General features: G+C 36.2%; 1 protein-coding gene and 1 long non-coding RNA gene across 2 annotated transcripts; one reads left to right on the forward strand and one right to left on the reverse strand.

Moving 5' to 3' along the window:
• Window positions 1–3566: 3566 nt before the first annotated feature.
• LOC125754318 (uncharacterized) lies at window positions 3567–46356 on the forward strand. Its single transcript, XR_007408233.1, has 3 exons — window positions 3567–3788; window positions 44740–44800; window positions 46220–46356. It is a non-coding gene; the product is annotated as an uncharacterized LOC125754318 (long non-coding RNA).
• Window positions 46357–46760: 404 nt separating this feature from the next.
• Window positions 46761–56690, reverse strand: GMNC (geminin coiled-coil domain containing). Its single transcript, XM_049105782.1, has 5 exons — window positions 56573–56690; window positions 55871–56023; window positions 54140–54228; window positions 52581–52697; window positions 46761–50826 (listed from the first exon to the last, which is right to left on the reverse strand). Exons 1-5 carry the CDS (start codon window positions 56688–56690, stop codon window positions 50206–50208), a joined length of 1098 nt encoding a protein of 365 aa, XP_048961739.1. The 3' UTR covers window positions 46761–50205.
• Window positions 56691–144179: the final 87489 nt, after the last annotated feature.

Below are 144179 nucleotides of genomic sequence, written 5' to 3' on the forward strand. Positions count from 1 at the left end.
TATTTTAATCAATAGTTCATTATTATTATTGCTTAAATCCTCTAATTTTCATAGATTTGTCCATTAAAAGCTTGTTAAAACTGGATTTTGTGTTCTTTTGGCTTGTAATCATGATTATTGAAGAACTTCCTTACCTTCTGGCGTAACAAATTGTTCCAGAGTTATTCTGAATATTTCCAGACGCAGCGCTGAAATTAGGCATATCTCCAAGGAGACCTGGTTCATTTTAGTGGAGAATAGTTTTTAGGAACCAATATCTAGGTGATACTAGGTGTGCTGATTATGAGGTGTTTCCTGATAGGATGCACTGAGATGTATAAAGTATTGCATTTATAGTATCTTTGCCAAAATGCACATGAATCTAATCATGTTCATGAGTAAATATCAGACAAGCCCAAATTGAAGACACTCTACAAAATACATACTTAAAAATATGTCAAGCCAATGAAAGAAAAGAAAAAAGGAAGACCGAGGAATTATACTATATAAAGAAAAACTAAAGAAACATGATAACCAAATGTAATAATGTGCTTATGAATTAGATCCTACTGCAGAAATAAAGTACATAACTATTTATGTATAATTACCATTAGTGCTAATATGGAAGAGTGTGAGATGAATGTTCTAATGATATTAATATGGGAAAGAAAATATGTTTGATACGATATGGTAATATAAGGAAATGGACAAAGCTCAATTTATAGCTCTGCCAATTTACTACATCCCAGCCTCCTTATCTTTGAGTAAGTCACTTATTTACACTGACACTTACTTAATATAAGATCATTGTGTGAAAGTATTTTAAAGACTTAAAAGCATTTTACAAATAATAATCATTGTTAAACCTAAATTAGTTCAGGTTTTTTTTTTTTTCTTTCTATTTCTTTGACTTAATCCTGGTATCCTGAGGCCACAGCTCACATTGCTACCCTGTCTCACCCCCCACTGCTGCTCCATACTAACTGGTAAATATCTTCTTCATGACTTTACACTGCTCTACAAAGCTTACATTATTTTCTGTATGTCATGATGTGGACTGCAAGCAAGTTGACAGCAAGGAGTCTATCCTCATTAGCCTTATCTCTTCCCAGTCAAAGCCCAATATCTGGAACAAAAGATGGAGTTGGAAATATTTGCTGAGTGAATGAATGATCATGGATACCTAGGAAACTGCAATGGATTAGGTCTCCAAATTATGACTATCCTATTTTAGGAATGTCAACACACCACTGGATTCGGCTCTTTTTTTTTTTTTTTTTTTTACTTGTAACATCAAGACAACAGTGTACTTAAGTCACTCTTGTGAGTCAATGAAAATAATTGTCTTGAAAAAGCTTAGCAGGACACTTGGGTGGTGCAGTGGTAGAGCATCTGTCTTTGGCTCAGGTCGTGATCCCAGGGTCCTGGGATTGAGTCTCACATCCCTGCAGGGAGCCTGCTTCTCCCTCTGCCTATGTCTTTGCCTCTCTCTGTGTCTCTCATGAATAAATAAGCAAAATCTTAAAAAAAAAAAAAAAGGAAGAAAAAGCTTAGCAAGTGTAACATACCAAATGTATTAGTTTTCTAGGCTGCCATAACTAATTACCACAAACTTCATGGCTTAAAACAACAGATACTTATTCTCTTATAATTATGGAGTTCAGAAGTCCAAAATCAAGGTGCTGGCAGGATTGGTTCCTTCTGGAGCCTCTAGGGGAAAATCTGTTCCATGCCTCTTGCCTCACTTGTCATAACTTCAACAATCCTTGGTGTTCCTTGCCTTGTAGATGCATCACTCCAATCTCTATGTTCATCTTCCATGGCTTTCCTTTTGTGTCTGTCTTTCTGTGTGTCTTTTTTTTTTCTGTCTCTTTATTTGATTTAGAGTTTAAAAAAATGGGGAGGGGGGGATGTAAAAGGAATTCTCCCATTTCCTGAATGGAATGGAAAGTGCCTTCTATGCTTCTATGCTTATGTATTAGCTGATGATGACAATGTCCCAAGCATTTGGATGGAGTTGATATAGTATTCAGTGCCTCTGGTGGTACCCCAGATGGGTTCTATAGATAATAGCTGGCACCCAATTCTATGTGATAGCAAACGGTGGTGCAATTGGTGGAAGTAGGTGGTGGCAGCTCTCAAATTGCAGCAAAAAAAAAAAATTATATATTGTCCGCCAGAAGAACTTAAAAATAGAACTACCATATGATCCCACAATTCCACTTCTGGATATATATCTTAACGAAATGAAATCACTATCTGCACCCCCATGTTCAAATAAAGGAAGAAAGAAGGCTAGAAGAAAAGGAGAGGAGGAGGAAGGAAGGATGAAAGGAAGAGAGGAAGGAAGAAAAAAAAAATATGTGATGTCAACACACTCTTAGTTATGCCATTAGGTGTTTTTGCTCAAATGGTGTAAATTGGAAAATCATACCATTGCTTTAGACAATACTTAAAGAAGACACAATTGACTTTAAGTAGTTTTTGTCTGAAAATACATCTATAAAACTAGGAAAGTGGAATAGTGCTAATTTTTCCTCATCTTTTTAGAGGATTCTAGCTTTGTGGTTGAAAGAAAAATCAGTGCTATTGATAAAAGAATTTCATGACATTAAAAAATGAGTTCAGACTGGTAAGAATTCATATTAAATTTCTTCTTAGGTGTTAAGTAATTAGGTTTCTTGGAAGTTGAGTCACTTTTGCTTTTGACTGATCATTTCAGCTAGTTCTTAAAAGCCTGTATATTCTGTATCTTCATATGAACACCTTTTAAGAGTTCCATTCATTTGGCAGTCACATATTGTATTAGGCTATCTCCTTCTCTGAACTTATCCTCCTGTTTCAAGGTCTTAGATGGTCATTCCAAGGCCACAATGTTGACAGTAACATTTTCCCAGACTATGTCTATGTTTTCTGTTTTCTGGCCCAAATGCTCAGATATGTCTGCATATATACATAAATACAGACATGTATATATGTATATATACCTGTACTCATATATACCTACATATGACAAAAAGTGACATAGAAATTAAGCTTCAGTGACTCATTAAAAGAGAAAAACTTAATTTTCTTTTGTGTTTTTTTTCTTTTTTTAAGATTTTTATTTATATTTATGAGAGACACAGACAGAGAGAGAGGCAGAAACACAGGCAGAGAGAAAAGCAGGCTCCACGCAGGGAGCCTGACATGGGACTCGATCCCAGGTTTAGCGCCGCCGTCAACCCAGGGTCTGATCCCGGGACTCCAGGATCATGCCCTGGGCCAGAGGCAGATGCTCAACCGCTGAGCCACCCAGGCCTCCCAAGAAAAACTTAATTTTCTATTAGAAAAATTAATGATTCTAATACCTGCATTGAAGAGAATACAATAATTAAGATTTTTGCCATGTAAAGAAAAGAAAAACTTATCCACACTGGATTAATTTGTGTTTTATAAAGATAAAAAAAAAACTCATACTCAGAATATTCTTTTTTTCCTAAAAAAAGACTGAGCAAAAAATATGATATTTTAATTCTTACCTGTCTGTATACTGGACATATGTTAAGTGATATCTTCAATCATGTTTTCACTGTTTTTTTCAGACTCTCTGGAATGTTGCCTTACTATCATTTCACATCTGACCTCCAAAATATTAGTACCATGAAAAAGTTGAAGCCAACAGAATGAGGAAATAGCACTCAAACCTTTCAACTCTGCCTTTACAAAGACAATGTATCTGAAAAGAAAGACCTATCACCAAGGAAACCTGAAATCACCAATCTTTCCATTTCCCAGAATGTACTTGCAAGCCAGTACCCACTTTTCAGGTTTGTTACAAAATAAGCTATTGACAATTACTAATGCAATCTTCTCTTTCAGATTTTTAGTTGGGTTGATATTCACTATTTCTTTCTATATTCTATTTTTTGATTCCCTTTAAGAAATAAATAAAAGATATGTGGATTGAATGAATGATGCCCTTTTGATCTGTATATTTATAAGAATCCAAGTATTTGTCACCCACATCATGAGGTAGGTATTTTATCATGAATACTTGCTGCAATAATATTAGTTACCCAGGGGCTGCTACATAATTTATAGTGCTGAGTGCAAAATGAAAATGTGTTTTCAAAAAGCAGGGAGAAAGTGTTATCAAAAGTACTGACATTTTTCCTTTCTTCCACAGCTTTTTTCTTGACTTGTCATATATATTTTAAAAAATTTGATATTGGGATGCCTGGGTGGCTCAGCGGTTTAGTGCCTGCCTTTGGCCCAGGGCATGATCCTGGAGTCCCAGGATCGAGTCCAACATTAGGCTCCCTGCATGGAGCCTGCTTCTTCCTCTGCCTATGTCTCTGCCTCAATCTGTGTGTGTATCTCATGAATAAATAAATAAAATTAAAAAAATTTTGATATTATGTCATTCTAAGTAAAGAAAATTAAAATTTTATATTTTTAGTATGTATTTTACTGTACATACAATTTCAATTTTTTTTAAATTTTTAATTATTTATGATAGGCACACAGTGAGAGAGAGAGGCAGAGACACAGGCAGAGGGAGAAGCAGGCTCCATGCACCGGGAGCCTGACGTGGGATTCGATCCCGGGTCTCCAGGATCGCGCCCCAGGCCAAAGGCAGGCGCTAAACCGCTGCGCCACCCAGGGATCCCTACAATTTCAATTTTAATGCCAATATATAATCATTTAGAATTGTATGTAGAATTCATTGAAATTACACAATTTGTAATTTGTAGTTTGTGCATGTGCAAATATTTCTTTCTTGCTAGGACAATGAAATGCTGCACAAAACTAACTCAAGTACTTTTATATAGCTTCTTGGTTCTTGCACATCCTGTCAACACACTCTACTTCTAGCTTACTGTTGAGTAGGGAAGGACTGAAACTGAAAAGAACTATGTGTTAACAATGTTTCTTTTTCCTTTTATTTCATTATTTTTAGGGCAATTGGCTAGTACAGGGTAGTAACATAAGTAAGAAAAATATGGTGGGGTTCTTGGTCATCTATGTGTCTTAAAACACAACAACCTGTCTTAACTTCTTTATTCATTCAAATCAAGTTTTGGTTTGATTACAAAGCAAGATTTTGGGGGGTTGTCAGTATCACTTTTACTCATTTGAAGACATAGCACATTTATCTTGTACATACTTTGGCCTTGCTAAATTCCCATGTATCTTGAGTCCACCAGAATTCTGTGCTCACACAGCATCACCAACACCCCCTGTCAATGGAAAAGAGTGCATGTGTATTCTTTATAGTTCATTGTTGCCTTAGGACATCACTTACAAGATACAAATTCAAAGTTCATAGATTATTTAGATTTTCAAGATAGTGATTACAGAACAATAAATCAAATATTGGACCACATTGAGCTTTGGGCCCTATGTGACTGCATAGTTTGTGTGTTTGTGAAGCCATCCTTGTAATGAATATTTATTGAATGCCTCCATACGCCCAGTGCTCTACATGCATTTTCTTTCTCAGTCATGATAAGATTGTTATCTTGTAGATAGCAAATATGTTACAGAGGATGAAATTAATATTTAAGAGTAATTGATCAACTTACTCTGTATGTTCCCTGCTCTACAAAAGGAATCAATTTATAATTAAGTCAAAGATCAAGCTATAACTGAACATGGTAATTTTAACTAACCCTTTCACATTACTATAATATATAGTCAATTAATGTAATTGATTTTGTTGCATGGCTTATAGAAATAATTTTAATGATTTTATAATCATACTATAGGTAGTCTTTGCTTGATGCTACATTAACTGAAACTTGTGAATATCAGTATGGTGTCATTGTCCTCCATTACCATGGAACAGTGCAAAACAAGAATTACCTTTTATAACTCATTGTGTTTGTATAGTGATTTACAGTTCACAGTCTTTTCTTTGTTTTTTTGTTTGTTTATTTTTGGTTAATTCAGTTGTTGTAAGAGTCAATTCCAGCAGACCCAGAATTGGCCTGAGCTGTGTTAGTGAAGTACTTGTATAACACTGAATTGTGATCAAGGCATGGAATATATGAATTAATACCATCATTTTATAACCAGATGTCCAAGAAGTTTAAGGATGGTTTGTACCAGTTTATCAGCATTGTTTAATCAGTAACAGTAGGTTAATAATTTTTGCCTGTTCTTGTTGAAATCCCCAGAGAGTCACCACTGGGTTTGGTTACATATCAAGAATATGCTGATGTGGTCAACAGAATATAAATCAAGACTCATCACAGATTCCATGGCTCCAAGGTGTACTGTGCATACATTAGTAGTACCTGAATCAAGAGACAAAACATCCACATAGCCCTTATACACAATCTAAGCACTCACTTGGACCTTCAGGACCTCTTGCTGGTGAGGTCTTTGGCTCTGGTGCATATTCTTACTTTCATATTTACTGATTGTACTTGGAGCACATTGCAGATTGGTATGCATTGACATTTTGGGTACTATCACCTCCTTTGACAATCAGTCCTAGCTACCATCATTAGTATATTTTCATGTAATATATTCAGTAATCTATGTGTACAATATTATGAATTTTATTATCTCTAAAAACTTGAATAAGTAACACTATAGTGAAGATATAGATCCATTTCTTATCCTAAAATGTTTCTTTGTTCCCTATTGCACCCAATCCCCACTCTAGCCAATGGGGCTTAAAAGGTCCAAGTTCACTTTCCTGCTTTAGCAAGGCAAAACAGAACATGGTTCCCAAATCATGTACCTGTGTGTTCTGGGACACTGCTGCCCATTCACAGGGGCATATAGATTCATTTTACATATTTGAGGGAAATGTAGATACCACATGAATTACAATTGTTAAATTGTTTGGCTCTAACTACTTCAATAGGTGGGGGTTCTAGATATTTCTTTGTCTAGGGCATTATGAAGAAGTCACAAACACATCAATAAGTTCTGTGAACAAAAAATGTTTGAGAACCTTTGATATGTCTCACTATGAAGAGGAAGACAGTTGTTACTGATACCTGAATGGTGGCGTCAGTAGATCAGTCACAATTATATTAGAAGAAAATGACAACAACAATAAGTAGCAATGGCTATAATAGAAGATTTTTTTTTTCAAGGATCAAGAATTTCAGAAGAAAGGATTCATCACTGAAACAGCTGCTCAAGTTATCATCAGGGATCTAGACTGTCCTGATCCACCATCAGTAGTCTATGGCCTTCATTTCATGATCACAGTATGGTTGTGACATTCCCAGCATCACACCTACTATCTAGGAAAAAAAAAGGCAGAAAAGCTGAGAGGTGGACTGACACAAACATCCTAACAATTTTGTATGAATTTAAAACATAAAACAAAAAATTATAAAAACACCTTTCTTAGAAACTAGTCCAGAAACAACTTCTTGCGTCTTTGTCCAAGAGTGTTACATGGTCATGCTTAACTTCAAAGAAGCAAAGGAAATGGATTTTTTTTATTTTATAGATTTTAAAATAGAGGAAAACAATTGAAAAGGGGACCATGAATGAATGGCTTTTGAGTGCAAATCAACAGGAAATTTCAAAATCTTAGTGTTTTAAAATATTATTCCACTAAATGCTATAAGAACCTATTTGCCTCTAAATCTGCTAAGAGTCTATAAGTTAGCTGCTTTGGTGCAGTAAAGGAAGAAGCTACAAAATGTTATGCTTCTTTTGTCGGGTATAAAACATCTAGATTTAACACTAAAATAAATTTCACCTAGAGTTAGGAGTCTTTATGTTCTGTCTCCCTTTCTGATATTTCCCACACATTTCTTCTCCCTTCCCTTATATTCCCTTTCACTATTATTTATATTCCCCAATTGAATGAGAACATATAATGTTTGTCCTTCTCCGATTGACTTATTTCACTCAGCATAATACCCTCCAGTTCCATCCACGTTGAAGCAAATCGTGGGTATTTGTTGTTTCTAATAGCTGAGGAATATTCCATTGTATACATAGACCACAGCTTCTTTCTCCATTCATCTTTCATTGAACACCGAGGCTCCTTCCACAGTTTGGCTATTGTGGACATTGCTGCTAGAAACATCGGGGTGCAGGTGTCCCGGCGTTTCACTGCATCTGAATCTTTGGGGTAAATCCCCAGCAGTGCAATTGCTGGGTCGTAGGGCAGGTCTATTTTTAACTCTTTGAGGAACCTCCACACAGTGTTCCAGAGTGGCTGCACCAGTTCACATTCCCACCAACAGTGTAAGAGGGTTCCCTTTTCTCCGCATCCTCTCCAACATTTGTGGTTTCCTGCCTTGTTAATTTTCCCCATTCTCACTGGTGTGAGGTGGTATCTCATTGTGGTTTTGATTTGTATTTCCCTGATGGCAAGTGATGCAGAGCATTTTCTCATGTGCATGTTGGCCATGTCTATGTCTTCCTCTGTGAGATTTCTAGGGGTGGTGGAAGGGGAGGAGGGCGGGGGGTGGGGGTGAATGGGTGACAGGCACTGAGAGGGGCACTTGATGGGATGAGCACTGGGTAGTAATTCTGTATGTTGGTAAATTGTAACACCAATAAAAAATAAATTTATTAAAAAAATAAAATAAATTTCACCTTTATATAAAGGTCTTGTGTCTTGTGATTGTATCTTATATCATCATGTAAAATCATGTTGATTCCTCCTAATAGTGTAGTAAAAACAATATCTTTGGGTAATTTTTTTTGGTGGGGGTAATTTTTGGAGTACTTACTAGAATGTTGTATGAACAACATCATACTCAATCATGCAGCCTGCCCCATCCTTCCTCTCTATCGTATTGGTCAGACTCCTGATATAGAAGATATTGATGGAAACTTGTCTTAATGAACATTTAATCTACAACTGGAGTTGGCAGTGCTAGCTTTGAGATAACTAATAAATTTAGAAACTACTGATAGTTGTCAGAATTTTGTAGCCAAATTCAATAATTTATAACTAAAATGTTATGAGCACACCAAATTTTATAAATATACTTGCATGTTTAATTCACTCTTTGGACATTAGATGACACCATGAAGGGAATTTAAGGCAGTGCTTATATATTAAGTTTGATGCCCAATATTTTATGGGACATTTATTATTTTGCTAGATAAATATCCTTTTAAAGAATTTGAAATAAACAGTATCAAGCGCTCATTGTATGCTAGCAGCCAATAGCTGAATAGATTATATGAAAGGGAAAGTGGTAAATAGGGAAGGTACCCAATAGTTAATGTCATTTTTAACACATCATAATTTTTTAAAACATTTCTAAGGTATTTAACTTCAACCTGGAATTGAAAACAAATTTAGGTATTGAAATGCCAATAATTCTGAAAATCTTCAAGAGATTTTGAAAGTGAACTTTGATTCTAGTGAACTATATAATAATACAGGACTCATCTTCTCTACTCATTTTTATAGTATTATTGACCAGGATACATACATGAAGTTTCAGTTCATTTTGTGTCTTTCGAATAATTTAAATGCAAGCACTATAATTGAGGCACGTTCTTTTGATCTCCTAAAGCAATGGTTTTGTCCCATATAAGCCTATTTCCGGACTCAGAGATACTTATAGATCTCAACAGTAAATAGGATACCCATTTTACTATTAATGTTGAACCTGGAGACTTGGTGTCCTAGGAAGAAAAAAGATATACAGAAATAAAAAAAAATATGTCAAAAGAAAGACATATATAGCTTGACATTTCTGCCCTCATGGGATATGAAAAAAATGGAGACAGAGCTAGATGGAGGAGGCCAAATGTCAGGATCATTGCCTTCCCACACTACTTCCCTTGCAGCTAGATAGGAAGAATTCAAAAGTATATAGAAAAGTATCAGATAATCTAAAACCTGTTGGCCCACAGTAAGAAGAATAATGTGAAGAGATCAGTATTAGGAAGGGAGAGGACAAGTAGATGAACCTAGGGTAGGAACATAGGGGTTCACAGAATAGCACCTGCAAGGTTCCTCATGGTCTGGTGAGAGAATAGAAAGTTACTGAAGGGGCCCAGTGGGCCAGCAGATGCCAGGTTGGAGAAAGAGTGAGGGAACATAACCTTCCTGTGACTATGTGTTCAGGTGAGAATATCGTCTTCTACAACAGCTCCCTTTGCTAAAGGCATATCTTACATTGAAGGGTATATCAAACTATTGAGATACTGGTCATGATTTTGCTCCATGTGGTTACATTAGGAGCTATAGCCTCAACTACTTACCCAATAAAATGTTGTAACTGGGTCCACTGGAGGCGTGTTCTTTCTTAAAGGTTTAAAATTAACTCTATTCTAGGGAATGGTTTCCACAGAGGATTGCTGGTCTAGTATTGTCAGATTTTCTCATTTGAGCCCACCTAAAATAATTCTAAAAAGTGTTTAAATCAGTAAAAACAAAATTTACTGTAAACATGATAATATTTAGCTATTTAAAACAGCAAACAAATAAAATAAAATAAAACAGCAAACATAATAGTGACTATATAAAACAGCAAATGTAATATCTGGTTAGACTTAAATAAATGGAGAATTAAAATAATAGTATACAATGCAGTTGGGAGAAATAGAAAAAAGGGCTTGAAGGTCCTGGTTATAAGGCAGAAGAAGTTAAAATAATCTATCAATATTAGACTTCGTTAAGAATGTATGCTGTACTCTCTAGGGAAAACTTCAAAACAGGAAGTGTACAAGATGTAATTGACAAAAAAAAGAGATGTAATTGACAAACAAAAATAGAGGAAAAATATTTTTCAATATTTAATCATTTCAGAGAAGGCAAAAAATAGAGGAAATTGGATAAGGTAGCAATAGTGAAACAGTATATATGAATAAAAATTAGAAATAATCCATTACATACAAAAAGGACCATTGCCCCCTGTAACACACACACACATAGACAGAAGGGAGAGATGTAGTGACATAAGTGGGGACTGAGGACTGTCCATGATGGACAATGCAAGCCTAGTAGGGCCGGACTAAAGAACTACAGAGTCGAATTCTAATCAATGGAATATTTTTTTCTCTTTTCTTTCTTTCTTTTTTATGATTTTATTATTTATTCATTCAGGGAGAAAGAGAGGCAGAGACATAGGCAGAGGGAGAACCAGGCTCTCTGCTGGGGAGCCAGGACCCTGGGATCACGACCTGAGCCAAAGGCTGATGCTCAACCACTGAGCCACTCAAGTGTCCCTAGATTTTTTTTCTAAAAGTAAAAAGGATCCAATGAGTTTATTTGTTTGTTTGTTTAAACAGAAAATAGTTATGATCAGACCTGTGATTTGGAAAGATCAGTCTTGTCAGAGTGTATTGGATGCATTTAAAGGAGCTATTGCAGGCAAGGAAATGACCTACAAAGTCAAGGCAATCGTCAGGATGAGAAAATACCTGTCATTTTGATGTTTTGTGTATATCCTAAAGAGTTATCTGTGTGTGTAAATAGAAAGGATGATAGCATATATGCAACATTGGCTTTAAATTTAAATGGAAGAATTAAATTTAAATTTAAATGGAAGAATTACAGCTATGATACAGTATAATTACCTCTGAACTTTGAAGACTCCGCGCTCCTGCTTTTTAGCTATGTAGTCTTGGCAAAGTTATTTAAAGTTTAAGTACACGGATATCAATTGTCTCATTTTACCTCATCTTTAAAATGCATGATTACTATGATAATTAAATGAAAGTAATTAAATAGCATTGCATATATTAAAAGCTCTAGTTACAGTGCTTAGTACACATAGAAAATAATTACTGAGTAATAGAGTAATGAGTAACATGCTCAACTCTGAGCCTGTTAGAACAACTTTCATGTGATGTAGAGGCTCACACATCTATGTAGCCTGATACCTTATACTAATCGTGGGCTTTTGCAAGATGTTCTTTCTTCCTCTGCTACCATGGACCTAATCATGTTACTTAACACTTTACACAGTATTGTTCACAAGGTTGATGTCGTTTTCAGAAGACTCTAACCTTCTAATTAACAAGAAATCTAATTTGAGTCAACAATTTTCAGCTATCAGGCTGCATAAATATAAGCAAAGTATTCAGAGCATAAGAGTCCTTTCTATTAGACAGAACACAGAGGACTATAACTTCAGTTCTGAGCCTTACTGTCCTACATTTTCTGCACAGTCTTGAACAAAGAAAATTAGATTTTTAAAAATATTGTTAAATACTCTGATCTAGGATCACTGGGCTGAAATAAGGATACAATTTGATCCTGACATTAGAATTTCCTAATGACTAAAGCTTCCAGACAACAGAACGAGCTGTGTTAGTATTTTTTAAAAAAGATTTTATTTATTTATTCATGAGAGACACAAGGAGAGAGAGAGAGGCAGAGACATAGGCAGAGGGAGAAGCAGGCTCCATGCAGGGAGCCCGATGTGGCACTCAATCCCGGGACCCCAAGATCACGCCCTGGGCCGAAGGCAGATGCTCAACCGCTGAGCCACCCAGGCATCCCATGCTGTGTTAGTATTTAATGATTTCTCTGCCAATGGACTCTGCTCAGCTATAATCTGGCCTACTCTTGAGGACTGGATCAGAGAAAATATCAACCACTCTAAGGCCACTGAGTTTTAGTCCTTTGATCCTCAGCAAAACTCTTCTCCCTCCTCCTCTTTGCAGATATAGATTTGAAAATTTTAAACGGAAAAACAATTTCATGTTGATTAGATTCTAATTATTAGAAATTAGCATAATATTAATGATTATCTTTGTCAAGTACCATTGTAGAAACTTCCACATTTATTTATTTAATACTTATACCAACTCTGAAAGATATTATTTTTATAATTTTACAATTTCTGAGTGACTATAGATGTATTATTGAATGAAAAAAATTATGAAATACAATGTGAAGTGTGTTACAAATTATGGAAACAGTGATTCTCCACACCTCACTTGGTGTTCAAGCTACATATACTTACATCACACACATAAAAATGATCAGAATAATATACACCAAAATGATATCATGGTCTTGGCCGGGTTATGGATTATGAAAGCTTCTTAATTTCTTTCTTAGACACTTTAGCTTTTCTAAACTATCTACAAAGATAACCATTACTTTCATATTCAGACATTAATATTTGTATAGCTATTTAGAAAAATACATAACTCAAGATGACATAGAGAATAAGCAGTAGAACCTGGCCATGTTTCCTGATGTAGAAGCAGTTGAGATAAGGGAGTTCACTCTTAATTTTGAGCTGTTCTTTGTCCCGCTTTTTTTCCAGGCAAGTTTCACTGCCATTGATTCGAGGACAGGAGGAAGAAGAATGGCCCATTCATTTAATGATGACAAATAGCAGCTTTGGTCCTTACCTGAGAGGCTGTGGTAACCTGGACCTGCCTTTTGTGTGTGCCCATGGGTGGCTAGCAGGAATTCAGTGAGGTAGCTGGAATCTGGCTGGGCTTCAACTTGGCGTGTGTCTAACATTGTTTGGGGAGCACTTTGTGCCTGCTGAGGCACACTCCTCTCCCAGGGACTGGACCTAAGAAAACAAAAGCTCCTGGTGCCAACCTACCGGTCTTATCTGTAAATCACTTATTCTTTTTTTCCTGTCTCCTCAAGGATATTTAGACCTTAGCCCAGAGCCCAAGCAGGCACAACTCATCAATTTTTCACAGACAATTTAAGAGACCAATTAGATTTAGCTTCACTAATTGCTGAAACATTGTCAGGTCTGTATTTGAGTATCTTTTTAACCTAATGGTGACTAGTACTATCAAGAATGTGTGTGTGTGTGTGTGTGCGTGTGTACCTATATTTACAACTATATATCCATGATCATTAATCAAAAATGTAAGTGTATGAGATTAATTTTACTTCTTGTTTTTTGAAATCATAATTCTGACGTTAGCTGTTTTAATCCTTTCTATATCTGTGCATGCCAGGGTGAAAATATTGAAACAGAGAAAAAGAGGAAAATAAGACTTTATTTCTAATGTTCATTTTTAGTGGAGAGGGCCATGAATGATTGTCTTGCTCTAGCTGCACATTTATAGAGGTGAAGATGAAGACTATGGGGTCTTCAGAGAATCCCTCAAGGTCAGAAGCTAGTTCACTGCAGAATTAGACTAAAATCTGAGTCTTCCAACTTTGATTCAGTAGTCTTTTCACCAAGTCTCTCAGGGATAGCTGGAGTAGCATCCAAGAAGCAGTTGGAAAATATAATTTATATCTCTCTCATGATAATAACTACGTGAGGAAAAATGGCTGAGAATGTTAAGAGGGATTATCTTTGTGACATGAGATTGGTGGTGATTTTATTATCTGTGATGCTACTTGAATTTTCTAAAATTTCTACTTAAAAAGGTGTTACCTTAAAGATATGTATTTTAACATATATATTAGCCACAGTATTCTGAGTGCTTTGCTAGGCACTCCTCGCATCAGTTTTGTTGTTTAATTCTTACAGCTTATCTTGAGAATAGGTTCTTATAAATGTCTTTTGAGTATAATAGAATTTAAAATTAACAGTGCCCAAAGGTTATTCTAAAAAAAAAGTAGTAGGTTTCCTCCTAGATTCTTCTTGGGATGCTTGCCTGACTTCAAGCCCAACATTATCCTTAATAACAGTGAGTGATTCCAGATCAGGCTCAAATTTTCATGTTTTCCTAAGAAGCCATTTAACAATCTAAAGAAGAAAGTTTCTATTGTGAGTGAGTTAGTCTGCTCCCAGGTCACTGACCAGGAATATTTACCCCAGCAGGGTCAACAGACAGGCAGCTGAGTCATCACTTTTAAAATCTGTGCAAATAAAGACTTAACATGATCAGTTATACCCATACCCATTAAACATTAAACAAAGTCTCCAAAATGAGTAGCTGAAACAGAGGAATTTTGTGCCATGCTTCAAGCCTCCTTTTACTTATTATGATGCCCCCATCCTCCTTGGCTTGCCGTCTGACACAGGGCCCAAGGTTGTAATTTAAACAACAGTAGAAATCCACTATGCTCTGTGGGGCCCTGAGCGTGCTGCCAATGTTAATAACTAACCATGCAGACTGAGTGTCACTCATACTGACCTTTAAAAGTAATTGTCTTCATTTTGTCTAGGATAGGAAGGACCAGGACTCCCTGTGTTTGGCTCTGCTCAAGCTCATGCTTTGCAGTGGGCTCTTCTGTGTCTAGCAATCATGTGCTTTCCTTATTTCCTGTAGGTGAAATTTAGATGCCTCCATTGAATACCTTTTCTAAGTTGAATAAGATTTAAGAACACCTGAAAGAAAGAGGTTTCTTTTCCAGAATTTGCACTTGTGGCATTCAGGATGCTCAAACCTGAATGCATGTGTAAGTTACTAGCTTGTTTCTTGGTCTGCTGCTTGGCTTCTACAGCCTTTAGACTCAGAAACAGAGATGATTACAGAGAATTGAAGAAGAAAGAAGAAGAAGAAGAAGAAGAAGAAGAAGAAGAAGAAGAAGAAGAAGAAGAAGAAGAAGAAGAAGAAGAAGAAGAAGGGGAAGGGAAGGGAAGGGGAAGGGGAAGGGGAAGGGGAAGGGGAAAGGGAAGGAGAAAAGAAGAACTTCCAGAGACATATGAGATCATTCCCCAAAGTACCACAATCTGTTTCCCCAGCTGGAATCAGTCCAATGATGGTTTGGCCCATTGAGGGTTGAGCCCTGAGTGAAGAAGGCTGCTGCTGAACCTATAAAGGTCTTCTCTGCCCCTGATCCCTGAGGACCCTAGCTTTCTTCTAGATCTTGATCAATAAAATTCCAGCTCTGCCCTCAAATAGGTCAAGTATGTCAGGGTTAGCAACCACTGTGATCATCACTGTCTGGAGCCAGAGATTGTAAGAGTTGCTCCTAGTTCAGAATCAAATTCAGGGGTCCTGCAGACTGTGTGGGGGTAGTTTGCAGAGATTAAGAGGAGATGACTCCACCTCTGATAAGCAGCCAAGATCCCCGGTCCTTCATGGAGAAGATTTTATTTATTTATTCATGAGAGACAGAGAGAGAGAGAGAGGCAGAGACATAGGAAGAGGGAGAAGCAGGCTCCATGCAGGGAGCCCGATGCGAGACTCCATCCCGGCGTCCAAGATCGTGCCCTGAGTTGAAGGCAGACGCTCAACTGCTGAGCCACCCAGGCGTCCCGGGTTGTTTGTTTTGACTTCTGCCATCATGGTTCTGGTTTTGCTGCCTAACAACTAAGAGTTCCATTGCATTCCTGGGCCCAGACCCCTGGCCACTGCCTGCTGACACACTTGGTCATTAACTGGATTATCTCTTCCTTGACTTTCATGATAGCAAACATCTATGTGGGTGGCCAACATTCATTCGCCTGTCTCTAGACTCCATTTTCAGCCTTACTGGCCTTTCTTTATTTCATGTAGCTCAGCTTACCTTTCTCTGCTGCCTCTTTCCCATGGATATCCAAGTACTTCACTGGATATTGCACCACTGACAGAACTTCTGATCCATGTTTGTGCTCTGTGTTTGTAAGCCAAGAGGTAGGTATTTGGTCATCAGATGCTATCATTTTATAATGTTAACAGTCAATAATCAAAATCATTTTTGGAGTATATATAAAACGATCTACAAAGCTAGGACAATACCTGGTACTTCTAAAACCAAAACAAAGAAAATACCGTTTGGTAGTTTAATGTATCTGGGTACCTACCTATCCAGCATCTTTGTGGTGTCAGGAGGAACTTTTTGTTGTTTCTACTGTGGTTATCAGTTTTCTCATCTGTAAAAGAAAATACCTAGACTCATTATTCTCTAGAGCCCTAAGCATAAATCCTGCCCAAACCTTCATTTTTAAAAGGACAAAATGTGCATTAACAGGTAATTCTTAAAAACAGTGTGTGCAGTTGTGGCCTAGGGATGAAATGAAGAGCTGTCCCTAGTGTATCCTGTGGGTCCTATCTGTATGGACATAGGGTAAAGGCAGAAGATAAAGCTGTACTGACCATGTGTGGACCCTCACATAGGATTTTTGACTACTCTGTGATGAAGCCATCTTTTTCCAGGAGAGGATAGGCTCCTTAACTGAATCGCCACCCATCCTTGTTGAATGTAGCAGTCAAGGGAATGAGAATATTATCCTTGGAGAGATGGATTGTCTGTTTTTCATCAAACCACAAGGAAACTTATTAATAATCTTTATGCTCCATTTTTCTCTATTCCATAAGACTTTATAGCTGTGATCTCTGTTTGAAATGGTATCAAAGCTCAGACTGAATTGTGTCCTGAAGCTGTAATCCAATGTCAATAACTAACCATGACTATTAAATATGTCACTTCATGTGTTTATCTTTTAACTAACATTTTTCACATCAATTTCAATCACACTATATTCCCAGAACAGTACCCTAAGACAGTTGGAAGAAATTGAATAAGGAACCAGAGACTCACAAAAAAAGAAAGCACTTGTTCAAATTCACACAGCTGAAATACAGATTTTTTTGACTCCATGTGAGTGCTTTTTCCTCAGACTCAAGTACATTTTATATTATTCCTGATGTCAGAGTAGGAGTACTATCAACATTCAGTATTTGTTGACCATATATTGCAAATGCATATATTATAACTCATTATGTATTTTGTAATGGCATACACAAAAGCAAAGGCATCACCTTCTCTATAATCCAAGTCATACAGTTACATCTCTAATAAAAGGGATGGTTTTTCCACAGTGGGTTTTGCTTGCTTTTCCTAATATCATTAAGTCAGCAAAAATCTACCCATACCAAGGGCTAAACAAGTCTTTCCACAGGAAACAAGACTCAATCTTTGTGCAAATCTGCTGTTGGTTCCAAATTACTGCCAGAAGATGGCGCTGTGCATTAGCAAACATCCTGCTTGGGAACTCAAGGGGGAAAAGATGAATGAGAAAAGTACTGTCTGGGGAAAATGTTGAATAGCTAATACAGCAAAGAGGCACAGTCATTACTGTGATATAGAAAAAGGGGCACAAAAATGTAAGTTAACCTTCATATAAGTCATTTGAAACAACTCCTATTTAGCTTTTATCTATTAGAATAGTGCTGTGTGTCAAGTCAAACAGAAATTCTATTCACCCCATTGGATAGTTGTTCACTAACACCGGACAATGTTTGCAAGCCGTTGACATCAACCTAGCTCTTGAAATGTTAAATAAATGTCCAATTATTTCCTAATATGAGAACTGTGTTCTCTTCCTCTTATTCTTCCCCATTCCTATATTCTGTTCCTCCTTAGAAAACCTGTATTTCTATTATTCAAGAACCAGATCTACCTCAGATTTTCTTGGAATTACCTCTGACAGCAGTGATAGCTCAAAGGACTCTGTTTTATCTCAGCATTTCTAGCACTTGGTTATTGTTCAATAAATGTTTATTTAATGTTTTAAAATAATTGATCAGTGAACCATGCCATGGCCTAGGGATAGAGTTTTCTATACACATGTTCACTCATGTTTTTGAAAAATATATTTATTGAGTACCTGTTAGGATCTTGGTCACAGAGCTGATGATCTACAACAAGAAATAAGAGGCAGTTAACTGATTAATATATGATGTGGTAAGTATACGATAGTGGGAAGATTGGGTTGGGAGATGGTTTTAGAAGTTAAGAGAAACTTCTCAAAAAAGATGAAGTCTCATTTTGTATCTGAATGATGAGTAAAGAATTGCTATTTCTTAGGAATGTTCCAGGACAAGAAAACCACATTTGAAAAAGGCCAGATAATATAGTATATATGAGTGATTGGTTATATTAGTAACTTAGAAAAAAGTTCATTTTGCCTGGAAAATAGTGCAATGGAGAATGTTAAAAGATAAGGTTGGAAATTTAGGATCTGGTAGGTCTTTTGTTTTTGTTTGAGAAAAAGAAAATCATTATAAAAATTACGCATGAGAGTGATATAATCAAATGTGTGTTTCCCAGTCATACTGGCTGAAGTATGGAAACTAAACTGTGTTTGTGTAGGTGTGCTAGGTAGTAGAAAGAAGCATGATGCCATACTGGAAGAGAGACCAGTTAGGGAGCTGTTGTGAAACTTCATGTGAAATGCTGTAGCTGCTGCCAGGATCATGGGGAGACAGGGATAAAGGGCTGGGCCAACAAGAAAGCTTTTTGGGGGGAGGGGGTGCCAACCTAAAGAGGCAAATAAAGTATCACCAGGGTAACAAAACATTTTTGGAAATTTGAGAAAATATAGAAATTTATAATTATCAAAGCCTCTCTCTGGGAGAAAGTAGTATGTTTTAGGTAAAATTACGACGATGATAGAGATCCTAAAGCAGCAAATTCAAGTGACTATGGATGAAAGACAATGTGCCATTTTAGGTGGCAAATCTTATTATCTGCTAAGATTTTGTTTTGCTGACCTGTATGTGAGTTTGTAGTCAGAGATGATAGTTTAAGAAAACAAAAGAAAGGCAAAGCTCTAGCTCCAGTGGTCCTATTTCTCTACTCTCCACTTTTCCACATAATTATTGAACAAATATATAAAGAATATCTGTCTGGATGTACAACAAATAATTAGCCTCCATCAAGAGTCCCTCAATGCTCCACTGAGACTTATTAGCGGTAGAAAGATTAAAGAGAAGTAGATGGCATCAAAGTATCTTTACAGGGTAAAAAAATCATAGTTCCCTGTAATTATTTGGATGTAAGGATAAGAGAGATAAAAGAGTCAATTATGATAATGTCCAGGATTTAGTCCTGGGAAACTGGATGATTCCATTCTCTATGATGAGAAAGAAAAAAGGGTGAGTTTTAGGTGGAATGGGGAGATAGTAGAAGAATTCAGTTTTGCATTTTTAATATCTGAAGTATTTGTGACACTCAAGTAGACAGATTAAGTAAACAAGTAAGTATGAAGCTTAAGAAAGGGATGTGGTTTAAAGATATGTGTTTGGGATATGCCTGGGTGGTTCAGTGGTTGACCACCTGCCTTTGGCTCAGGTCCTGATCCCGGGGTCCTGGGATTGAGTCTCACATTAGGCTCCCTGCAGGGAGTCTGCTTCTCCCTCTGCCTGTGTCCCTGCCTGTCTGTGTTTCTCATGAATAAATACATGAAATCTTTATATATATATGTTTGATAAATAAAAACATGGAAGTGGATTATATCACAAGTGAGAATATGTAGAATGACATATACTAAAGGATGTGTGGATGAGGATATAGAGGAATATAATTATTAATATTGATTTAAGAGTTATATTGTTTTAAACTTAAGATACAGACATATCACATTTGTGAGTATGTGTGTAGAAAGATATAGGTTTTTTTTTAATAAAATAATTTTTTATTGGTGTTCAATTTACCAACATACAGAATAACACCCAGTGCTCATCCCGTCAAGTGTCTCCCTCAGTGCCCGTCACCCACTCACCCCCACCCCCCGCCCTCCTCCCCTTCCACCACCCCTAGTTCGTTTCCCAGAGTTAGGAGTCTTTATGTTCTGTCTCCCTTTCTGAGATTTCCCACATATTTCTTCTCCCTTCCCTTATATTCCCTTTCACTATTATTTATATTCCCCAAATGAATGAGAACATACGCTGTTTGTCCTTCTCCGATTGACTTACTTCACTCAGCATAATACCCTCCAGTTCCATCCACGTTGAAGCAAATGGTGGGTATTTGTCGTTTCTGATGGCTGAGGAATATTCCATTGTATACATAAACCACATCTTCTTTACCCATTCATCTTTCGATGGACACCGAGGCTCCTTCCACAGTTTGGCTATTGTGGACATTGCTGCTAGAAACATCGGGGTGCAGGTGTTCCGGCGTTTCATTGCATCTGAATCTTTGGGGTAAATCCCCAACAGTGCAATTGCTGGGTCGTAGGGCAGGTCTATTTTTAACTCTTTGAGGAACCTCCACACAGTTTTCCAGAGTGGCTGCACCAGTTCACATTCTAGATATAGGTTTTGAATAGTTAGATGGTTGGTCACAAGGCATAACTTAGTAAATTATCATATCAGAAATTTGGGGGGGGGGTATATTCTCTATGCAATGAAATAAAATTATTTGAGATGAGTTCAATTTGAGATGACTCCAGGACTCTTCCCCCAGTAGGATCTATGGTAAAACAAGACTGCAAGATCTCAAAATTGTAAGGCTTTGAAAACTTTAGACCTTAATATTTCTTTTTTTTTAAAGATTTTATTTACTTATTCATGACAGAGAGAAAGAGAGAGAGAGAGAGAGAGAGAGAGAGGCAGAGACACAGGCAGAGGGAGAAGGAGGCTTCATGCAGGGAGCCCCACATGGGACTCAATCCCGGGTCTCCAGGATCACACCCTGGGCTGAAGGCAGTGCTTAACCACTGAGCCACCTGGGCTGCCCTAGACCTTAATAATTCTAAAACTTGAGATTGTGAGACCTCAAAACTGCAAATCTATAAGAATAGGACACTGAGACTGGAGACTGAAAGAATCTACAGGGCCTTGAGATTGCAAGTTTTCAAGACTCCAGGATTTTGCAACAAGATTGAAAGATTGCATGATGCTTTCTTTCCCATTCCACCTTTAGCCTGTTTCCTTAACAAATTCCCTATGTAAGAGAAGAATTTAGAAGAAAGGGTTATCTTTGCTCTGGGGGCTCTTCCAGAATAAATTCTATAAATTTATTTATAAATAAATAAATTTATTATAATAAATAATAAATAATAAATAAATAAATAAATAAATAAATAAATAAATAAATTTATTCCAGAATAAATTCTGGCATATCAGAGAATAGCCAAATCAAAAGTTTGGCTGATTTCCCTTCATCTACAACACTATTCTGTGGCAAATTAGCTTCTTTGCCTAACCTCTTAGCTCCAGCCTGACACCAGGTATGAAAGCACTCTTCTATTTCTTGAGATCATCCCTCTTGAATTTATTGTTATATTTTTGAAATATTTGAGTCCATTGCTTTTCAATGAATTTAAAGAACATTTTTGTTCTTATTTATCTGGAGATTTCATGCTCTTTCAGTGACAGTGAAGGGTTTTCATATCTTTTACTTTCTAGTGCTGCTGTCTTGCAATTTCCAAATTCTCATCAAGGCATTGAATTCTGAAACTCTAGCGTTTGTATAGTTTCATACTCTCAAGGTCTTTCATTTTTGAAACTTACCATCTTGCAGTATTTATTCACAGTCCTGAGCAAATTTTCAAATAATTCATTGAATATGATTAAAAACAGATTGTTCACAACAGAAGAAAGCAAAATTTTAAAGCAACGAAAGACAAAGTTGAAATGAATCGAACTAAAGTTACAACTAAGGAAATTTCTAATAGCATAAAAAATATTGGCCTTTTTGTGACATAAGGAGTTGAGGGCTGGGCTGAAAAGAGGGAACTTCCTTAATGTCTGGAGATCTAATTCCAAGTCCTGGTAGAGGGATTAAAGTCACAGTACTCTCATAAACAGTTCAGCTTCTGCTTTAAATAATAAACTGATCAGTCTTAGTCTAACTACCTAAGAGAGGAAAGTTCACTACCTTTTGGAGAGATATGTATATTCTACACCTGTCTTTTCTTTTGCACACAATATCAACATAGAAGTCACAAAAGTTGTGAATAAACAGGAGAATATGATCCATAACATGAGAATGGTCAGGAAATTAAAAGAGAATAGCAGACAATCCATATGTTGGAATTATTAGATAAGAGCTTTGAAATAACCTGATAAATATATTGAAGAATCTACAGGAAAATATAGGTAGGGTGAATGAAGAAATGAATGAAGTCTTTCAGGAGAGATTTGAGAACAGTACAAAAGAAACAAATGGAAAATCTAGAAATGATAAATACAATATTTGTGATTTTTTTTTGAAAAATAACTGATTACGACTTAAAGCAGATTGGACCCAATGGAAGAAAGTAACAATGAACTTAAAGATGAATCAATAGAAATCATCCAATCTGAAGTATGCAAATTATAGAAGAAAATGGACAAAGACTAAATGACCTTTTAGAAACTATAAAGATTCAAGCATATGTATTAATAGAATGCCATAAGAAGAGGGCAGAGAACTTGAGATAGAACAATATTTGAAGAAATAATGGATAAAAGTTTTCAAATGTAATCAAGCAAGCAATCTTCAGATTTGGAAGCTCCAAAAACTCCCAGGACAATGAGTACATTATTATAACATAAAAAGCTACACCTCAGTATTTCACATATCAACTGCTAAAAAGCAACATTTAAAAGCAACGAGAGAAAAAAAAGATTTTCCTACAGTGGAACATGAGAATGAGAAGTTCTCGTCAGATACAATGGAAGTCAGAAGACAGTGAAAAAGTCTTTAAAATGATGAAAGAAAAAGAAACTATCAAAATAGAACTTTAGGTGCAGCAAAAATGCTTTTCAAAAATAAAAGACATAAACATCTCACATAAAACTTAGAGAATATGCTGCATTAAGATTCACACAAAAATTTTAAAAAGTAAAAAAAAATTAAAATTTTTTTTAAATTTAAAAAGTTCTTCAGGATGAAGAGAAATCACACCAAGTAAAAGCTTAGATTTGTAGAAATAGATGAAAATAATCATAAAGGGTACATAAAGCACAAATACAAATGCAACATATGAAAAAGAAGCAGTGCAAATTACTGAATAAATGCTGTATTATTCAACAAACACTTTAGCAAAAGTGACTTATGATATTTCTTAGTTTCTGTACATTTAATTTTCATGCAAACATTTAGTCAAATATACTGTTAATTATTTTATAGAAACAACCCCCAAGCAGAAGACGGTCTTTCATAACTCACCAAATAAATTTTAAAGCTACTGCATGAAAAAAGAAAAAGCTACTGCATGATAATTTTATCTCATTTTTCTCAAGATAAATGAATAAGTACTTGCAAAAAAAATAAGTGTACAAAGACTAAGAATTACTTGCAACTTCCTTGGAAAAGAGATATGAAAACCATTGTTTAAACTTTTGAGTAAAGTCTTCTAGTCCTCAAAATTTGCAAGTAATTTTATATTTTATACTTAATGCATATAAAACTCATACACAGCTCTGAATATATTACTTTATTTAACTTTCTAAGTATGTTTCAATGTCACATTTTTCATTTAATCTGTATTCACACTTTAGCAGCATTTTTGCATAATAAAGAATAAAATCATTCAACATTAAAAGAAATTTTTTCTTCAAAAGTAACATCACCCAAGATGCAATTCAGAAATGGAATTCTTTTTTTCCATGTTTTCACCATAGTGTTTAACAGATAGGTTTAGGGAAGAGAAATGGAGCCTTAAATTAATTGAATTCAATTTTTCTGTGGCTGAATCCTGCTGGCCCTAATTAGTGGGCAGGGACCTTAGCATATTAATACAAGGATGGTCAAAGGTTTGTCTTTACCCATTATCTCTTTTAAAATGATCTTCAGGGATTCCTGGGTGGCTCAGTGGTTGAATGTCTGCCTTCAGCATAGGGCATGATCCCAGGATCAGGCTTTCTGCCTATGTTTCTGCCTCTCTCTTTGTCCCTCATGAATAAATAAATAAAATCTTTAAAAAATAAAAAAATAAAAAAAAAGATCTTCAGAGCCAACTTGGAAGATTATTTTTTTTTATTTTTTTAATTTATTTTTTATTGGTATTCAATTTACCAACATACAGAATAACCCCCAGTGCCTGTCACCCAATCATTCCCACCCCCCACCTTCCTCCCCTTCTACCACCCCTAGTTAGTTTCCCAGAGTTAGCAGTCTTTACGTTCTGTCTCCCTTTCTGATATTTCCCACACATTTCTTCTCCCTTCCCTTATATTCCCTTTCACTATTATTTATATTCCCCACATGAATGAGAACATATAATATTTGTCCTTCTCCGACTGACTTACTTCACTCAGCATAATACCCTCCAGTTCCATCCACATTGAAGCAAATGGTGGGTATTTGTCATTTCTAATGGCTGAGGAATATTCCATTGTATACATAGACCACAGCTTCTTTATCCATTCATCTTTCGATGGACACCGAGGCTCCTTCCACAGTTTGGCTATTGTGGACATTGCTGCTAGAAACATCGGGGTGCAGGTGTCCCTGCGTTTCATTGCATCTGAATCTTTGGGGTAAATCCCCAGCAGTGCAATTGCTGGGTCGTAGGGCAGGTCTATTTTTAACTGTTTGAGGAACCTCCACACAGTTTTCCAGAGTGGCTGCACCAGTTCACATTCCCACCAACAGTGTAAGAGGGTTCCCTTTTCTCCGCATCCTCTCCAACATTTGTTGTTTCCTGCCTTGTTAATTTTCCCCATTCTCACGGGTGTGAGGTGGTATCTCATTGTGGTTTTGATTTGTATTTTCCTGATGGCAAGTGATGTGGAGCATTTTCTCATATGCATGTTGGCCATGTCTGTGTCTTCCTCTGTGAGATTTCTGTTCATGTCTTTTGCCCATTTCATGATTGGATTGTTTGTTTCTTTGGTGTTGAGTTTAATAAGTTCTTTATAGATCTTGGAAACTAGCCCTATATCTGATACGTCATTTGCAAATATCTCCTCCCATTCTGTAGGTTGTCTTTGAGTTTTGTTGACTGTATCCTTTGCTGTGCAAAAGCTTCTTATCTTGATGAAGTCCCAATAGTTCATTTTTGCTTTTGTTTCATTTGCCTTCGTGGATGTATCTTGCAAGAAGTTACTGTGGCCGAGTTCAGAAAGGGTGTTGCCTGTGTTCTTCTCTAGGATTTTGATGGAATCTTGTCTCACATTTAGATCTTTCATCCATTTTGAGTTTATCTTTGTGTATGGTGAAAGAGAGTGGTCTAGTTTCATTCTTGGAAGATTATTAAGACAACTAGGAGGCACTCAAGTCTCATTCTGGGAATCCTGAAAGAGAGGAAAGAGAAATACGGCAGTCCTCCCTTATCTGTGAGAGATACATTCCAAGACCCCCAGAGGATGTCTGAAACTACAGATACTACTGAACCTTAAATACACTATTTTCCCCTATACATACACACCTAAGTTAAGTTTAATTTATAAATTAGGCACTGTAAGAGATTAACAACTAATATAAAAGAGAACAATTACAACAATATGCTGTAATAAAAGTTACAAGAACATGGTCTCATTCTCTTTCAAAATATACTGTACTGTACTCACTCCTTTGTGATCATGTGAGATAATACAATGCTCACATGGTGAGATGAAGTGGGGTGAGTAACATTGACATTGTGATATAGCTTAGGCTCCTATTGGCTTTCTGAGCATACATCAGGGAAAGGATGGATCATCTGCTTCCTGGCTGCAGTTGATGGTAGAGAAAAAGAAAGCACAGATAAGATAGTGTGTGTGGGGGAGTGGGGGGTGGGGGAGTGGGCACCATAGCTATACACAGAACTTACACATGTAAACCTAAATGTAACAGGACTAGTTGTTCGCATATATTCACATTACTTGAATCCTCCTGAAGTTCTGGAAACACTAAAAGAAGGAGAAAAATGAGTTAGGGGTGGCTGTGTGCTGGTGAATTAGACATGCAATAAAGTGACAGGAAGAGCTTTATAACTATTATTTATGGCCCCATGGAAGGGAACAAACTTCTGTCCATCTCTCTTGGAGCCTCTTTCCATGTTGGTCTCTCCCTTTCTTCACAATTTGGTGATGGACTATTCTGTCTTAAATCTCTGTGTGTGTAGAATACAAAAACATTCACTTAGGATTTAGGAGACTTGGTTTCTGTAGCCCCCACTGCCATTCTATCTAATTGGGTCTTTCCTCCCTGGCCTACCCTTACATTCAGAAATTTAAGTGAATGTACCTAAAAACAATATATTCTCTAGATTCCATAAGAAAAGGAATGACAAAGGGAAGATGGTTTGTACTGAGCAGAAAGATGGTTTGAAACTGCTTTCCTGGCATGACACATAAACGTTAGGGAAAAAATCAGTCACCCATATCAAAGCATGAAATGTGTAAACTCCTTTCCTACAGTATTTCTCAAAAAGCACCTGCCTTCTGAAGTCTACTATGGTTCCATTATTCCATATTTCTAAGGTTGTTTCCCACATATTTACTCACCTTGTCTGCCAAAAACCATGTTTGAGGATTACCAACAGAGTCTGGGTGACAGCTTATGGAGAGAGCCACTTGTGCCCAGTGTGTAAGAACACAGACTCTGGGGAGCCTGGGTGGCTCAGTCGGTTATGCAGCTGTCTATGGGTCAGCTCATGATCCTGAGGTCCTAGAATCAAGCCCCATATAAGGCTCCCTGCTCAGTGGGGAGTCTGCTTCTCCCTCTCCTTCTGCCCCTTCTCTCCCCTTGCTTGTGCTCTCACTCTCTCTTTCTAAAATAAATACATAAAAAAATCCATTTTTTAAAAAAAGAACACAGACTCTGTATTCAGATTTTCTGAGTTCAGCTCCTGTATCCACCCTTTTCTACCTGTGAACTCTTGGGCAATATACTTACTTTCTCTATGACCTACTTTCTTGTCTGTAAAAGAAGGAAATAAGTAATCTCTACATCACTGTATGGTTGTGAGATGCATTCATTAAAACATGTAAAGCTTTTGGATCAGTGACTCATCTGCAATAAAGCAGTTAATAAAATGTTGCAACTTTTAATTCATTTTAATTTTTTATTTCAATTTGGAATTGTCAAAGATAGATATTTTGTATAATTCGGATTTTCTCCCTCTTCTTTCTTTCTCCTTCCTTCCTTCCTTCCTTCCTTCCTTCCTTCCTTCCTTCCTTCCTTCCTTCCTTCCTTCCTTCTTTCTTCCTTCTTTCCTTCCTTCCTTCATTTCTGTCATTCATCTTTCTTTTCTTTTGCCTCTGTTGGCTCCTACTTTTCTAGGTAGGTGTTTTAGGAGGCCTGCTCCTCATTTACTGCATACCTTGGGTCAATCTGAGTTGATGAAGCAGGCCACAGGCCAGGGGGCTTGCTGAGCCTCTCTAGTGTCTAGGCTATGCTCATTGTAAGCTCCCTTGAGCAACAGAGAGTGCCAGACATGGATTTCATTAATCCTACCATCAGTAGGTCTGAATTCATTGCAACTAATACAATACCTTTTTCTCTAACTATGCCAACATTTTCTTGACACCGTGTTTGACCTCCTGTTATTTCTCAACAAAAGCTGGCAAGCACGACCCGGCAGTGAAGTAAAACAGCCCAGCGGGCCACAAACTGCTGAGTGCATCCATGCTGAAATGAACAGCACATTCCAAAGAGATCCACAGCAGCTCAGAAGAAAAGTAAAAAAGAAAGAAAAATAAAAAAGAAAGAATGCAGAATCACTTAGAGGAGAGATTAATCCCCTAGGCCACCAGACTTCCATGTTTATCTTCCCTTCATTGAAAACCAGGGTAACTTCTATCCTAGAACCCATGACCATTCAGATTCTAGTGCTGTATTTTGCAGTGTCATTCTCAACTGTCCCCATCAGACTTTATCCTCACACACACACAAAATCAGATATGTCCTCCTGATGGGACAAGTTTCGAAGACCTTTGAAATTTCTACCAGCAACACCAAAAGGAAAAGCAGCATGTCATATGATGAGTAGGTTTAGTTATAGCTCAGATTTGGGATGAATCGCATAGGGAAGACTTCTACATGGTATATAAATATGTGAGGAAAGGTGAACTTGTTTAGTTTCAAAGGCTTTAACTTTTAACTTTTCCCTCATGGCTTTTGTGAGAAATTGGTACATTAAACTAATTTCCCTGTTCTATATCTAACCCTGATGGAATCTTCATTTTCTTGGCTAAAATCCAGATCTTCCTTGAACCCCTTCCTAGCAAGCTGATATAAGAAATGTTAGCAGAAGGGCAAATCACTGAGACAAACACTCTGGAAGGTCCATACAGTCATTCAACACAGTTATTGAACAGCTGTATATTCCAGTAACTGTGATAGGCCCTGAGCCAAAAGAAGATGAATAATGTTAGGAACTTGCCTGTTCTCAGAGACTCACACTCTAATAGGATAATAGACATTGCATAAGTGAATCTTTACAAACTGTCAGAATTGCCTTAATGAAAATACTTAGCATCTCATGGAAGAGATAATCAGTAGATGTAGTTTAATTGGAAAAGCACAAAAAAATGTTTCTTTAAGGAAAAGGCTGCATCTGGTTGCAATCTGTAGGAAAATATAAGAAGGTCTAAAAACTGAAATGCCCTGTGGAGTTATTAATAAGTTCTTCAATGATAGTGTCTGTTTGTTTTCAAATAAAGTTAGCTGAAAAGATGAAGTAGTTAAATGGTATTGAGTACTTAATCTTCTCAAGGATTAGAGGCATTTTTTTTTGCTATTTATTAAACTACCAAAAATTAACTGCTACTTATTCCTAGATCTCCAGAGGCCAAAATTTTATTCCAAAATCTAATACTTCATGGTATTTGCTCAGGGCTATTAGCATAGAATCCCACATACAGTGGATACTAACAAATATCTGAATGATTGTGAGAACCAGTTAGAAAGGCTTGCACAAATCTAGGAATATAAATTAAAAGTAGGAACATATGTATGTTGAGATAGGAAGAGCAGAGGGAAGAGGAATGATCAGTCAATAGATGATAGGGTTCAAAAAAGAAGTTTTCTTGGGAACTAACCCTGAATCTGACCATTCATTTGCCTGTACTCTCTAGTCAGTGAAGGAAGTGCACTCTCTAGTCAGTGAAGGAAAATCTGGGTATCTGGTCCTTGTTCCTCTTATGAATACAAACTATTCACAAATGCCTACAGTGAGCATTAAAAGAGGAAAAATTGAGGCCTTGAATGAAATGTGAAAATATGATGTTCACAATAAAATACTATCTTCTCCACAATGACTATATGAACACAATATGTCATCAGGGGTTCGTGAAAATGACAAAAATGAGCATTGTTATAACCCATATCTGGGAGACTAGATTTCTAGCAATGGACCTTGGTCAAATAACTTAATTTCCAGAAGTGATTGGTCATCTCTGATTAGACAATCTAATCCTTGAATTATTTTTATTATTTTTATGTGAAATTTCTCAATTCTTGCCACATCATTTGATAGAGATTTTATCAATTCTCTTTACATATGTGGAAATTAAGACTCAGTGTGTTTACTTATTCAAAGTTATCTTAGCAGAAAAATTATAAAAACAGACCTCAAACATTTATCCTTTCATTCCAAATTTTATGTGCATTTCAGTACCTTGTGCATCCTCTGAGAATACAATTACATACATATATATATAATTATATATATATATATTTGAAAGTGTTTGATAAATGGTAAGATGTTGCATACACATGAGGTACTACTTAATCATTAAAGAGCCCATTAATTGGTTAATTAATGTATTTATTCTTTTGTTCTTTTAATGAACCCTTTCTGAATACCTATTGAATGTTTTCATCACTGTCCTAAATGCTAGGGGAATATGAGGAACTACTTTTATATCTAGATCTAGAGCAGATATTTCTTTGTCTTATATTGGCAGACTGATCTAGAAAATAATCTTTTGCAAGGCAATCATTCTAGAACTATTACTTTTATAATTTGCTGTAGCACAAAAGGACATTAGTATTTCAGACACTAGATTTTAGCCACTGAAATCACTCAGTTGTTGGCTTATAAGTGTCTCCTTATTTCACTGTTATGCTTGTACCATTGAAATAAAAGTAGATCACTGTACACTGGTGTGCACTGACCTGGCTAGTTATATACACATGTAAATGCCAGCTTTTTCAATGGAGTGGTTTCAAGATAAGCAGCAAACATTTATATTCTTCTAAAGTATTGTTCCAAAAATGTCAGCATTGATTCACAAAAATAAGAAGGCTATCTGAGTTAGGAGCTTTGCTTTATTACTCATGACTATAAATAACTATAACTTCACCATCTAGTGCGTTTGGAATACTAGAGTCTGTTGAAGGTCTCCAAGTGAAGACATTCATTTTTGGGGACACCTGGGTGGCTCCGCGGTTTAGCGCCACCTTCAGCCCAGGGCCTGATCCTGGAGATCCGGAATCGAGTCCCACCTCAGGCTCCCAGCATGGAGCCTTCTTCTGTCTCTGCCTGTGTCTCTGCCTCTCTCTCTCTCTCTCTCTCTCTGCGTCTCTCATGAATAAATAAAGTCTTTAAAAAAATAAAAAAAGAGACATTCATTTTTGTACGAAGAGGAAAGTTTTTTCATTCAATAAAATCTGAGACAGAATTTTTAAATAACAAGCAAATTGTGGGCTGGATCAGCATTTTGTAATAATTATTAGCTTTACATTTGGACTCAATTCTCAAGTATATTTAATGATTTACAAATGATCTGAATTAGTTGTCAATTTTAAGTTAAACAGCCTTATTTTACAGTCAAAGCAAGCGTTCACAGAAAAGAAATATTAATTTCAATTATATGGTGAAGTAGACACTTGTAGCTCTTTGTTTATATACTTTGTTTACCAGTTTAATTTTCTAAGTACTTTCAGATATTTTTCCATTAAAATAAATTACAGATGCCTATTCAGGTAGATTAAATTATAGGACATTGCGAATATTAGGCCATATTTGTTCAATAGAAATGGAAATTTCAGCTTAATACATGGTCCTGCTGATGAGAGCAACCTTAGTTATGCCAGCTTCTCCATATCTTATATGAAAACATTTTTTGCTAATGGAGCCACTTAAAATGAAATTAATTAAAGAGGTTTTAAAAGCACTCTTTCCTTTTATTCATTTAATGAAATCAATGTTCCTCTATTCTCAAGTGTTCTTATCAAACTGCTATAAGAACTAGTTCTTCCAACTAAACTATGCAAAAAAATTTTTTGAAGGGAGATTTATGCTGAGGAGACAATACTGATTTCCTCAAAATGTAGAGATGGGGAAAGGCACAAGAAGAAGACTATTCTAAATTGTTAAATATGATAGATAAAATGCCAAATTGTGAAAGCAAAAGACATATTTGAATACTTACATTTATTAAAATACAGTATTTTGGCCATGGTGTCAAAAGGGAGATGAATCTCCAAAACTCTGATAATCATTAAAAAATAAGCTTAGTTTCTCAGAAGAGGTCATCAATTAGTAGTATTTGCTTTTTAAGACCTAGTCACAATCAGTTTTGCTAATTTCACATAGAAAAGCTGTTTTGAAGTTGGCAATATATCTCATCCTTGCAATAATTATTGCTTTTCTCTTGTGACCATATGACCTCATGGTGCTCTAACTTGGCCTTGGTAAGTTAGGTTCCAAAGAGTTCCAAACTTGAATTAACAATTTCTCTGTCTTCTTCCACCCACCTTATTTCTGGCAGCATAGACTATTTTATCTTAGATAACTCAGGCTTGATATAATGGGTAATGTTCATCAACTAAAATGCAAGGTAATGGACCAGTGTTGGCAAAGGTGATCTGTGACCAGACTGTTCTGATCTTTTATAGTACTGTCTGCTGACCTATTTGGCAAGTTGAATTCACTCTTCTCATTCATGTGTAACTGGGAGCACTTAAACATTAAAGGATTGGAACTTCTTTCCCTCTCATCTCTTGACCTAGGTTAAACCTGCTGTTATATCTTGGTCCAGGATGAGGAGAATGTGTAGTATATACATATGTGCAAATGCATGAATGTGTGTGTGTGTGTGTGCATGCACATGTATGCTCATAGTGGCGCACATTGCAAGTGATGATCTATTAAAAACATACTAAGTTTTGTGTTTCATGTGCCCACACAGTATAAGTGTAAAATATATGTAAATGAGGATCAACAAGTTAACGTAGAATGTCAATAGCTATCCATTGTCTCGGCAGATAATTATCATTTATAAACCCTCTTTCTGTACTTCGAATGTCTTGCCTTTTCTCTTAAAATATGCATAATGATATCTTGAGTACACATAATGAAATGGATCCTAAATGTGTTGGGTCAAAGATGAGCAGAGAGTAGATAAAGATAAGTGATTCAAGACTTATACTTTAGGAAGAACCGTGAATCATGGTATAATACACTGTTAAAATGGCTTCTGGATGCTGGAAAGAAATGATACTCTGCACAGAAGTAAAGTAGAAATGCCAGAAACACTAAGGGAAATGGTGAAGGAATGATTCATTGGGTGGGCATGCTATAGTGGATTTACTAAGTGAGACAAGAAAACACAATAGCTGAGTGTGTTACAAATGAGCCCCCATGACTCTGTTTACCAAAGGCATTAGCAATGCACTGATGAGAATGAAACTAGCACATTTGAAATACTCAGTGATGGCCATCGTCCCTCATCCAGCATAGATGGTAAGAGATGTTAAGAATTTGGCTCACTGATAGCAATGGGGATGAGATACTCTTAGGAGAAGCCAGATGATAGCAAGGTTGAAGTCATGATGGTAATGAGTGCTCATGCCAGTGAGTAGCCCAAGAACTAGGTAGATGACTCAAAGGACAGAGTGTTTCTCTGGGAAATATAGGTAGTCAGCCAACAAGGGCACAAGCAGTCACTCCAATAAAATATTCAGATCCTTTGCCCAGTTTCCAATCTGAGACAGTTCTCAAACCCCATTAATTGATTAATGGAGAGGCTGTGTCCCCTATGAGGAATGATTTTGAACATCATAGCATGTATATATAATTATAATTCCCCCAATCTCTCAAAGGACTTACAGCTATTTAATCAGATAAACATACACTGTTAAAATGTGACTGCTGTAACATTTTGAGAACCATGGAACACAGTTCAAGTCAATGTTAACACTTGGAAGCCTGAATCATTTTCATGGCCCTGCTGTTAAGATAGCTTTGTCTGAGGACTTGATAATAATGGAGTTTTGGCCCAGGGTTAGCTGACATTAAGTCTTATGGGCTCACAGACAACCCAGAAATTATTTCTCTGGTCTTGGAATGGACATGTTTGAATGCAAAATTTCTAATCCAGAAATTATTTCTCTAGTCTTGGAACAGACATATTTGGTTCTCAGAAGCACATATTGATTTCTTGGATTGTAGGACCAGAGCTATTGAAGTAAGGAAAGTAAAGTGGAAATCTCTGATTCTGTCCCCAACCCCACTCCTAGGCAAGATAGATACCAGAAAAACAAACAACAACAACAACAAAAAACCAAACCCTATTGGCATGAACATGAGCAATGAAGATCTTCTTATTACCAGTTAACCCCCACCCACAAAAACCTACCATGGAAGAAGCCCCATGGGCCTGTAGTGCAACACAATGGGCTCCCAAATGGAACAGTCTTGCTGGTGGGGCTTGAGGCCATGCATACATAAACCTGCCAACATGGTCTTCATCAACAGAAACCTGATTCAGCTCTAGCTGTTGCTTACTATAAACCTGCCACCAACAGAGACCAATTTGGAGCAGGAACTCTTTTCAAGGAGACCAATTAGTTACTTGGTTTCAAGATGACTACATTGGACCACTTTCATCCCAAAAAGGCACCAATTCATTTTGACTGTGGTAGATACACAGTAAAATTAGAGGCCTGCCTTCTAGTCCTCAGGGCCTACTAATCTTACTCTGTGTCTCCCTCAGTCAAAACGAGTTGCCTATTGAGGCAAATGGATCTGAGTAGTTTCAAAAAGCACATCAGAAAGATTGCTGTAGCTGATGCATCCCCCAAAATCTCTTTCAGGATCAAGGCAGCCATCCCTCAGTTCTCCAGAAATTGATTTCAGCTGAAGGAAGCTATCCTACCCAAGGTTAATCTTATTTCTAAGGTCAGGATACAAAAATTCACCTTCTTACTTCAATTTTAAAGGCCCATCTCAGCTCTGGAGCTCCCCTGGCTGAGGACACTGTTTGAACCACAATATAATTATTTTTTTTGCTCTTTTCCAAGACTTGCACATATTTTCCTTACAGGTGTTGCTCCTGAGAACATGCTCATGAATGCATGTTCTTGTATGCAAACCTCTGTATTAGAATCTATTTCTTGAAGTCACTGACTTATAGTACGAGTTTACACAAACTATAAGTGACACTTGAATTTGAACTCAGACTTCCAGACTTTTACTGCAGTATTTTTTTTTTCCTTTACATCATATTGCTAAATTCTGTCTATATGGTTTTTTAAAAATCTGTGATATTGTAGAGTATTATATAAGTTATATATTTATACATTGTGTCCCAAACTAGAATATAAGCTTCTTGGGGACAATGGTATGTGCCATGGGTATATTTATTCCCTAAATTGAGCAAATTTAGTGTCTTATATTAAGCACTCAATTAACATTTTATTTGTTCCATGAATAACTTTTGAATAGCTATCATAATAGATAAATATTTTCAAGTTCATTTGAAAATTATGATTATAGTGAATTAACATTCAAGTACTTTATGTGAATTGCAGTGTACTAGAGAAGTTGTTAAGAATTGATGCCATTCTTAGGAGTTTCCTCTCTGTTATTGCCACCAATACAAGGGTATGCATATAACTCCCTATTTTTCTAATTCCTCTTCATTGCCCACTACATTTATTGCTATCTTTATCTTCCTAAAATATGATTGTGAGTGAATAATTCCCTTTCTCAAAAGCCTGCATGAATCTCTGTTTTCTAAAGGGTAAGTCTAAACCTAGTAAAATTTTTCTAGTTGAATCAGAGGCTCTCTAAACTTTATTACCACTTAATTTCCAAGTTTTATTCACCATCATTTTATTTGTGTGCCCTGAATTTCTTCCCTGCATGATATTATTCTCACTGTTTCTTTTCCTCTCAAATGTTCTTTCAATTTCAAATTTTAACAATCCTTCAAGGCCTGGATGAAATGCCACTTCCCCATCCTTATTTATACTCTTCCAATAACTACTTCACTCAAAGTAGAAGTAATTAATCTCTTTCTGTGGTTAGTGTCCATACCATTATTTTTTCTCTTATGGGATGTGCTATTTTAAAACATGTTTATTAAACATATTTGTATTTGTCTTATCACCCAACCTCACTGTTTTTTCTTTTCCCTCTCAATACATAGCCTGGTATGTGGTGCTAAGTAATTTTTATTGAGTGAATGAGATACAGATGAATGTTGGCAATATAATAGCTGAGTGATCAGCCATGAAAAGTAGTTGTCTCCCTTAAGATATATATGTTAAGTGTATTTAATGACACTTAGATGATAAATATGTAAACAATGAGGGAAGACTTCAAAAATAGAAAGGATTTCAACAAAAACAGAGAAGGGAGATACTTGGGAAAGCAAAGACATTGGCACAAAACTGGACCTTGCTTCTTGCCGAAATTTGATACTAAATTCAGTGGTAAAACTGAGAAAATATAGCATAATATGTTTTCATAAATTCACTGCCTTGTTTAGTATGACATTAAGATTAGATAATTCTAATGTATATACTGGAATTATCTATTTGTAACTTCTCTTGTGTATATATATTTGTGTTATGATCTCTTCAATGTGTCATTCAAATTTGCTTGTTTTCCAAACATCAGTATTTTTAAATAGGCTATGGCAGGTCTTTGATAGTAATCTTCAGCTGTTATTTTGGCGATAGTAGCTTACTTTTTTTTGCCTGATTGGGGGAACGTTGATGTTGAGAATTATTTAGTACCTTGCTATATACTTCATTTGTATGTGTTAGAAATACAATGGAAAAAAATTACTCCTTTCTTATGCCTTTTGACAGTTGGGATGCAATTTCAGGGGTCCGTTTCAGCACCTTGGTCAGAGCAATAGGATTAAGAACATTTTTATTTCTACAAGTTGACTTCAACAGGGCAATTATTGTTTCTCTATACCAATAAACACATATGCAAAAATTATTTGCAAAAGTATGTAACATCTTACTATAATCATTCTATAAGTATCCACTAAAGCCTTCAGGCAGCTTTACATTAATAAACATCTTTGTAAAAAACCAATCATAGTCCTCAGGATGGAAACAATCCCATGAAGATGATCTATTCCAAAATTCCTACCTCCTTTTGTATATGAACAAGTACTTCTACTGAAGTTATTTTTAAGTATACAATTTTACATAAAAAAGAAAAGAAATAATACTTTGATTTTTTTTCTTTTAGTAAATTATACACATCTGTGTGTAGAAAGAAAGAGGAGAGGGATACAGGAATGTACATAGTGGTTTCAGAATTGTGCTTGTTTTTTTCTTATCTTTGTTTTCTGTTATTTCTCTTATAAGCATGTGTCATTTTAAGAATAATACACGTTTTTGATAAAAAAAATAAATCATTAGCTTACTGTCACAATGCTAAGGTGAAACAAGAGCCTTATCAGTGATCATAGATTTAAGTAAGTTATATACCTCATGGGTCTAACTTATTGATAGCCACAGTGACAAGAAAGGTAAAGAAACCAAACTAAGAGCATGATGATATGGTTGAGAATGACTCAAAGCAATTTGGTTGACCATCCTTCCAAATCACAAAGTCCTTGTCCATTTCTAAATTATCGACTTTCTGTTTATACTTGTAATAGGAGCTATATACAGTTGTTCTAAATGGTTTTGAAAATATCTTCCATTTCTCATAATTTGTACTTCCAAGCTTTCATATTCTATGCTGATGCTTTTCTTTATAGATCATGAAAGTGATAATGATAATTAATATTTCTGTGTACTTACTATGTGTCAGAAGCAATTTTAAATATTTCAATATTATACATTTACTACTTGCCTCAAAACTTTGAGTTAAGCACTATTATACTGCCAATATTATAAATGATCCAAAGTCCTGAAAAGCTTAAGTAATGTGCCTAAAGTCACACAACTGTTAAGAAGAAAATGATAATCCATTCTAAATTGTGAAGAAATCAGCCTTTTTGAAACTTACCAATTAATAGTTTTAATAGGTTCTAGACATTATGTGAAGATTGTTTTAACTGGCCTTAGGAGAATTGGAGACTCGATGTTCAAAAAAAGTCATCCAATATGTCAATATTTCTCAGTGTTGATTATAGTAGATCCCCAAAAGCCTATTGATCAGATTACAAAAATCCATGGGATAATAAAGATACACTGAACATTTTCTTAGTTCTTCTAGATTTAAGAAAGTTAATGCTATTTTATGGAGAATAATATGCTTTTTATTTCATATTTTCTGCACACTGTGTCTCTAGATAAGCTGAGTCATCGGTCTCTGGCTTGGTAGAAGGTCCAAACTGTCATAGTAATAATACAAAAGGAAAAATAGTGTTGGAATTCAGCTTTGATTTTAAAAATGATATTGCAGAAAGATCATAAGATTGACAGCCACACTTTAGGGAGAAAAATTATTTCTTTGGCAGGGTTTTAGAACTTGATCATAGACAAGTTGGAAGAGAAATAAAGGGAAAGGAGAGGAAAAGTAGGTGGTCACATATTTGTTACAATCTTCTCTCCAACTGAAAAACCATATTAAAAGAAGACGGTGAATGGCAACAACATAAATGACAAAGGTTTCTGCTCTAGAAGGAAATTGCATCCCAGACCCCCTCCCACACAGCAATGTAAACTTAATTCCTTTTCCTTCAAAATTTTTTCCTCAAAACACATTTTTTTAAAATCCACAATCATGTACAAATGAGTTTTTAATCACTGTACATGGAAACAATGGCTGCTTTTTAGTTTAATCAATTAACATAAGTGATATTTAAAATTTAATGAACAGTGATAGTAAATGCAATTTAGTAAATTAATAATATGAATCTTAGTAGTGGTATTATTTTATTAAAAATTATGATGAATTAAGAATACATAATTGGATAGCTAAAAGAATGATTTAAGCAATTAAAAATCAGGAATGCTTCCCTTTCATTGCTTAGAAATCATTGTCTCATCTAGGAACAAAATGGCTCAAGTATTTATTTGTTGCTTAAATATCTAATTCAGTCACATAACTTTTTTTTTTCACTTTTCATTGTATCTACTTGATTCATTGCTTTGGGAGGATGGAAATTCATCATATGCGCATCACCATGACATCTATTCATTATCTTTGGTTATTATCTCTCTTTAGCTTTTCTGTAGAATGTTTTCGTTTAGGTAGTAACAAATATAAATTTTTTAAAAAACTTCATACAAAGTTCTTTTCTCCACTTGTTTCCACCCAACACTCTATCTATCTATCTATCTATCTATCTATCTATCTATCTATCTATCTATCATCTATCTATCTATTTTAAAGGTTTGTTTAATTATTTGAGAGAGAGAGTGTGTGTGCACAAGTGGGGAAGGAGCAGAGGGAGAGAGAGAAGCAGATTCCCCGCTGAGCAGGGAACCTGATGTGGAACTTTATCCCAGGACCCTGGGATCATGACTTGAGCTGAAGGCAGACCCTTAACCAACTGATCCACACAGACACCCAAAAACAGTTTTAAAAAAAGATATATTTGTTTTTTTATAATAAATTTATTTTTTATTGGTGTTCAATTTACCAACATACAGAATAACACCCAGTGAGATATATTTATTTGAAAGAGAGAGAGTGAATAGAGGGAAGGGCAAAAGGATAGGGAGAGAATCTCCAGCAGAGTCCTCTCTCATAGTGATGCCCAATCAGGGTTCGTTGGATCTCACAAATCTAAGATCATGATCTTAGTTGAAATCAAGAGTTGGTCACTCAACCTAGGAACTCCCACCCAAACATTCTTTATTGTTGATCTCATTTCCATTTCTTGCTTTGTTATACATTTTTATTAAATTTTTCCATGTAATGAAGTTACAGTTATGTTTATGCCTTTATCTTTTAGCATATATTTCATGACTCATTTCCCTTGTGTATAAAAAGTGGAATTTAAAGTTTGTCAATGCATATGCATATATAAAAATGCAGTAAATTATCAGGGGAATGTTTATAAAACTATAATTTGATGGTAAATTAATGGTACCAGAAAACCTATTTATCAATATTTTGCATGGAAGCAATTTTTGACATTCTGTATCTTTCATCAAGCTAAAAAAATTAACAATCTGCAAGTGACAATAGTAGAGTCTTGGAGAAAAACTAATTGACATGGCCTCAGACTTTTATATATTTTTTAAGGATTTTATTTATTTATTCATGAGATAGAGAGAGAGGCAGAGACATAGGCAGAGGGAAAATCAGGCTCTCTGTGGGGAGTCCGATGAAGAACTCAATCCTAGGACTCTGGGATCAGGACCTGAGCCAAAAGCAGACGCTCAAACCCTGAGCCACCCAGGTGCCCCAACATTGCCTCAGAATTTTAGATGGGCCATAGTTTTCTAAAATTTTAAGCAAATACAGAAAACACAAAAGAAAACCTCAAAACATCACATATGTAAAGTGAAGTTGAATACCCTTAAAGTAACATCACTACTCTTTACACTGTCTAATATTTTGTAGGGAAAAGAAGAAAAAGTGGGGTTGATAAGTTAATTTACTTTATTATCCACACTATGTAAGAGATTCTTTTCTTCATTCAATAATAAATTATCTCATAAAATATGGTCCTTGAAGAAAATGAGCCCAGGTCGCATCTATAATCAGATATTAATGTAGATTATTTTCAAAATTAACAACTCTTGATTAAACCTGGTACTCTTGGATCCTGACCTGAGACTAGTTTATTGTCAGATGGAGAGTAAATCTCTCCATTCCTAAAACCCGTGAGTAAGGAAGAACTACAAGTGAGGCAATATGATACTACAATAAAAGGAAAGCCTAACTCCTCCAAAAGATAATGTATGTATAAAGTCGTAGTTTGGAGAGGAGGGAACAGGAGCATTTGGATCGGGGGTACAAAGGTTGGGCCAGAATGAAGGGCATGGATTGCATCTATAATCAGAAGAGCATGTAGCTTATTTTCACAAACATCCCCTCAGAACTCAAATTTTGAAACTCTTGTTAATTGACATATCTAGAGCATTTAAAATCAGAACTTAAAAAAAAAAAACAAAAAACAAGAAACATTCAGAACTTTTAGCAAAGAAAAGAAAGTGTTAGTCCTATTGATTGACATAATTGCATTGAATTAAACTTCTAAACAATACCTGAAATTTTCATGTCCATCAGAATTTTTTGAGTGTCATTTCAATATATGAGGTCCACAACAACTGCAGATACACAAATCTGTAATAATAGACACAAGACTTTGCCTCATAAGACAACAAATACTTCATGGGCAAAATACTGGAGAATTTCTTTCTGGTCCTTCACAACTAGGAAGCTTAAATTGGGGCTTTCTTCATCCCTCTGATTCCAACATAAGGCTGGGAGCTTTCTTGCTGTTTATCTTCAAATCCTTAAAAGTGTAAATATTAGTTCATAAAGCAACTACAATTCCGAGAAATGAACTGGGGAAATATGTTTCCACAGAATATACATTCTTACATTATAAATAAAGAAAATAAAAAGCTGTCTTCATACCTAGGTAGTTAGATATGTTACAGTATATTCATACAGTAGCCATCCTAAATATTAGCTGAAGATCATATTGTACAAAAGTTCAATAATCAGAAAAAAGTTAATATTTCATAAGAAAGTTTATAACACTACATGTATGTATATATATATACATATCATTTAGTGTATATAACATTTTATTACATATTTTTCAATGCACAGTTTAAATGAAATGTGTATTTCTCTGTTCAACTACTTTTCACTCCCCACAACCACTTGCAAATGACTTATTAGGAGACATGAACTCATTGAAGTATTAAAATGAACTAGCTTCATTTTTCCCTTTTGCTGGTTTCAGCTTTGTGCTGAATTATCTTTTGCATTTGGGAGTAGATATCACAAGTTTTAGGTCATTTTTGTCCATGAAAGTAAGTCCAGGTGAGTTTTAAACTTTAATCTTATAACCGATTGCTCCCCTTAATGTGGAAAACTTCAAGGCACTTTAGGGAGAGTTGCTTCTGCTTTCTTCTTTTGATTTGGGTACCTATCTACATAACCAGATGAGGTTTAGCCTATCTCATAATTATTGCTGCTTTCCTGGATAATATGACTGGCTCTTGTCCTCTAAGTGGCAGACATCCAAATGTTGATTTTGCTATTTCAGACATATGTCTGCTTTGGTTTCAATAGAGTAAAGTTATGTCTATTGTTCCAATATTCCTTCTAGGCTAGTATTTATCACTCTAAAGAAGTCACAGCTGGACAGTAAATTGTATGATCATGCTCCCTGTGGGATATATTTATGTGGACTTTCTAGGGGATAAGACCTTCTACACAACTTTGGCTTAATCCCTTCTAACAATCTGCACCGTCCCCTAACTTCAGCTCATACCACCAGATGGCTACCCTAGAGTCTCTCTCTCTCTCTCTTTTTCTTTTAAAGATTTTATTTATTTATTCATGAGAGACACAGAGAGAGAGACAGAGATACAGGGAGAGGGAGAAGCAGGTTCCATGCAGGGAGCCCAACATGGGACTCGATTCCAGGTCTCCAGGATCAGGCCCTGGGTTGGCGGTGGCACTAAACTGCTGAGCCACCTGGGTTACCCTGTACCCTAGAATCTCTTGCCACTCATGTCCATTGCCTAGAAGATATTTTCACCCAGCAGCTTCTGATGTGGATCTGCCACAATGAGTCCCTTTCCTTTGAACAACATTGGGATTCCAGTTGCTCTGCTGCCTCTTCTTTCATTCCCTGCTATGCAAGATCATACTGCTGCATGTTGCAGCCAGTGTCTATCTGAGAAGCAAAAGTTCACATTCCTTTTCTCATTGTGTCCTGTAATCTTTACATGATTCTCTTGCATAATTAGCTCCAAGGGGGAAATTCCTCTTACCTTATTCTAATGGGAAAGTGCTTGTGATAAGCACTCTTATCAGTGAAGATTCCAAAAATGTAATGACTATTTCACTCTATTTTCTCACTAGTCCTCATGTTATATATGCAGTGCTTTTAAGATCTTCAAAGAAATATTAGAGTAGCCTGTTAAACAAAAAATGTGGGCTTTTTAAATGAAACTAGTCGATATGAATCAGGGACAAGTGGTATTTTCTACTACCTATATCCCTATACCTTTGTCTGTGAAGGGTCAACCCGACTCAGTCTTAAGAAATTGAGAGCATTTTAAAATAAATCTATAAAAGTTGACACTAGTTACCATACTAATACCATTGTAACTAAGCATGAAAGTGATGACCAAATCAATTTTAAGGATGCAAATAATATGCCTAAGTTATTGTCCTTACCTCTTTGGATTTTATAGGTGTCACCTTACTTTTATTATTAATAGAATATGCTTAGAGTCTACAGTGTGTTTCATTGTACAGAAATTTTCACTGGATTCCAAAAGGATACCTTATTTTATAAAAATTTACCTTGCAGTTACCTGGGTTAGTCATCCTTTCTTGAATATTCCTCATATTTTGCCTGTTGAGATTTTCTTCTCCTTTTTTTCCTCCTACTTCTACCTCTACTGATGCAATTCTAACTTTATACCCAATGAATGTCTCTGGTCTCAAGTGTTCACTGAATCCTTTCCTAGTTTCCCTCCACTACCAACTTGTAAACTCTAATACATGAGCCATGGTCCATAGAACATAAAATTGTACTTTGAACATAGTGGGAAAACAGCATTTACTGAATTGAATCAGTAGAAATATGTATAACTGATTTTTAGTGTTATATTTTATGAAGTATGAAGCTTTACACTCAAAAATTAAATGGAAATGGACTTTTATTCTGTGTGAAGCTTGTGATAAATGGCTGAATCTTAGTTTACACATGCTCCTTTAATATTACAAGATAATCTCAAAAACTTGTGGGATAGAGCAAACATTATCTGCATTCTACAGACGGATAGTTTGACCTTTGAACAACATGGGGGTTAAGGGTACTGGCCTTCTGCACGGTTGAAAATCCATGTGTAACTTTTGACTCCTCAAAAACTTTACTAATAGCCTACTATTGCCCTGAAGTTTTACAAATAACATAGTCAATTAATACATATCATGTGTGTTATATGTATTATGTACTGTATTATTGCAATATAGTAGCTAGAGAAACAAAAATGTTATTAAGAAAATCATAAGGAGAAACACATTTTAACACTTTACTGTATTTATATTTTTAAAAATATCTGCTATAAGTGGACCTGTGAACTTTCCGCCCATGTTGTCTAAGGGTCAACTATACATTGAAACTAAGGAAGATTGAATTAATTTCTGAGGTCAAACAGCTGTAAGTGAAGGAATCCGATTTGTAGAGTAGAGTTCTTTGTTCATGACATCACTGCACTGTAAGAAAGGGGAGTGTGAATCTTTGTCTGTATTCTGATCTATTAACATGAATAAATTTGAAGAATTATCTTAGATATTAAACAATCTCCTAAGAGCTCATTCCAAAGTCCTTGAAAGGATACTATTTGCGTCCTTTTTGTTCTATTGTTGCTAGCAGGATGGTTCACAAGACGCCCCCATCCATCCTTGGTCATTTCAAAAGAAAGCAGCATATTCATTAAAACTATTGTAGAAATGTGGAGTGAGGACCCTAGGATGGGCCAGGTGAACTACTTATAATCCTTAAAAGAAGAGAAAGAGAGGCTAAGGCCCTGGCAGTATGGTGCTCCACTGCTGAAGGAGGCTGAAATTCCTGGGGTGCACACCCAGCTCTAGTAATGGCTGTGGGCTGCACTGCGCAGATGCCACTTTCCTGTTCCACCCATCACAATTCCCCTGGGGGCCAGGATGGAAGAAGAATGACTTTGTGGTTTCTGTAAGGTAGCAAATCTCAAGAGACCAAATGAAAAGAGGGGTGTTTTTTGGATTTTTGCCTGACTGTAACAAGGGGATCTGACTTCTGCTCACTCAATTAAAGGGCTTTTCCTGCTCTCAGCTTCAGAGCAACTGGGGGGCGCTGAAGAAACATTACCTTTAGAAAGCTCCTGGTTATAGATCTGAAATCCTGGGGCTCATCCCAGAGGGACTAGCCACTGGGTATTAAGAAATCACCTTGAAACACCCTTTCTATGCCTTATTATTTCAGATTACAAGCTTGGGAGAGGAGGAAAGAGAAAACCAAAAACATCTGCTGTGTCCCTGAAAAGGTATTATTTAACTCCTGATTTCCAAAGTGAGTGGATTGAATGCCCTGTGTGTGTTAGGAGTAGGATCAGCATTGTAAATATGCTTCTTTATTTTACTGTCCCTTAGAGCTGTACTTAAAAGGATTGCCGGGAAAGGGAGTAAGGACATTACTCAAACAGGTCTAAAATCTATTTCCTATACAAAAGGAGAGAGAGCCTACATGAGGATTTTTTATGAAGTGCTACATTAAGCCTTTCTATTAGCAGAAGCAATTGGAAGAGCAAGTTTTTTTATTCCCATTTCATTTATCCAACTTCTTTCATTTAAGATGCACACCATGCTTTTTTTTACCATGAATAGTCTGCTCTTCCCTTCCTACTCTTTTTACCCCAAATTTCTGCAATAATTTTCGATTTATTCACTTATCTCTTTTGAAATGATAGAGGATGAATTAGGTGTCTTGTGAACAATCCCTTTTAGCAGTGATAGGATTAAGAGACTTAGACCCAGGTGAGCCCTCCAGTGAATGTAAGTAAGCAAAGATGCCAGAGCCCCTCTATACTTCCAGACCTCTGGCTCTGAGACCTACAAAAGTTTGTAACAGAAAAGACTATAAGCCCATGTTCCCAAACATCATCATTGTGTGCTATAGTAGAAAATGAATTGGACCCAAAGTCAGTGCCAGGGTTTACCTTGGGTCTCAACTACTTAACATAACATAATCCCTAAAATATTTAGAGCCAATTTTCTCATCTGTAAAATGGGAGTCAAGATACCTACCTCTTCCTGATAAGATGTTTCCAATAGACTGTTCTGATGACAAGGGTCATTTAAAGTGAATGAGGCTTAGGTGTAGTGTTCTCCACATTGGGAAAAAAAAAAATCCAGTACCCTATAAGGACGCTAAATAAAAGCCAGGTTATCCATGACTGGTAACAGGAGAATCTCCATGTAGTAGTGGGTTCCTGGACTGATATGCAAGTCTCAAGTCATTTTCTCTTGATATTAATCTTCCTCCTAGGGATGTAGGGCCTATCTAGTGAACTCAGGGAAAATCTGCCCATGATTTTCATATGCCACAGTCTGTAACTAGAATATTTAACTGAGGCCTTATTCATTTTGGGGAATTACAATGTGAAAGACAAGGAGAAGGTCACAAAACTAGAGGACATCTTATGGGACATAGTTTGCTCCTCTTCAAATTTACATTGCCTATCCCATCCTGGGTCCTGTCATGCTTTTGTGTGGCAAGTACTATCTCAACACCCTTCCAGAATCCATTCCTATTCACCAGCCTTCTTTTAGATCCCAAATCAGATTCCTGACAATATTCCTTGAGCGCCTAGATCCAGCCACAGCTGAAGCATAGACTTGTTAGTTATGAGAGCCAATTATTCCCTTGCTTTGATTAAGCATGTTTATGTTTCTCTCATTTATAGGCAAGTTTGAACACATATTTTATCCTTTATCTCCTGTGGAAGCTGGACCCAGCCTACTATCTGTTGAATAAGTACGTCAATTATTAATCTATTATTTAGAAATGAAAATATATATTGTTTCTATGCATATTTGTGACATAAATGAGAAAAGAAAATATTTTGTTAGTCTGTTGTTCAATTCATTGAAAAATATTACTTTTCTTAAAAAATATTTATTTAAGAGAGGGAGTGAGCAAGAGAGAGAGCATGAGCAGGAGCACAGAGAGAGTGAGAAAACAGACTCCATGGCTGAGCAAGGAGCTGACACAGGGCTCTATCCCAGGACCCTAGGATCATGACTTTGGCCAAAGGCAGACACTTAATCGACTGAGCCACCCAGGTGCCTCTTGAAAAACATTTCTAAATAAGGGACAAAAGTAGGAATAAGTTTTTGCCATTTATTTATTTATTATAGATGAACTCATTACAAACTTGACTCACATATAATTAGAAATATTTAAAATCACAAACAAATCAAAATCACAAACAAGTCAAAGCCATTTCAAATATTAAGTGTTAAATTATATTTTACATTTATAGAACATCCATCATAAGAATCATAACTGGATGTCTGGTTTTGTTCATGTAACAAAAGTGTAGATAAAAATATGACAAATATGTTAAGAAATATACTTACATCATGCATCTGTAGCTTGTAAACCAATTTTATTTGGTTTCATGAAAAATAAAGAAAAAATGATGCACCTGATATTTGCTCATGTGAATCTTTTGATAAACTGAAACAAGGGTAAATTTACACAAGGGTAAATTTGTGTATCCCAACTTTCTAGACAAGAAGTAAACTTATAAAAAATTATCACTGGTTGTCTAAATTCTACACTTTCCTTGAAACCTGTGTTGTAGGTTGGTTGTTGAATTCATTTGTCACACTGAAAAAGAAATTGTTTTTTTGAAATGGATAAAACAGAAGAGTTTTTTCCATTGATTCACAGGGTATTTTTCTTCCAGTTTTTCAAGATTATAGTTTAGCATCACTGCAGGTTTAAATTAATCTCATTCATTAAATGTCACCTGCATAACTGGGGCTTTCCAAGTGCCTTTATTTTCCAGATATTAGCAAGATACAAGTAGGATTTATTTTCAGATGATCAGAGAACATAGGAAATGTCATAAAAATTTAAAAATTGATGCCAGATACTAGTTTTTATGAGACGTTAAGTTGCTGTGCCCGCAAAGAACTTGACTCTTTAGTCCACTTAACATCCAAAAGCCTAATTAATGTTTCCTGGATAAAGAAAGAACTGCTAAACTCTAAAGGCTGAAGATTGGTCTGACCATATATATCATACAAAAGAGATGCAAATCGACATAATTATGGTTAAGACCTAGGAGAAGAAAATCCATGACTAGAAAATGTTACACACAATATAAAGGTATTCATCACAATCAAAAGTATTTAGTTTTTATTTCTCATTTTACATTAATAAAATATTAACTGTGGTTTACTGGAATGGCATGGCAAAACCATAATAGAACATACTCAGGTGAGAGAAATTACCAGTTTCTCAAACATCAAAAAATAATTTTTTATACATAATGCAAATGAATATCAAATTCTGTAGCTTTGGTCACAAGTAGGTGTGGCATTTTTCTGTCATCCGTGGCATATGCCAGAGCAAATTACCATCATTTATCACAAGCATGCTGTAATTTCTTTAAACAAGGCTGAGACCAAGTTTCATTTAAAAATGATTACATTTTATGAGGCTCTGTTTTATCAGCCAAATGCATCCCGTTAAGCCTGGGTGTTTCCTCATGAGACATAATATATGATAAAGCACCCAAAAATGCAAACTAAATATTTGTTGACTAATCAATTTTGTTTTACAACTTGATCATTTAGACTTTTAAATTAGTTTGCTGCTTTCTTGATTCCTAGTGTATTAAAGTAAAATCAATTTTAATTCTTTAGACTTTATTCTTAAATTTGTTATTTTAAAAAGACAAATTTTACCCACCAGGGCACAGATATTGCAATGTAAAAGGCACTTCTTTGTTACTGTCTTTTTTTGTTTATTTGTTTTGTTTTTGTTTTTGTTTTTGTTTGTGTTTTTTTTTTTGTCATTTGTTTGTTTTTAGAAATAGAACATGTTCTATCTCTTCCTAAGTCATGAAAATACTCTGGAGAATAATATTAGTTAATATCTTAGATTTTTCTTATGGATTATAAACAAAACCAGGTGGTAACAAAACTTTATTAAACAGATTACTTGCCTGCAATGACCAAAATAAAGCAAAAACCAGAGTGCAACAACGACAAAAGTCATGTCTTGGGTACAAAGAATTCCGAAGGGCACACTCATATTCTCAGGTGTTGATGGTACAACTTGACTTACTGAGGCGTGGAAAAAAGAAAAACAGGAAAGAGGCAAAGATGGTAGATTTTATCTCTAACTGACGTTTTTTTTCCAAAAACACAGAGGTGCTCATCTTTAATATGTAAATTATTCAGGGAAGCATTGGATGCTTGCGGAGAACTAACATGAGCACTAAGAATATTTTTTTTATTTAGAAAAAGAGAAATCTTTGATGTTAACATTTACATTAAATTTATGCACACATTTAAAAATCAATGACTCTATTTGTTAGATGCAAGTTACTCTCACATAGTCTGAATCAATCTACAAAATGGGCTCATACCAGAAAAAGAATACTGTGATCAGAGCAGTGATTTCTTGGGTTAACTACAAATGGCTCATCTTTAAAAAAGCATGTATGTAAAGCTCACCCAATGTACCTATGGTACTATCAAAACTAAAGAGAAGGGTGAGCTGGGATGGCAGCATTGGAGTAAAGCTGGTGGACCCAGCCTCAATTTATAGAATGCTAGTGATTATCTCATCTAGCTTCTGTATTCTGCAGCCAGGAAAACTGAATCTTCACACTTGGGAAGTAGGTTTCTCAAGGACACAGCAGAAAAGTGGCTCTAAGTCTCATGAGGGTGACCACAAGGTCTAACTTGCTCACATCACTACCCCATTGCACAGCTCCTGTACATGGCAGGTGTTGTACAAATATTTTGTGCAGGCCAATGAATGAAAAAATGATTATATAAATAAGCAAATGAATGAGGGAGACAATGGCAGAGCTGGGCTAGCCTATACTTGCAGGACCAGAAGTTTGACAGCATCTGGGCAATTAGGATCATGAGTAGTTACCTAGTCCCTCAAACATGCTCTAGTTGGAGTCATGGGGGTTAAAGAGGCAATGCCAGGTGCCTATAGAAGCTGATCCACCATGGAACATTTAATTCTCTTTAATCTTTTAATTTATCCGTGGTATTGCTTATTCAGTAGAGTTACAGCTCTTTGAAGAGACTCTGTCAACTCCACCACGGCATGCTTAACTTACTGAATTGCACTACACATAACACTGCTCCCATCTACATTACGTCTTTGGGTTCGATGATGAGCAAAGACACTTGTTTCTACCTCACCCTCACTACCTGAACACTCAATAACAGGCACTTGGAGCAATAATAGCATTCACTCTAAAGGCTGAGTTTTCAGAAATGCAGGGGAGCAGGACAGGGTAAAAGTGAGAGGGGTGGAGGCTGTGAACATTTAAACTGCTTGATGAAAGAAGAAAAGCTGTTAGACTTGTTGTAATTGGAACAGCATGTGTAGGCCTCAAAGGAATACTCAGGCAATTGGAAAGTACCTTTTCAGGTACAGGGCAAAGGGAGGAAGTCAACAGCAGGTGTTGGTGTGCAAACAAGTCAAATTTAGGTGAAAGAAGGGTAGGCATGTTTCATTATGGATTCTTGGGAGCTGTTCTCTGCAGATTTAAGTGGGTAATTGAGAGTGACATTTAAAGTGGCAGGAGACAGTCTGGGCAAGAGCTTCTGTATTCCAAATAGGTTCAAGTGCAAGAGAAGTCTTTGTAAACAGAGTTTATGGCAGTCTTTTGTGATAGAAGAGGGGTCACTAAGACTGCTTAGGGACCCAGGTAAACTTCCAACCTCCCTCCTCATCTCGACAAACAAAGGCTTGTCCCTGGTGGAAGGAATGAGTTTTCACATTACAGTGAGGGCTCAGGGATGTGGAAAAGGCCATCTCTGTTTTATTGGGTGACACATCAGAAGTATAGTAAGGAGGAGTTTGCAGCCCTCCTGGAGGGTTTGAAAGTTGAGAAAGGAAGTGGAAATCTTCCCTGGGCCTGGCAGTGCTATGTGAGGGGGTTGCTCCGTCACCTCCATAGTTAATTGGCAGATCCTCCCTGGGGATATTTTCATAATCAACTGCACCATCCAGAAATGAGGGAAATGTGCTGGCAGTTCTTCTGGGATGAGAAAAGAAGGCACTGTAGTTAGCTGATAAAGTGTCATCGATGGTGTTGAGGTCTTTTAACCCAAGTGTCTGAAGAACCCAGGGATCCACAGGGGGCCCAGGTTGTTCTTCACAGTTAGCAAATTCACTAGAGAGGTTTCTCTTGGCATTTTTGTGATGGGGGATCTCAGGAGGAAAATATCTTTGCTCTCTGGGTTTCCTCTTTCTCTTTCTGAATTGTCCACATGCTTTGGAGAACTCATCTGATGACAGCAATTTCTAGGGAAGTAGCATTTGAAAATATATGGTCAGATAGTCAACCAAGATAATTTTCTTTACATTGTCTGCTTAAAACTCCTCCAAATACTTACTAGTCCCCTTAATTCCTTAGAAAATGTGATTAAAATTCTATTCTCTCTCTCTCTCTCTCATGTGTGCACATGAGAGAGCGAGCGAGCAAACGTGATTAGATTAGCTTGTTTCTAAATTAACATCTATAATGACAAGTTACTACCTAGAAACCATAACTCATGTTTTACTAATCATATAAAACTTGAAAGAAAGAAATAATGTCTTTAAATTTTCAATTCAGAGAAGTAATTATTATAATAATGACAATAATAGCAACTATCATGTATTGAACACCTACTATATGCATAATATTCTCATTTTATAAAATCCTCTTTAGTGAGGAAACTGAGACACAGGCATATTAGCGACTTACTAAGGGTCATGCAGCCTTGATTAAATGTAAGCCATCTGAATCTAGACAGAGTAACTGATTGAAACAATATCTAACACTGCTTCTTCTTATTTCATTAACTTTCATAGTACTCTCAAGTGACATGTATTATTCTACATCTTAAACAATTGGGAAAAGAGAGAGAAAACTGCTAATCAATATAATTTACTAATTTAATAAATGTCTCTTTTTTTTTTTTTTTTTTTACAAAATGGTGGTTGGAGTTAGGAGCCCAAGCTTGTAACTGGGAGATATGCTCCTTTTCTTAAAAAGGTGACTGGATTGTAACTAAATTACAGAGGAATCAGATATGGTACCCTTTCTTCTTTGAACTATTATTTCCAGTGAAAATGGTAAGGAACATCATCAATTTAAATTAAATTGAGTTTATTTAAATAATATCAAATAATGGAGCTTGTCTAGCAGCAAGGTAAAGATTGATGACGAAAGAAATAACGATAGCAGAAGGGCAAAAAGATAACAAAAATACAAAACCCAGAGAAAGGAAGAACAGAAAGAGACTATGGACAAGCTATTTGTCCTTGAGTCAGAAATAGTCCCTTTGAAAAGTAAGAAAAAATGTTCACTGAAAGATGATGTCATCAGCAATATATAATGGCCAATCAAAAGATCTGGGCTCTAACCCTATTCATAACATTTTAGAGCTGGGGAGATTCTTAAAGGATCTTTTAGCCTCTGCATTTACGGAGGTAGGTGAGTGAGGCTAAGTGAAAGAGCAATTTACCAAAAGCCCAGCAGATAATTAAAAGAACCGAGTGTCTTTCAGATCTGATTCCCACTGCAATGTTCCATCCATTTAACTCTGTCTTTTGATTAACCTCTGTTGTTTTAGCAATTCCCTTGACTGATTTTTGATCCTGAAGCAACTCTTTTTGTAATATATGGCTAAAATCTACAGTCTAGAAACTTCCAAGAAATGATACATAAGAAGTCTTGTGAAAGTGCCATATTGGAACGCCTGGGTGGCTCAGTGGTTGAGTGTCTGCCTTTGGCTCAGGTCATGATCCTGGGGTTCTGGGATTGAGTCCTGCATCGGGCTCCCCGCAGGGAGCCTGTGTCTCTGCCCCTCTGTGTCTCTCATGAATAAATAAATAAAATATATATTTTTAAGAAAGTGCTGTATTTCTTTCAGAAAAATCCATTTAGCCTATGAATGCCTTTGAAGCCATGCTTCAAGTACACCTTCTCTACTTTGGTCAAGTCAGTTTTACCCCAATGATCTCCATTCTCAAATCACTGCTCTGCTCTTAGGAACAGGATGGTTACATACCTTGGCCTTTTCCTCAAGACATTTAACCACAGCAGAATTCAGGTATTGTCTGAGATGATTATTCTCTTCGTGTAACCTAGCGAGTTCTTCTTCCTTCTGCACTAGAGTGTCTTGGAGCTGCGAAAAGCATACAGTGGTGAAGGCCCCTCTACTCTATTGACTTTGTAACTGTATAATCATGCCACTGATCCTTAACCTGCTTAAACTTTATTATTATTCTATTTGTTTTATGAACGCAACCTCAGGGAGCCCTCGTCCTCTCAGGCCTAAATTCAATCTACACCCACCCACCACCTCATTGTTCAGTTTTGTGCTCTGAACCTTTTATTCACTGCAAAGTATTTGAAGAGATTATATGACTTTCAAAGTTGTAACCACAAGGGAATTGGGAAGGTATGTAGGAAAATGAGCTGCGTGCAACTGTTTAAATATAGAAAAAGGTGTTTAGAAAGGTTTCACTAGACTCCTTCCTTGCATGTTAAGAAAAGATGAAAAACAAGGGTGGTGGTGGTTTGGCTTCCCTCATCCTCAGGCTAATCTGTTTGTATATCCACTAGATTAAATTACTCTCTCGGGAACAACAGCAAATAAAACATGGAAAATGAAGCAATCTTTGCAAAAATTTTATAATCATCATCCCTTCTCCAAGTGATAAGCTATGTTTATGTTTTAAAAATATTGTCACACTCAATATATCATTTGGTCTTTCCAACAGCCCTTTTTATGTTCCAACAGCATAAATATTTCAATGTCCTAGGCAAGGTAGAAAAGAAGATTCAAGAGGTCATATAACTAAGATGTGTGAAGTCAGGGCCTGACTGTAAATCCTCCTAGAGGATCTTATATGTTGTTGTTGACTTTGTTGTTGCTTGTTTTTCTTTTCTTTCTTTCTTTCTTTTTTTTTTTTTTTTTTTTTGTTGCTTGTTTTTCTTTGAGACATTGATCACCTGTCTTCATGTCCATCTCTGTGGACATATATCCACTTTGGTTCCAAACTGAAAGTCAACATATGAATTTAACAAGGGAAAAGAAGCAAAGTGACATTAAGGGATGAGGTTAAAAACAAACTACATGAAATGAAGTCACACTGAGAATGAAAAATACCATGTGATCTCACTCATAGGTGGAATCTAAAAAAAAAAAAAAAAAAAAAATAAGCAAAGGGTAGGATCAGACCTATAAATACAGAGAACAAATTGATGGCTGCCAGAGGGATGAGGGTAGGAGGAGCAAGATGTGTGAAGACTAGTGGCAGATACCAGCTTCTAGTTATGGAATAAATAAGTTAGGGGAGTGAAAGGTACGGCATGGAGAATAGAGTTAATGATATTGCATAGCATTGTTATGGTGACAGATGGTACCCATACTTGTGGTGAATATAGGATAACGGACAGAGCAGTTGAATCACTATATTGTGCACCTGAAACTAATGTAACGTTGAGAGTCAACTCTACTCAGATGAGGAAAAAAACAAAAAGAAAGTCAAAGGAAAAAGGAAAAAGAATAGACTGCGTGGAGCATGTCGATCCAGTCTCAATATTCTGACGATCTACACATACCTGCTTATTTCTGTAGAGCTGAGAGGAAAGCTGAGCCTCTTCCCACGAACATGAGTTAGGAACAGGGTAATTGGAGTCACTGGATGATTCTTTGTGAAAATACCAAATGGATAACTGAGAAAAGACACTTGTAGTTTTTGTGTAATACAGAGTTTACTGAAGGATTTCAGACAGTTTAGTAGATTCAATTACCTTTCTAAAAATAGCTATTGCCTTCATAGAGGAAACAACATATTTAAAGCTTTCAGAAGGGATAAACATGCTGTGAGAGACAAATGTTTATAGATTATACGCTTAAGTGGCTGACGGGGTAAATCTTTAGGAGCTAAGAGGTCACATTTCTTCCTAATATATAAATTCCTGCCAGCTAAATTTATAAGAATGGGCCCATCTGCACTACAAATTCACTCAAATATGTATTGATCCTTCCCCTCCTTGGCATAGCATTGCAATTCCACCGTGTTTTCCAAATTTCTATCTTATCTTCTAAGGTGCAGTGCTCGATAACATGGTGTTTGGCTCCAGAATCGAATGCTATTCTTGATGCTACCATTTTTTCCCCAGATGAAAATCTCTGCCTGTTTGCTGCCAGTTAAAGCTCACGGCGAGTGTTCAGAATTATAAGTGGTAGCGCTTCCTACTTTAAAATAATCTGGGCTTTGCCTCTCTGAAGACCTTGATGACAATCTCAAAACTGTACCCTGAACTCATGTAGTTCAAATGCCATCATTTGTATGTCTTTTATGCTTTTGTGAAGAGTTTTCTTCTCCATAGTTGATAGCAAACTCTACCTGCAAGTAAAACCCATGCTTGGACATGCTATATTGGTTTAGTTTTATTTTATTTTCTTCATCTAGTACAGTCTGACTCTTGCCCTTCTTTACAGAAACTGACATATTACTGAAATATTTTTGACTAAAGTAGAATGATGGATCAGGAGACAGGCATCAAATTCTATACAGTTTGGTTTCATATTCTTGGACTTTCTGTCTTCTCCACTGCTTGTGGTAGAAAGCTACAACTGAGCAACTCTCTTCCTGACACTTAAGTGTGTTTCAATATTTTTGAGCTTTTTGATTATTTCTTCTTAAATTCATACACACACACACACACACACTCACACTAATGTGGCAGGATGAGGAGTACAGATACTTAATTCTGAAGTGTCGACCAGTTTTTCTAGAAACCAGAGTGTTAGCTGTGAATTCCTTTAATATTTAGAAATACTGTTTACTCAACCCCAGGTGAAAATTGATACGCAATTTCCCATCACAAAGTTATTTTTCCCTCCAAAGTTGAAGCCTTCTTTGAGCAAAAGGGAATTTTTTTTTCCCACTTATAAGACTCCACTCATAGGACTTCCTTAGGAAATAAAAGAGTCAGTTGGTCGTCTTCCTTGCTTCTCTTTTATACCCGGGGCAACTTTCCTGAACTCCAAAAGAAATGCTCCGCCTGGTATCTTGACTCCAAAAGCATCTCACTAGTGCTGTTCATAAAACTTTGACCCAACCCCAAATCCCTCAGTGGGCTGGATGTCTCCAAGAACTGTAAAGTGGGGAGACACATACTGTCCAGTGGACAAGGGGCAGAGTCCCATTCTCACTATGTGGCAAGTATAGAAAAGCAGATTAGTTCTCTTCCTCTACAGAGTTCCTGCCCATGATGCTTTGCAACCATGGGTGCTGAGAAAGGGCCTCAGACCCACCAGGAAAGCAGAAGAGCAGAACTTACCCTGTGCCTGTGGTGCTTGTTGGGGCTCTCTGTCGTCCAGGAGACCAGCAGCCCAGAAAGAGACCCAAGTCTCCGTGGAAACGTCAACACTAGATTCTGACGTTGTAGTGGAATACGGGCAATTATAGCTCTGGCCTCCTACAAAGTACTGGTCTTGGCAAGGCAGAACGGAGTTCTGTGGAAGTCAGTATGAGGGATGGGGTGGGGGTGGGGAGGGTCCCAGGGGATGGGGTGAATGGGATTTGGAGGGGACGAAGGGTGGGAGAAAGAGGCACAAATTACATGCAATGAATCAAAACCAGTACAGGTGTTAAGCATAGATTCCAGATTAATTCAAGTGGCCAAAATACATAATTGCTAAAAGGGAATCAGCTCCTCGGTTTACCCAGGACTTTCCTTAGGACCTCTCGGCAAAGAACAGGCTAGTATTGGATGGACCAAATTTGTAAATATCCAGGAGTAGTTTCTGTTGCCATGACTGAGTCATCTAACAGGCTGTCCAGGATCTAAGTAAAAGGAATTCTACTTAATGATTGAGAGACATGAGAACTATTTGGCTCTTTCTAGCAAACACCTTAGTTATGTTTCTAATAACCTTGAATGACAAAGAGCCCAGAATGCTAAGGCTGAAATGGAGTGAATATGACATGTGAGAAAATCTCTTTATTTTAGCTCCTTAGTTTCTGAATTATATAAACTTGCCCCATTCCTTCCTTTCTCCTTCCTCTGGCTTTAAAGGCTGCTGGATCCTGGGGTGGTCCAAATGGTTTGGGATGGATGTACGGATATATGGATACATTCCAGAGATAACTAAGTACATTTTGCTCCTAACTCTGAGCACAGGCACATATGGTCACTCCAAGTAACCGTATATCAAAGTTGAAGTAGGTTAGTCAGCCGAGAGAGCAGGCTCTAGGTCTCTCCAGCACTAGGTCTCTATGCCCTTCCAGAGTTATCTTGCCACTACTAACTGCCTGGCATGTATTCTCCACTGTGTTCTGAGCCAGTGAACACCCTCCTGCCCCCGACTCCTCAAACTTCAAACACACACTCTTTCCAAATATCCAAGCAGGGGCAGGTATGCAGCCTTCCTGGGTTAATTTGTACAACAGCCCATTCTTAATTATTTGTCAATGTTTAATCAGGTAAAAGCCATTCATTTCAGCAGAACCCAGCTTTGGACAAACTCTTTTTGACCACTACAAGTCTTTTGCTGACTTGAGGACTTTCTTGGGCATAACATAAACAGAGCGACAGCAAATGAGAAGAAGAGAGAGAGACACACAGAGAAAAAAATAATAATAATAATTAAGTCACAATTTGTTAACATATTCCCAGTAAGTCAAGTTTCGAAAAAGTCCAGTCTTGAAGCAAGTCCAGCTTGGACAGTGCAGACCAAAGAATTTCAGCCCGAAGTTTATCAAGGACTATTTTCTTTTATTCTAAAAGCATGTTCCTAGGCTCTTTCCCTGAAGTTATTATTGAAATCAGAGCTGAACTATTATGCAACTGACACCTGAGAAGAAAACACATCTCAGATACCCCTAGAGCAGCTCAAATCCAAGTGTCTGCAAATGTGTGCATAATCTAGGGGAAGAAGTGCTCAGGAAAGTGAGTGCTGGTATCGATGGAAGAAAGTTGGGAGAAAGTACAGAGTGGAAATAACACAGCGGGTGAAAGGATGAGAGAGATGGGGAGGGAGAGCGCGCGACGGGGAGAGAGGATGGGGCGCGGTGAGAGCAGGTGGGGCGGCGGCGAGGGCCCCTGGTCCTGGGCAGGTAGCAGAGAAATCTTGCGTCCAGGGTGGAAGGCATCCTAAAAGCAAAGCTCGCCAGCTCCCCTAAACGCCAGCTCCTCACTTACCATCTTGCCGGGGAAGAAGGCGCTGCAGAGGCTGAGCCCTCAGTTTTTCAGTAAAGCGGGTGGAAGCGCTCAATGGGACGGAGGGGAGGGCCTGGGGAGGCGAGTTCTAATCTGCGGGAGCCCCGGGGGCGCTGGGGACTCCCGGCGGGCGCCGCCCCCGAGGTGGTGCGAGGCCGTCAAGCCCGCGACGGGCCGCCCGAGGCTGGGGCGCGGGGAGCCCAGGTCCCGCACTCGCCGGCCGCCGCCGCCCCCGGGGCCCCGACACCTGCGGCGGCGCTCCCGGCCCCGGGCTGCGCGGCTTCGGAACAGCTGTCCGTCCCGCTGTCCGTCCCGCTGTCCGTCCCGCTGTCCGCCCCCTGTCCGTCCCGCTGTCCGCCCCCCGTCCGTCTAGCTGTCCGCCCCGCTGTCCGCCCCGCTGACCGCCCCCTGTCCGCACCCCGGTCGGCCCGCTGTCCGTCCCCCTGTCCGCCCCGCTGTCCGCCCCGCTGTCCGTCCCTCTGTCGGCCCCGCCGTCCGCCCGGCCGTCCGCTCCGCCGTCCGTCCCTCTGTCCGTCCTTCTGTCCGCCCCGCCGTCCGTCCCTCTGTCCGCCCCGCCGTCCGTCCCGCTGTCCACCCCGCTGTCCGTCCCGCTGTCCGCCCGCGGGCGGCGGGGAGTCGGGGTGGGCGGGGACCGCGCTGCCGGCCCGACGGGCGAACCCGGCTCCCCGCGCAGGGTGGGGGTGGGGGGAGCGGACCGGGGCCTCGGGTCGGCGGAAAGCCCCAGCGGGGGGCCCGGGGTGAGAGCGGCGCCCGGGGGCAGGGGGGCAGGGGGGGCAGCTCCGCACCTGCTGCTGCTGCTCGCGCGGGCTTCCTGCCCCCGTGATGGGTACCAGCCCACGGAGAGATGCTGTGAAGGGACGGCCTTTCCCCCTTCTAACGCCTGAAGTGGGTGTGAGATGCGCAGGGCACCTCTTATCCATTCTAGAATGAAAGTTTCGGGGAGGGGGGAGAGCTGCTCCTGCCCATTGTGTTCTCTGCTGTCTCCCAAGTACCCGCAACAACCCCTAACCTGTCACTGTCACGGGGGCTCAAGAAAGAATTAATGAAGCTGCAAAATTAAGAACCTAAAGTGTCTCTCTCTGTCTTGGTCCTATCTCCGCAACTCCTATTATGTAGAATAAGGTATTACAATTAAGAAAAAAATATTTCCCAAAGTATTTTATTCCCCCCATCTTTTTTTTTTTTTTCCTCTTGCGTTTTATTCTCACGATTCCTATGGTGTTATAGTCCACAGGAGAAAAAGGAGTAATACCATTTTCAAAGCAGTCTGTCTACCACCACCGGCCAATTCTTGTTTCAAGGGGCAATAACCCAGGGGGCAGGTCCTCCTATTGTCCCTATTTCACAGGATGATGAATGAAGCATTGAAGAAAATGGACCAATGATTACACAGTTAGGATGTAGCAGACTTTGGATTTGAACCTCTGGCTCCAGCATCCTTGCTCCTAACTATCTGAATTCTGGTTTTGACTCATTGCACTTTATAGCAATTTATGTAATGGGCATTTTTGGACTGAATAACGTTATCTCAGGATTTGTATGTTGAATCTCCAACCCTTAATGTGACTGTATTCGCAAATAGGGCCTCACAAGAGAGAATCAAGGTTAAGAGATCATAAAGGTGATACCCTAATCTAGTAAGAAGAGGAAGAGACACCAGGAGGAGATGGTGTGCACAGAGAAAGGCCACGAGAGGGCAGGGCCAGAAGGTGGCCATTTGCAAGTCAAGGAGAGAGGCCTCAGGAGAAACTGAGAACCCTGCTGACAGCTTGGGTCTGGGACTTCCAGCCTATGGAAACGTGAGAAAATAAATTTGTTATTTGTTATTTCCAGAGCCACAGCCATCTTGTCTGTGGCTCTGGAAGCCCCAGCAAACTAATCCAGGCGTGTTGCACGGATGGAGAAAACATCAGATTCTGGCTTTGCATAGTCCTTTCTCTAAACCAGTTTTGGCCTCTATTCATTTTGCATTGGATTGTACTCATTGTACTCATCATCCAAAGCACTTAGCAATGGCTAACACCCAACAAATGCTCCTGAAGTGGTCTGTGTCCGACACTAAGGAAGCAATGGAAGAGGAAGCGGAGGAAGGCACCAGACTTGGTAGATAGCTTTTCTCCCATTCCATACTGTTTGTTCACAAGCTTTTTAAAATAAATAATACCAGGTTTGGGGATCACTGCCTGGAAGACTCATGGGTTACAGGGTTACAGGACATGATTCATTTCAGTGAGTGACTACTCTCACGACGCAAAGGATGGGACACTCTGGCAATATGACCCTGAGATGATGGGGGAAACAGATTAAAACCCGTTTGGGTTATGAGAATTGATGATCTCATTCAGGGCAAAGAAAATCCTAATTAGTTTTGTGATGAGAACCAGGGGAAGAGAAAGGACGAGATTGAGTTATATTGTTTTCGGAAATTCATAAATTGGATATGTGAGCCTCTGGAAAATATGATTTCTTGACTCTGAAAATGGCACTACAATGGACAATTAAGCAAGCATGACATGAAACAAAAGGACATAGGCTTTGGGTCCAAATATATCTGCATACCGATTCTTGTTCTACTCTCTGAGCCTGAAACACTTGGGGCTGTATTATCATGGTCTCTAAATTCTCAGCTCCTCTGGTATATTAAGAAATATGTACCTGAGAAGCTTATTAAAAGGCTGACCACTAATGCTTGGAAACTCCAAATTCACTGCCTAAGTCATGAATAGGAGCTATTATTGGTATGTGTAGAGTGCTCTTTGAACATATATGCTGCTGTGCCTTGCCTGTTAAAAATAACTGAAAATAAAAGCTACATTTATTAAACAGATTTTTTGAAGGCTGGATATGTTTTTTAAAAGTCTTTGATGGATTTTAGCACAGAGACGTTTCATAAATCATTAGCTACTTTAGCTTAGTGGGAGTGGGAGTGTATGTGGTGTTAGAGGATCTGTAAAGTTAAACCATGAAGACCTATTGACAATTGAACATAAGTCCCAAGATAAAGCTTACCTGAAATCATAAACCAATGGAAAATTTTCCAATTCCTTAAGGTCTGACTTTAGCATATCTTTTTATTTAAGATTTACTGCTTGGGTATAAACCTTATTTTTTTGTGTGTTTGAAGGACTTTTTAAAAATGAATTAAGTAAACAATAATGTGAACTTCTTTGGCCAATTTTTATTCACAGTTTTTTTATTTTTATTTATTTATTTTTATTTATTTTTTTTAAAGAGATGTAACTTCTTTGGTGATTTTTTTTTTCCTCTATAAACAATAAGATCAGTTAAAAACTGTCTTTTGTATTGTGGCTGAAGAGATGGTGTTAAAAGGGAGGTACCTAATAACAGTCCAATTGTTGAATTGGGGTACTACCTCCTGCCAGGGCAAAGAAATAGTAAAATAGAAGGTAATCTGACCTGCACACAAACCAAATCTGCAGACAGGACAGGGTAGTGTTTGATCAATGGTAGGCCAAGGAAATAAACAGATTGGCATATGGAATGTTCTTTTATTTCACCCCTGGAGGACACTTTATTTGATTACCTCATTAGTGAATACAGTAGCATATATAATAAAAGAACAATTTAAAAATTCTCTTTACAAATATAGCCTTTTCCTATAGCTTCAACAGCTGAATCTCCAGGCAATAATAAGATTGTATTTCTGCTTTCATATGCAGGGAAGGAAAAGCATAAGCCTTAGAGAAAATTCAGTTCAGTAGATGATTTACATTGGGAGACTTACCCTTGGATATTTTATTTTAGCATGTCTGGAGAATCATGACATGTTTAGTAGGTTGAGGCATAGTTTTGAGTTTCACCCTTCTGGAATAATGTGTGGAAATCAATCATACTGATATGCGTAGAGTCTTGCCTATTACCTACCATCCACATGTCAGCTGAGCTTCTAGCAACTACACATATGCAATAACTTATACCATGGTAAAGACTGTTTCTCCATCAATAAAGGCATTTTATACAAAAGTAAGTCAACTGTTAATGCTGGCAACAGAAGAGAAAAAAAATAAGTCTAAGAAAATTATATCAGGGTATTAGCCAGAAAAGAGAAAGGCCTTGGACAAATTAAAGAGAGAAATGTTTAATTAGGGCCTAACTAGGTTTGTGCCATATAGAACTAAGAGGGGGACAAGGATGAAGATTTATGATACCACTTTATTGAGTGTTCCAGCCTGAATTTATTTCAATAGTTTTGTGACCAGCTTTAACCGTTTATTTATCGACTCATTAAGTGGTTGCTTTAATTTTTCAGTTGTATTTGATTGTATCACATTAAGGCCAATCATACACTATAAAAATATTCACAGATTTGAAGATTCTCAAGTCTAAGGATGTATCTTTCAAATATTAACTAAACTATTTACATCAGAGTTGAGGGATAACTAGCAAAAGGATGCAGATTTGTATTCATTGTACAAAGAGAGGCAAGCCTACCCTGCACTCTGTAGCATTGCTTTCTTGCTTTTCTCCTAAAATGACACATGAAAGTAATATTTGTGGGCATGTTGAGATAAATAGTTGAGGCTTATCCTGGCAGTTGACAGGCTTAGAGGTTTTCATTTCTTCTAGACCCTATCAGGCCACCCTGAGGACAGGGCACCGATATCTCTCTGGGCTTTAACTCATTGTGCTGTGGTGCACTGGTAGGCAAACTGCTCTCTGATAACCTATCTGGCCAAACAGGAATAAAATAATCTCACTACTACCCTAAAAATGCATATAAAACAATGAAATTAATTTTTTATTACCACAAAGTTTAGAGATGTGGAATCCCAAACAAAAAACCAAATACAACTCTATCTCTATTCCTCATTACTCCAACCACATTAGAAAAAATGAAAATTATGATGTATAATTAATACACATCACAGATATGTCCATCCAGCTGTGATTTAAAGTATAAGGGATTTCTGGGGTGCCTAGGTGGCTCAGTTGGCTAAGCCTCCAACTCTTGGTTTTGGCTCAGGTCATGAAATCAGGGTTCTGAGATTAAGTCCTAAATTGGGCTCCATGCTCAGCCAGGAGTCTCCTTGAGATTTTTTTCTCCCTCTGCTCTTCCCAACTCCTTGTGCTCATGCTGTCTCTCTCTCTCTCTCAAATAAATAAATAAATCTTAAAAAATAAAAAAAGGAATCTCTGCTTCAGAAACATTAGTATTTTCATAAAGTAGTCTTCAGTGCCTTTATAGATCCTAAAATCCCTCTTAAAGATTTTTGATCTAGAGGTTAGTGGATGGATTGCTGATGAGGCACTAAAAACCAGAAAGGTGACTTGGCAGTGACCATGGTATCCACTTTTATCCTGAAGATAACAGAAATAAGGATGTCACTGCCTGGCTTCTTCAAAAAGCTTACTTCGGGGTGTAACTGCAAAACAGGGTAGTGGGGACTGAATTCCTTCTAGCCCTGGAAATGTCAGAGAATCTGAAATAATGTGACATCTTTCATGAACAAAAGACAGAAAAATATATTCAGGTACAAAATTTTAAGCTACAGTGAATTTATGATTCATATTTTGAAATCCAATAAATGCTACATATATAGATATAGATATATATAGATATAGATATATATAATGTTAACTTTCTTATCAACCCAATAATTTGTGACAAAATCACCTTATTTGTAGTCAAGTCAAAGAAACTTGAAGTTGGAAATAATGAAATTTGAGTGTTTCTAGACAAACTTTGTTTTGCACATTTCTTTTTCACAAAATGAAAGCATTATGCCAACCTCTAGTCGGTAGAAGCATTTATACATTCAAAAACAGTCTGAGACATTAAAGACATTCAAATTGGGAAAGAAGAAGTCAAACTCTCCCTCTTCGCCGATGACATGATACTCTACATAGAAAACCCAAAAGACTCCACCCTAGAACTCATACAGCAATTTGGCAGTGTGGCAGGATACAAAATCAATGCCCGGAAGTCAGTGGCATTTCTATACACTAACAATGAGACTGAAGAAAGAGAAATTAAGGAGTCAATCCCATTTACAATTACACCCAAAAGCATAAGATACCCAGGAATAAACCTAACTAAAGAGGTAAAGGATCTATACCCTAAAAACTATAGAACACTTCTGAAAGAAATTGAGGAAGACACAAAGAGATGGAAAAATATTCCATGCTCATGGATTGGCAGAATTAATATTGTGAAAATGTCAATGTTGCCCAGGGCAATATACACGTTTAATGCAATCCCTATCAAAATACCATGGACTTTCTTCAGAGAGTTAGAACAAATTATTTTAAGATTTGTGTGGAATCAGAAAAGACCCCGAATAGCCAGGGGAATTTTAAAAAAGAAAACCATATCTGGAGGCATCACAATGCCAGATTTTAGGTTGTACTACAAAGCTGTGGTCATCAAGACAGTGTGGTACTGGCACAAAACCAGGCACACAGATTAATGAAACAGAATAGAGAATCCCGGAGTGGACCCTCAACTTTATGGTCAACTAATATTCGATAAAGGAGGAAAGACTATCCACTGGAAGAAAGACAGTCTCTTCAATAAATGGTGCTGGGAAAATTGGACATCCACATGCAGAAGAATGAAACTAGACCACTCTCTTTCACCATACACAAAGATAAACTCAAAATGGATGAAAGATCTAAATGTGAGACAAGATTCCATCAAAATCCTAGAGGAGAACACAGGCAACACCCTTTCTGAACTCGGCCACAGTAACTTCTTGCAAGATACATCCACGAAGGCAAAAGAAACAAAAGCAAAAATGAACTATTGGGACTTCATCAAGATAAGAAGCTTTTGCACAGCAAAGGATACAGTCAACAAAACTCAAAGACAACCTACAGAATGGGAGAAGATATTTGCAAATGACCTATCAGGTTAAGGGCTAGTTTCCAAGATCTATAAAGAACTTATTAAACTCAACACCAAAGAAACAAACAATCCAATCATGAAATGGGCAAAAGACATGAACAGAAATCTCACAGAGGAAGACATAGACATGGCCAACATGCACATGAGAAAATGCTCTGCATCACTTGCCATCAGGGAAATACAAATCAAAACCACAGTGAGATACCACCTCACACCAGTGAGAATGGGGAAAATTAACAAGGCAGGAAACCACAAATGTTGGAGAGGATGCGGAGAAAAGGGAACCCTCTTACACTGTTGGTGGGAATGTGAACTGGTGCAGCCACTCTGGAAAACTGTGTGGAGGTTCCTCAAAGAGTTAAAAATAGACCTGCCCTACGACCCAGCAATTGCACTGTTGGGGATTTACCCCAAAGATACAGATGCAGTGAAACGCCGGGACACCAGCACCCCGATGTTTATAGCAGCAATGTCCACAATAGCCAAACTGTGGAAGGAGCCTCGGTGTCCATCGAAAGATGAATGGATAAAGAAGATGTGGTTTATGTATACAATGGAATATTACTCAGCTATTAGAAATGACAGATACCCACCATTTGCTTCGACATGGATGGAACTGGAGGGCATTATGCTGAGTGAAATAAGTCAATTGGAAAACGACAAACATTATATGGTCTCATTCATTTGGGGAATATAAATAAATAGTGAAAGGGAAGAGAAGGGAAGGGAGAAGAAATGGGTAGGAAATATCAGAAAGGGAGACAGAACATGAAGACTCCTAACTCTGGGAAACGAACAAGGGGTGGTGGAAGGGGAGGAGGGTGGGGGGTGGCGGTGACTGGGTGATGGGCACTGAGAGGGGCACTTGATGGGATGAGCACTGGGTGTTATTCTGTATCTTGGCAAATTGAACACCAATAAAAATAAATTTATTATTAAAAAAAACAAAAACAAACAAACAAAAAAAACAGTCTGAGAAAATACGGAGAATTGTAACTGCTTGAAATTAATAACGCGAAATGCCATTAGAATGAATACAGAGAAGTATTAAAATATGAATAGAGTACCATGCCGGCAATAAAGTAAAACTCCAAAATGTTTAGAGGGCAATCAATGGTGAACACAATTTTTGCTTCATCCAACCAGAAGCTTTACGGGCTGCCACCTCTGTAACAGCAGGGTTAGCACTGCATGACCAAACCATAGCCAATCTTAAACATACAAATATTGTAGAAATTCCATCTTTTAAAAAATTTTATTAGCAATTATTCTTTGCATACTAGTTACTCTCTAAAAGTGTGTAAATGCACATGTTTTTATATTTGCATATGTACATACACATGTATCTAGAGGAATCTATAAAGCCCACTTCTTTGAAATAGTTACAGGTGGCAGAGTAAACATGTTGGGAAACAAAGACTCATTCTCCACTCTTGTCTTTTCTATAAAGGGGCAATGATTCCCATGAAAACAAACTTATTTGATTGATGAAATTAGAAGAAAAGGAAATGTATTTTCCACATTAATGTCAGCATCTACATGACACATACTTTCTCTGCTTCTCCTGAAGAATGCTTTCAGGGAAAGATGTGTCCCAGTTAGACAGTGTCATCTGGGTGTGGGTGCCAGTGTCACCTGTGAGAGGGCAATTAAATCTATATTATTCAGAAATGCACATTAGGAAGCCTATTAAAACTACAAATGTAAGTCATGCTTGACAAACGAACTTTTTTTAAGTGATAAAGTTAACTTTTATTTACATGAGACTATCTTTTGTGTCTGTTGCTTATTTGTTTCTTAACATAGTCCAGAAAGAAAGACGCGCTATTATATGTGAAGAAATATTTGTATGCTTTGTTGTAAAACATAAGTAATCAGGAGAAAAAAATATACATAAAATTCAGCCATATGCAAATATATTTTGAGAACTTTAAAGTATTCATATTTTTTGTCAGCAAGCACAAAAATTGTTTTATAAAAGCAATAAATTTGATCAAAAATCATCTGTAAAAACTTTCTAAATGCCCAAAACTAAGAAACTCTTTAAATTACAGTATGTCCATAGCATTAATTGTGTATCCATAGAATCTTTTTGGAAAAGTTAAAGACATGGACAAATAATATTAACCCTATTAAAATGCTTATGGTATATTTATATAAATGAAATAAAGAGAAAATATACTAACATATCAGTGATGTTTTTGTTTTTTGTAAGGGAAGTGTAACTATCATTCTATTTTCACCTTCCTGCATATTCCTGAAATTCTATAAGAAACATGATTTGCTTTCATAATCTACAAAGTGACCCAAATACATATGAAATCATACAGATGATCATTAGTGATATATTTTTGTAAAATAACATCACATTTATTTTAATTAATTATTTTTTTTTTATTTGAGAGAGAGAGCAAGAAAGAGAGCACAGAGCGAGAAGCAGCTGAGCAGGAAGCCAGACTCAGGGCTTCATCAGAGGACCCTGAGATCATGACCTGAGCCAAAGGCAGAAACTTAACTAACTGAGCCATCAAGGTGCCCCATAACATAACATTTAAAATTGAAATACCCTGAACAGTAGTGATAGATGTCTGTGTGTATGTTACATAAGACAAGTATTCCATGTTTTTACTTTTACCCAAATTTAAAGTGTGAGGGGTGAGGTGGATGCAGAAAAAATGCTTTATTTCTTCCCCAAAACTTCAAAACTGTTTTAAAAATTGTACAACTCTACAGAGAGGAGAAAAAATTTTTACAACAAAATAGCCACTTTATTTAAATATTGCACTGCTCCAAGACACCAGAAATAACAAAGTCTTAGTGGGACTTTGACACCAGAGAAAAATACAATAAAATACAGGAAGGATTTGGTCCATTTTTTTTTAACATATAGAAGAAAAAAATAACTAGGTGTGATTATAATCTTCAAATGAAAAGTAGTGAAGAGATTAAAGGGAACTAGTGTCAACAGGTAGAATTAATAAGTTGCCAGATAACTAGTTTAAAAACAAAAGACATTTTAAACCCTCAGTACTATGCAAAGAAAGAACTCCATACTCTGTGAGCAGTGAGTTCTTGGTCACTAGAGGAATTCGCAAAGAGGCTCGGAAACCAGTAACTCAAATGTTTTCTGTATCATTCATCCACTGGTGATACCAAGATACCCTGTGCTCCTTACAATTATTTCCAACAATAAGAACTCAGAATTCAACATGATTTTGAGATTTGAAGTCTATCTTTGTAATTAATTTTGTATGCATATTTTTAAAGAGATGAAGAATAATTTTTTTATATGCCCTTTCTTATATGGACACAGTTTTGCTGAGATTTAGTAGAACTTCCATGAGAGGAAGGGTGATTTGGAAGATAGGAAGAGGCAGCAGTGGGTGAGAATGTTGGCAATAGGACAGGATCACTGTTAATTCTCATTCCTAGAACATCTTTTCCTCCATTCTTAGGGTCACATAGGTCCTTAGAGATAGTCGTGAGTAGGAGGAGCACACTTAGAGGATAAACTGAGTCCAGTCTCTGGGGCTTAAGCTTTAGGGACAAAAGAGAGAGAAAGAGAGAAGAGAGAGAGAGGGAGAGAGAGAGAGTTTGGATTCAGGACCTCTGTGGATCACATTACAGTAAGTCATAACTTCTCAGGGTTCAAGTGAAAGTTAAAGGTCACCAAACTGAGCTTCCTCCCACATTGATGGGAGGAATTGTGAGCAGAACAGGATTTCCAGAAAATTAAAAAAAATACCATTAAAGTAAATGACAATATCTTGTCTAAAACAAAATTTTAAAGATAAATTAAAAGAATATAAGGAGAAAATGGGACCCAAAAGTGGGCAATCAAAGTGAAGGAAAATGTGAAAACTGGTTCACTAAATTTTATATTTTATTGAGGTTAATAAACTATGAGATAAGTATGTTGCATTTGCTGCTTGTGGAACAAAGTTTGGTCTCCTCTTTGCTCTTCAGTTAGCCATTTCCTGCAGACAAGATGCTTGCATTATTTCTTTTGCATTGGAAATATGACTATGTTCTATCTGAAAATGTATGAATGGAACAGAAAAAGTCCTACGTAGTTGATGACCCTCAAGAATCACTTTTTCTATGTAGAGACATAAGTCAAAACAGAAACATGAGGTAGAAATTACAGGGATATAGCTTTATGTTCAATATAGCTCCTTGTACTAGAGTTGTCAAAAAAGAAACTAGTTCTTAGGCAGTGGTGGGTTCTCCATTCCTGGAGGTATTCCTTGAAAGCTCAGAAAGCAGGGAGGTTATTTAGTGAATCCAAGAATCCAGTGAGCTCCTCTTCCATTTTATGCTATATTACATTAGTACTGGGGAGAAAGCACTGAACAAAACACACATAGTCTCTGTCTTAATGATGTTTATACCAGTGGAGGAAAATTGCACATATATTGACATCAATAAAAACTGTGATAAGCACAATAAGGGGGAAATAATAAAGTGCCATAGGAGTGTTGAACCATGTTCCTAATGCATTTGTTTTTGGGGAAAAAAGCTGGGAGTAGACTGAGGTGTCTAGGTACATTTTCCTAAGGAAATAACAGGTAACGAAACTTTAGAAAGAGTAGGAACTGAACAGGTGGAGAAGAAAAGGTAACTATGCAACCAGGAAAACTCCAGAGCACTTGCTAAAGCCCTGAAACACATACCGGAAATAGAAATACTGGTGAGTAATGGGGCTGAAGAGGTAGGTTGAGACTGGGTTGTATAGGCATCATGCTCTATCCTAACAGCAGTGGGAAGTTACTGAAGGGTTTTAACTACATGAGTGCAGTCAAATTTGTTACTAAACCTTCAAATACTGGATGAAAGAATGGCCTTCCAAATTTGAGGGTCTATAAAATTGAGGTGCTTCCTTCAACCAGCTACATCTTAGACAATACAGATCCCCAAACCCATGTGTAGAACTAAAAACAAAACAAAAATATCCTTTTTCATTGTTCTTGCATTATTCCCAAGGTTTAAGATATATAGATTCATAATTTTTAGAATAAAAAGGGGCTTTAGACATCATCTCATCTGATCTCTCATCTCCTAAGATACACCCAAAGAGTTTTAACGAGTTGCCCAAGGCTACCTATTGTTAAATGCAATGCTAGAACCAGAACCCGATTCTCCAAAGGCCCTCCAAATCTTGCTATTAATCAATGTTATTTTATGAATGATAAGCAATTATAATAATTCTGCAGTGTTTATTAGGCAGTCACATTTTAAATATCAAGTCGGGCTATTGTGTTTTTATTTTATAATTATTTAGAACTGTTAATAAGTTACTCTAATGAGTATTCTAAATAACATGAAAAGAACTTACATAACATCCTGAAATTAAAGTGCGGCTACTTTAGTCATATTATGCCACTTGTTTAAGCATCATTATTTAGGTTACTTATAACACAAAAAGCACTGTATTCTTAATATTAATCTTGGGATCCCTGGGTGGCTCAGCGGTTTAGCAGTCTGCCTTCAGCCCAGGGCGTGATCCTGGAGTCCCGGGATCGAGTCCCACATTGGGCTCCCTACATGGAGCCTGCTTCTCCCTCTGCCTGTGTCTCTGCCTCTCTCTCTCTGCCTCTCATGAATAAATAAATAAAATATTTAAAAAATATATTAATCTGAACTCCAGTTGTCAGAAGGACTTTCTAAGCATAAATACATTTATTTTCCATTTTAGATCTACCCTTTATCTATTTTCAAATGTGCAATACAGAATTACTAACTATAGTCACCATGCTAGACATTACATCCCCATGATTTACTTGTCTTATAACTGGACTTTTGTACCTTTTGATAATCTTTAATCATTTGTTCACCTTCCCCCAACCTCTCCTTCCCCACCTCTGGCAACTACCAGTCTGTTCTCTGTATCTATGAGTTTGGTTTTTTGTTTGTTTTTATTTTTGTTTTTTAAACATTTTATTCATTTACGTGAGAGTGATAATGAGAGCACAAGAGCAGAGGAAGGGAGAAGCAGACACCTTGCTGAGCAGGGAGCACAATGTGGGGCTTGATCCCAGAACGTTGGGATCATGACTTGAGCAGAAGACAGACACTTAACCAACTGAGCTACCAGATGCCCCTATTGTTTGTTTTTAGATTCCTCAGGTAAGTGAGCTTATACAGTATTTTACTTTCTCTCTCTGACTTATTTCACTTAGCATAATGTCCTCAAAGTCCATTCATGTTGTCACAAATGGCAAGATTTCCTTTTTATGGCTGAATAATATTCCATAAATAACATTATGAACAAAGGGCAGGCATCCAGTATTGCAAAGGCTTGGTTTCCAATTCCATAGTAAGAGCACCTGTGAAGCTTGTAATTTCATTGAAATCATTGTATTTCATTAAATATTGTATTATTTTCTCTAAAAGAGAAAAGATGTTTGGTTTGGTTCCCTAAACATCCCCTGGCCAATTTTGTTCTTTATAATTTTTTTTTAATTTTTATTTATTTATGATAGTCACAGAGAGAGAGAGAGAGGCAGAGACACAGGCAGAGGGAGAAGCAGGCTCCATGCACCGGGAGCCTGATGTGGGATTCGATCCCGGGTCTCCAGGATCGCGCCCTGGGCCAAAGGCAGGTGCCAAACCGCTGCGCCACCCAGGGATCCCCCAATTTTGTTCTTTATATCAAAATAAATATGTATATTGAGAATTTTGTCCAGATTTCCCTCCTTCCATTGGCTGTGTAATTGTAGAGTAAGTGTAGAGTAGGTAGACAAAGGTTTTTACCACACTAATTTTTACCCTTATTCTGGTCTTCTTTGATGTCTTTGCATTTCTTTAATTTCTTCTGTCTCTCCTATTTTTTCTATGCCAGTTTCTTGTATTTTTCTATCCCTTTAAGAAGTTTATATGTTTTCTGGAAGAGCTAGAGGAAAATTTATAATAAAAGCATATATACAAATAAATAAGGAAACTCTAAAATCACAATAGAAAAATGTGCAGAAGATATGAATACTCATGGAAGAAAATAACAAATCATTACTGATGTATAAAATTGCTAACCTTACCAGGAATCTCAAATGTCCACAGGCATGTTTACAGATAATTTTACAGAAGTAATTTCATTTTATTTTTTTAAAGATTTTATTTATTTATTTGAGAAAGAAAGAGAGAGGGAGTAGTAGCAGCGGGGAGAGGCAGAGGGAAAAACAGGCTCCTGGGCTCTATCCCAGCACCTGTGATTATGACCAGAGCTAAAGGCAGACACTTATCCAACTGAACCACCCAGGATCTGCTTATAGAAGTAATTTTAAAAATATGTAGATTTATATGTTGCTTGTATGGCAGATTATATTTTTCAAAAACGGACACAGCAGTATTTCCATTCCCATATGTGCTTTTAGAAACTTGCCACTCCCATAAAGATGTAGGTATCGTTTCCCTTTCTCTTGAGATTGCATGGGCTTTGGGACTGTCTCAAACAAATAAACATCATAAGATGTTATAACTTCTTTCTCAATCTCTCTCTCTGTCTCTTCCTCTCAATATTCTTGGAACCCAGCCATATTGCCACAAGAAAGAGGAGGCTACAGGAGATAGGCGTTCCAGTTGACTGTCTCAGGTCCCAACCTATAGTCAGTATCAAAACCAAACCACATGAGTGAGAGAGCATCACATGATTTCAGCCTGGTCTTCTAGCCTGACACTGGGTAGATCAGAAGTGAGCCATTCTTCTGAGCTCTGTCCTGCCCAAATTGCAGATTTCTGAGCAAAATAAACATTCTCATTTCTTTAAGCCAGGGTTTCTCAGCTTCACCCTATTGATATTTCGGCAGAACAATTCTTGTTGTGGAGGGTTGTTCTATGCATTGTAGGACATTTATGAGCATCCCTGGCCTCTTGCCTATAGCAACCCCCTTGTAAATCATGACAATCAAAATATGTTGGGGGGTGGGAAAATCATCCTCAATTCAGAATCACTGCTTTAAGACATTAGGTTTTAAGGTTATTTGTTATATACCATAGTGATCACTTGTCTCTCCTTGTCCTGTACATTGTCTCCAACCAACATCCCCCACTTAAGTAACTTATCCATGCCCACATAATTAAACATACATAGACATCTATGTATAATACATGCACATAAATTATGTATGGCTATTTTTAACAACATTTTCCATGTTGACATCATTTCACAAAAGAATAGAAAGACATTTTATAGATTTGTCCATATAATATTTCTTTTCTTACTGATACTTTGTAGAAATGAAATAAACTGGAATAATTTTAATATATTTTATTTTGTTGGCTATAAAATAATATATTGGCTAAGTTATTATATTGGTTATATAATACTACACAATATATTCAATAATTTCTCTCAATAGATATTCAGATTATTTCCATATTTCCCCATAAATATTATATAATAAACTTTTCTCATGGATATATCCTTATGTAGGAATGATTTATTTCTTAGGGATAGATTTTCAGGAGAGTATTTGCTGGGTCAAAGTGTTTATAATTTTAATAGATATTGCTGGATTGCTTCTTTTAAGTTGGGTACAATACTTCACATTTCAATTAGCAGCTTTCACCTGTTTTCATTTTTTCCATAATATTTTATGTACTTCACAATTTCTAATTTCTATATAAATATACATCTATATTTAATACATATATTTCATGTAGGTACTAGTCTACTCTGCTAATTTCTAAGTACTTTCAGTTGTGTATGTATGTGTGCAGTTACGACTATGAGGGATTTTTTTCTCTTTCCATTCCTACATGCTTTAGTGCTAAAGAGAAAACCACTGTTTGTGTGTGTGTGTGTGTGTGTGTGTGTGTGTGTGAAATGTATGTCTTGCATCCAGACTTTTTACAAACTCTCATATTAATATTAATAGATTTTTCTAAAATCTCCTTGGATGGACACAACCATCTAAAACAGCAGAAAGAAGTGAAACTCTCTTTTCCAATATTTTTTTCTCTTTTCCAATATTAATACTAATGTGTTTCCTTACCCTATTGCTTTCAGTACACCTCCAGCCAATATTGAAAACTCATGTTAAAAGCAGGCTTCCCTAGCCAGTCTGTTACCTTACATAAAATAATGGGAAGCTTTGCTATTTATAGGAATATGCATTGTTTTACTTGCATAGTTAAGTGTTAAATCTAGTAGTTTCTTCTAATTTTATTTGGTGTATTAGAATAACCACTTAATTTTATGAAATTCCTTTTTAATATTTCTATCAAATCTACTCCTTCAAATTTTTTCAGTTACTAGTAATAATTTAAAAATTTCCACTTTTTTTTTCATTCACTTGTGTAATATGTAATTTGCCAAAGGATCATTCATTTCTTTAGGTTCTCAAATGTATTGCCACATAATTACATATGATAACATTTTATTATTCCTTTAATATCTTCTGCAATTAAGTCTTATCTCTAATCTCATGTGTTTTACTCCCATTCTTTTGTCCTTCAACAGGCTTAGGGAGGCTTTATCATTTTGTATTGGGCTTCTTGAAAAACTAGTTTGATTTATTTATCTTTTGTATTTTTTCTCAAATGCAAATAGAGATTATGATTGTGTCCACTTCACAGGGTTTTATTAGGGTGAGGATTAAATGAGTGAATGTTCGCCAAGTGCTTAGATTTACTCAAATTTAAAAAGAAACATATTGAAGGTTCTTATTGGGAGTGTATTTTCATCAAGTTACCAATATTCTAATGTGCACAACTTCATATATTTAGCTACTATATTGTTTATTGTATAAAGATCTATGACTGCTCTCTTCCTTACAAAACGTGTCTTCTTAAAAAGATTTTGTTTGTTTGTTTATTTGTTTATTTAAGAGAGAGAGCACATAAGTGGGCAGAGGGAGAGACAGAGAATCTTAAGTAGACTCCATACTGAGCCTGGAGCCTGAGGTGGGGTTTTATCTCCTGGCTCTGAGATCTGAAATCAAGAGCTGGTCGCTTAACTGACTGAGCCACCCACGCACGCTGTGTCTTTTGTTAATACAGGCTAGCCCACTTTATATCTTATTTAGTGCTTTCACCATAAAATTCCCTTTCTGACATTGTTATTCCTTCTCTCTGTCTCGATTGCATTTGCTTTAAGATTTTCATTAATTTTCATTCTGATTCTTATAGATAGCATAGAGCTAGATTTTTAAAAATCCAGCTTAAAATCATAAGTATTTTAATGGGAGACTGTAGTCCATCTCCAATTTAAGTAATAACTGACAAAATTTTGTACATTTCATTTTGTTTTACAATTTTGCCAATTCACTGTTTTTAGCAGAATAATGTTCATTTTATTTTCATATTGATGAACACTGATCTTTCCAAGATCCAAGAAATCAGAAGAATGTCTTTATTTTTACTTTGTTTTAACTTGCTTGTTCTGTAAAGTTCACCACTTTTTAATCCATAAAGCATAAATACCTATTCTTGCTCATCATTTAGGATTACTGAAATTACATATATATAATTATATATATATAAACTGAAATGATATATATGTGTGTGTGCATGCTTAAAACATCATTTACTGCTTATTTAAAAATTATATTTACTTTGGTATATTCCAAAGATTTTACAATGATTATATGTAACTTAATAAGTAGAAGTCTTGTGCCCTTCACCCTTTCATTTTTTTGAAGAAAGAGTTATAACATTCTTTACAATGAAATAGAATTTAATACTGTGTCAGCTAAAACCATACTGCCCTCTATGGGATTTTGGCTGATTCACATGCTATTTGTGTGTGTATGTATGCATACGTGCATATGTGTATGTATGCATATATGTGGTCCAGAGATTTGCACAGTGGTATTTATCTACATAAAAGAAACCTAAGGTGTACATGCCAAAGAAGTTATATGTTAAAATGGCCAAGATAATCATATAGGCCGCTAAATCAGTATCATTGTCCTAATACTGAACTCAATACAATTTAATATAAAACACATGTCTAGGAGAAGTGAAACCAGAAGTTCATAGGGGAAAAAAGCATTGTGATTTAAATAAATTCAATTCTTTAAAGCACTGACTTAAATATGACTAATCAATAATTTTGAAAACTAAATGGAAAAGAAAAGCATCAGTTGTAGACAAATTTGGTTTATTTTGCAATGGCTATGTATGTTCTTTGCCTTATGTGCAGCACTTGGTACACACATGCAGATTCATTTAATACCAGAGATGCAAAGAACATTTGAGAACCTTTGGTCCATATTTCTCACATTGGAGACAAAGAATTTACTAGGAAAGGGATCATGGGACTTTATCAGGCCCACACTTGAGACCCTAGCACAGCTCTTTCTTGCATACATTTCTCAATATCTCTAGGCTAGTACAGCCTTTCTGTTACACAGAAATATCACTTTCCTGTTTCTGGGATATATAATGTATTCCTGTTCATTTATATGCCTTTTTACATCAAAGCTTTTTTTGGATCCCCTTTTCTTCTCTTTCCCTGATGTTTTCCTTTCTCAAATTTCTTTCTATTTAGAATTTAAGAAATACTATATTTGTGAAGTGGGTCACACAGAATATGCACACATCTACATATTGAATAAAGTCAACCAAGATACATTATAGAGAATTCGGATGTTGAATTCCAACTGTGGCTAAAATCATAGCTCTGTTTCCTACTAGAAGTAAGCGTGAACAAATTAGTAAATCCTTTTGAGTATTAATTTCTTTATAAATATATTACCACATAGTTTGCATGGTTGTGATTTGGAATAAATGAAATAATATGTGTTAAGATTCCAGTACACTGCTGCTGGCATTTTGTAGGCACTTAATAGTTTCCAAAGTAATCAAATATTTAATAAGAACACAAAAATCCATCTGTCATACATTAATCCAATCAAAAGTTAATAGAGCATTTGCTTCACTATAAACAAAAATATCTTCACCTATGCAGTGTGTTACTTTTGCACTATAATTGATATTTTCTGATGTCCTGAAATTCCGAATTTTAAAATTGTTTAATTGATCAAAATTTCCTTTATGATAATTATTTTGTTCCTGTTTTTAAAATCTTGGCCTCCTCAAACTTTTGGCTGCCTGTATCTTTTCTTCTGAAGATTTTGTTGTCTTACCTTGTACATTTATATCTGAAGTCTATCAGATGTAACATTTTATTGTGTTAGGTAAAGGTTAAGATTCATCTTTCTCCACAGAGATATCCACTTGATTCAATATTTTTGTCAAGACAATTGTACTTTTTCTATACTCACTTCAGTGTTGTTTTCACAAGTCATAAATCAAGTAATCATATATTTGAGTTTAGCTTGTACTTCCTATTCTGTCCAATTCATCTTGTTCTTTGTTTGCTTGTTTTTCCTCCAGTAACACACTGCCTTAATCATTATAATTTTATTCTAGGTCCTGAAATCTTATCTTTTGTTCTTCTCAAAAGATATCAGAGCTAGGTGGCTGGGTGGCTCAGTCAGTTAAGGGTTTGACTCTTGATTTCAGCTCAGGTTGGGATCTTAGGGTCATGAGATAGAGCCCATGCCCAGCTTCATCTGGGGTGTGATTCTCTCTCTCTCTCTCTCTCTCTCTCTCCCTTTGCCTTCCCACTGCTCATTCTCGCTCCCCCAATCTCTCCTTTTCTTAAAAAAAAAAAAAATATATATATATATATCTGGGCTATTCTTAGCTATTTATATTTCAATGCCAGCTTGTCTGTTTCCTGTAGACTTCTGGATTTTAGTTGGGATTATATTGAATCTATTAATCATTTTTGGAAGAATTATTATCATAATAATATTGTGTCTTCTAAACATAAACATAGTATATCTAAATGAAAAATTGTAAATATCATAATAATATTGTGTCTTCTAAACATAAACATAGTATATCTAAATGAAAAATTCAAGACAAAAAGGATATATAGGACTCAAGATCCAGAAAAAGCATAGAGGTTAGAACTTCAATAAGAAAAGGGACTAATTAGTGATAAAACAGTATGGAATATTGATGTGACACAACATTTGGTAGGAGATTAAGAAAGTATCTACTTGAAGATTTCTATTTTTCTTTGCAAAGAAGGAAACCACAAACCCAGAGAGATAGGTTTGTGGAAAGCTATGAAGGTTAAAAATTACCATAGGAGTGAAAGAAAGAGAAAATAATCAGCTCTAGGGTTCAGATAAAGAGAAAAATCATGGATGGGTAGTAACTAAATTATGTGATCAGTAACATAGAAGTAGAGACAGGTAAAAAGGATGTTTGGATTGATCTGTGTTTGAGGGTTTTCTGAAAAGTTTTGTAAGAACTTCAATATAGTGACAGATTTGAAGGTTTTAGTATAGGAGTGGTGAAAATGTTGGATCATAAAGAAAAATATCTCAAGTGGACTGAAAGAATTGGGGAGAACAGTCAAGAAATTAAATGCCTTATGGAAGGCAGAGATCAGGCATAAAATGCTGGAAGGATGTGGATTATTGTCAGATAATAGGACATGATGAAGTTATGAAATATCCCAAAGCTACTTAAATGTATTTTGATCTTTTCCTCTTGAATACAGTATAGGACTTACTTTAGACATCCCTTCAGAGTACTCATTTGTGGAATAATTTGCTAGGCTAAATGAATGCCCTTCATATTATTAATGTCTTTCAATAATTTTCTAGGCTAAATGAATAATTTGCTAGACTAAATGAATGTCCTTGGGTAGGATTCTGAATGTTGGGGAAGAAAGGGAAGTTGTAGCAAGGGGTGAAATCAATCAACTATATTTGATGTAATTAGAGCTTTTATGAGGTGCTTTTAAAAAAGATTTTATTTATTTATTCATGAGAGGCACAGAGAAAGAAAGCAGAGACACAGGCAGAGGGAAAAACAGGTTCCATGCAGGGAGCCCGATGTGAGACTCGATCCCAGGACTCCGGGATCATACCCTGTGTCAAAGGCAGATGCTCAAACACTGAACCACTCAGGCATCTCTATAATGTGCTTTAGAGATGAGCTGGGTATCATTAGTACTTGGCAATATTGGGAACACATCACCAGAGTGCTCCAGCATCACATTCCATATTTCTAAGAGATAGAAAAGGCTGGAATTAAAAGGTGCTAGACATGCTAGGTTTCCATCTTCTCTTCTGTACTTTTGTGCTTTCCCCATGAGACTATGAGCTCCCTGGTGCACATCTCTACCCCTACAGAACACTATCATATACAGTATTTATTAACAAGAAATGAACTATTTTATACAGACTAATACTAGCAATAGTATGTAGACAAAAGCCATACTGTCAGAGATAAAGTAACAAGGGTGTTTCAAACTGACATTTTAGGAGGTAATTCTTGGAGTATTTTCCAGAGGAGCTTTGCCTTTTTACATTTTCAGGGAAGGATGGAGCGACCAAAAGTTTCCCATTCTATTCAAGAATAATATATGAGGACTGTTTTTAGCTTAGCTCACACCACCACTGCCACTCATCATGAACTGGAATGGGGTGGAAGATCAAGATTTCTTGCCTTGTTATGAGATTTGCATGTTCTGCATTATCACTAAACTATTGAGACAGGTGACAAGAATAAGAGAATAATTGCTAGATAACAAAATTTTTTAGGTGACAACTTTTTAAAAAGATTTTATTTATTTATTCATGAGAGATATATAGAGAGACAGACACATAGGTAGAGGGAGAAGCAGGCTCCCTGCAGGGAGTTCAATATGGGACTTGATCCCAGGATCCTGGGATCATGACCCTAGTCAAAGGCAGATGCTCAAGCTGAGCCACACAAGTGCCCCAGGTGACAACTTTTAATAAGTGGGAAGTGAGTAGCTAAACTTCATTAGTGATCTTAGAACCATGAATAAAATCCGCATTTTGCCTATGCTCATTTTAAGAATATTTCCAATCACCTATTAATAAACTCTGAGGTATATTATATCCTAACCCATCATCTTTCTCCCACATTCCTGGGTTCCTATTCTTTAAAGAACTATGGTTCCCTTACCTTGTCTGCTAACTTTCTCTTCTTCTCCTTTTTCCCCAATGACTCTTCCCTCATTTCTATATCCTTTCCACTTATAAGAAATTTCACATCCCCAAAATTCCTTACTTTTATTTCACTAGGGGCCTGCTTGACCCAAATCCAAGTCCACAGGCCAGAATAGATTTTTCTGTGAATTCAAGAGTCAGGAGACCTGAGCTCTACTACTAGATAAATACAGTTGGCTTTCAGTCTGATCTTAGACGAGTCACTTTTTTCCTGGACATTTTGTTTTCCTATTTGTAAACAGAATGGATATTCCAGTTGGTGATCCTTATGATCCCTTCCAGCCAAGTTAGAGGAGACAATCTAAAATTCTCCCAACCTTGTCTCTCAAATTCTTTACTAGTGAGCTGTTGCATCTTTCAGACACTAGAGGGGGCTTCCTGAAGACTTTTCTAATAGAGCCAAATTTAAATAAGGGAGTTGTGTCTCTTAATGATAGCCAACATCCTAATTGAGAAATGTGATTTCACTTTTACTTTAAAGTAAATATGAAAAAAAAATATGTTGCAGCAAATATAAACACTTTGTATTAATAGGACTTTCTAGCATGAGGCTAATTTAATTTGTTTTAAATACTAACCAGGTCTAGAATTCTCTATCCTTTAAACTTATGAACATATGAGGAAGCACTTTTAGAAGCCAATGGAAGAGAAGTACAGTCATAAGAGTAGGATTCTGAAAGCCATTATTCACAACTAAGATATTTTTTTTTGTTTGATGGTTTCATCAAAGGAGAGTTATGATGTCCCTGTGTACTGTTTGAAGAACATCCTATTTTTAAAAGTGCTATCTGATATTCCTTTTTAAATTAAAATATTATGAGCTCATTTCCTAAATCCCCCCAAAAAGCAGTTTTGGGAAGCTTGTAAAGAACAAATAAAGATCTACCCATCCTCCTGAGCCCTAGGTGGCACAGTCAGTTGTGCTACTGACTCTTGGTTTGGCTCAGGCCTGATCTCAAGGTTGTAGATTTGCTTGCTTCTGGCTCCACCCAGAGTCTGCTTGGGTTTCTCTCTTTCTCTCCCTCTGCCTCTACCTCTCACCCTCAGGCTCTCACTCTCTCAAATAAGTAAATATATCCTTTTTTTTTAAAAAAAAGAGGGAGCAATCTATTCATCTTCCTATAGATAATATAGGTTAAGATGAAAAGTTAATTAGCATTTGTATTATTACTTTTATTAAGAAATAATCCAAAATATCTGTAGATCATGAAGAGCTAACATGAATCTAATTCTCTGCGGCTTTTTAAAACTATTTTCTTGGGGATCCCTGGGTGGCTCCGCAATTTAGCTCCTGCCTTCACGCCCAGGGCCTGATCCTGGAGTCCTGGGATCTAGCCCCATATCGGTCTCCCTGCAGGGAGCCTGCCTCTCCCTCTGCCTGTGTCTCTGCCTCCTCTCTCTCTCTCTCTCTCTCTCTCTCTCTCTCTCTCTCTCTCGGTCTCTCATGAATAAATGAATAAAATCTTTAAAAAAATAAAACTACTTTCTTACTGTCTTAGAGTCTGTTAGATTTTACCTTTGATATGCTTATGTATCAGTATGTCTTCAAGGTGTTGAGATTTTCTTCTCTTTAAGGCTTAAAACTCTACCAAGCTTCTTAGTCTAACTTCCTTGTCAGTATGAGGAATCCTGTTATTCTTTTAATTTATTGCTTTCTTTACATTATTTTCCTTCATTCCTTGTATTCCTAATATGAAAGCACTGACATGTCTGAGCCTAACATCCATATTTATATTCGGCTCTAACATTCTCTTATCTCATTCTTTCAGTTTTTTAGTTCAGCTATTATATTTTTGACAACCAATATCTCTAACTAATTCTTGCTTCTTGTTTTTCAATATCCTCCCATAGAACACTAAGAATATTTATATTCATGTTTAAATATTTGGTTTCTTTCTGTTCCATTTGCTCTATATTCTCTAGTATCAGATGTTCCATTTTTTTTATTTCCCAGAATGTTTACACTTCTCAGAAAGTGCATAGATTTTTACTGTGAACTCATTATCATTCACATGAAGCTATTAGTTGCCATTTCTGACTATAATATTTCAAGGTTGAGATGGTTATAGTTTTGTTCCATTTATTAAGTGTGACTCTGCATTTGTTCTCTTTCTCTGTCTTTTCTGATCTGCAAAAGTTTTGATGTGGGAACATCAGCCAGAGCCCCATATCTTGATAATGCGTATGTAAAGATGACAAGCCAGTGACTTATAGGATAATATTTCATTGCCTATTCAGGTATGGAAATTATTTTAACATCTAATGCTTGTTCTCTCCTCTCTCTCACTCTAGCTCCCATTTTCAAAATGCTGTTCCTCTAGTTTGGCACACTATTTTTTTCCCCTGAAATCCATATATTATTGGGTGTTGGTAAAATAGATAATATATTTGAATTATTGGTGAATAAAAAGATAAAAGATCTTATATAAGAAAGCAAAAATCCCATGTAAATTTTGATTAATCAAATTCAACTAATTACATAATGTCTGTGTGAATAAATACTGATTACGTATAAGAAAACTAAAGGTAAACTGGAAAGATCTGGATATAAATACTAGGTTTGTTTTTTTATTAATAATTTGACCGTGGTTAAGTTCTAAGACCTTGAGACTTCGTTTTTAAATTTTTAATACGTGAATAATAATTCATTTCTTGAGTTTACTTGCTCAGGGAGTGTATATGCACACTAAAATAATATGTCAATGAGGAAAAGAATGTGTGTGTGTTTGTGTGTGTGTGTGTGTGCACATGAGCATGTGCTAATATGAGTGTTCACCTGATAGCCCCCAGGACAGGGTTCCTCTGGTAAATAATGATGAAAAAATGCACTTGGGACTGGATGTCTAACTGAGATTTCTTTAAATCTAGAATGGCTATTTTCTGGAACAACTCTGATTTACTCAACTAGTCATATGACCATTTATGGCTGCTCTACTTCACCTTGTAGCACAGAGCAGGGTAAATGTAGGACCTGACCTGCAAAGTTAGACCCCGACGGCCGTGTGACTAGGTGTGTTTTCACATGGGAATAGGAAGCATGAAGATTTCAGTACCTGATTTCAAGAGGTTAAAAAGAAAGCAGGGCATTTGCCTGCTTCTTACAGGAAAGAAATTTTACCTACCAGCAACACATGGGCTGATTCACATTCAGTACAGTCAGTGACCAGCCCTCTTCTCATGGGTGGAAACCAGAAAGGGACTGAAGAAAGAATTGTCCACAGAAGTGTCCTTTTCTAGGGTTAAGGTAGGGACATGAAGAGAAGAGGGATCTCTTTTTTTCTTTCAACAACAGTGAAAATTAAATGAAATAACATGAAAAAAATGCTTGGCAAACTAGAAATCACATAGCAAAATTGAGAAATTTACTATCTTAAAGAAGGCATTTATTTATTTATTTTTCTTTTTTTTAATTTTTATTTATTTATGATAGTCACACAGAGAGAGAGAGAGCGAGAGAGGCAGAGACACAGGCTGAGGGAGAAGCAGGCTCCATGCACCGGGAGCCCAACGTGGGATTCGATCCCAGGTCTCCAGGATCACGCCCTGGACCAAAGGCAGGAGCCAAACCGCTGCGCCACCCAGGGATCCCAGAAGGCATTTATTTAAAGCCATTTTGTGTTCCAGAAATGACAAATTTTTCGAAGTTGTTTTGTATAAAGTGATGATCACTCTTGTGGAAGCGTGGTAGGCACTCACTACATGGCATTTTGTTAGAATTTCTACTAGACTTAATGATCTGACAGCTCCATTTAATCCTGTCAACAAAATATGTGCAATTTGCAGGACTTTCTTTCTCGGCGTCCTGGGATGGTGGTGGGTCGGGCTCTGCACTCAGAGGCCAGTCTGCTTCTCTCTCTGCCCCTCCCCCTGCTCATGTACTCTCTCTCTCTCTCTCTCTCTCAAATCAGATCTTTAAAAAAAGAGAAGTCTCTCTCCCACTCCTTCTGCTCCTTTACCCCCACATGTTGTCTCTCAAATTAATAAATTAATCTTAAAAAAAATCATACTATGAATTTCTTAATGCAAATATCTTTGGAAACAGAAAGAGTGAACACTCTTTTAGAAATATGAATTAATAAAATGACTTGAGAGAAAAATAACTCAAAATATTGTATTAACTTTTAAAGAAACTAAATGCATAGTCGAAAATCCCCTTCGAACACATAAATTGGGGCTCAGATGGTTTTATACATGAGTTTTTAATCTAACTTTCAAAAAACTGATCATCTCAGTTTATTGCAAATAGTGGCAAAGAGAAAAAGAGAACACATACCCCCATTCATCTTATCACATTAAGTATAACTGCCTTATCCAAAATGGAGTAAGAACAGGACAAGAATGAATCGTTGACCCATTGCCTTAATAAGCATGGTTATAAACTACTAAATAATGCATTATAAAATCTTGCCTCTCTGTGTACCACTAACTCCACACTAGCTCTCATACTTGAAAAGTGGAATTTGAAAACTTCCAGTGAGGTTTAATGAGATTTAATTGGATGTTTAGCCATTTTCTTTAATGCTCCACAAAATGTTTTTATCTTTTATTTGCTTTTTAGGAATTCACTAATTCTAGTAGTTTCTGTTACCAGACTCTTTTCAGCTCTCTTCCTATGTTTTCATTCCTTACTTCTTTCCCTTCTGCCCCTCTATCCTGGGAGTTAACACGTAGGGCCTGGCCTATTGCTCCTCTTGGTTTCTATCTACTCCCTCGAAGAACACACCATTAACACATGCCCAGCAATCCTCATCGTATAGGTAACTCTCAGACTGAAATGTTCCTCCTTTACTGATCAGAATGCAGACCTGTCAAATACTTATTCTCATTGTCTCAAGTCTAATTTGACTAAAACTAAACTATTTCCTCTGTCAAAAAACTGACTTTCAATATCCTTGTCTTCATTCACATCACTTTTGTCACTGTCATGGTTTCTGCTACCCAGGTTGCCAAATTGGCATTATTATCTTGAATTTCTCCTTTCATTAGCCACAGCCATCTGATTCAGTTCTTAATAATATATCTCATATTTGTCTCCTTCCATCCAGTCCTATTTCCACTATCCTTGCCCAAGGGCCTGTCACGAATACAGAGCACAGCATCTTCAACAATCCTATTGCTTTCCTTCCACCTGCACTGCTCACTATTGCCAGTCTTTTGTAAAGCATCCCATTCATCATTGCATCACCATTTTCTGTTCTCCATTATTTCTTATTGTAACAGGGCTGTGAGATTTTAAAATTCCTCAAAATCAATTCTTAAAATCTAACAATCATTTCCCATTTCTAGTCTTATATCTTCATGTCCCATAGTACAATAATCATTATAAATTAAATCATTGTAAGTCAATTACATTGAAAGCTAAAATAAAGACCTCTTACTATGGAATTATAAATGATATCCTTGGCTGTGAAATCAATATTATATTTTTAGTCACACCATGCTTTATTTTACTTAAAATACATCAGAATTGAAAATTTGGAGAGATTAAACTGAAAAAGGAGTTTATTAATGTATGGGCATTTTTTAGCAAATGATTTTCTTGTTTTTTTTAAAGCGTTAACTTAATGACAAATAAGTTGTAAAATATATATATATATATATATTTTTTTTCTGATGGTGGCTCATCTTTGAAAGGAAGCATTTGGCTGTGATTGTTAATTTGTCTAGCAATTTGCCTACAATTTGTTAATTTGTAGAGGATAGGGAAGACGCTTGACGTGTCTTGTCTGACATTACCATAAAGGGGTTTATTAAGAAAATTGCCTGTAACTTGTACCAATCTGTGGTTTCTGCATTTTCCCTTTGGCTTATGCTTTTTAATTCCCTGGTCCCAAACCACATCAGTTGTTTCTTAATTTACTTTAAGCCACATATCATCATGACAATGTCTGTTACTCAAACCCCTGAGTCCCTTGCCAACCTCAGTGGTTATTTAATATAATGGCAGAAATTATGTGATTGACAATGAAATTAGATCTCAAGCTGATACCAAAAACAGTGACCTATCCGAGGTAGATGTCTAGATCTTGGGTTTGTTCTGCCCCTGTTCTTTACATTGTTCAAAATTCTTAGATTACTTTAAGAAAGGATTTCCTAATAATTACATCAAGTACAGCCTCAAAATTACAATAGTCTAAGAGTTGCATTACTTAAATAATAAACTGGTTTCTCTTTTATAATTCATTGTAACAAAATTATTTAATCTTACTTTTTAAGTTTTACTATTCTATCTTATATGTTTATATCCACAATTTTGGTCTCAGGAGTATTATTTGTAAAAATATAAATATTGTTTACTTGTTTACCCAATTGCATTTTGTCACTCAATCTTATGGCAATCTTTAAGTGTATACACTAAGAATATGTATTTTTACTTAATTGATATTTTATTCCAATTTGGATAATTACATTGGTTTGTATAAACTTAAAAAAATTTATGATATTTAACTTTTAAAAAAGTATCCTTAAGTTTTTTCAAGTTTAGAGATTTATTCCCCATGTCCTTGAAAGCTTCAAAACAAGAAATGAGATTGTCAAATTTTGGCTATTAAAACTCAGGATCAAATATGCCTTTAGTATTAATTTTTAATCCTTTAAGCAAATTTATATTGATAAATTTATTGGAGTATCTGGATAAATAATGTTGTTGGAAGTAGATTAATTTATCAGTGATCCTCATTTAAAGAAATTTAATGAAAATGTACACTTTCATCAAATATTATTTTTTCCTTGATCAATGGGAACAAAAACTACTTCACAAATATTTCCCTAGAACTTTTTGAAAAATATTTGCCAATTCTTTTTCATAAAGAAAATCACACACTCAAACATTTATAGCGTCAAAGAGTAGATTGCAAATATAATTTTACATGTAGCACTTACCTTGAGATGAGATTTCTTAGCCAGCATCGTATACTGCTCTTTCTAACATTAATTTCTCATTGCCCGGTAACCTCACTACTACCTAAAAATGTGTTCCACTGGCTCATAAACAATTATATCATCAATCCCCTCTGTGTGTAACAAGAGACCTTAACCACAGAACTGGGAAATAAAAGGAAGAATTATGCCAGAAGTAACAACGGTGCCAGAAACCTGCTTTGCAGTGATTGGCTAAATGGGGCCAACCAGTTGAGTTTCATTCATCAGACTTGTTGAGTTAACCTTTACAAGCATTTTTTTTTTTCTCATTTTCTCTATTTTTCTTTTCTGGAGTCTCCTTTGATTTCATGCTGGCTTTTTAAATTGAGGATAAAGTTAATTCACTTAACAATGCCACAGCTGGAATTAAGTATGCCTCTTCTCCTACCGCCGAGGGGAGGGGCCGTTGCTAGTTGGTGGTGTCTTATTGGATGCCCAACACCCTTGAGGGCTGTTGCTGAATCAGTGGAGCCTCTAGCGACAGACAAGAAGTTAACTAATTATGAACATATGGTTTGGCAGACACCTTGTTAGCTTGCTGCTGCGTAGGTGTTTGGAAGGAGGTAAAGGGGAAAGTTTGAGGTAGAAGGTGTGGTTAAAAGTCCCACTGACAAGCCTGGGGGAGGTTTGATTGATCCTAATCTATTCTTTTTGTCAGGAATCAGCATGCTTCTGGCAGCAACAGCTTGGTAATAACAGAGATTTGTGGCCCTTAAGCTCTTGTGGTGATAGTCGGCACACGACCAGTCAACTGGCTCCTTACAAGGCCCCCATTTAATTGGCCACAGTGGTGGGAAGAGAAATGAGATGTTAGGTCAAGGTACAACACATGGCCTACCTGAAATGGCTCACAATGATCTGAGGCACAGATGTCATCTTTTATTGGCGTGATTCTCTTATGGCCTGATTGCCATAGGAGAAGCCTTGAGAAGGGGCTGCGGGAGAGCCTTCAGTAAATAAGCCATGCAAGTACACTATTTATACTTGGATTACCTAGAGAAAAAGGCAGATGTATAAAGGATAGGGAGGAGACATAGTTTGTGAGTAGGTCTGATGAAGAGCAAAGTGGATTTTCTACTGTATGAAAAGGAATATTCCTTGGGAAATGAATGGTGGATAGCTTGAAATATTCTTTAAATGTCAGATAAATTGGAAAATCACTTACCTCTAGTATTCAACTGCATAGCTGTACCCCAAAAGATAACTTTTCCATTATCTACAAATTTGTATACCATACCTGTACTTGGTATCCATCACTTAAACCCAAATATTTGGGGCACTATAGTCTCTGTATCATACAGGCTTCCACTCAAAACCAGCCATGATCAATGGGGATGCCATTGGTTTTTGTTCATCAACTCAGACCTGTTGTCTGACTTTTATCAACTTAATCTAAAACTCTTAATTTTCTGGTTATAAAACAAAACAGGAAAAAAAAAAAAAACCCTCCATGATGTCTATGGAGGATTAGTTTACACACCAGGAAGCATTGCTCTTGAAAGATCTGCTAAACATTTTCAAATCTTCGTCCTTTATTTACTGATTTCCTTTTTTTTTCTTTTAAGATTTTATTTATTTATTCATGAGAGACGCAGAGAGAGAGAGAGACAGAGAGAGAGAGAGAGAGAGAGAGGCAGAGACACAGGCAGAGGGAGAAGCAGGCTCCATGCAGGGAGCCCGACGTGGGACTCCATCTCAGGTCTCCAAGATCACACCCTGGGCTGAAAGTGGCGCTAAATCGTTGAGCCACTGGGGCTGCCCTATTTACTGATTTTCTTATGTTAATTGTTCAGGGTACATAGATGATTATATAAAAGTGATCATGTAGCCTCCCTTAATAGACTGTCACTGACAACTTTACCATGTTTATTAGTGAACTGATAGATGGCAGGAGAGTTACAGATGTCGAGTAGACTCATTTCTATGTCCTGCCATTACACAGAAGACACTGGACCAGTGTTGTGTGTGGGTGAATATAATTATTGTTTGTTTCACTGAGAATGGTTTATACAGACTTTCTTCTTTACATTAGCTATAATTCATTTTAAACACCCCAAATTCTACATCTTGGTGAAAATACAACCAGAGGAAACTGGGAATAAAGAGGACAAGAAGTAGGACAGTATAGAGCATGGGATCTGTAGTCAGCTAGTTTGGGGCAAGACTGTAATAATTAGCGACATTGCGACCTTGAGAAAATTGTTAACTTCTTTAGGTTATGGTTTCCTCATCTGTGGGTAGCACCTGTCCTACCTGATCTAATACAGGGGGTTGGTATAAGGATGAATTAGGTTAATGTACATAAAGATTTTAGCATCAAGCCTGGCACAATTTTTGTGCAAATATATGTTGCTAAAAAATGAGAGAGTGATGTGCAGTATTCTCATATAGTTCTGTCTTTAGGCAGCTTGATATCTTGGGGGCATAGTTCACAGAAACAGGTGAGGATCTATTATGTCTAAAAACAGAACTCCTTTAGGTCATTAGGTAAAGAAATTACACAGAGCGTTAGAGGTCAATAGGGTCTCTTTGATGAAGGCAGTGTTGCCTCAAGCACCATACTGAGAGGTGACACTTGAACTCACATATCAGTGCTCTATCTCCTTAGAGCTTCTAATTTTTTAAAAACATCTGTAACGGGGATCCCTGGGTGGCGCAGCAGTTTGGCGACTGCCTTTGGCCCAGGGCGCGATCCTGGAGACCCGGGGTCGAGTCCCACGTCGGGCTCCTGGTGCATGGAGCCTGCTTCTCCCTCTGCCTGTGTCTCTGCCTCTCTCTCTCTCTCTCTGTGACTATCATAAATAAATAAAAAAATAAAATAAAATAAAAAAATAAAACACCTGTAACGGGGCCATAAAAGGGTGGCTTTTCATCAGACTACCTGTGTGATTGGTCTGACTAGCTGACTGGTGCCATTTAATCATGGTGCCTTACATACAGGAGATGTTATATACTTGCTTGTAAAAAGAATCCAATTTTCTAGAGCCTTCATTTCAGCTGATGGAAGTTATTGAGCAGATAAGTAATAAGATCAGACCCAAAAGAGTCCTAATTCCTTAGTATTGAACTACCATTAAGTCACTTCTGTTTGCTTATTTTGTTATGAACTGTGACCTAGGAGTGCCTGCAATGTGTTGTTTTAAGACCTAGGTGCGTAAATCAGTTCACTGCTTCTTATTTATATAAATATCTATTACTCACCTACATGCTGGTAGTTTTCTTTTTTGTTTGATCTTTTATATTAAGCCATTTAAATCATTAAGATTATTTATTTTAAAGGAGAAAATATCTATTTGAAACTTGTATAAAGTTTCTATCAATATTAAAAACACCTGTGTGTTTTCTATGGCCTCATGTGTAATATTTGGACTATATATTTTGCTTTTAACAGACAAATTTAAAAATACCCTTTCCTGAATATTAGCCCATGTATTTTTATTCATTTAAAACATATCCTCTGGGTGTCTAGGTGGCTCAGTCAGTGAAGCATCTGACTTCTGATTCCATCTCTGGTCATTATGTCAGGGTTGTCAGCGCTCCATGTCAGGCTCCACATTGGGTGTGGAGCCTGCTTAAGATTTTCTCTCTGTCTCCTTCTGCAAACCTCCCCCCCAACACACTGTACTCTCCCCCCAACCTCTTTCTCTCTCAAACACACACACACACACACACCATATATCCTCTATTTGTCACCTTAGAAATAACAACTTATAGCTTTTATAGTTTCCCAGGACTTACTTTAAACTAGAAGTGGGAATTCTAGGACCAAGAACTATTTGCACCAAAGAGCATTTAGATCACTTAATTCAGCAACATATTTTGTTTTATTTTTACAGAAGAGAACCAGATTGATTAAAGTGAGGTGATGCTGAAGCTCATAAAATTGAGACCAAAACCCAGAATGTTCATCACATGTTTCTTATGTGAAAAGTTCTATATATGTATATTTAAAATTTTAGAATAATTGGATAGAAATATACCATATACTTAGGGAAAAAATCAAGTTGTTATTGCTGCAATTTTATAGAAATAAGAGAACCTAATCTTGCTTAGGGAATGTTTTGTTGTTTTAATGATTAGCATAAGGAGCCATACTTAAATCAAACTTCCTACATTTATCTCAAAATGCAAGAATTCATGAGTAATAGAACTTTTTATTAAACTTAAGACTAGGGCAGCCCCGGTGGCGCAGCGGTTTAGCGCTGCCTGCAGCCTGGGGTGTGATCCTAGAGACCCAGGATCGAGTCCACATCAGGCTTCCTGCATGGAGCCTGCTTCTCCCTCTGCCTGTCTCTGCCTCTCTCTTCGCTCTCTCTGAATGAATAAATAAATAAATCTTAAAAAAAATAAATAAATAAAAATAAACTTAAGACTAAACATGGGATGCCTGAATGGCTCAGTGGTTGAGCATCTGCCTTTGGCTCAGGGCATGATCCTGGGGTCCTGGGATCGAGTCCCATATCAGGCTCCTCACAGGGATCCTTCTTCTCCCTCTGCTATGTCTCTACCTCTCTCTGTGTCTCCCATGAATAAATAAATAAAACCTTTTTAAAAAATGAAGACTAAACAGACCTAGGATCCTCCAATTATACTTTAGAAAATATCTGTGTTTAAAGTCTTTCTCAGTAAAATTTTACCAGAATTCATAAAAATAGTTATCTACATTAAGGTAGATGAAGAACATCATCATTTACTTGCACCTACAACATTTTCTGCATTAAGAATTATCTAGGCTATGGTTTTAAGCTCTTTTTTGAGGGAGCCTCGTATTTCCACAGGGAAAGCCTAAAGAGGTAGTGGGGAAAAAAGCAGTGAGTGAGCACCCATGGGAAGGTTTCTGAGTTTCTTCACTCATATTCAAAAGGACAGTATGGTGGTTTAAAAATATGTTCACGAAAAAAAAAAAAATATGTTCACGACTTCTCTGACACTCTTCTCTTCAAGAGATGGAGCCTAATGCTTCTCCCCTTGAGTGGGGACTAGACTTACTGACTCCCTCAGAATGAATAGGTTATGCCAGACATGTGGGTCACTTGAAGACTTCCTCATGAAAAACATCATGGCTTCTGCCTTCCCATCTCTCTGGGATCACTCATTGTGGAGGAAGCCAACAGCCATGTGTTGAGGACACTCGGGCAGCCAGGTGAAGAGGCCCATGTGAAGATGTACCAAGGCCTCTGTGAACAGCCATGTGGAAGCTGATCCATGCTGTCCCAGTCAAGTTTTAGGACAACTGCAGCCCTATCCCATGATTTTAACAAAAGTAGGGCCACAGATTCCATAGTTTCATTAAATATTAGTAAGTACTTAATGATAAAAATGGCTCAGGGCTCAGATAAGTTGATGAAGTCAGAATAAACAGAATTTGGAAGACTTCTTTCCTGCAGAATTTCAAAAATTCTTTAATATGATATATACTTTGTGGCTCTGCATGATTCTAGACCTAAGAAGACTTGACTGCCTTAATTTGACCTTAAGTCTAAGTAGCATGCCTTTCTAAAATTTGTAGACCTGATTAGTAGGAAAGAGCTCTCTATCACTAATTTGGTGGCAAGATATTCTCACCAATGGTTACATGTTAGAGCAGCTCAGTCTTCCAATATAGTAATGGATTATACACATGCAAGTGATAGATATAAACAGGGTTGTCATACGGGTATTCAGTGTAAGACAGATGTCTTAATGTGTTTTAATAATACATGTTTTCCTGTGCTATATACTCTCCTAAATGCTTCTGCATAATAAAATCTATTTTACAGTTCAACAAACTAAGTTTCAGGAGAATGGTTAATTGCTCAAGGTAGAAAACTGTCAAAATGGCCCAGTGAGGAATTCAGTGTATTTCTCAACTTCTCTACTCACTCCAGTTATTCACAGCTTTGGACATACCTCTCTCCTCAGTCTTATCTTGTACTTTAACTCTTTCTTTGACAACTATCGACAATTTCCCATCCTTTAAGAATCTTTTTCTACGGGTGTTGAACCAGCCTTGTGTCCCAGGGATAAATCCTACTTGGTCATGGTGAATAATTTTCTTAATGTAATGTTGGATCCTATTGGCTAGTATCTTGTTGAGAATTTTTGCATCCATGTTCATCAGGGATATTGGTCTGTAATTCTCCTTTTTGGTGGGGTCTTTGTCTGGTTTTGGAATTAAGGTGATGCTGGCCTCATAGAACGAATTTGGAAGTACTCCATCTCTTTCTATCTTTCCAAACAGCTTTAGGAGAATAGGTATGGTTTCTTCTTTAAACATTTGATAAAATTCCCCTGGGAAGCCATCGGGCCCTGGACTCTTGTGTCTTGGGAGGTTTTTGATGACTGCTTCAATTTCCTCCCTGATTATTGGTTCATCATATCAGCAAGAGAAAAACCAAGAACCATATGATCCTCTCATTAGATGCAGAGAAAGCATTTGACAAAATACAGCATCCATTCCTGATCAAAACTCTTCAGAGTGTAGGGATAGAGGGAACATTCCTCGACATCTTAAAAGCCATCTATGAAAAGCCCACAGCAAATATCATTCTCAATGGGGAAGCACTGGGAGCCTTTCCCCTAAAATCAGGAACAAGACAAGGATGTCCACTCTCACCACTGCTATTCAACATAGTACTGGAAGCCCTAGCCTCAGCAATCAGACAACAAAAAGACATTAAAGGCATTCAAATTGGCAAAGAAGAAGTCAAACTCTCCCTCTTTGCCGATGACATGATACTCTACATAGAAAACCCAAAAGTCTCCACCCCAAGATTGCTAGAACTCATACAGCAATTCGGTAGCGTGGCAGGATACAAAATCAATGCCCAGAAATCAGTGGCATTTCTATACACTAACAATGAGACTGAAGAAAGAGAAATTAAGGAGTCAATCCCATTTACAATTGCACCCAAAAGCATAAGATACCTAGGAATAAACCTAACCAAAGATGTAAAGGATCTATACCCTCAAAACTATAGAACACTTCTGAAAGAAATTGAGGAAGACACAAAGAGATGGAAAAATATTCCATGCTCATGGATTGGCAGAATTAATATTGTGAAAATGTCAATGTAACCCAGGGCAATATACACGTTTAATGCAATCCCTATCAAAACACCATGGACTTTCTTCAGAGAGTTAGAACAAATTATTTTAAGATTTGTGTGGAATCAGAAAAGACCCCGAATAGCCAGGGGAATTTTAAAAAAGAAAACCATATCTGGGGGCATCACAATGCCAGATTTCAGGTTGTACTACAAAGCTGTGGTCATCAAGACAGTGTGGTACTGGCAGAAAAACAGACACATAGATCAGTGGAACAGAATAGAGAACCCAGAAGTGGACCCTGAATTTTATGGTCAACTAATATTCGATAAAGGAGGAAAGACTATCCATTGGAAGAAAGACAGTCTCTTCAATAAATGGTGCTGGGGAAATTGGACATCCACATGCAGAAGAATGAAACTAGACCACTCTCTTTCACCATACACAAAGATAAACTCAAAATGGATGAAAGATCTAAATGTGAGACAAGATTCCATCAAAATCCTAGAGAAGAACACAGGCAACACCCTTTTTGAACTCGGCCACAGTAACTTCTTGCAAGATACATCCACGAAGGCAAAAGAAACAAAAGCAAAAATGAACTATTGGGACTTCATCAAGATAAGAAGCTTTTGCACAGCAAAGGATACAGTCAACAAAACTAAAAGACAACCTACAGAATGGGAGAAGATATTTGCAAATGACATATCAGATATAGGGCTAGTTTCCAAGATCTATAAAGAACTTATTAAACTCAACACCAAAGAAACAAACAATCCAATCATGAAATGGGCAAAAGACATGAACAGAAATCTCACAGAGGAAGACATAGACATGGCCAACATGCATATGAGAAAATGCTCTGCATCACTTGCCATCAGGGAAATACAAATCAAAACCACAATGAGATACCACCTCACACCTGTGAGAATGGGGCAAATTAACAAGGCAGGAAACAACAAATGTTGGAGGGGATGCGGAGAAAAGGGAACCCTCTTACACTGTTGGTGGGAATGTGAACTGGTGCAGCCACTCTGGAAAACTGTGTGGAGGTTCCTCAAACAGTTAAAAATAGACCTGCCCTACGACCCAGCAATTGCACTATTGGGGATTTACCCCAAAGATACAGATGCAGTGAAACGCCGGGACACCTGCACCCCGATGTTTATAGCAGCAATGGCCACGATAGCCAAACTGTGGAAGGAGCCTCGGTGTCCAACGAAAGATGAATGGATAAAGAAGATGTGGTTTATGTATACAATGGAATATTACTCAGCCATTAGAAATGACAAATACCCACCATTTGCTTCAACGTGGATGGAACTGGAGGGTATTATGCTGAGTGAAGTAAGTCAGTCGGAGAAGGACAAACATTATATGTTCTCATTCACGTGGGGAATATAAATAATAGTGAAAGGGAATATAAGGGAAGGGAGAAGAAATGTGTGGGAAATATCAGAAAGGGAGACAGAACGTAAAGACTGCTAACTCTGGGAAACGAACTAGGGGTGGTGGAAGGGGAGGAGGGCGGGGGGTGGGAGTGAATGGGTGACGGGCACTGGGGGTTATTCTGTATGTTAGTAAATTGAACACCAATAAAAAATTAAAAAAAAAAGAATCTTTTTCTAATAATATTTTTGATAATTTATTACATTTTAAGCACTGTAGTATAATTGCTAATTATGCAAAAACTAAAAGATAAGTAATTTATTTAAGGTCACAAAAATTTCAAAGTTATTTGGGTTAGAACTTAGATCTGATTCTAGTACCCATGCTCTTCACCACTTTGCATATTTCCATGACCTATTTCATTCAGAGCTTGCTCCTGCATCTGAATTAATGTAGCTCATATATTTTCCGTACCATGGAGGGTCCTAACATACAGGATCATATTTCACTTATTAATGTTATATAAATGTCACTTTTTGTTTCATAAAATTTATGTATACTGGATAGTTTCATTTTAAACATCATATATACATACTTTTATGTATTTTAAACATTATATATATAACATTATATATTCTTCTCAACTACATTATACACTAGTTAAAGAGTAGGAATCACATCCTGGGGAGATACAATTCCTGGCAAATTTAAGTAAGCTGGTTGATGTGATGTGATTCTGGTGGAGACATTGTAAGCAAAATGAACCAAAGAAAGCACTTTTAATATTTACTGCAGTTTCCATTAAACCTCTTTGATAGTTATGCTCAGAAAAAGTGAAACCAGGATTTACATTGCTTTGTAATGTGTACACGAATCTTTATGATCTCGCTCTCACTTCCATTTCAAGCTTTGGCTTGTATTTCCATCATTGACAGGCTTGGAGATTCTCTATACACTCCATGCTCTCTAAGGAAAACCACACTTTCCTCTTCTTCACTGTTGCACGTGTAGGTTTTGTTTGCTTGCCCACCTGAAAATCTTCTACTCATTCTTCCAAACCCAGATCCATAGTTCTTTTGGGACGAAAGCAAGCATTCTTTTCTCTGTGAACTCTGTTGGTGTATTTAAAGCATTGCTTAATGCTAGCTCTAAGTGATTTTATATATATCTTTAAGCAACTTCAACCCTCAGGATAGAAATGATTTTACAATTATTAAGAACATGAGATTTGAACGTAGATAAAACTGGATTCAAATTCTGTCTCTAAAAATGCTATAGGACCTTGGTAAAATTGCTTAACTTTTTAGTCTGTCTCTTTCCACATAAAATAACAATGTTAGTAATTTTACAGATTCTTGCAAGAATGATGTGATAAAATATACAGAGTGCCATGCATTTATAATTTTGTAATATGATACAATAATTACTAATATATCTTTATATTTCATCAATTAACACTGTGTCTGAAGTCTTACTAAATTTTTGCAGAAGCAATATATGAAAAATAAATACTTACATATCCATGTTTCCATTATCCATGAATAAACTACACAATATGACCATAATGGATTTTTACAGAATCAAATTAAAAATCAAATTAAAATTCTAGGGGTGCTTGGATGGCTCAGACAGTTAAGTATCCAACTCTTGATTTCATCTCAGGTCATGATCTTACAGTCTTGAGATTGAGCCCTCTGTTGGGCTCTGTGCTCAGTGGGGAGTCTGCTTAAGAGTCTTTCCCTTGTCCTTACACTCGCTTGTTCTCTCTCTCTCTTAAATAATTAAATAAATCTTTTTTTAAAAGCACAAATTAGCAATAAATTGTCTAAATTTGGAAAACCTAAGAATACAATCAATACATTATAGAAATTCAGTGGTGGAAAGAACATTAGAGACTCAAGGGACTCAGATCCAAATTTCTCCAAACCCAATTTTCCTGATGGAATTTATCTAGCATGGAGTAGTGGCTAAGAGACAGTCTAAAATGCCCAAACAAAAAATAAAATAAAATAAAATAAAATAAAATATAAAACAAAATAAAATAATAAAATAAAAATAAAATAAAATAAATAAAATAAAATAAAATAATTAAAAAAATAAAATAAAATAAAATAAAATAAAATAAAATAAAATAAAATAAAATACCCAAGCTCTAGAATAGATTTCTCAGGTCAAAGTCTGCCTCTACCACTCACTATGAATCCCAGGACATATTTCTTAAATTTTGTCCATGTCAGCTCACCCACTTGTGAAATGAGAATAGCAACTAAATGGTATCTAAAGTTTGTTCTGAGAAATTTGTTCATTCATGTAAGGTATTTAGATTAATTCCTAATTTATAGTATGAACTCAATACATATTATAATTTAATTAGTATTCATGGCTATTTCATTGAGTAAGAAATTTTTTATTCAAATTTTAAAATTCATTTCATTGTTTCTAATTTTACAGCTTTGAGTTCTTTCACTGTTCCTATAGGCCTTCTTTATAATCAGGATTTGTAGAAACAGGAGAGTATGTTAAACAGGAATTTGGGTGTTGAGTCAGCATTCACTGGGGAGACTGTTGAATACATTGAAATCTCTTTTTGAACTTGGTCAATATCAGAATTTTAGAAAAGAAAACAGATTGCTTTGTTTTTAGTTTTACTGCAGTAAAATTTTAATCTTCAAATCCTCTTTAGGCTTTTACTTTTTAGCCAGTGGGAACACCATAACAAACTGTTTTTCTGCCTATATTATTTATCTCTATCTCCAGAGAAAAACACTAGGGACCCAGGCCCTAGTATCCAAGACAGTACAAAGTAGGGAAATAACAGTTATTTATATCTGACTTTATGAGATCCTTGAAGGACTTGGCTGTATCTTGTTCACTTTGTGATTACTTGTGTGTAGTACATTGTCTGGTGTCATGTAGCTCATTTAATACGTGTTGTATAAAAGAACTGTTTGAACATATATCTAACATGTAAGAAGGTATCTGTGATGGAATATCTGTTGTCAACTCAGCAACCTCTCTATTCTGATTAAATCATTCTGCTACTGTCTATTAGCAACTTTATCAAACCATCTCTACTTTCTTAAAAACTCAAACAACCCGAACCCCTTCAAAGTTGGTTAACAGCAGCCTCCTCGAAATTCATAAAAAGAATATAAATAACCACAGAGGACATCCCCAGTTTTCTTGATGCCAAATATCAATTTATTTATATCTATAGCTTTCCTAGTTTTCTTTTCCTTGCTTCCATAAAGAAAGGGTCCCTTTTTTATTTAAGGCTATAACTTTCATTATTAATAGATCGATCTTATTTCATCATTTCTTCTTGGAAAGCTTGTATTAGTGATTGTCTCAGGTGAATTCTTCTCATAAACTTTTATAATGTCTTTTTAAATAAAAAAAAAAGGAAAGACTATGGAGCACTCTCAACTCCTTGTCCTTTCCTACCACTTTTCTATTTCATTTCATTGTTTTCATTTGTCTTAAATTGCTGAGAAGACGAGGATATGCGGAGTTAGTGTTTAATGGATACTACATTTTAGTTCAGGAAGATAAAAAGTTCCAGAGATGACTAGTGATGATGGTTGTATAAAAATGTGTAGTTAGTGCCACCTAAAAATGATTTAATTGATACAATTTATGTTTATATATATTTTGCTGAAATTAAAAACAAAACAAGTTGCTTATATTCCATGTTTGTATTTCTCCATCTTGCACTAACTTTTAAACTCACTCCAATTTGTTTTTTGCTTCCATCACTCTACGAAGCAGCTCCTTGTAACAGCTAAGTTCATGTTGCTAAATTCAATGGTTGATTTTCAATCCTTACCCTAATTGACCTCTCAGCAGCATTTGGTAACTCTTTTTTTCTCTTTGAAATTCCCTCAGCTCTTGTTTCTTGACTCAACACTGCTGGAGTTGTTTTTCTCCACCTGGGCCACTCCTCTCCCTTTCCAATCTAATCCTCTTTTCCCCTGTATTTGACCATTATATTTTTATAAACCTCAACCCTAGACCTTCTTGTCTTTACTTTGTACCCTTTTCCTAAGTTCTCACCAATGTACATGCCTTCAGCTACCAACTATATGCAGGGGACTAAAAATTCATATCTCTGTGTAGACTTTTTTCTTAGTTCTAGTTGCAAAAGTCTACCACATCCTTGAATCCAATTAGGTATCTTTACAACACTTCAAATCCAGCATATACAAAGGTGAACTCAGGAAGCCTCTCAACAACTCCCTACCCCTGCTCTTGCATCCCACTCCCACCCCCCAAATATGGACATTTTCCATTGTGTTCTCAGTCAGTGACACCACCATCCATCCAAGTATGAAAGCTAGAAATTGTGACAGATCTCACTTCCCCACCTTATTTCTCACATAACATGTAACACCAACAACTTATACTTATATATCCTTAATATGTCTCAAACCTATCACATCATTTCACCTCTGTCACAACCATACTACTCACCACCACCACCACCAAACTTGCCCAAACTACCATAATCTTCATCTGCTGGTAGATTCCAAACTGGATCTTCTCATATCCTTTTAGACTTTCCTCCAATTCAAACTCCACAATGCTGCCAAAATAATATTTTAGTAATGTAAATTTCATCTTATTATCTATCCTTGTTTAAAACCATCTAATAAATATTGTTCTGGTTGATAAAGTCTAAAATACTTGAGACAATTTGTTAGGCTCAGCATGGCCTGTGCTTTATCTACATCTAGCACTTTTGAACTCTCACTTCTGCATTCTCTTTCTCTCTCTCTCTCTCTCTCTCCCCCCCCCTTTTTCCATCTCTCTTTCTCTCCCCCTCTCTCTCAAATCCAGTTACACTGACCTCAAAGATTGAGACATGACTATTGTGACATGCTAGCTGGAGGTCATTTCCAATTGTTATTCATGGCCCAGAATTTATTGAAATTTGTTCTGTTCTTTATACCAAACTTAGTTGGAAGTTTAGAAGAAGGCTTATAGCTGGCACTATACCTATCTACTAGTTTTACAAAGGTGCCGATATAGTTGATCTAGATAACTAACTAGTTAGGTGGGAAAGACATGGAATACAGACAAAAGAGGAAGAGAAATGCTTTTCATAAGCAATTAGTTTCCTTAGGTGTAAGATGAAGTAATAGTGGTACCAATAGGTATAGAGCACAATTGTAGGAAACCCATATTCACAGTACTGGAAGCCTAAGCAAGCACATATTATATGTCATGCCCTATGCTATATCTTGGCCATTTCTTTAGTGAGGAAGTATTAAAAGGAAGCCAATTGTGATGAATGCCACTATAGGGCCATTTAAAAATTCTTGCAGAAATTCTGTAGAGAGTTACTCCTTCCTGAGGAATTTAAGAAAGATTTCACAGAGATGATATTTTGTGTGGGGCCTGAGGTTAGATAGTAGTTTGCCAGTGGAGAAGGGCAGATGGAATTTTAAGTGGAGGGAGGAAAACACAGACGGAGTTTAGATTTAACCACACTGGTAGTTGAAGAAAAAAGTCTTCAAACCTGAAATTTCCTCTTCAAAGTACACAATTGTCTACCATTATATAACACCGAGAATACTTTTGCAATAAAATATTACCATTTATATTATGTATAATAAAAAAGCTTGGGCCACTGGTCCCTTTCCCGCCAAACAGGATGTTGCCATTAGGGTGACTTGCATCCTGCTGAAAGCAGTATGTCTGGTGTTTAAGGCACAAAGACATTATTTAAAGAAGCCTTATGATTTTGAACAAACTGGCCCAGCAGGAGGATTTTAACCTGCCCTCCCTAACAGGCACAACAGCCTGTGTTTGTAAACAGAGCCTTATTGCACTAGTGAGAGCGGACACAGAACAGTGTCAGCTCATTAATTGGGTGTCAGCTCCCTGCAGGGAAGAAAGCTTAATGAGTCATCTCATCATAAAGAACTGGAGCTCAAGGGAGGGGCAAATGGCTTAGAGAAAGAGAGAATGATTTGTCAAGCAATAACTATGTGTATAGAAAAGCCCGAAGCCCACCTGTTGGGATAAAGAGAGAGCAGCATTTGGGAGCGGATGGTTTCTCTGTATTCTGCTATTCAAAGGGAAACCTGAGTTTATGAACTTACAAATGCAGCAATTACCAGTATGCATATTCATGTGTCCTGTGAGTACAATTAAAAGTATTCAAAACATATTTTTGTATAGTTTATGATTCTGTTCACAGTAGAAATATTCTCCAATTTTCCTACAGAAAATCTATAACAAAGCACATGCTACTCAAGGCTTGTTTCAAATTCAAGTATGTTCCTGATGCATTCAGCAAACATGAAGGAAAGATGTCCAATTTCTCTTGTGCTTCATAGTAATCATTTAAAAACTACCTAACGAAAAAATTCTTAAATCTGAAAAATAATCCCCTCTTTGAATTCTTATTTTCTAATCTAACGTAATAATCATATAAGAAGGTATGCCCAGTTTTCACATAATACTGTGGCCTTACAGCTAATGTTCTTTCATTATTAGAATACTATGTTCTTCTACTGTGGACCATTGGTCTTATTAACTTGTGAGATCTTTCAATATTTAAAAAAAATGGTAGTCCATTGTTAGGTATTTACACAAATTTGTTTACATTTTTACTTTGCTAATGGTATTTTCTCCATGTGTTTGATTAATAAATTGAATTTTAAACTTTCTTTCTCATTTCACTATTTTTCTCAATCCCAGGAGAATCTCAAAACCTGCACTCTTTGCAGATTGATTTCTCAAATATAGTGGCTTTTCCAGAACTTTCTGTCTCATATCAAATCACTCGTTCTTCTTTTTTTTATCCTCATCTCCTCTGACCCCATGCATGTTTTAACAGTTAAATGTGTCATGTGTTTTGGTGATAAAATGGGGGAAGGGTTAATTATTCATCACTTCCAAAAATCTGTTATTTTCTTCTCTCTAAAATTAATCTATTGTTGTGATTTTAGGTAGGGATCTATGTTCCCTCCTCTTAAATCTGGATGGGCTTGTGACTGCCTTGACAAATAGGTGGAAATAGTGCTAAGAAGATGTGGATTTAAAAAAGCCATGAAGCTTCCATCTTGTTCATTGAAACGGTACCTCTTGGAGACCTAAACTGCCATTAGAAATCCTACTACACTGAGACCACCATCCCTGGACAGATTATATAGAGAGGTGAGCCACATGGAGAGGTTCTGAGACTATTTGAAAGGGAGGCTCAAATGGCTATTTGAGTCATCTCTGTCCAAGCGTGTGAGATGTGAGTAAAGAAGTCTCCAGATGATTCCAGCTTCCAGCTTTTCAAATCTTCCCAGATGAGGCTCTAAACATTGTGGAACACTAAAAAAAAAAACTATGCTTTCTGAGCCCAGCCCTAGTTCCTTAGGCAAAGAATCTATAAGAAAAATAAAATAATTTTGTTTAGGGTAGTTTGTTTTGCAGCAATAGGTAACTTGATCATCTGCCTCTACAAAACCATCTTTCAACGAGTAGGGAAACTTTCTATATATACTTTCCAAAATTTGATATCTCTCTTCTTTAATTGCCCTTTCCTTGTCTTCAAATATTTGGTAGGGATTATATTGAACTTGCCAATTACTTTGGGTAGTATGGACATTTTAACAATATTAATTTTTCCACTCCATGAACATATATATCTTTCCATTTGTTGATGTCATCTTTAATTTCTTTCATCAAAGTCTTATAGTTTTCAGAATACAGGTCTTTCACCTCCTTGGTTAAATTTATTTCTAGGTTTTTTTTATTCTTCTTGATGTAATTATAAATGGTATTGATTTCTTACATAATATGTTTTTATATTATTAGATTCATTTTGCTAGGGTTATGTTAACGATTTATGTATCTATGTGCACAAATGTTATTTAGCTGTATTTTTCTTTTCTTACGAAGTCATTGTCGAATTTTGATATCAGAGTAATATTGGCCTCATGGAATGAGTTGGAAATTGTGCTTTCTCTGTTTTCTGAAAATTTGTTAAAGGTTGTTACTACTTTTTATTTAATATTTGATTAAGTTCACCTTTGAAGCCATGCAAGCCTCAGTTTTTCTTTTTGGGAAAAATTTTAATTACTTAATCTTCTTTATTTTTAATAGATGTATTCAGACTTTCTATTTCTTCTTGAGTCAGTTTTGCTAATTTTTGCTTTTGTAGGAATTTGTCCATCTTGTCAAAATTGTCCAATTTGTTAAATGTTGATAATTTTTCTTGTAATTTTAAAAATTTATTTCAATCATTAATGATGTCTTTCATTGATTACTGATTTAGGCAATTTGAGCCATCATGCTTTTTCTAAGATTTGTTTGATTTCCATGTGATAACATACAATTTCTTATATAGTATAAGAACTTTCTGACAGTATACTTTCTTTTGTTCTGTTGAGGATTTTGTGCTATTTTTCAATTATTTTTAAAAGAGATTTTAATTTAAAAAAACATTATTCTTAGTGAAGTAGTTTCCATTTTTGGTGATTGTCATTCAGCATGTAGATACAGATTTCTATCTGAGATAGATTCCTTTTAACATGAAGCACTTCCCTTATGTTTTTGTTGTGTTTGTCTTCTGGTGAAATATTTTTTTTAGCTTTCAATATCTAAAATAAGTCTTCCTTTTGTCACCACTTTTTAAAAATATTTTTGCTGGGAAGAAAATTTTAGAGTCACAGTATTTTTCTTTCACCCCTTTAAAGATGCTGCTCCACTGCCTTTTGGCTTCAATTGTTTCCAACATTATACTTGATGTTTTTCTCATCTTTCTTCCTCCATATATAATGTGCTTTTCTCTCATTTGACCATTTTTAAATGGCTTTATCACTGATTTTTTTAATTTATCACTGATTTTAAAGTAAGTTAGTAATGAAGTACATTGCTGTAGTTGTTATTTGTTTTGTTTTTGTTTTCATTTTTCATGTTTCTTGTTATTACGATTTATTAAGCATCTTACATCTGTGGGTTTATGACCCTGCTATATCTTCAAATTCACCACTATATGTTTCTGCAATATCTATTTGCCATTTATCCAATTCTGCGTATTTTTTCTCAGACACTGTAGTTTCTATTCTTACAAGTTCAACTTATGTCTTTTTATAATTTCCATATTTCTGTTTAGTATGCTCATTTTTAAAATCTAGAGTGTTGTGCATATGGAATGCAGTTGTAAGAACTGTTTTTATGCCCCTGTCTACTAATTCCATCATCTATGTCATTTCTGGGTCTGTTTCATTTGTTTGTGTTTGTTTGTTTTTCTCTTATAATGAATTGTGTTTCCTACTTCTTTTCATGCCTGGGAATGTTTCATTGGGTTCTAGAGATTATTAATTTTACCTTATTGAGGAATACATTTAAAATATTTTGTTTCTATAAATGTCCTTGAAGTTTTTTGAGAATCTTTCCTCAAAACAAGTTAAATTGTTTGATCCTTTTCATTCTTGCTTTTAAGATTTGACAAATGGGACCAGAGCATGTTTAGTATAGGGCTAATTTTTCACAACTGAGGAAAATAAGGACTGAAAACTCTCTTCAGTGACCTTGGATTATGAAGTCTTCTACTCTGACTGATGGGAATAGAAATAGAAACATTTTGTGCCCTGTATAAATCTTATACAGAGATTAAGATTGTTTCTCTTAACTCTTTCAGGTGGTTCTTTCTATGGCCTTGGATAGGCTCCTCAATTAAATACCATTTAATCAGTACTCATTACAGAGCTGACCCCTCAAGGGGGTCAAGCTGACCCCAACTCTGATTTCCAGAGTTTTTACTCTGTGTAGTCCTCTTTTCTCTTGGACTCTGCACTGTTAACTTTAGCTACCTTGACCTCTCTGGACTCTAAAGTATATTTTCTCATTGCAAAGAGACTACCTGGTTCCACTTGGGTTCCCTCTTCCTGCATTGTTGCCTGGAAACATTCAGACATTAAGCGAAAATGATTGTAGGGCCTACCCTCTTTTATTTCTCACATTAAAGATTGCTATCCTTCATTGCATGATGTCAAATATCTTTAGAAATATTTTTAAAAATATATTTTATCTAGTGTCTGAGTTGTTTCAGTCATGGGGTATATCTGGCCTCTAAATTACGCTTCCTGTGTAATTTAGAGAAAGTTGCTTAATTTCTTCCAACCCAAATTTTCCTCAGATGAAAATGGAAATTATAAAAAAATATAAAAGTACATAATATCTTAGAGTATTTTGTGAGGATTCAATGAGATAAATTTTATAATGTAACAAGCATGCTATTTCATGCAAAGTAAATGATTAATGAATATTTATAAAGTACTATGGAATGAAATTAAAGAGAAGTATGAGAGCATATTGTGAGTGACCCATATTTTGATACAGTACAGACAAGCAAAAAGAATCAAAGTTTGAGAATCCCAAAGGGAAGGAAATATTCTGAAAGATAAAATTGGAGACTTTTACTTCTTTCATCCTCAGTAAGAATTTTTTTTTTTCCAGAACTCCTCTTGGCTTATTTTTTTTATCTTTTATTTTATTTTATTTTTATTTATTTTATTTTTTGGCTTAGATTTTTTTAATGTTTTTTGAGTTAGCCAAGGTATTTCTTTGTGGATCTTAACTATTCTATTAACATTTCTGAAACATGGTTTCTGAAACCATGACATGAAATTACTCACATAGTTAAAAATAAGGACCAGCTGAAGGAAAAGAAAATGTCTAACCTTAGCACTTTGAATGATTTGTAGAATATTACTGCCTGATTCTGCTGGAGGAGTCATCAAACTATACCCTCAGATTCATATAGAAAATAAATTTATTTTCAGAACTTTAGTTAGAGATTTCCATTAAGGCACTTAGCTGGCATGCACATGCACCGTTATCCAATTATTTCATGAATGTAAGTCACTTTTTCAGAGAGCAAGTCTTGATCCTGAAATCAGGGGCTATATCTGAAATTTCTTTATGGCTCTCACAATACTAAATATAGCACTAAATATATTAACTAGAAACTTTCCTTAAGTATTTCCTTTTAAATTGGCACTGCCGGGATCCCTGGGTGGCGCAGCAGTTTGGCGCCTGCCTTTGGGCCAGGGCGCGATCCTGGAGACCCAGGATCGAATCCCACGTCGGGCTCCCGGTGCATGGAGCCTGCTTCTCCCTCTGCCTATGTCTCTGCCTCTCTCTCTCTCTGTGTGACTATCATTAAAAAAAAAAAATAAATAAATAAATAAATTGGCACTGCCTTTCCCTACTCATTTTCATTTTCAAATACCCATATTTGGCTTAAATAGTAATACCTTGAAAAATCTTCCTCTACCCTAGCTAGGCAAGATGTGTTCCTCCTTGAACACTGCGGTACATTCTCTTGTTCCTATCCATTGGTGTTTACACCTTACCTGCCTTTTTTTTTTTTTTTAAGATTTTATCCATTCATGAGAGAGAGAGAGAGAGGCAGAGACACAGGCAGAGGGAGAAGCAGGTACCATGCACGGAGCCTGATGTGGGACTCGATCCTGGGACTCCAGGATCATGCCCTGGGCCGAAGGCAGGTGCTCAACCACTGAGCCACCCAGGGATCCCCCTTACCTGCCCTTTGTGTGCACGCCTTATCTACTATCTGCATGGTTAGTCTTCTTTATGCAAGGTAATAGTAGGTTTCTTCATGCTTTCTTATTTACAAAGCTTATTCAGACACATAATTTTATATGATTCTTATAATCTGTGGTGTAGCAATTTTTTTATCTCTCTCTGAAAATCCTACTCAAAATTATTTGTAACTCGAAAAGCCTACCTTCAAACCCAGATATACCTTTTTTCTAGTAAAGTATATACATAGAGAAGTTACTTAGTCTCTTTGAACCTTAGTTTCTTTACTTGTTCAACAAATGATAAATACCTTTTGTTTAATGCTTGGTCTGTAGTTATACTCAGTAAATTATAGTCATTATTAACAGTGGCAACAATAACAGATAAATATATCAAGCTTGAATTGTCAATACATTTTAATCCAGCAATCCGTGTTTGCTTCTCTTCCCCCACTCCACAATTCTAAATAAGAGAGAACCAGAGGAAGTGGAACATATCAAATAATATCCCAATCCTATTTAAATTTGCTGTTTGTGGGGCACCTGGGTGGCTTGGTTGGTTGGGCATCTGCCTTTGGCTCAGGTCATGATCCCTGGGTCTAAGGCTTAAGATCTCATCAGGCTCTCTGCTCAATGGGGAAGCTGCTTCTCCCTCTCCCTCTGCCTGCCACTCCTCCTGCTTGTGCTCTCTCTGTCAAATAAATGAATAAAATCTTCTAAAAGATAAATAAATTAACTATTTGTCTCTGAACATATAGTTCAAAATTTATCTATGGTATCTTCTATATGTATTTATCATTTTACACATTACGAGTTTACACAAATATAATTTAGAATAATCAGATTGGGGACACTTGAGTGGGTCAGTGGGTGCCTTAGGCTCAGGGCGTGATCCCAGGTCTGGGGATAGAGTCCCACTTCGGGCTCCCTGTTAGGAGCCTGCTTCTCCCTTTGCCTATGTCTCTGCCTCTCTCTCTCTGTTTCTCATGAATAAATAAAATCTTTAAAAAAGAATAATCAAATTAATTAAATTTACTGTCTTCCGTTCATGAAGACTATATTTCTGAAGTACTATCAGAAGTGTCTGCACTTTGAATTATTGTTATGGCTCTTTGCCACAAAAAAATATCACCCTATTAACTATCCTATATTTTAGATTCTAGAATTTGGGAGAAGCCAACAGACACCTATATAGGGGTCAAATCTATGACACTGAATTTTTGGTATCACGATGTGTCTGAGGCCGTTCTCTCAGTGTTAATTATATTTTCTAGAAACAGTATGTACTATTGACTTCAACTCCCTGATGGTGAAGCAGAAGTCTCAGCTTGAGTCCAGTGATTTTGAGTCTGAGCCCCTGCTGGTATTTTCCTCATCTAAAAACCTTCAACACATAATATGGTTGTGAAGAAGTGTAATATAAGTTAAAGGAGCTCTCCTTGAAAGGTTTTTTATGTTTTCGACATTTTTAAAGATCTTCTCAACTTTATTTGCTGAATTTGTAAGACTATTTTTCTTTAAAATTTTTTTTTTGAAAAAGGAACATTTACCCATCCAGTATGGCAGAAGTGTAAATGCCCATACTCTACGAGAGGATATTGTGTATAAAATGACAAGATTTTATAAATATAGGTCAGGCCCTTTCATGCCTCTCTTTCAAAAGTTTTGACTTGGGATTCAACTTTAAGAGTTATAAGGGGCAGCATACTTTGTAAATTCCAGCTAAGTAAGTTATAATTACAGTCCAGATTCCAATTAGGAAATTTCAGCATTGCTAAGCTGAGGAATGAAGCTTAAAGATACAATTAATATGAGCTTATATTAAAGACTTTAGTGGAATTAATAAACTCTGTAACAATAGGTTATTACTCAATCTTGAACACAGACAACAGGCTCTTGCTGTCAATAACCAACAAAGCAGCCAATCTTCTGTTTGCTGCTTTTGAATAGTGGTATTTTATCAAATAAAACCCTCTAACCAATGTAATTACAAAGAACTTGGATGATTTTAATGGAAAACAAAGAAAAAAACAGCATTTGGAATCCCACAGAGTAAAGTTTCCATTTAACCTTCAAACACAAATAATGCAACACTGATTCTGAAATATACAATAGAAAAAAAGGATAACGGAAAAGGCAAAAGAAAGTAGAGAAAAAGGATGCTTTTATTAGAAAAACTAGAAGATATCGAGGTACAGAAATGTTAGGAAGACAAGAAATAGGACTAGATTTTTGTTAGAAAGGCAGCCATGATGTATTGGCCAGATCCTGTACCTGGACCATTTCTTTTCAACGCAGGGATAAATTGGTCACTACACTGAGGGAACATTAGTGATTCCACTCAGTGACCTATTTTTTGACAAAATTTATCCAGGCAGTTCATTGACATAAATTCAATCAAAGGTCCATCCTTTTTTTTAAAAAAAGCTCCAACATCTGCATACTCTGGCATTAATGAAATTATATTCTATTTACCTCCAAAACTACCTTTCTTTGGGAATATCACATAACAGATGTAGTAGCCATATTGTTTAATTGGACAGTGTCTTTTCTGATTAAATATGGTTATTTTCCACTCTTCTTGTCAAATAACTATTTATGTTGAAGTTCTTGTTGAATATGTCTTTCCAAGATTCAAAGAAGGAGGAGGAGGTGGGGAAAGAGGAGGAAGACCATTTACTCCTTAAAAATTGCATTTTGAGGTACACCTGGGTAGCTCAGTCAGATCCTGGGATTGAGCCCCTGCATCAGGCTGCCTGCTCAGCAGAGTGTTTCTCCCTCTCTCTCTGCCCCTCCCCCATTCATGACCTCACTCTCTTTCTCTGAAATAAATAAATAAAATATTTTTAAAAATTGCATTTTGAGGAGTAATTGGGCAAGTATGTGAAAAAATGTTATTTACTTATGAATCCTTTGGAAATAGGACATATAGATAAAGTAAGCTATAGTCAAGCTCTCTCCTTGCCTTTTCTGTCCTTGCTCAGACCCCAGTTCCTCACCCATGCATATCAAATATTATGAGTATGCTTCTTGTCCCACTTTGGGTTATTCCAAAAGCAGAAACTCAGGTAAAGAATGAGTGAAAAACAGAAGTTGAAGAAAACATTAATGGGAGTTGGGAATTAAGACAGAGAAGAGATTTCAGCCAACAAAGGATATATCTTCAAGTCCTTTGTAGGCAACAGACTGAAGGTCTGTCTCAGGGTAGATAATAAGAACTGGAATCTGAAGAACACACATTTCAGAGTTATCCCACCCAAGGGACTGCTTCAGGCTGATGAAACAAAACACCAGGGCTGGTGGCTTAAACATCAGAAATTTACTTCTCATAGCTCTGGAGAATGGAAAGTCCAATACCAAGGTTCAGGCAGGATCCAGTTTCTGGTGAGAGCTCTCTTCCTAGCTTGCAGTTGACCTTGGGCATCCCCACAGGGTCTTTCCACTGAACACAAGTTGAGAGAGATCTCTGGACCTCTTCTTCTTTTCCCTACAATACCAATTGTAATGGATTAGATCCCTACAACTTATGACTTCATTTAACCTCTATCACTTCTTCACAGGCTCTGTCTCCAAATAAGTCACATTAAAAGTTAAGCCTTCAACATTTGAATTCTGGAAGGACACACACATGCAATCTATTATCTGGAGCTGAGGAATTTATATGCCAATTCCTATCATTTCTGGCACTTCTGGACTACAACGTGGATGAACAAAAGAGCTTTAGCAATCAAATTAAGATGTGCAAGTTCTAGAAGTGGGGCAGGTACATTGCAATGGTAAAGAAGAGGGAATTTGAGTGGGGTGCCAATATCAACTGCTTTATTTCCTTAATATTTTCCAAGTAGACTCCGAAAATTTCCCCCAACTAAATGAAGTTAGCCATATAGTTGAGAACTCAGAAATTCCAGATTCATTTCAAATTGCCAATAGAAATGTGTAACAAGGATCAGTTTTTACTGAATCAGTTTTTTCTTTAATTTTATTTTTCTTAATATTTGTGTTCTCTTCCCATTGTGTCAAAATGAAACAATAGAATTGGACTCTAGAATCAGTTTCAAGTTTTGATTTCTTTGTAAAAGCATAGGAAATTGTTTTCATTTACCCATATATTCAAAGCACATCTTAATATTTATTGCACTTTTATTGCTTTCTGTACTTAATTCCTTGGCACTTTAAAATCAAAATTATTGTTTTGAGTTCTGTACCCTCAGCATGTTTGTAATATGATCCTTTGTAGTTAGTGTTGTTTGGAAATTTCTGTTTATAAATTCACTAGAAGAATGGTAAGTTAGCAATACGAATTTATTTACTCCTCTTCCTGAGACCACACTATAGTTACATATGTATAGACACACACACACACACACACACACACACATATACACACACACACATATATATTCCCAACATAAATAGAAAAGTCAGAAGTCATTAGCAAATTATATATTTCAACAATTTTCTTTTTTTCTTTTTTTAAATTATTTTATTGGAGTTCAATTTGCCAACATATAGCATAACACCCAATCCTCATCCTGCCAAGTGCCCCCCTCAGTGCCCATCACCCAGTCACCCCAACCCCCCGCCCACTTCCCCTTCCACTGCCCCTTGTTCATTTCCCAGAGTTAGGTATCTCTCATGTTTTGTCACCCTCACTGATATTTTCACTCATTTTCTCTCCTTTCCTTTTATTCCCTTTCACTAATTTTTATATTCCCCTCAGCCATTAGAAACGACAAATACCCACTATTTGCTTCCATATGGAGGGACCTGGAGGGTATTATGCTGAGTGAAATAAGTCAATCGGGAAAGGTCAACAATTTTCTGAATGATAAAATGCAGATGGAAGAGTAGTTATGGACATCACATCACGGGAAACTGGAAACAAAAGGTTAAATTGCACTGATGAGTTTGCCTCTCACACTGCCTCACAGAAGGCAATAGCAGCAAGAAGGGGATTACTTTGTTTTTTTTGTTTGTTTGTTTGTTTGTTTGTTTTTGTTTTTTTTAAGGGGATCACTTTTTAGTGCAGAAACCCAGAGAATTTCAGGACTCTTTAGAGGAGCTGATTGGGAAACATATTTAGATGAAAAGTTTGGAGTAAGTTAGGATGTATTTCTTGGAAATAATGCAGTAACAAACAAAATAAAATTAAAACTAACATGGATGTGATTACTGGCACTACATGACCCATATTCATACAATCAAAGTAATCTAAGCATTATATTGACGTCCTATTTTTAGAATCAACTTATAATGAAAATACACTTAAGGTTATACAAAAGACGGGCAACCCCGGTGGCGCAGCGGTTTAGCACCGCCTGCAGCCCAGGATGTGATCCTGGAGACAGGGGATCGAGTCCTTACATCAGGCTCCTTGCATGGAGCCTGCTTCTCCCTCTGCCTGTGTCTCTGCCTCCCTCTCTCTTTCTCTGTGTGTGTGTGTGTGTTTCTCATGAATAAATAAATAAATTAATTAAAAAAAAAAGATTATACAAAAGACAAGTGTAATCAGACCAGAGAGGACAAGAGTTCAAGGTGCAAGGCTCATTTCAGAGTGGGGAGTAGAATGACTTCTATGTTGACTATAAGGAAGAAATATATTCTTTCATACAATCCCACAATTTCTTATCTACAATTCCAAAATTCAAAGGGCTCTGAAAATCAGGAATTTGTTTTCTCTTAAATCAATTGACTGCAAAATTTACCTGATCTTAACTCATTTGGTGATGAAATGGGATTAAAATAATGTGAGGCTACTTATAGATTTTATCATATTTGTTGTGGCTATCTATACTTTTTGCTGTAGAAATACAGTAAAAGACTTTAATTGTAGAGTCTGCTCCAGATCATGCAAGGGGTGTAATATAACATATAATATTTATAAAGTAACACTTTTCTCACATCTGAAAACCTCTGAATTCCAAAAAACATATGACCACATAGGTTTTGAGTAACAGAGGATGGTCAGGCTCAAAAGAAATCAATAACTGTATGGGAATAACAAATATCAAATAAAAGGGGGGAGGTTTGAGGGGAAAAGAAAGAAAGACATCAATGTATTGACAATACTTTATTTAGAAACTGAGTAGTGGTCACATATGTATTTTTTATATTAATTTATGATCTTTTTCTTCCATGGAGGTAATAGGTGATAATGACAAAATAGGTGTTGGTGATAAAAATCCAGCAAAAAGAAAACTTAAAAATAGTGATATAGTCATATTGGAAGTGTATGGAAAGAAGAGATGAGCAGGTTGTTCAAATGTGCTAAGTTTTTTTTTTTTTTTTTTTTTGGTCACAACAGAAAGACAACAATAAATATATTTTCATAAACCAAAGAGTTGTACATGCATATTATTCAGAGATATGGAAATAATATAATAAACAACAAAATTAAATACAAGTCATTGCTTTTAGAAATTAGGATTGAGAATGGGTGAACAGTGTTGCCTTTAATCATTCTTATATATCACTTTAATGGTAACTTTAAAAATCAATGAACATTGATGTATTTCAAAGATCACATGGACTTGTTAGGTTTTGTTGTTTTTGTAAAACACAATTCTGCACTTTTATAATAAAAGGAAATTTATTAGAAAGTCATCAAGGTTTAAGGAAAATTGTTATTTTAGGAATAAAATGTAGTGAATATGAAATTACTATATAATCTGTGTATCCATATATATATATATTTATATATATATTTACCTAGAAAACATTATATTTACAAACAAAAGACAAACTGCTCCCATTTAATAAAATATAAACTCCTTCAATGTATGCTTTGTTATTCTTTTTGCTTTGTTATTTTTTATGAAACTTAGATACATACCACTAAATATTACTACAAACATACATAAATAATATTAGCATAAAGCCTATTGGTGATGGGTACATCTTTCTGATTGTTGTTATTCTTGGTGTCCTTTTCCATTATAATCAGGAATCATTAAGCTTCTTCCAAATCATCACTTCCAGAGTTTGTTGTTCTCTTGCTCAAAAATCCTTCCAGAATTATCACTAATTTGACATTATATTTCAGGAACCCTCTACATTATACTTTCAGAAAGGATTTGTAAACAAGATTAGGTATCATACTATTCTTCATTGTGCCTCTGGGCACATTGTTATTTTTCTCCTTTACGCCTTGCTACTTAATATGTATGACCTAGAATATCTATTTCCCTCCATTCTTGTTATCCAAAAACTCCAAGGCCCAGCTCAGATGCATTGCTCACAATGCATTTCTTGACCACACTAAAAATTTTCTTTGGAGGTTTTCTCAAATTTAAAATGAGAGAAGAAAATTTGATTTGGTCTCTGAGGTCCATGCCCAGGAGTACTCCCAGTTACATAAGTGTCAGAGGACAGTTATGAGGTATCATTTATTGGCTCATTCATTCATTCGTTCAATCAGTCAACAAATATCTCAGGAGTATGTGCCAGGAGTAACACTATTTCACTTTTCAGGTTTCTACTAAGAAAAGTAGAATATGCTTCATGGTGGAAACAGCCAAACATTATTACTAGTATCAGATCATTGAGCCATAAAAATAGAAAATATTTTGGTTTTAAAACAAATTTCTTTATTTATTGAGAAAGAGTGAGCATGAGGGGGAGAGAGTGGAGAGAGAGAGGAAGAAGTAGACTCCCACTGAGCAGGGAGCCAGCCTGCCCAGGACCCATGAGATCATGACCTGAGCCAAAGGCAGCCACTTAACCAATTGAGCCACCCAGATGCCCCATAAATATTTTAGTTTTAATTAAAATTAAATTTTAGTGTTAGCTAAAACATGTTTTAACTGTTATGTAACAGAAGATGAGATGCAGTGCATTGAAACTAAGGACCGCAGATCTCAGAAAAGGAAGAGATGCTGCATTTGGACCATGGGCATAGACTTGTTCCTTCCTAATCAAGTTTTTCCTTGTCTGGAGAATTTTTAATTTTATATGAAAACTATTATCTTAAAATTTTCAGTGTATAGTACAGTATTGTTAACTATAGACACAATGTTGTATGGCAAATCTCTGGAATTCAATCACCTTGCATAACTGAACCCTTATACCCATTGAATATGTTCTGAGCCTGAGCAAAAATTTATGTCATCAAAAAGGTTAATTATTAAAAACAAAGAGCATTTTTAGTGTTCTGGAAAAATTTCTTCCTAGTAATTACATTCAGTATTAGTTGTGAACATTGTAGAAAAATACATTTATTCTTTTACCTATGAATTATACAATGGATAGTACTATCTTGGCTATCTCTGTATCTCTCATAGTATTTGCTTGGGAACAGTACACTATATATGTTAATTACTCAGTGACTTCTTTCCTAATAGAAGGAGGTAAAAGAAATAAAATATTCCTCTTCTATATCTTGAGGTCCATACTCCAAACCTGACTCCAATTCCTATAATCACTCATTAAAACAAGTATACTGATAAAGAAATTTGAAATTATCATAAATAATTTTTAAATAATCTAAGAGATATGATCTTTTGGGGGGAGAGAATAGCCACTCTAATTCAGCTTTCTCTTTTCCTCTGAATAATTTATGCATTTGGCCTTTCTCTTCAATATTTAAAGAATGACAATAATATTCTTGTTCTTTAATATAAGTAAGTTTGAACAAACTAGTGGCTTTATTTTCATGACTAAAAAACAAAACACTGTGTGTAAGCATATTTCTAGCTTTAGTTCATCTTGGTAAATGCCTTAATTTTAACCCTGTGAATACAAGAATATGCCAAACCTTAACATTAGTCTTCACATTACCATTCATAGATAGATGATAGATAAATAAATAGAAAAGTAGAAAGATTGATAGATACACAAGTAATAGATACATAGATGAAAGGAAGGAATGAACTAATGACTATCATTCAATCCCCCTATCATTTCCATGGTTCCTTCTTTGTTATAGTACTTCATTGTCCCCATGCCTCAGCTTTCCTTTAGTGTTTTCAAAGAATTCTTAATATTTTTTTTTGCTTTTTTGTCTTCCCTATTTTGCTATTTCATCCACAGGATATTATCTAACCCTTATTTTCTCCTGGTTATGTATCAGAGCACTCACCTTTGGAATAAATCCATTTCCTTTTCTAATACAGCTAATCTAGAGCAATTTCTCTTTTTTTTTTCAAAATTTTACAATCTCAATGCCTACATATCTTATTTTTAAGGAATGCTTGAAAGAATTATTTTAACGCAAGAAGCTATATAAAATAAGATCTCATGACAATTATATATCTATGGGTTAAATTTACTCCTACTCATACAGTTCTATATAATTACAAAAGTGTACAAAGTGCAGATAGATTATCATGTAGCATCTGATGGCTGCCCTTATGCTGCAAAGTGTGTTTTCAGAAATAATTTCCTGCCACATTCCTGACTGTATTTGCAGCCTGAGCTGATCCCCTTCCCTGCTGTTCTCTGATCTGCCCCTGGGTTACAAACAGCCCCAACAGACAGACTGGCTCATGCTACCTGCTGCTCAGACACAGATTAACTCACTACCAGCCATATGGGCTAGCGACTTCATAAATTCCTCTCCTTTTGCTTTTGGCTCTTAGGAAAGTTAATGGACAGTTTTCTGGTGGAGAGAAAAACAACCTGGTGGCGTGCAGGCTGGGCAGTAATCACCTGCACCCGACACAACTGGCACCTCCATCTGCCTTTCGGCAGCTATTTGTGTGAAGAGAACAGATTACTGCTTTCCGTGCTACTCCTGGCCTGTTGGCCCCGGCCATTTGCCTTAATTAGGAAGTCAAATGATTAAATACCGAATTTATATTTATATTATTTACGATAATGACTGAATGCATTTATTGTTTAAAAGGGTCTCAAAATGTTTCTAGAGTTAAAAGAAATAAAAGTCTTTTTGATCTATTGACAAGTATAATCTAACACCTATGCTGATTTTTAAATGTTATAAATATATGTTTGAACAAACAATGTAATGAAATTTTAAGATGATAGTCTGTAGGTTTTCTAGTCTGGGTTCATCATGATTTAGTTCCTTTTCTGTGCCTTAATCCCCTCTGAAATATCTGAGTTGGTGAAGGTAAACTGTAACAAAGCATAATCATGAAACGTTATCATTTAAGCATAAAACACCATTGTTAAATATTGACTTTTTTGGAACTCAAAAACAAAGTTTACTGAGGAAGCTATTCTAAATCTTAAAAATATTAAGTATTTTTCACAAGCAAGAGATGAATAACCCAGTCATAATGTTAATAAATCCAGGTGGTTTGCATTGTATCAATCTTCTGCTGATCTTGATCCCTGCCCCCACAAATTAGCCTTTTTGTTCATTTTACAGATAGAATAATAGAAATCAAATCATTGGCTTTAGAATTAAGAACTGATTAAAAATGGAATTTCATAAAATTTTTTTCCTCTGGTAGAGGTATAGCTTTCTCAAACTTTTGATAACATAATTTTGATAAGCTGAGGTATTTGATTAATATTTAGTGTTTTGTGAAGGTGATAATTTGGAAGTGATATTTATAAATAAGTTATTTTTCAGAGTTATCATTCCTTCATTAAATCTCTCATTTCCTTTATGCTTAATAATTCCTTGAATGAATTAAAAAAGAATAAACATTCTGTTTTGTTATTAAAATAATCTGTCAGCTTGAATGTCTTTTACATGAACATATATAAAATTAATACATAATTTTATATATGCGAACTATTTTTTGTATGTTTTATTTTATCTTTTATTTGAATAAGCTGGCTATAAAGGCTTTGTGGAAGTAATGTTAATTTGATACTGATTTCCATGGACAAAACAATATTATAATATCAAAACATTATTATAATTTTGTTATATTAGATGTATGATTTTACCTATGTTATATGTGTAGTACAATGTTTGTTAAATTATATGCATGCTGTGTGTGTGTGTGTGTGTGTGACAGTGCATTTTTGGCCAGGTACACAGTACTTTAAAAAGACTGGTATGTACTCAAAACCAATCATGTACTGTGTCTAATGAAAATGTCTTTTACTATTCTCTCTACTCTTTATTTTTAAATATTTAATAAAGATGGGAAGCACACCTTAATTGACTTGGTGTACTACTGTCTATCACAACCTCAGATTATTAATTAGGATACAAATCTTCAATTGTTAAATGATTAAATGGGAGCAACCAGAATAAAAGACACTTGAGGGTCATCTATAATATGAGGGGTTATTACGCTTACCTGGCACATTAGAAATTGGAACAAGTGAATAAATTAGTGAGAGAATAAATGAACTGAAAATGCTTGTTAAAGACAGACCATGGTGAATTACATGAACAATAATCTGAGCTAAAATTTATTGGGTCCAGTATTTATTTTAAACTATATGATATATTCACTAAATTGCAAAGAGAAGTCATTGGCTAAAATTTGATATTGATCACTGACTATATATTATTTTAAGCAATCTTAATATTCAAAAATAACCTACAACTTCTCTCTTTGAAAAGACAAACACAGGCCCAAAATGGTATCACTTAAGCCAACCCATCAAATCTGGATTTAATACCTAACCTCATTGCAGTTTCAACCTCCTGCAAAAATGTAGTCTCAACTAGTCACTCAGGAATTTTCTGATCAGCATCAATGAGGTCATGTGTCGCATGGCCCTTTGCATCTCGCAAAGGAAGATGAGGTAATCTGCATAAAAAGGGCCCTGCTCTTTCCTATGATCTTGCCTGAAACAAGCCTTTGTTTCTTCTACTCATAACTTCTTGCCCCACCTTTCCTCTTATAAAAACCTTCCATTTTGTAAGTTCCTTGGAGCTCCCCTCCACTTGCTGAATGGGATACTTTCCAATTCATGAATCACTCAATAAAACCAATTAGATCTTCAAATTTGCTCAATTGAATTTTGGTTTTTAAATATTATGTATATAATATACATATGTATTTAAAATAGTAAATTTACATATAATTTTCTACTGGTTTGTTTCTCTGGAGAATCTGACTAATGCAAGCTTATAATTACCCCAAAGCTGGAATGACCAGCCACATGTTAGTTCTGAGAAAAGCAAAGTGAGGTTATTAAGAATTCAGTTATTGTTCTCTGTCTAAAAATTTAGTGATGGGGAGCCTGGGTGGTGCAGTTGGTTTCCAACTTTTGGGTTTTGCTCAGGGTTCTGAGATCGAACCTTGGATTGGGCCCTGTGCTCAGTGTGGAATCTGCATAAGATTCTCTCTGCCTCTTCTGCTCATGCTCTCTCTCTCAAATAAAATAAATAAATCTCTAAAATAAAAATAAAAATAAAAATTTTAGTGATCTATCACTTACATTTGGCTAGTTGTCTGTTGGTTCTCAAGGCACTTTTACTTTGGTTTATTAACTAATTCTTTAGGCTAAAAAACACTGTCTTTTCTGATTGAAATGAGAAGCTCAAAACACTTTCTGTTTGGAAACCTTTTCTCAATTTCCAGCAGATTTCTCCTGCTGCAGCATCACCTTCTCATTCTTGCGAACAGCTTGCTATGGAGCTGTCTACCCTAACAGGTTGCCCTAGAGCACAGTATTACAAGCTTCACAAACTGTCTCACCTGCATTTTTTGTGCCTCTTTTGTCTATGGACTTCCATGAAATTAGTACCAAGGAACTTGTAGTAGCCCAAGATTGGACCTCATTTTTGTGTGCCAAAGGAAAAAGCCAGATAACAACAATAGAGGATTTGAGTGTTTGTTCTTAATAACTACTCAGAAAAAAAAATGCTCAGAAATACTTAATAGTGGTGTGCGAACAAAGTCATAAAAACTTAACTGTTTTTATTTGGCCAAATGAATACTCCTATTTCAGCCCATCTTTGTCATGATAAAAGAGCTCTTACATAAATCCTTAACTTGAGCTTTAAACATTTATGTGGGAAACTATGGATAGAAGGAGGGAAGACAGATCACATAAAATCACATAATATAAGACTTAAAAATGATTTTATTTATTTATTCATGAGAGACACAGAGAGAGGCACAGAGACATAGACAGAGAGAGAAGTAGGCTCCCTGAGGGGAGCCAGATGTGAGACTTGACCCCAGGACCCCAGGATCATGACCTGAGCCAAAGGTAGATGCTCAACCACTGAACCATCCAGGCATCCCAATACAAGACATTCATGATTCAAGAAAACACTATAATGAAAGACTTTCAATAATCAGCTCAGCTTAGGGTACTAGATGGATTGGATACTTCCATGGGTAGATGGGGCTTGCTCCTGGGGTCTCTAGTAGGTGAGGTTATTGACTATGCTCTGAAGGCAGGAGGGGTGTTCCTAACTGGGCTCCATATTCAAGTAGGGCTGTTGGCTGCGGTCAGGTAGAGTCATTACCTGTGTACTTCATTCACTTCTAGTCATATCTGATCACAGACTACGTTCCCTCTTAGGGTAGTACCCCAATTGGACTCTGCTATTGGACAGGAGCAATGGGCTGAGCTCCACAATTACTCCTGGTTAGATGGGGTCTCAGGCAGTACTATGGCCTAAACTCTGTGTTCAGAAGGTGTGTGGGGCCACAGATTGGGCTTCATGATTAAGTTGACCTCTGGCCATGTTTCACAGCTGAGCAAGGTCATTGGCTAGGCTCTCTGGTATAAAGGGGCCTTCAGCACCATCTTTCAGTTGGGTAGAGCTAGAGACGGTGCTCTGCACTCCCAAAGGGCTACTACCCAGACTCTCTCAATAAGTGGAGCCACAGTTTATGCTTCATGATTGCATAGAGTTACTGGCTGGGCTCCTCGACTGGGAGAGACAATAGGCTTTGTTCAGCAACCAAGCAAGACCATACCCTGGGTTCTGATACAGGGCAGTATCATAGGTTGGGCTCTGAGGCTACCCAGAGTCACTATTCAAGCTTTCTGGTTATGCAAGGCTGAACATTTGGGTGGGGCTGCTGGCTTGGCTTTTTACTCAAGTGGGGCTATAGGATGGGTTCTGTGGCTGCCTGTGTTCTCTGGCCAGGCTTTCTGATTGGGAAGGCCTAAAGACTATATTGAACAGTTGAGTGGGGCTGAAAATTTGCTTCCTTACCCAGGTAAGCTGTTGTATAGGCTCCATGGCTAATACAGCTTGTTCGTGAAGACTCGAATCAGACAGTACTATCAATCCAGCTGCCTGGCCAGATGGGGCCACCAGTTTGACTCCAGATGGGCAGATTCACTCTTGGGAACTGCTGCTGAAAGGAATGAGTTGGGCCAAGATCTGAGCCTTGGGTGCTATAAATTCATCCCCCTTCTCTGTCTCTATCTGATCCCCACTGGACAAACCATGTAGATTACCCCAGTGACCCACATGGGGGGAAACTCAATGCTGGGGGAACTGGATGTTCACCCTGGGGCTCTTTTCTACCTTTGGAGAAACCATAGATTGAGGAGGGGCTTCTTGGTGCAGTGCTATGCTGGCTGGGGGAAGGATGAGTATAGCCACATCTCTTACCCTTCTAATATGGTCCTTCTTAGTCTCTGTGGTCCAAGAAATGTTTCAGTCTCCTCTCCAGTTTCTGGGGTCTTCAGAGTAGTGTCTTATCTATGAGCGGTTGCTAGTTAATCTTAGGGGATCGAAGTCAGGAGAGACCTATGTTAACATCTTAATGATGTTACTCATCTCTCTGGAATTTCTATATGAATAATGGTTTATATGAAACAGTATGGTTTAACAGGGCTGTTTTCTTTATTCATGAGAGACACACAGAGAGAGAGGCAGAGAAAGAAGCAGGCTCCATGCAGGAAGTCCGAGTGGGAATGGGCTCTGTCCAATCCCCCTCAGTTTGCAATCAATCCACCCTCACTCCAAACCCAAATAACCATTTTTTAAAAAAGATTTTTATTTATTTATTCATAAGATACATAGAGAGAAGCAGAGACAGAGGCAGAGGGAGAAGCAGGCTCTCTGCGGGGAGCCTTATGTGAGATTTGATCCCCGGACTCCAAGATCACACCCTGGGATGAGGCAGGCACTAAACCGCTGAGCCACCCAGGCATCCCCTCATAGGGCTGTTTTCTAAAGAAGGACTATGAAAAGTGAATAATAGGTAGCCTGAATGTTGTTTCCTTGCTATTGATCTCCAAATTGTGCTGCATACTGATGAAGGAGGGCAAGACATTCTTGGATTGAAGATGCCCTCCTATCACTGAATATGGCACTGATTTTGGGGACAGGAATTGCTCATAGATAAGGCAGAGATTGGCATCCCAAGAAATAAATAGTGGTGAAATGTGGATCAATATTTAGTTCTCCGCTTTTTTTTTTGATTCAGGCAAGCACTCTGGTATAATTATATAAAAAGAATCTTGTACTCAGAACTAGCTGCTAAGAATAAGTCAAAGAAAAATGTTTGATTTCATTGTAAAATTTAAATTAAAATTCCTTTCAGTCATTTCTGGATGAGTTGCTAGCCAACACACAAGTTCCTTAATTTTACTTTATTAGAAAGTTCTCTAATTTTCACCTAAACTTCTCCATGCCATTATCTAGGAATAATGCAGAATTCATTTTTTTCAAGTCCATACTAAACATTCATCAAGATAGACAAAACAAATAAACAGAACAAACAAAACACAGAAAAAAATCAATACATTTCAAAAGTATGTTCTCTAATCAAAATTCAATTAGTTTAGAAGCAACAAAAGAAAAATTTTTTTAAAAAAATTTTGAAATGCAGAAATAAAAAATACAACATGTGAAACTAAATGAAACTGAAAATAAGCTAGAAAAAAAGAAAGGTAGAAATCCAATAAGCTATGCTTATGTGTTAAGAAGTTAGATGAAAAGCTTACTAAACTCAAAGTAATTAGAAGGGAAAAATAATAAAGAGCAGAAATTATTCAAATAGAACCTAGAAAAAATGGAAAAAATCAATCAAATGAAATCTGGGTTTTGTTTTTAAAAGAGATAGGAAATTTCAATATTTTCAGAGAGACTGATGAGGAAAATAGAGAAGCTCAGGTTACCAGTACTAGGAACGACTAATGTATATCATTAAAGATCCTCAGACATGAGAAAGATAGCAAGAAAAAATTATGAACATCTTTATGTCAATAAATTTTTTAAAAGATTTTATTTATTTATTCATGAGAGACACAGGAAGAGAGAGGCAGATACACAGGCAGAGGGAGAAGCAGGCTCCATGCAGGGAGCCCAATGTGGGACTTGATCCCAGGACTCCAGGATCAAGGCTGGGCCGAAGGCTGAGCCACCCAGGGATCCCCATGTCAATAGATTTGATAACTGCAATTAACTAAATATTTGTGTCCCCTCCAATTCATGTTGAAATCCTCATTCTCCAATGTAATATCATTAGGAAGTGGGTCCTTTAGGTGGTAGTCAGGTCATGAAGGTCAAGCCATTACGAATGGAATTATTGCCTTTATAGGAAGGATCTCAGAGAGTTCTTGCCCTCGCTTTCCATCATGTAAGAAGACCACAGTCTGCAAACCCTGAAGAGGGCTCTTGCTGGAACCCAACCATGCTGCTATTCTGATCTCAGACTTCCATCTTCTAGAACTATGAGAAATAAATGTATGTAACTATCCAGACTGGGGTAATTTGTCATAGTAACTTGAATTGACTAAGACAACAACTTAAATGAAATAGACAAATTCCATATATATATTATATGGAATATAATATATATAATATATAATATATAATATATATAATAAAATTATATAATATATAATATATATAATATATATAATAAAAAAAATTTCTGGCTCAAGTGGCATCATTGGTGAATTCTATTAATCTTTTAAGGTATAAATAATACAAATCCTTCATAAGTTCTTTCAGAAAATGGAAGAGGAACAGAAATCTCCCAAGTCATCTTATGATACCAAAATGAGATAAAAACATTACCAGAGGGCAGCCACGGTGGCGCAGCGGTTTAGCGCCGCCTGCAGCCCAGGGCGTGATCCTGGAGACTTAGGATCGAGTCCCACATTGGGCTCTCTGTATGGAGCCTGCTTCTCCCTCTGCCTGTGTCTCCGCCTCTCATTCTCTCCCTGTGTCTCTATGAGTAAATAAATAAAGTCTTTAAAAAAAAAATAACCAGAAAAGAAAACTATAAACTAATATCTACAGTAAATAAATAAGTGAGATTTAACTCTAAAAATACAGACTTAACATTCAGAAATAAATCAATGTTATTTAAATATTGACAGAAAAAAAAGAGAAAAAAACATATGATCATATCAATATATGCAAGTATACTCTCATATATTTCCGGTGGAACTGTTAAATTATACAACAAGTTCAGAAAATAGTTTGGAAATTACTTATTAAGTTAGAAATACACATACTGGGGGGCACTTGGGTGGCTCAGTCAGGAAAGTGTCTGACTCTTGATCTTGGCTCAGGTTGTGATCTCAGGGTTGTGAGATGAGCCTTGCATCAAGCTCTGCACAGGGCATGAGGCCTGCTTGGGATTCTCTCTCTCTCTCCCTTTCCGACTGCCCCTCCCTTACCTCCTGCGCACGTGTGCTGGCCACGTTCTCTCTCTCTCTAAAAAAAGAAAATCAAAGACAAAATTCACATACCATGAAACCTAGCAGTTCCATTCTTCGATTTTCACCAAAGAAAAAATTTTTAATAATTTCCTTCAAAGATCTATACATGAATGTACGTGGTACCTTTATTCATAATAGCCAAAACTGGAAATGACCAAATTTTAGAAGCCAAGTGAACAGCTAGGTAAATTGTAGTGTATACATAAGAGAATAGTATTCACCAGTGAAAATAAATGAACAATGAACTATTACTACATGGAACCAGATGCATGAATCACATATTACCCTGAGAAAAATAGCCAGGCACAGGGTATATATTGGAAAATTCTATTCATATATAATTCTAGAAAAGACAAAACTAATCTATTGCGATCAAAAGTAGATCAATGGTTATTTTGGGGGACACCTAGGTGGCTCAGCAGTTGAGCATCTGCCTTTGGCTCAGGTTGTGATCCTGGGGTCCTGGGATCAAGTCCCACATGAGGCTCCCCGCAGAGAGCCTGCTTCTCCCTCTGCCTCTGTCTCTGCCTCTCTCTATGTCTCTCATGAGTAAATAAATAAAAATATTTTAAAAAAATGGTTATTTGGGTTTGGAGTGAGGGTGGATTGATTGCAAAGCAGCATGAAAAAATTGTCTAGGATGTTGCAAATATGATACACATTGTTTGTGGTGACATTTACACCAAAGATGCATATATCCGCCAAAACTCATCAAACTGTAGCCTTAAAATAGTTTTTAAAAATTTTATCTTAGTAAGATTTATTTTAAAGAATAGTGGCCATTAGAAAGTTTTTTGAGGATTTTTAGTGTCCAAAGCTACATGGTCAAGGTTGTACATGGTTCCTCCCTTTCCACAGTATAATAAAGCTCTTCTCATTCAGGTGCCAAACAGCCCAGCTAGTTTAGTTCTCCACCCAGGGAGCTGAGCTCTTAATGAAACAGAGGCTAAAAGGTGAGCCCAAACTGCCCCACAACTGCTTACTCTGGAAAAAAAGGGCACCAATATCCCCGTAGAGGTAATCCTCTTAAAGATGTAAATTCACAGGAAACATTTTTTACAGAGTCCCTTCACTGCTCAGGCATTCTTGTAGTGTCTACTTTTTTTTCTTATTCTGAGGTTTTGTTTTGTTTTTAATCCTTCTCAGTATGATGATAGACTTATAGGCTGGTAGGGCGGGAAAGTAGCTAGATTAATGAATTAGTTCATTCAATACTTAACAAACTTTATCAAGCCTGGAACACTGTGTGGTCAAAGAGTAGTAAATGGACAAATGAGGCTCCTTTTCAAACCTTTCCCAAGACAAAAAAAAAAAAAAAATGCAAATTGCAAGGGGACCAGGTGCCCTATCTTAATATCACTCCCTATCTTAATATCATTTTTTCTTATTTAACTCTCTTTAAACCAACTTGCAAAGGATAGTGACCAGGGAGAGAAAGGATTCTTTGTAAAGCATCAGTGCTCAAGTGAGAATATTTTCATTAATAAGTGGTAATCTGGGCCATGTCAGAATTGGTATAGTAGAAACACAACAAGAGATTCATGGCATAACAAACCAGGGTTTTGTGGGGAGGAAAAATAATTTTCCCTCCATGCTTTTAGATTCTTGGCTGAAACCTCTCTGTAATAAAAGACAGATTAACAGGAGAAAAACAGAAATTTAATAACATGTATACATTGGAGATACCCAGGAAAACGAAGTAACTTCCAGAAATGGCTCAGGCACCACCTTAAAAAGCATCTCCAGCTAAGAATAAAGAAGACATTGGAGATGAGTTAGTTGTGGGAGGTTGCCAGGAAAAGCACAGCAACAAGGGTAAAGTTGTTATGAAGACTGATGACCTTGCTTTCTTCATTGATAAGTTTCTAGAGATTTAGAATCACCCTCCTCTTCTTGATACAGAAATAGAAATTTCTTTTTCTTTCTTTCTTTCTTTCTTTCTTTCTTTCTTTCTTTCTTTCTTTCTTTCTTTCTTTCTTTCTTTCTTCTTTTCTTCTTTCTTTCTTTCTTTCTTTCTTTCTTTCTTTCTTTCTTTCTTTCTTTCAGATTTTACTTATTTATTCACGAGAGATAGAGAGAGGGGCAGAGACATAGGCAGAGAAGCAGGCTCCCTGCAGGGAGCCTGATGTGGGACTTGACCCTGGAACTCCGGGATAACACCCTGAACCAAAGGCAGATGCTCAACTGCTGAGCCACTGAGCCACCCAGGTGGCTCCACCCAAGACATCCTTCTTTTTAAACATGAATGTCTATTTCATGGTATACTGGGCAACGGGGCAATTTTGTCTCTTTCTCTCACAGTTTTTCAGTTGCAAAAATACTCTATTACAGGAGCTGCCCCCAAGAAGTATCTTCTCCATCTTGACAGGACTTTGAACTAATGTTGTAAAATGGCAGGTCTTTGGTGATCTTTGGGGATCTTGAGGAGGCATGTTTATCTTTCATGTGAGATAAATGTTAATAATTTGTAATCAGAGGGTAGATTGTAGTCCACAAATTTGCATCCACAAAATTGTGTGTATAAATTATTTGATATTGCTCCTTTCAAAGGGTGAAGTTAAACACCCCCCTTGAGTGTCAGCTGGATTTAATGATTCATTTCTTATTAATAGCATATGGCAGAAGGTCTGGTGTGTAAGTTTGGTCATTAAAGACATTGTGAAGTCAGCTTCTCTCTTGGATGGCTCACTCTGGGAGAAGTCAGCTATCATATTGTGAGCACTCAAACTACACTGTGCAGTGAGCTTCATGGTGAACTGAGGCCTTTGGCCAACAGCCAGCAAGAAAGTGAGATCTACTTTTTCACAGTCACATAAATGAGCATTGAGATGGATCCTGTAGTCCTAGTCAAACCTTCAGATAATTGCAATAGTGACTGACATCCATTTCGCAACCTAAGGAAAGACCATTTACCAAAAAAGCACTTCCAAATTCCTGGCCTACAGAAACTATGATATAGTAAATGTTTGTTGTTTTAATCCATTAAGTTTTAGGGCAATTTGTTATATAGCAGTAGATAACTAACAATAGCATTCATAACCTAGAAGAGTGATGTTTTAGTTTAAGAGTGGGCAAAGTTTGAAGAGTTTATAATTAGCAAGAGGAAACAGGGAGTACTAATATTCTTTTAGCGCCAAACTTTTACACAAATTAAGTAAAATTTGTCAGTAAACAAAAAGCCATGATTTCCTTAACTTGAATTATTATTGAATTTATATCCATCTGGCACTCAAAATTGTTTTAACTTCTTCAATACAATCATGGAAATCCAAGGGTTTAAAGTCAGGTATCAATATACCCAATTAACAAATTTTAAAAAAATGCCACACGTCTTGAAGATATTTTTGGGCAGCAGAGAATTCTTCTCCTACATATTTACACATTTACATATTTTTTCTATCCAAGAGTAACATATTTAATGAAATCAAATGGTACGCTTTGAATTTTCTTTTTTTTATTTATTTATTTATTCATAGAGACACAGCTAGAGAGGGAGAGGCAGAGACACAGGCAGAGGGAGAAGCAGGCTCCATGCAGGGAGCCCGACATGGGACTCGATCCTGGGTCTCCAGGATCACGCCCTGAGCTGCAGGCGGTGCTAAACCGCTGTGCCACCGGGGCTGCCCTGAATTTTCAATTACTATCTTACTAGTCATTTCCAATGAGATATTTCTCCCTTTTTAGCGTGATTTTGAAGTGCCACTAATTAAAGCAAAATCTTGAAATCTTTGACACTCCTTAGAATTTATGTGCCACCAATATCCAAAAACACTTATTCAATTAAAAATTAAAAATGATAATAAATTGTGCAACAGAAGTATTATATAGGAAAAATGTAGTATCTGTTTAATGAAATTATTAAGCACCTGGAATGACTTTTATATGCTTAATATTTAATTACAGAGAGCAGAAGAAAAATATTTAAGTATTTTTTTCTTGCAAGATAGCAAAGGGAAGATAAGACATTTATCATAAGAAATGTGTTTTTCGTAGAACCAAATCCAACTAGAATGTATTTAAGGATTACTTGTATATGGGACAGAGTGAGTAATGGCTTTTCTGTCCTATACAACATTTGGACTGAAAGAATAATTCTAAAAAAATAAAGAAAGAAAGAATAATTTTGATACAGATCATCTGTACAGGTTGAAGGAGAAATGATAAATGATAAAGTGATGGAGATATATTTTTTAGAGATTGAGATCAAGGGGCCTAAGCAGTACAATTCTAATTCTAATTGTTTTACAGTAGAGGAATGGAACTTGGAGTCTACTGGCATATTAGCATAGCCATTTGTTCATCTGCCTGAAATATCAGACGTCTCGTGCAAATCTTTGCAAGCGCTAAATTGGCTCCGTTCACAGCAGAATTATCCATTATGTGATTGTTGTGCATGTAGTTGGCTTTCGTGAAAGTTTGAATCTGTGAATTTGAGGGAAGTAAGATGATCACTCTCTCTTAAAAAAAAAAAAAAGGGGGGGGATGCCTGGGTGGCTCGGTGGTTTAGCGCCTGCCTTCAGCCCAGGGCATGATCCTGGGGTCTCAGGATCGAGTCCCACGTGGGGCTCCTGCATGGAGCCTGCTTCTCCCTCTGCCTATGTCTCTGCCTCTTTCTCTCTCTGTGTCTCTCATGAATAAATAAATAAAATCTTAAAAAGAAAAAGCTTTCTTATTAATTTGGGAGAGAGAGAGAAAGCAAGCACAAAGGAGAGAGGTAGAGGGAGAGAGAAAATCTCAAGCAAATTCCACCTTGAATGCAGAACCTAACAGGGGGCTTGATCTACAATCCTGAGATCATGACCTGAGCAGAAACCAAGAGTCAGTTGCTTAACTGACTGCGCCTCCCAGGAATCCCTATCACTCTCTTTTGGATTTTTAAGAGACAGTTTTATTCCTCACGCAATGGTTCTCTTGGTTTTCATTATTTAGTGATGCTATAATGATCTTTTAAAATACTTTAGACCAAAGGGATTGTATTTAAACAGATATTGGCGTATTTGACCTGTGTGTGTGTGTGCATATGCACATGTACTCATATTCAGGGGCATGCATCTATATTCTAGATCCAGCTAACATGTCATTCTATCTTTTGAAGCTAAAGCCCAGAGTATAATTTTCCCCTTGTGATTATTCAATCCAGAGTATAGATTTGGGAAGAAGAAAACTTTGAAGAATGGCTAAGTTATTAGCAAGTCAGAATATGTGGAGAGAAAGCATACACTCCCTCCCTAGACCCCATGGCTCATAACCCTAGAAAACAAGACATAGGTTCTCCAATAACAGTTTATAAGAGACTCCTCCTACTCAACTTCTCTTCTAAACTACACATGTGCAGACACACATATACAGGCATATTATCCAAGAGTTACCAGTTATTAACTGCTTTTTACATGCAGACACAGTTCTAATAGTTTAACATGTATTTTTTTCATTTTATGCTTATAACATTCCTGTGATAAGGATATTAATTTTTTGGAGAAGGATATTATTATCTGCATTTTTGCCTATGAGGAAACAGAAGCACATGAAGTTTAAGTAACTTATTTAAGGTCATTGCAGCTAGTGAGTGACAAAGCTAACCTTTTTTCATCTTTAATCAATGCTTGTAGTATGTGTTGTACTTTTTACCATAATAATATTTCATATCCTTTTTCATAATCTAAAACAGTAGGTGAATCTGGGGAAATAGTCATAATAGGTAACCAAGATTATGTCCAATTTGAGTCCAGTTTTTAAAAATACACATATATACACACATATAATTTTCATGTCTATATAACTGTTATCCAGCCTTATCATCCTTTGCCCATGATTATTTTCTATAAATAACTTCTGACCTTGGGGAATGTGTTTAGTTTATTTATAAACTTGTGCGGTACACCTTTGTTTTAAAAGACCACATGTTAGGGGCACCTGGGTGGCACAGTTGACTAAGCATTCAACTCCTCATTTTGGCTCAGGTCATGATTTTAGGAACATGAGATCAAGCCCCATGTTGGGCTTCATGTTCAGCATAGAGAATGCTTAAGTTTCTCTCTCCCTCTACCCCTGCTCCCTGCTCCTCTCTCTCTTCTCTCCCTCTAAAATCAATCAATCAATCAATCAATCAATCAACAATCTTTAAAAGATCCTATGTTAAAGGTACCTAAATTTGCACAAAAAGTCAGTCGGAAAAGCAAAACACAATGATTCAAAGATTTAGCTTTAGGTTTTGTCTAGGATCCTAGACTGAACAGACACATAGCTGGGGTTTGGGGATGGGAATGGATTGTTCCACACTGTGTCATTCCTTATTTTGTACTAACACTTCAAGTTTCTTAAGCATTTGTAATAAATTTCATATATTACATTGGAAAAGAGGGATTTTTTTTCTATCTAAGAGTAAAGCAGACTTCTTGAGAGTATCCCAGTAGGTAAGGTAACATGGTGCAATGAATAAAGCCTGAGTTTTCACACCATCAAACTTGAATTTAGACAACCACAATCCCATTTGCAAGTTGTGTAAATTGGACCAAGTCTCATAAATAATTTTATCTTGGTTTCCACATCCACATAAGGATTAAAGTTTCTGATAATATTTGTGTAGTATATAAAATTTAATTTCATCCTCATACAAGGAATAGCAATTTACTTACTGATTTATCTTTTACAGGGTTTAAGGATGATAAATTTAATTTTCTTGAAGTAAATTTTTATTTTTCATTATATTATTAGGCCATTATCTTGGATGATACAATTATTCTCAATTCACATAGGAAAAAAATCTCTACTTGTTGTCCAAATGCTTTGGTGCTTAAGTAATTTCCCTAGGGCAAGAGAAGTTCTTTACTGAAATATAAACAGTCAGCAGATTTTAGTAATATATTGTGAATCCAAGAAAAAAAATTGGATTAGAAGGCATTAAGGCAGTTTTAATTAAACAGAGTAGGGACACCTTCAGAAACCAAAAGTCAGTATTATGTTCCCCTTAGATTTCATCTGATAGAGAGTCTTTTTTTAAGATTTTATTTATTTATTCATGAGAGATACACAGAGAGAAGCAGAGACATAGGTAAAGGGAGAAGCGGGCCCCTTGCAGGGAGCCCGATGCGGGACTTGATCCCCAGACCCAGGATCATGCCCTGAGTCGAAAGCAGACCCCAAATCGCTGAGCCACCCAGGTGTCCCTGGTAGAGTCTTCATTCTGAGAAGATAAAATAAGTCCAGAGATATGAAACACCAGCAGCATCCACTCTAGGGAGCCCCCTCAAGAGTGCAGAACTTTATATATGAGTCATCATGACCTTTTGAAGGAGCAGAAAATAATTTATTTTTCTGTCTAGAACCTCAGTATGATGGAATGAGGAAAGATCAGTCTGTAGTAGTTGGCAGGACTCCGTCACATGCACAGGACATAGGCATAAGATTCCCCAACCCCCTAGAAAATGGTCCAAGAAGGTTACATGCGTGACACCAGGTCAGTCTGGTAACCATCCTGGATCTCCACCAGGTGGGGGCAATGTGCTTTTCCACCGACCCTTCCTAGAGCTTCATCTTTACAAAAATTTTTAAAGAGGTTGGAGAAAAGACGGATTCTTTCCCCCTTTTCTTGGACACGTTCACTAAGGAATCTACTCTAAGATAGGATTCTTCTTGTTATTTAGAGGACACTTCTTTACTCTGAGAATCTCTATGTATAGGGGTGGGTTCTAAACACTAGAAGCCTTAAGATTATGGTAGAAGTCCTGTGAGTAGGAGTAAAGACACTAGGCATTTGATTCGCAGAGTAAGGAAGGAAAGTTTCAAAGGGGAAAAAAAAAAAACATTTAAAAGTGGGAGTTGTGTACCTATAAATATTAAAAATATTGTAATCTAACGATTTTATCAGGAATAATTTCCACAAGGTAGCCTCATAAAGAATGTTCTTTGCCTCTACATCTCACACCTTTCCTGCAGCTCACCCTTAAATTATTACATATTATAAATGTATTTCATGTTTGTACTGTGCCTACATCATAAAAGCATAAAAATATACTTAAAAATATTCCTTGAAATTTTCATGAGTATCCTGGTAAATCACTAAAATTCCCCAACATGAAACAAACAAAAAAACCATTCAGGTTATATCAGAAAAAACATTATGTATGATATAGATAAAGAGAATAATATCTGGAGTTAAGTGATCTAGGTCCTCAATGCAGCTCTTCCACTTACCTCTTGCATGATCTGGTCAAGTTACTGTACTGCTCTGAGTCTCAATTGCCTCACCTGTGCAATGGGGTATCAGTCCACATGTGATTGGTGAAAACATCACCAGGTGGGATTAGGGGGTTTTGTTTGCTCTTTTTTTTTTCTTTTTTTTTCTTATTTCTATATTTATGACTTTATTCTTACTTCTTTATATGGCTGTGTGTAATAGAGAAATGTATTCATAGTTTGGATCATCCTTATTAACAGGTATTGTTGCATGCAAGTACAGCAAACAAAATTCTCCAATTGACTCATGAGGTAGTAGGGAAACGTTTAGTTTTGAAACAGAGAAAACTGGGTTTAAATCTGAAATCTTTTCGGTTATTTACTTATTTATTTGAAGTGTAGGTAACACTCAATGCCACATTAGTTTCAAGTAATTTGTATAGCATAGTAATTTGACTTGTCTATACCTTACGCTATGTTCACCACCAGTGAACAGTGAAGCTATCACCTGTAACCATACAACCTTTTACAATGCAAATGACTATATTCTTTATGCTGTATCTTTTATCCCCATTACTTATTCATTCCATAACTGGAAGCTTATACCACTCATTCTCTTCACCCACTTTGCCCATCCCCCACCCCCTCCCTCTTGCAACCATCAGTTTATTTTCTGTATTTCAGGTCTATTTCTGCTTTTTGTTTGTTGTTTTTATTCATTTATTTGATTGTCTTAATTACACATAAAAGTAATATTATATGGTATTTGTCTATCCCTGTCTGACTTATTTTACTCGGAAAAATATCCTCTATGTCTATTTATGTTGTAACAAATGGCAAGATCATTCTTTTTTAAGGCCGAATAATATTCCATTGTATATATCATTATTTATATATCTCAGATGTATATGCATACATATATATCATACCTTATTTATTCATTTACCTATCAATGACAGTTGTATTACTTCCATATCATGGCCACCTCATAAACATAGGTGCGCATATATCTTTTTTAAATTAGTGTTTTTATTTTCTTTGGGTAAATTACTGGATCATGTGGTATTCAGTCATTTATAAAATGTGATAAGGTTTATCTCAACTAATTGTTATAAGTTTAAACAAAATAACATGTAACTAGTATTTAACGTATGGTACATTGGATATTTCAGTTTCTCATTTGACTCAGTAAAGATTAATATAACTGTTTTACCTTCAAGAATCATGTAGACTTCTACTCAGTGTTTTTAATTTTTTGGTTTGTAGCCATCCTCTCACCTTCAAACTTTAAATATGTAGCAAGGATATATAAAACATAAAATGGAACTTTAAAAAGATATAGTCACATTAAAAACAATAAACATTCTATGACACAAATCAATACAGCTGAAGCTTTCCCTAGCTCTTGGTCCAAAATCAGAGTCAATCAGAAGTTCTGTTCTCAGGTAATAAAAGTTCTGCATGTGAGATGTGGCACTGACACCCAAGGCACAGTTTACAGTTAGGTGTTCCGCAGAACTCTCCAACTCTAATAAAAGAAGCTGAAAAAGCATCTGTTGGAACTCTGTGGTGCTTACATAGTGATGTGTGCTTTGGAACACAGGAGATCTCAGACACAGGCCTGAGTAGGAACCTTGGCCACATCTGAGAGATTGCCCACCATCATCTCAGGAGAGGATTTGGGATCTTATGTAGAAGATTATGTTCTAGATTAGGGTTACATGAGGTAGTATAACAACAACAACAACATCGACAATAACAACAACAACAATAACACTTAGGAAAAACGCTGGGGAATAGAGGTTGAGGAACCTCCCACTCCAGATGAGCCTTGGAATCAATAGGCCAATATTCACCTGGAACACTAAAGCTATTTCTAAAAATCAACAATTAGAGATAGGTTTACTATAACTGATATGAAAATACTACAACAATATAAAAATAACTATGAAATTATATGGTTGGAAGCATTGAATAAATAAATGAAATAATGATATCAAAAATTGAATAAGATATTATGAAAAGAACCACAAATGAATAAAAGAAAGATGAAAAAATTTAAAAACATGCTTATTTCATTAAAAAAATGATAAAATGAACTCTAGAATGGATACAGTAGCTGAGTATATGGAAGAAACAGGAGATAATATCAAAGAATTTACCCACAAAGCAGAGATAAGAGAGAATTTAGTAAATCTCTAGTTTTAGTAAATCTCTTTAGTTTTAGAACTTTTTAGAAACAAGTTAGCAAGATTATGAGTCTCCAACAGATATGTAAAAATAATATACCATACTATACAGTACTAATTTATATTTGAAAAACCCGTAATACAAACTTAAAATAGAAGGGAATTCCTTAATATGACAAAAGAATCTGCCAAAGAAAAAAAAGCATAACAAATAAATAATAAAACCATAGAACATTTATTTCAAAGACAAGGTCGCCCACTGTGCTCCCCATTTTCCTTCAATTTTACTGTAGGACATGACAATGCATAAAATAATAATAATTGCATAGATAGAAATAAAAGAACTTTATTTGAAAGGAGCTATATAAAAACCAGAGAATCCACAGTGGTGGGGATAAGGTAATAAATAGTAGAGTTCAGCAAGCTTGCTCAAAAGTGTATCAACTCACCCAAATCAATAATCCATTGGAAAATGTAATAAAAAAGGTGACATAATAAAATAAAAACCATTTCAAAAAGTAATAACATTATAAACTGCTTAGGAATAGGTCTTACCAAAAGATGTTCAAAATATTTATTGATATAACATAATCTAATTGAAACAAAATAACACTTTAATAAAGTACATCATGTTCATGGATGAGAAAACTTCCTTTCAGAAAAAATGAGTGGGAAATATCAGAAAGGGAGATAGAACATGAAAGACTCCTAACTCTGGGAAATGAACTAGGGGTGGTGGAAGGGGAGGTGGGCAGGGGGTGGGGGTGACTGGGTGATGGACACTGAGGTGGGCACTTGACGGGATGAGCACTGGGTGTTATTCTGTATGTTGGCAAATTGAACACCAATAAAAAATAAATTTATATATATAAAAAAGAAAACTTCCTTTCATAAAAATATGTTGATTTTTAAAAGATAATTTATAAATTTAATGCCATAAAAAAGAATATTAATGGAATTTATATGGAAAGGAAAAGGCCAACATGAGTCAAGAAAATTTCAAATGAAAAAAAAAAAAAGAAAATTTCAAATGACAAAAATGATGCGAGGAAGTTTTATAATTTTTGCAAAATAATTAAAATCGTGTGAACTATTGGCACAAATATAGAAAACAAACATTGGAAGAAAATAGAACAACCAGGAATATATATATAACATATTATTATATATTATATAGATTATTATTATATATAATATTTTATATATTTATAATATATAATATATTTATATTAATGTAATATATTTATATAATATAATATATTATATTATTGTATATTATTATATATTATATTATATATTTCATATATATTATATATTATATATTTCATATATATTTAGTTGACATATGATAGAAGTGTCATTTTAGGTTAAGGGGAAAGGGAATATATCATTTTGGAAACAATTAGCTATCCATATTAAAAAATAGATTTATACACAACATATCACACACAATTTTAAAATAGATTAAGTAGATACATGCTTTTTTAAGATTTTATTTATTTATTCATGAGAGGCAGAGAGAGAGAGGCAGAGACACAGGCAGAGAGAGAAGCAGGCTCCCCACAGGGAGCCTGATATGGGACTCTATCCCCAGACCTGGGATCACACCCTAAGCAGAAGGCAGATACTCAACCATTGAGCCACCCAGACGTCCCAAGTAGCTACATGTTAAAAACAAAAATTTAAGCATTTAAAGGGAAACTAAAAGTTATTTATCATTAATTGTTCCAGGAAAGTTTTCTTATATTAGACTTAAAAACCACTAATAATAAGGGAAATTATTGATATATTTGAATGCATTAAAATCTATGTCTTCTATATGACAAGGTAATACATATGAAAACTTACAAAGAAATTCAGACTGGGAAAGGTTATTTGCATGAATATCTAAAATAGATGAAAAAACTTCAGTGAATCATTCAGAAAAAATAATCTATTATAAAGTTAAGAAAGACTAAAAACTAACAAATCTCGAGGATGCTTCAAAATATATGTCAATGTATATCAAATTATCGGAAAACTTAATTTTTTAAAACAGCAAATATTAATTACTTGGTCTGGAGTTTGGCTTAGGTGTGTGGTTCTGGCTCAAGGTTTCTCATGAGGTTTAAGACAATAGGTCAACCAGGACTACTAGTGTTAGAAGCTTGATGATCTAGAAGGACCATTTCCAAAATGGCTCACCCTTGGAAACAAGCCTTATTTCCTTGCTAGTTGTTGGCGGGGGTGTCATTTTTTGCTGTCTACTGTCAAGACATCTCAGTTTCTTATTACATAGACTTCATAGGTTGCTTGAGCGTACTCATGATGTGGCTCTGCACTCCCCCGCCCCCAGCAAGGGAGCCAAATAGCATGCAGGCAGAAAGCCACAATGACTTTTATACTTGGTCTCTGAATGAGCATAGTGTCTCTCTCTTTCCTTTTCTATTAGTTAGAAGTGAGTCATAAAGTTTACACCACACTCAAGAGGAGGGAAAGTAAGCTCTAGCTTTTATATGTCTCAAAAAAATTGTACATATCAATCTCTTTTCTAGAGACACTTGCAACTCTAGCACAAGCACACAAAAATAGTAAGTCTTTTTGGCATTGTTTGTAATAACAAAAATGAAATAATAGAAATATCCATCTATGGGAGAATAGACAAATAGCAATAAATCCATACATGTTTTTATTATACAGGTATAATAATTAATGAATCAGTGCTACATTTATCAATATTCATAGAATTTTAAAACAAGATGTTGATGTTTTTATTTTATTTACTTTTTAAAAAGATTTCATTATTTATTCATGACAGACACAGAGAGAAAGAGAAAGGCAGAGACACAGGCAGGCTCCATGCAGGGAGCCCAATGCGGGACTCGATCCCGGGACTCCAGGATCAGGCCCTGGGCCGAAGGCAGGTACTAAACTGCTGAGCCACCCGGGCTGTCCTATTTTATTTACTTTTTAAAAAGATTTTATTTTGAAGTAACCTCTGCACCCAATGTGGGGCTCAAACTCACAACCCTGAGATCTAGAGTCACATGCTCTACTGACTAAGCCAGCCAGGCATCTGGAGGTTTTTCTTTTATTTATTTTTATTTTTTATTTTTTATTTTATTTTTGGAGGTTTTTATTTTAAATATAGGTGCAGCATAATACTCTGTAGTAAAATTAAAACAATCAAAACTGTATATACACACATATGTATGTTATACTTATGTGTAATATATATATACATATATAATTAAATTCATATATGTTATATATATTACACGTGAAAACATCAATGGGAATGATAGATTTCCACTTTAGGACACTGATTTCTTCTGGAAAGAGAGAGATAAATGAATGAGTCAGTGAAGTTTACCAACAGATTTCAGAACTATCTGCAGTGCTTTCTTTCATTAAAAATTAAAATCTAAAAATAATAAATATAATGAATTTTGAAACTGGTATAATTCAATTAGTTTATTCAAGGCTCTCTGTAATTTTTAATGCTTATAATGCCAATATTTTTAAAAGAAAATTGAAATGGTAAACCAGACTATCTTGCCAGTCATACTACAGATTCAATAAAGGTAGGATTGGAATTTGGGATCTGTTGCTTTAAGTTGTGCAAACCAGGGAACATCATATCATCTCTTCAAGTTATAGGCTTTTTATTTTTAAGATAGGATTGTGAAATGACATCGTATTTTCAGAGTACCCAACACATACTAAATACTAAGCGTTAGCTATTTTGAGTTTGACTGAAGTGTCAGTTTTCTCTCCCTTTTAAAGGGTCACATTCTTCTGTTATATACTGGCAAAGATTCAGTTGAAATTTGATAGTTTTGGGTCATCTAGTTGACCATTGCTTCTCAGCCTTGTGGACTCTACTAATTATACCACTTCTCTTAATTATCTGAAGTTCATGACTATAATCACTGCCAGAAACTGCTTCTCCCTCTGCACAGGCATATTTCCCCACAAAAATATCACATCATGCTGTGTAGATATACTAAAATTTGTTGAATGGTTGGGAGTTAGCTATCCCAAGGGGGGTTAATGAGGGGAGCCTGGATGGCCTAGCGGTTTGGTGCCACCTTCAGCCTGGGGTGTGATCCTGGAGTCCCGCTGTCAGGCTCCCTGCAGGGAGCCTGCTTCTCCCTCTGCCTGTGTCTCTGTCTCTGTCTCTGTCTCTCTCTCTCTGTGTGTCTGTCATTAATAAATAAATAAAATCTTTAAAAAGAGAGAGAGAGAGAGAGGTTAATGATTATAATTGCACTGTATTTGACTTTCCCATAATCAGAATGAAAATTTTCAAGAAGATTCAACCTTTCACTAGAGGAATCTCATAGATATCTTAATCTGACTTCAGACATCATTTGGAAAGAATCCAAACTCACAACTGTTTCTGACTTTCACTATAAATCCTTTTCATTAAAAAAAAAAGATTCTATTCATTTATTTTTGAGAGAGAGAGAGCATGTGCACACTAGTGTGAGCCGTGGCCAGGGGTGGTGGCGGGCAGAGGAGGAGGGAGAGGTACAAGTAGACTCTGCTGTAAGCTGGAGCCCAGCCTTAGGACCCTGAGATCATAACCTGAACTGGAATCAAGAGTCCACTGATTAACTTACCCAGACACACAGGCTCCCCAATCTTCCTCATTTTTTAAGGAAACCTACTATGCACCCAATAGAATTGGTTTCCTTCTAGGACCTATTCTTTATTTAGTCATATTATTCATTAAGGAACACACTCCATGAGTGTCACCAGGACAGTCTGGGGTGGCCTTTGGCATTCCTAGACCCACAGAATAGTTTAGGGTTGCGAGGTTGCTTAGCTACCCCAAGACTTGGAGAGCATTCCAGAGCAAGCATGAACACATCAAATCTGCTCCTTTTGGATTTGTGAACTATACAAAATCTTGGGTTTCTTCATGTCCACCAGGTAACCCGTTTGATCTCTTATAAACATATATAGACCTACACATGTATTTCTCATCTCTCAAAGACATAAAAATAGCATCTAAACATATTTGGTGGAAAACACTTTCCTTAAAGCCTCCCAAGTATGCAAGACCATTTGCATCACAATAAAGTTGGCATTTCATATAATTATTTAAAAGATTGTGCAATTCTCTCACCCTTCCCATTCTCAAGTTGCACACTTATGCCAGAATTAAGAAGTAAGCTTTTTCTTGGGCCAAATACTATCTGATGATTTCTATTTTAGTTGTGAAAACACCAGGTTAAAGATTTTAAAATGCTACTTACAGCCGCTTAAGTTATTAGATAAGACTTAATCACTCTCAGCTTCTGCGGGTGGAGGGTAAGAGAGGTATGTTTGAGGACAAAAAAAGGTTGTTTTTAAATTAATTACTACTGCTGTTATTATTGTCATGATGGTTGTCACTATAAAATCAGAAAACTTTCCACATGGAAGGACTTACTATAAGTTTTTAAGCGATGGTTTATATTCAGGTTAACACTTAATCTTTGTGGGTTTTTTTTTCCTTTTTACATGCTTTGTATATATGAATATGCCTAAAAATCTACATATACTTATAACTGAGTGGAATTTAAGAGATTTACATTTGCATTACTTGGCTTGGTAAGTCAATGAAGGAACAAATATTCTACAATCCTCATGTATCTAGACATCAAATACAGTAAAGAGGGAGAGGGACAGAATGAAAGAAAGAAAGAGTGAGCAAGAGAACTAAACATGAAGATTTGATAGGCAACAGGGAGGTGTTCATTTTCAATCGAGCCAAGATGTGGTGTCGATTTTAAAGCAAGTTGCTATCAGCAAAGAGAATCTGTTCACCAAAAGGCAAACCAATGAAAATCCAATGGATTACATTGGATGAATGCCATTTTTCACTTGGACACTTTAAGTGAGATTATTCAGGCTTTTGCATTTCAGGTACAGTACTAAAAATATTGTGGCATGACAAGCAAGAGCCAAAAAATTAGTTTCTGCTTTGAGACCTAATCATCTCGTTTTTTTTTTTTTTAAAGTAAGGTTTTCTCCTACATAAAATCTATTTTATTGCAATTTGCAAAACAGCCATCCCTTTAAATTAAATCATTGTTTATCAAGGGAAAGTTAATTGAAAAACATGTTTTTCTAACTAAATGGAAGACTGCATCATGCAGGCAATAAACATTCTTGCTTGAAAGGAATTCTTGCTCCTTCTTCTAAGACTGCCATGGGAATAAAATAGAAAAAAAGGGGGGAGGGAGAAAAAAGCCCCACACAGTTCTGAAGTTGTGTCTGGCTTAGGAGCCAAATGGGACTGTGTAGCCCACAAGTTTTCTATTCACTTCTAAATTTAGCACCCACAAATTTCCCTTTTGGCAAATCGTGTTTTCCAAACCCAAGTGCAAGCCATTTTTGAGGAATGCTTGTGTTAGTTGCTCCCTGTTAACAACCTTAGCTAATCTGCCTTACTAGTCATTTGGCAAAAGTTGATTTTATAGTTCCTGGAAGCCCATACAAGTAGGATGACAATAAAAGCCTCAGTGGTGTATAACACCAGTACATGAAATGTGGAATTTTGGAAATGCTTTCAAATGCAAACTATCTGTGGGTCCGGACTCTGGGGAAGGTAGACTCTATGACATAGACCTATCCCTAAATAGGACACTGTGTTTTGGATTCTTTGCATCTACTTTTGGTAATAGGGAAAATTTCTTGCAGATACAATTTTACTCACTTTTCTCAGTGCTTTCATGGCACTTTTTTTTTGAGCCATTATAACAGTATCAAGCCTTGCCTTTTAAGGTTAATTGCTTTTTATGTCTGTCTCATTCACTTTTCAGTGAATTCTGTTTTATTAATTCCTAAAATCCTCATAGGGCCTAAATGAAGTTTGACCTATAGTATACATGTTTTGGAAATATTTGATAATGACACTAATATGATATAATGATATCAATTATAATAAAAATGACTATTTTCCTCTTTCTCCTATTTATTAATCACCTAGAGCCCCCAAAGATTTAGTGTTTAGAATAGAGAAGGTGATTCACTGGTGTCTATTCACAGATCTTTATCAGGTATAATCTCTGCACTTACAGGGAAATATGGCCAGGGAAACGAAACATACTCACATATTTTAGTGTCCCCTTTGTGCCAGATCCACTATCTTTTTAATCTCCCCCCAAATATTATAAATATATAACATTACCTCCATTGTTTCAAATTAAGAAACTAATTGCCTCAAACATGCAACCATTTTATGCTAGATATGGGATTCGAGACTAGATAGTAGCTCAAAAGTGTGTTACTGATCCCCTAAACATAACATATGATCACAGACAGACAAACAGAATCAGTCCATTTTAAGAGGAAAATGTGAAAATAAATTTATCCTGAATGAGAATCTTCTTGAATTCTTATCATATCAGAATGTTTTTATGATATTTGAATACAGAGACTGCAGAGTGGAAGCCAGATTTTGCACATTTACTTGCTTAGACTTTAAGGAAATGAAATTTGTCTTACCTTTTCATGAAGTTATCTTTTTAATACTTAGTCAACAAAATAACATTATGTGGTGGCATATGATTACTAGCATGTTTTTAGTACAAGTTTTTTTTTTTTAATGTTTCTGAAATAATCAAACCTGAGGTTACCAAAAGACCATTTAGTATAAGAACACTCCTCAGAAATTCCCTCACTTATATGGGATTGAGGAGGAGCTCTTTTCCCACCAATTCTTGAGCTTCTACCCAAAGAGATTCTGCTTTTCAGTTTTTGAATTCAGATTGTACAAACTCGCATATCTATAATATCTTATATCTTATATAATCTATCCAGGTGACTAGAAATAAGTCCGTAGTTGAAATATTTGTACAAAATATGAGCAAAATGCACTCATTCGTCAACCCACATACATGCATATAGTCCTCCATAAAGGAATGATAGGAAAATGAAACATTATTCAGAGAAGGTCATAGAGAAATGCTAGAAATCTAAAGCTGCCAAAATGGTGTCCAAAATTGGTGTTCATTCTGTCCATATTTCTTCAAAATGCAATCTGTATAATAACTGATTTTAGAACAGTTGTATAAGTCATAATATCTTATAATAATATCTCTATGAATTAATCCGAGTAAGTTTCACTTTTTATAAACATGATGACTGAAGTGCACCAAAGTTTAGTGTTTTTTTCCTTTTGGATAAAAAGTGGAAGCTATTTAAATGGACAAATAGATAGGTGATAGATTGATATATCATTCATGAATTCTCAACAGGGCAATATCACCACGGTGAGTAAAAATTGATTTTTGAGGCATGAAAAATTATTACTTTTTAATAAACTCAGATATACATACAGTACATGACTAGATATACAATGTATCTGTGGTATTAAAATTTCATGGAAGGACAACTTGAAAAAATCTAAGGAGACTCCTTCAGGAGGAAATCATTTTTTTAAATAATTTATAAAACACCAAGAGAAGAAAAGAGAAAGAGACTGGTGCGACATGTGATATGCACATTCAGACGGTTTGCATAGATATTATTTTGTCATTTGTACTCTTTGAGATGCAAGAATTTTCCTGCATCTTTGATGAAGGGTTGAGGATTAAATTTACTTTGTGCTTAAGGATGGGAAAATGAGTATCCAGTTACTATGGATTCATACTCTGGTCCCCGTGAATTGGGACTATTATGATCTATGATGAAAGATTAATGAGTATTTGGTTTGAGAAGAGACTTACTTCTGAAACAAATAGGAAGGCAAAAGGAGGTCGGAAGATAGAATGAAGAAATAAATGAAAAGCATGACTAAACGGATTGTCAGAAGCTCAGGAGCTGACTTGAGAACATTTGCTCAAAATGGAAGTAGATTTGCAGTTGGTTAAGAGAAAAATAAGTGGATCTAGTAAAAGAGCACTATAAGAGGTGACATTCAAGAGGCCAGGATCCAAATGGAATTGGGTTTCCTATTTGAAACACATTATATTTTATTGGTCTTGCATTCTCTTCCTACTTTACCTGGTGAGCTCTTACTTATTCAAGAACTATCTTAAATCATTCTCCATGAAATATCCTCAGATCCCCCACAATGGACCCTAATGGTGATTATTAGTCCATATTAGTCAATGGATGACTAATATGTCATCACCCTGTAATATTCACTTAAAAGAGCATTTATCACATCTCATTATGATTGTTTATGCCCAGTGAGAGTGATGTTTTTAATATGTAAACTGTTAGTTTTTTCTTTCATCTTGGATTGTTTGTTGACTACATATATTGATGAATAAGATTTGCTCTACTTGGTACCTAAGCAAGTTAAATCAATGTATGGGCAGAGGGCATTATGCTTAGCTCCAAACTCTCTATCTTATGCATATTAGCCAGTTGGACTGAGAACTGTTAACTCCTAAGTCTTAAAGAAGAAAAAGTGGCTTATATTTGTTGTTGTTGTTGTTGTTTGTTTGTTTTTGGACGGTGCAGACACCACAACATATGGAGGCACGAACTGAACTCCCTGCCCACTCAGGACAGTACACTTACAGCCTGGGAGTTCCCCCGCAGAATAAAAATAGCTGGTGATAGATGCAATATGAAGGCTTTCTCCTGGACTATGTGCTACTGGGTCCCCATTTTCAGTTGCAGTTATAAAATGGAGAGCATAAGAATTCAGTTGGATTTCAAAGTATCATCCTGATGGCAGTGTTCTATATAGTGAAATTGGACTTCATCTATCTCTTGTTTCTGCTTCTCCTGCATGCAATAGGAACATGATATTCACTGAAGTGTTTCTTTACATTTTTAAGATCA

Source organism: Canis lupus, chromosome 34, assembly GCF_003254725.2.
Source record: "Canis lupus dingo isolate Sandy chromosome 34, ASM325472v2, whole genome shotgun sequence".
NCBI lineage: Eukaryota > Metazoa > Chordata > Mammalia > Carnivora > Canidae > Canis > Canis lupus.

Bases quoted from the DNA above. Each gene is read 5' to 3' on its own strand.
- GMNC (XM_049105782.1), bottom strand. From the start codon at position 56,690: ATGTACTTAGTTATCTCTGGAATGTATCCATATATCCGTACATCCATC. The intron at 54,229-55,870 runs GTAAGTTCTGCT...ATTTTCACAAAG, and splicing joins ACAAGCACCACAGGCACAGG to AATCATCCAGTGACTCCAAT. The intron at 50,827-52,580 runs GTATGTAACCAT...CTACTTCCCTAG, and splicing joins GTCTTGAGGAAAAGGCCAAG to AAATTGCTGTCATCAGATGA.